The 123,454-nt window shown below is 37.6% G+C and overlaps 7 protein-coding genes and 1 non-coding gene across 19 annotated transcripts; 3 read left to right on the top strand and 5 right to left on the bottom strand.

The window, feature by feature from the left end:
* Positions 1-9,254: 9,254 nt before the first annotated feature.
* Positions 9,255-12,216, top strand: LOC105391505 (ras-related protein Rab-8A). Its single transcript, XM_011562986.3, has 5 exons — positions 9,255-9,482; positions 10,256-10,455; positions 10,691-10,783; positions 10,868-10,981; positions 11,096-12,216. Exons 1-5 carry the CDS (start codon positions 9,359-9,361, stop codon positions 11,177-11,179), a joined length of 615 nt encoding a protein of 204 aa, XP_011561288.1. The 5' UTR covers positions 9,255-9,358; the 3' UTR covers positions 11,180-12,216.
* A 2,344-nt stretch (positions 12,217-14,560) lies between these two features.
* LOC105382283 lies at positions 14,561-17,287 on the bottom strand. Of its 4 annotated transcripts, none has more exons than XM_048622998.1 (7): positions 17,202-17,287; positions 16,558-16,767; positions 16,149-16,284; positions 15,812-15,950; positions 15,503-15,553; positions 14,973-15,206; positions 14,561-14,709 (listed from the first exon to the last, which is right to left on the bottom strand). In XM_048622998.1, exons 2-6 carry the CDS (start codon positions 16,705-16,707, stop codon positions 14,987-14,989), a joined length of 696 nt encoding a protein of 231 aa, XP_048478955.1. In that variant the 5' UTR covers positions 16,708-16,767; positions 17,202-17,287; the 3' UTR covers positions 14,561-14,709; positions 14,973-14,986. The 4 variants fall into 4 exon arrangements, with proteins under 4 accessions (XP_048478955.1, XP_048478954.1, XP_037963508.2 ...); XM_048622997.1 differs by lacking the exon at positions 17,202-17,287 and adding an exon at positions 16,936-17,191 and having other exon boundaries at positions 16,149-16,275; XM_038107580.2 differs by lacking the exon at positions 17,202-17,287 and adding an exon at positions 16,936-17,188 and having other exon boundaries at positions 14,561-14,712.
* A 494-nt stretch (positions 17,288-17,781) lies between these two features.
* LOC105382284 (U-scoloptoxin(05)-Sm1a) lies at positions 17,782-21,833 on the top strand. Of its 2 annotated transcripts, XM_048623005.1 has the most exons (4): positions 17,782-17,962; positions 18,045-18,200; positions 19,595-19,735; positions 20,409-21,833. In XM_048623005.1, the coding sequence occupies exons 1-4, from the start codon at positions 17,905-17,907 to the stop codon at positions 20,615-20,617; spliced, it is 564 nt and encodes a 187-aa protein (XP_048478962.1). In that variant the 5' UTR covers positions 17,782-17,904; the 3' UTR covers positions 20,618-21,833. The 2 variants fall into 2 exon arrangements, with proteins under 2 accessions (XP_048478962.1, XP_011550438.3); XM_011552136.3 differs by lacking the exon at positions 19,595-19,735 and having other exon boundaries at positions 17,785-17,962.
* Positions 20,891-40,043, bottom strand: LOC105382285 (coronin-2B). 5 transcript variants are annotated; one of them, XM_048622986.1, is made up of 13 exons: positions 39,784-40,043; positions 32,027-32,224; positions 29,598-29,720; positions 28,407-28,457; positions 27,831-27,923; positions 27,242-27,406; positions 26,670-26,876; positions 25,732-25,836; positions 25,183-25,320; positions 24,104-24,206; positions 23,521-23,702; positions 23,048-23,203; positions 20,891-22,701 (listed from the first exon to the last, which is right to left on the bottom strand). In XM_048622986.1, exons 1-13 carry the CDS (start codon positions 39,907-39,909, stop codon positions 22,564-22,566), a joined length of 1,785 nt encoding a protein of 594 aa, XP_048478943.1. In that variant the 5' UTR covers positions 39,910-40,043; the 3' UTR covers positions 20,891-22,563. The 5 variants fall into 5 exon arrangements, with proteins under 5 accessions (XP_048478943.1, XP_048478944.1, XP_048478947.1 ...); XM_048622987.1 differs by having other exon boundaries at positions 28,407-28,463; positions 29,604-29,720; XM_048622990.1 differs by lacking the exon at positions 27,831-27,923 and adding an exon at positions 33,686-33,848 and having other exon boundaries at positions 28,314-28,463; positions 29,604-29,720; positions 39,784-39,917.
* Positions 40,044-44,173: 4,130 nt separating this feature from the next.
* On the top strand, positions 44,174-48,376 carry LOC105382286 (probable phosphoserine aminotransferase). The gene is made up of 8 exons (XM_011552139.3): positions 44,174-44,340; positions 44,426-44,556; positions 45,090-45,205; positions 45,335-45,496; positions 45,875-45,969; positions 46,502-46,671; positions 46,919-47,185; positions 48,060-48,376. Exons 1-8 carry the CDS (start codon positions 44,290-44,292, stop codon positions 48,163-48,165), a joined length of 1,098 nt encoding a protein of 365 aa, XP_011550441.3. The 5' UTR covers positions 44,174-44,289; the 3' UTR covers positions 48,166-48,376.
* A 641-nt stretch (positions 48,377-49,017) lies between these two features.
* Positions 49,018-98,725, bottom strand: LOC105382288 (sushi, von Willebrand factor type A, EGF and pentraxin domain-containing protein 1). Of its 3 annotated transcripts, none has more exons than XM_011552140.3 (34): positions 98,538-98,725; positions 76,186-76,264; positions 73,775-73,799; positions 65,166-65,247; positions 64,676-64,989; positions 63,451-64,572; positions 63,166-63,345; positions 62,905-63,087; positions 62,225-62,787; positions 61,643-62,073; positions 61,231-61,547; positions 60,927-61,108; positions 59,952-60,837; positions 59,374-59,867; positions 59,071-59,284; positions 58,516-58,986; positions 57,586-58,427; positions 56,543-57,426; positions 56,084-56,463; positions 55,830-55,995; positions 55,456-55,707; positions 54,816-55,357; positions 54,517-54,729; positions 54,272-54,427; positions 54,048-54,189; positions 53,667-53,738; positions 53,333-53,523; positions 52,838-53,011; positions 52,527-52,703; positions 52,108-52,394; positions 51,600-51,750; positions 51,042-51,240; positions 50,581-50,906; positions 49,018-50,272 (listed from the first exon to the last, which is right to left on the bottom strand). In XM_011552140.3, the coding sequence occupies exons 2-34, from the start codon at positions 76,255-76,257 to the stop codon at positions 50,241-50,243; spliced, it is 10,722 nt and encodes a 3,573-aa protein (XP_011550442.3). In that variant the 5' UTR covers positions 76,258-76,264; positions 98,538-98,725; the 3' UTR covers positions 49,018-50,240. The 3 variants fall into 3 exon arrangements, with proteins under 3 accessions (XP_011550442.3, XP_011550443.3, XP_048478933.1); XM_011552141.3 differs by having other exon boundaries at positions 50,590-50,906; XM_048622976.1 differs by lacking the exon at positions 53,667-53,738.
* Positions 94,340-94,412, bottom strand: Trnar-acg. The gene has a single exon. It is a non-coding gene; the product is annotated as a tRNA-Arg (tRNA).
* Positions 98,726-111,838: 13,113 nt separating the features above from the next.
* LOC105382289 (cytochrome b5-related protein) lies at positions 111,839-118,925 on the bottom strand. 2 transcript variants are annotated; one of them, XM_038122575.2, is made up of 6 exons: positions 118,730-118,925; positions 116,219-116,440; positions 115,475-115,884; positions 114,355-114,543; positions 112,955-113,179; positions 111,839-112,654 (listed from the first exon to the last, which is right to left on the bottom strand). In XM_038122575.2, the coding sequence occupies exons 2-6, from the start codon at positions 116,432-116,434 to the stop codon at positions 112,351-112,353; spliced, it is 1,344 nt and encodes a 447-aa protein (XP_037978503.2). In that variant the 5' UTR covers positions 116,435-116,440; positions 118,730-118,925; the 3' UTR covers positions 111,839-112,350. The 2 variants fall into 2 exon arrangements, with proteins under 2 accessions (XP_037978503.2, XP_037978511.2); XM_038122583.2 differs by having other exon boundaries at positions 116,219-116,436.
* Between the last annotated feature and the right edge of the window lie 4,529 nt (positions 118,926-123,454).

Below are 123,454 nucleotides of genomic sequence, written 5' to 3'. Positions count from 1 at the left end.
AACCAGCCGTGAGTGCGCTTTTATTGTACAAAAACGTCCAAAAAGCACTATCGGCTGCATTCGTGCGACTTGTAATGAGATAATAATAATAGATGCAGTATTCATCAGCCACCACTATTTTAAAAGGGAATTACGATCGTCCCGAGCCCAGTGTGCGCTACCCTGGAATAAAGTTTTCTGGGCATTCACAAAGGCCTGTGTGATTTATTTTATCGCGTTATTATGGCTTCATAAAGATCAGCATGGATTAGATGTTGGCGATACAACAGCGCACTGCTGGCTCTAACTCCGCTCATTTCAAGACAAGCGGCGCGGCGGTCAACATCTAGACGATTTAAAATTTATGAACTGGTTTTGTTTCGAATCTGAATTATTTTATTTTATTCCTATTGTTATTCGAGGCGGTTTATTATTTATAAAGGATATTAAAGAGGAGTCTGGGAAAAGGGTCTTGTGTGGTTGCGGATGTTGAATTACAATTTTAACCGGAATCAATTGCTATGACAGTTAATATTGCTGCGGTTACGTTATCCGAATATAAGACAGTTACTGCTACGGTTAGCGTCGTCGTTACTTATTTAATTATGACATGAACGAAAGCTGAAGTTAGTAAATAAAACAAGCACTTAATTCAGGCTACCGAAGAATATTAGTAGGAACTATATTCACCGCAGTCCATCATAGTCACACGAGGTAGAAGTGGACCTGTCACAACTATTTGACAGTTGATATTTAAGTGCGTACCTATCTGTTGCATAATTATAAATTACAGTAGTATGTAATTGATATACTGGTATACCCGTAGTTCTCAGGCATAGACTGAGACCTAGTTTAGCTCCGTGATTGTCCATATACGTCAGACATAAATCTAGCTGCTAAACCCGCGCTTGAATGATATGTGACGAAAGCTAACACAGTCAATTAAAGAAATAAATTAAGTTATGCTCATGGGGAATATGATTCCCACTGTTTGAAATTAAGAATAATTTAAGGAATTTCTTACATAACCTGAGGCAATTTGGCGCCATTATATTAAAAACATCTAAAGTAGCATATTATTGCCAACTACTAATGCAAATTACATAATATTTTATCCTTAAAACATCCATCACCTTAATGTTATCCATCTTATGTAACAGTTAAAAGCCGTTATCTGTAGGTATGCGACAGGTATATACGCGAATATGATATGAGATAAAGTTAGTATTCAAAAACTAATGGGAATACATTAATTTTGTGCAAGTGCCATTAGCTAACTTTTATAGATAGTTTTTTCATAGTCGGTTCATACTTTCAGGTACCATAGTCCCGCTTTCAAGCTGTCCGTCCCGCTGTCCCCCGCGAGGGCAAAAATGTCCCGCTTTCATAAACAGACCAAACGAAACTTTAAATTACCTAAATTTCGCACTGGAGTCACAAGTCGCAAGTCGCAAGAGAGAGGGATGGATCTACCAGGAGCGCGGCAAAAGACTTGGGTAGCTCGCGAGTGAAAGACAAAAATTTGCAACTTCATCCCATATTTCCTTTCTTTCTTTTAATCACTTGAGACAACCATATCTTCTTCTCACTTACTCTCATAGACTATAGGGAGTAACATGAATCGGAGTTTCACCGAGACTCCGCGAGTAACTTCGTTCAGTGACGATTATTTATTATTTTATTATTATTTAAATATACACGATAGAGCAAGAGAGAGTTCTCTTGCTCTATCGTGTATATTTATCTCGCTCACCTACCGATTTCTAACAAACAAAAAACGTAAATATACCAACTTTACAAGATTATTAAATAAATATATAAAAAAAGTTTTTTTTATATAAATATTGTATTTTTCAACGTAGGGATGAACTTTCAATTGATGCACTGAGCAAACTGAGCGAAAAGATATGTAACTTTGAGGGAAATGAAATTTGTCTTTCTTTTCTCTTTGGTGATACATTTTTTTGCATGAAATTATAATGAATAAGTATAAAAAAAAATTGCAACACATTTCCGCAGGTGTCCCGCTCTGACAAAAAAATAAATGGTCACGTTATTCATACTGCATAGACTAATATACCAATTGGAAAAATTGTTCAGTATTGCTAGAAGGAAAACTTTTTGAACAACGTTTTTCCAATAAGTTTTTTTTGAAATTGATAAATAAAATATACCTTTTATACCTTCTATCTACATTAGACTTTGAGGACGAGTAGTACAGTATTTTAAATGAATGTGCTGTGAATGGCTAATATAATGTTGTCATAATCTTCCACTTCTGCAATCGCAAGCCCGGCTGCGAGAGATGATCCGCTCTATTGATTGTCCATTAACTCGATACGATTAGCAATCACCCATCACCCATCACTGCCCACCCATTAGCCAACGACCTACTCTCTTTGGCAACACCATAAATCACATCATCCAGTTTTGAGCTAGTTGAAATCGGACATAAACGATGTCAATTATGTAACGTAACACCCATAATTAGGTTCAGGCGTCACGCTAAAGCTCTCAAAATATTTCACCACTTTAATTTTGCATAATAAACTGTCACCCAATCTCACAACTACCTTCGTTAGTGCTAATTTATTGTCACATTTTCACGATAAGGCCATCGATCATGCAAAACGGACGTCACAAGTGTTACAACAAGCGATAAATTAGTGAAGTATCGTGACCATTGTACCGCAAAAACGGTGCCACTGTACAAAGAGTGAAATGACTCTCACTACCCAAAATCTGTAGTGGTTTATTGTCATCGAGATCCGCGATGTCAATGACACTACGCGGATGCGCTGACGCAACGCGCACCTTGACAGACCGTTATGCCGATGACGCTAGTGACGTAACGTGATCGATCGCTCGCGAGACCTCTTTCTGTTGTTCGCCTCTACACTGAACCGTACCCACTAAGTTTCTGTATTCACTTCATTCAAAATCGTCAATGGTTACGGACTGGCCAAAAATCGTTGAAATTTGACGCTACAGACGATCCGAAGATATACATTTTAATTGCACAATAAACTATTGTCCAGGGACAGTAATCGCTGATACACGACGTATAAATCGCCACTATTGTGATAGTTTATCGGGGATTAATCTTAGTTATGTTTATCGTTGGTTTAAAAAATCTATTGAAAACATATGTTGTGTGCCTTTTATCGACATCCATAATTTACTTTAATACGCCCTAAAGGCGTTTAGTACAAATATTGAATAGTTTATTATTGGATAAATCGAATTTCCAATTTTGATGAAGTGTTCACCGGTGTGGTATGTGATTAGAAATCAACTATTAAATAGAAAGTGAAAATGAAAATTCAATTCATAATATGAATGGTAGAAACGATCATAACACTATATTTAAGAATTATGCCAAACGATGCACATCGCCGCAATGGTAAAAGGCTACGCTGGACAACAAACAAGTTGTGTTTTATTATGGCTAAAACAGTTTACCCTATACCTAAGTAAATCGTATAAGTATTTCAAAATCGTTATCGAAGTTTGTGCATGAATTAAAAGGGAAACATATTTTACAACGTTAACTCCTAGTATTTTAGGTAAGTATCTAAAGTAACCTAAGCAAGTTTGATAAAGAGTAATGAAATGATGTGTCGAGTTGCGAAACGCTTTCTTCAGAAGACATTTAAAGAAAAGGACATTTATCATCATACACACGAGGCATAACCTTCGTCAGTTTACGCAAGAGCCCTCCACAAACAGGATCCGTCGAGGTGTCAAATGCTCTTTTATAAAAATGCAGTGAACTTTTAAATCTTAATCGTTGCGAAAACGTGTTAATTTGGAGCCGTAGTTCACATTCGCACCCTTAATTATTTTTAAGTGGTAAAATTATATTTGCTGTCAATCTGCAATCAGTTTTTGTGAAAGGCAAAAGGTTAATCCTGTTTATTTAAGACAGATTTAAGATTACACTTCAGAGAATAAACATTGATTAAACTATGTATGCCAAAACAGATTTAACGTTAGGTTTTCAATTACGGAGCCGTCCGTCTAGGGCCGTGTCCCAGAACACCTAATCCCATCCGTCTAGTTCTAGACAGCGCGTATTAAAATTGTAAATCCCTATCCCTAACCGGGTTCCGGAGTCTCGCGGCGGCGGCGGTAACTCATGCGTGTGTCAGTTTTACATGATATTTGGGTCATGAAGTAGCAGGCGTATTCTCCACATACATTACCGAGACAGGCGGCTCAGGAAGACAACATCTTCATTTGTCAAAGAACCGCAAACTGCATACACCGCCACCGGCGCGGCGGCGGCGGCGGGGCACTGCGCTTGACGTATTGTAAATAGCCGCAATTTTGACATTTGCGTTCCATTTGCCATTCAAGATGTTTGCGTCGCTACTGCGTTTATGTTTCCTATAATTTGAGCCAGTATGATGAATGCGCTGTTGTTCTAGCCTTTGTGAGTCAGGTGAATCGGAATATGATGGCAGTGCGATGTGGCGCGCGTTTATTTACGCCCATTATTATTGTTTCCGCGAGCGTTTTACATGCGGGGATGGCGGCGTCCCCATTAGCATAGAGAACAAAGTGCTCGCTCTGTGACCACCGAGAGAGCCTGCGGTTCATTCAGGGGTAACCTAATAAAAAAATGACCCTCTGGAGGCGGTCACGGGGCGGGCCGGCTCGACATACCATAAGTCATGCACCAGCCGCGTCGGGTGACCTTCTAAAGAATAATATAATACTATATACTCGTATTAGGTATTTGTATTCATATATTTAAGGCAGTTCGGTTTATATCTATTCATAAATAATAAATTAAAAATAATAAAAAAATTGCACTCTATTCCATTTGGTACCAAAAGATCATCACTGAGATATTAATTCCATCCTTCCTCATCACGAAATAATTAAATTCCTTCAGTTCTTTCTAATAGAGAGGCGTTTTTCTGTTCCTAGAAGAAATTCATTCAGAATGCGTCATAGCCATAGAACAGAATATTCTCGACTTAGTTAGTCAGTGGCTGAACTCGATATCGTTCCGAAAGATCTAGTTAGAATATAATAATATCTCGTTTATATTAACCGTGACTATCACTTTTGGTCGCCAAGAGCTTATTGTTCTTGATATAATCTTTTTTGGTTTAATGCGAGCGAAGATCCGGTCAATCGATGGTTACATAACCGTAGTGACGCACTTGTGGGAACGTTTCAGGGGGGTCACTCTAAGACGAAAAACGAAGTTTTGGAGCGATGCTGCGCGAGCCACGACTCTATCTATCTATTGTTTTATACCTGCCGATAGCACGACAGCTGTTGTTCGTTAGTTTTTGACAGTATAGAGTAACTCTCAACTTGATGAACTGCAGTTTTGCCTAGAGTCTGTGTGTAGACGGCGCGGGCTGACGCTCGTGGGCGGCTGCTTGATGACGGTGTCTGAAGTCGGTGACGTTTATCGATTGCTTTGCTTCGTTATCGATTCGCGAAATAATTCCACTTTGCGTGCCGGATACGCGCCTATACGCACACACTCTTCAGGGATTTTATAGTTTGGTTTTGTATTAGTTACAGTGCAGCACAAATTAGCTAATAAATAATTGTTATGTGATACCAGAAATGTATGTGAAATGCTTAAACGGAAGACAAAGAGTGGTGTTGTGCGGGCCGTCTGCCGGCTGGTGCGGGGCTGCGCGGAGGTCAGCCAGAGGTTCCGGGAGTGCGAGACAGGAGGGCTTATTGTTCGCAAATTGTTACTCGCAAGGTCCCGTGTTAAATGTCAGTTTATCGGCGCCGGCGCCGGCGCGCCGCCAGCCCCAACTTGGAGGGCGTTCCGCTAACAATGCCAATGAATTCATACGAGACTGTTTACACGCTTACATTTTAATTGTTTTGTCTGAACGTCTGCCTGCTTCGTTAACGTGCTGATTGTAACGACTTTCGCGAGATTTATGTTCAACAAGTAGCGAAGCTTTATATTTACTTTTAATAACGAATCGAAGATACTGCACTGCCCGGTAAAATGCAATTTCACTACGCCTTTTAATCATGCGGGAGGGTAATTCATCAGTTATCTCTAGTTAAGATCAGTAGGTAATTTAATAGCTCTCAAACGGTCTGTATGAGGTGGTCGGAGAGTGGTGTTGCGTCTGCTCAATAGGAAGTGTAATGAATGCTTCGCTCGGAGCCGTCGCTAGCTCGGTGCATTCAATGGAGCAAATTATCGACATGTGATCGCGGAAATGCGACTCGGTTATGACGGGGCGTTTTTCTTCTATACAACTATGACCCGAGGCGACGGCCGCCCCGACGCGGACTGCTCAATAAACTTGCGAAACACAAACGAGAACAAACGTGCAAATGGCTCTTTAAGTCTTACTTCTAATAAGAAGAAAATAAAAAGCTGCTAGACCTCGCACTATTTACGACGGTGCGACAACAATAATTTAAACAACGTCGTCTTCGCTTACAGTTTGTGAAATGGCGAGAATAACTTTACCCTGACATATCGTGTGCAGACTAATCTGCGAGCCGATTCTTTTAGTGTCCAACTTATATTCAAGATATTTTGCCCGAGGACTTTGCAGTCAAGGGATCCGGTCGGTTGGATATTTTTATGTTTGAAAGTTTACAAGTCGTTCGGTTGTCCCTTCTTAGACTTAATGACGTGTTATTTTCGCCGTCCGTTCCCGGTATGGTAGTAAAATGGCCCTTTAGTCGTTTTTGTTTAAATTTACAAGCAGTGTGGCCAATTATAAAGTAAAAATACAGTTCTTGGACACGGCTCGTTCCTTGGCTCGTCGCGTCGTGCTAGTTTACTCGGGTTAAGGTTATTTTGTACCTATTCATTATGAAGAAAGTAAAGGGAATATATATTTCTGTCGTGTCCATAACTAACACCGCTATCACCACAATTGAATGCTGTCAGTAGTTGGTTGAATCTTCCTAGACTTCGCAACATGAATATGTGATAAAATTAGGATAGGAGTAGAAGCTGATCAATTATACACCGATGTATGAAATGTCAGATGATTATGCTACTGCATGGTGCACTTAGAAAAGAGTCGGCTCAACGTACGACCTAGTAAATGTCTGTCGACTGTCCTAATGAGTTCAGTTTGAGTATGAGAGTAGAGTGATGGAACAAGAGGTGTCTTTCATGGTAATGAATGAAAGCTGTGCCATTTGATATCACAGAAAGTTTTAAATATTAAACAATGGGTTCATAGACTACAGGTACATAAAGTTAGATAGAGCTTAGATCGATTCGGATGACGCAACCGCATCGCAGCGTGTTTTCCTACTAGAGACCATAAGTCTTTTTCATGTTCGCAATAAGGAGACAATCGGATAGTCGTGTAATAATAGATGTACTCGCAACAACAATATATCACAATTAGCAGGAAATATCCCTGTCATTCTAATACATCATACATTATAAGGTTTCATAACGTCTTTAATTTGTAATTATACAACATTAACACGGGTCACAGAGGTTTGACTTTAGTCATCTTTGGTAAGTCTTTGGTTGGTCACTAGTCACTACGCAATACAAATGTAAGTACCTAAGTAGGTAACAGAACGAAAGCGCAATTTTGTCCTCAATGAGGATTACAACTTAATCCTTTCAAGCTAACGTTCTTAGTTTTAGTTCTCTGCAGGAGTTCCCACGTTTTATTCCCCAAGTGCACACAGAAGCACTCTTTAATTTCATGACTTTTATAGATGAACTGTATATTATTTACAAAGTAAACTAAAGTTATCTAATCCATATTTGATTTTGACCGTTCCTGCTTGTGGTGAATCTAATAGATAGATTTTTTATAAGCTTACATTACTCTATCTGCTCGAAAGACTTCCAGTTCCAGTGATACGTTTCTAAATATAAACATCTAATGAAATTCTGATACCTTACCTACGCTTTGGTGGATTACCATAAACCATAAAAATCATCTCTTAACTCTAATCTTCCCTTGCGTAGGCGTATAGCTACAAGTCCACATCAACTCTATCAATATTTTCTGGGATAAGATTTCGTTTTTCTTTGTGTGTTAACTGAATACACTAAATATAGTAAAATGCTGTGAGTGAAACATTTTATAGGACCATAATATTATGCTAATAGGTCGTTTGAGGCGTGTAATACCGTGTTCGTCGTGCAAGCGCAGATCACGTTTGGACAGTCGGCTATATCGATGATCTATATTGTGCTATTCTTATTGCGAGCGAAGTAAAGGTTGATTTCCAATGCTTTTGCGTCAGTTCAGATGTAGAGGACTGTACGGTGAATTTCGCTGGCGCCACCTGCCCACACGAGCTTAAAGCTATTGTTGCCGCAAACAAACACAAGATGATCGCTTACATGACATTGTGAATTTTAACATCAATACGTTTTGATATGTTTGATAAATATTATAAAATGATATTATGTATAAGTAAGTATATATTCTAGTGTTAAACAATAGATATTAAACAGAATTAAACTGTTCTCTTGACTTTCGCACTACCTATCATTTTCTCCACAACGCCCAAGGTTAACTGGAAGAGAATGCTTTTAGCATTAAGTTCGCCTATGTACAAATAAATTTATGTGCAATAAAGAATTTAATAATAATAATAAATAAAATAGAAATACATACAATATGATTTCAGAAGTACTTAAGGGTATGTATTGTATATTTATGTTGATAAATATCGTCATCGAAAAGCTATTTTTTGCCCTTTGATCGTTTTTAAACCAATTCATAAAATTTGGTAATTAATAAAGTTTTAACTCAAGTTACCTCTTCAGCGAAAGAAAAAACTTAACTTACGTTGATAATTTAAGTTAAGCCTTACAAAATAAATAATAATAACAGTAAAGATATACCTTGAATCAAAACAAAATTCATGCAAGCGAAATCTTTTTCAAGGGGACTATTAGCTGTGTATGTTTTAAATCGGTCGAAAACTACAAAAACGTTCCTCGTAAAAACGTAAACAAAGGCTTTATCGGCGATCTCGGCGAGTCGGGAGCATTCATACAAAAACATAGGAGACATTTACATACGGAGGACACAGGCCGAGATGAATCGAACAGATATGCACTATCTGGAGGAGCTAAGTAAAATAAATGGAGCTCTTAATGCGACGCCTGCCGACCCGGAACACTCGCGCGATGCGTAATCTAACCTCCACGAACAATGCCTCCTTATCAACTGAGTGTAAGACTCCAAGTGCAAGGAATTATTGATGCGACGGGCTGAGGGGCACCCCCTATGCACCGAGCCAGCTGGTGGCGGTACGTACTTGTTGCAAGGGCGGCAGCGAGCATGCGCCGAGCCCGCGCTCATCGATCCCCCAACATTTGACAGTTCCCCCGATGTTTTGAGCCACAGCTCGCGTTTCCACAACAAAGTAAACAAAAATGGCTCTGGACTTCTCCGCCACGTATAAACTGCTGGTCTTAGGTGATTCCAATGTGGGCAAGACGTGCATCGTGCACAGATACTGTGACGAGAGGTACTACGACATCTATATCTCCACGATAGGTGAGTAAAATATTTACACAAATCTTTACGAGCCTTTGTCAGCGAGGCGATGCTGTGTTTTTAAACGTGTTTCTTTCGAGTTTAAATTCTGGATTTATACTTCACATTACCGGTGACAATGCGAGAACAAAAGATCCCGTAGCAAATGGCACTAGTGATTTTAGCATTTTGGTTCGTCGTGAGAAACTTGCTTGACTTTTTAGTCCCATGTTTTGTTATGGATGAATCATCAAAGTTAACTGACTCATCCTAGTATTCTAAAAACAACGTTTATATACTGACTATCGTTGTATGATGTTGTACGCAAAATTACATTTATAGGACCTATTTTAGTAGATAAGTACATAAATCTTCTGACACAATTAGTATATTATAGGTACTAAGAAAAATTTAAAGTGCAATATTATGGAAATGCAGTTTTATAGAATAAGTAGTATGATCAATACGGAGAGGCTATCTATCAGCTATTGCCGTTTCAAAGCCAAATGCAGCGGATGCTATAAAAGATTCATGACGTCTCAGCCTGACCTGAATGTCAGCTGAAATATAGGCAATAAAATGCGACCTAGAGTTTGCCTGACCTAGGTAAATATCAATCAAGCGAATAAACTAATAAAACTCGCAAACACACCAACGTTGAAGGTAAAACGGATAGTGCAAACTTTCTAAATTAAACGTACAGAATACCTGAAGCATCTCATGATGGGTCATCGGAGCGTAGTTCTATTAAACCACCGTAACTTTCCTTTCAATGTCTATATCAACCTTTTCAGGAATAGACTTCAAACAGAAGATAATCAACCTGGACGGGGTGCCGATCAAGCTGCAGATATGGGACACGGCGGGCCAAGAGAGGTTCCGTACCCTCACCACTGCCTACTACCGCGGGGCCATGGGCATCATACTCATGTATGACATCACCAACCTCGAGTCCTTCAACCACCTCTCCTATTGGCTGAGGAATATACAGGAGGTAAGACAACGAAGTTGCAGACTTTGCAGGTTACTGTTTAGGTAAGACAGACGCAAGGCTGATAAATAAAATGTTTGCAGATAGTAGAGGAGTATCGTATTCATCCAGTTGTGTACACTTGAAACCTTAAACTTAGAGCTATTAAACTTTAATAAGCTTCAGAATATCTACCTTTTAAGTAGGTAGATAAGTAAAGGGCTCGACCAGTGTTTTACCAAGAGAATATTTTTTTCAGTATGCGTCGCCAGATGTCATCAAGGTGCTGGTGGGAAACAAATGCGATGTTCACGACAATCATAGAGCTGTACCCAAAGAAAGAGGACAAAAGGTAAGTTAGCAACAAGACACAAATAAGTTCAATAGTTTACCTACAAGTTGAGTAGGTTTAGTAATGACCAAATTTCTTTTTCAGATAGCAGATGACTTCGATATGCCCTTTTTCGAAGTTTCTTGCAAGAATAATATTAACATTGAAGAAGCGTTTGTTACATTAGCAAGGCAAATTAGAGAATACAGAGAGACTAGGGTAAGAAACTTAACTTAAAACAAAAGATATATATACCTAGCCACTTCACTATCATAATGAAACGATACGTATGATAATGATAATCTATGAAATGTTATTTTTATTTATTTTCAGGCCGACGCCTTTGAATTAAAAGAAAGAGACAACGTCATCAATGCAACAGAGCCAGAGGGAGACGCCAGCAAGTGCGCGTGTTAACCTCACGGGCGGGCTTCGGACAAACTAAATGGCTATTTAATCAACGATTACTATAAAAGTCAGTAAACAGACAATAGTAGGTAATCCGACCATCGACGGAAGCTGTACTGTATTGTCAGTTTATTGACAAAAAATTATGTAACGATCTTATAGTACTTTAAATTGTTGTCGTTTTCTACATTTTGGGTACAGTTTTGTAGACGCTTAATATTGACTTCGTCTATAAAGGCAGACGGGAAAGATTCGCTTTTTAAACAGAGACTGATAGATGCCAAAAGTAAGATTTGTAGTCAGTTGAAATAAGGCGGATACTCGCAGGAAACTGTACCTTTAATATTGAGAAAAGTATTAAAATAGCTTGCGCCGTGTGCTACTGTCTTGCACACCTTCCAGTGCATTTCCGCACCGCATAATGTGTAAATAGTTGTTATATTGTTGTGGCCGGGCTGCGTATATGGCTTTCCTAGCTCTACTGGAACCCTCCCTATGAAACAATATCGCGTAGACTTTTGTGCGCTAAAGCATCTACAAACCTACATTCACTTCGTCTGCCGTGGCGTCGAAATAGAGTAGGTAGGTGGGTTTTGTAAGGTCTATGTCTCAGAGCAAAAGCCTAATCTACTTCAGCGTGGCTTACTTGTCTAAGACTTCAGCTCTACCAGAAAGCCATATACGCGGCCGGCGCTTGCCGCGTCCAATGAATGTTTCATGACCCGGCGGTGTCAGCGCGGCTGCGTTTAGCTAAATTGTATAATTTCAATGTCTCGTACGAGAAAATATCATAGGTACTATACTAGAATTCAACAAGACGACGATAAAATAACAGGCTCTTTCACAAGCGTATTTCGCTCCGCACCTGACTAAAGCATACTATTTAACATAATAATTTAATTGAGTGATGAAGAGTCTTAAAGTTTTGGAGATGACTGGAGATATGCTGTGGCATGGATACCTAAGAATCTATTGTACATTTAGGTCAGGAGCAGAACCGTATTTGTGTGCTAGAGTAGTGCATGAGTTAACTGTACCTAGACCTACAGTTCTCCCATATTAATAATGCGCATGCAAATCTTCGCAAACTGTCGTATTCCCGGAAACCCCCGAATCAGTGCCTTAAACAAAGCACTTGCATTTTGATCCTTGTTCGAAAGAAATAGTAGTCAATATCATGTGACACATAATCGAAAACAATTTGGGCGGTCGGTGGCTGTCACCGATCAGTCAAGGGTCTCAAGGTCAAGATCAATATTACTTTTGTGGAATTATAAAGAGCTGCAATTACACATCGTTCTTGTTATTTTTTTCAAATGTGAATTTAATTTCAACTTTAATTATTTTTGACGATGCCATATTATGAGGCACATTTAAGAATAAAATATGCGTCACATTGATAGACTTCACTTTGCCAATAAAGCCACACCCAAAAGACCAAGTTTGTAATTGTAATATTATTGTGAATGATCAGCGCTGTAAATACTTTTGAACTGAGATTTTAATGTAAACATTTTTATTAATGTGAAATAATCAGTGCTGTAAATACTTTTGAACTGAGATTTCAATTTTTTTTATATAAACCTGTGTTTGAAATCCATTTCTCCTTATAATATAAACCTTGTGTTATTCAAACCTTCTTTCATCCATCTTTACATCAGCTTCAGTAAGACACTTGAAAAGTACCTACTGTAACATTTTCGAAGTAAATTTTAATATTATGGAATATTATGAATTATCGAATCAAATTTCGTTACTGATAAATCAATTATCTCTTTTAGCACCAATTACATAATTCTACTAAAATTTCATGAAGAAAATGCACTTAACCACTCTAAATACATAATAGTTTTCTAACGCTCGGGAATACGACCGTTGCCGAACAATTACGAAGATTTCTATGTGCATTATCAATTTTGGGGAACTGTACCTACACTTCATAGGTACTTTGTGCTATCGTATTGATGGACCGCCAGCAGCAAACAAAATGGTATTAGAAAACATTATTAAAGTTTAGCTCTGAATTGAAATTAAAATTTCAGTCTTATTCAATAATGTAGTACTTATATCTCTATTAGATTGCTCACAGAATCTTAAAAAATGTAAACGAATTTAAATTTAAAAGTAGATATTATGTTTTATTATGGAGTGTTACTGAATTATAATGCATTTACAATCCAATGTTTTTTTGGGATTGACGATGTTTCCGAATGTTGCAATTAATGTGATTATTGGAGGTTTCCAAGCTTCATATCTTACGGCTTTATGTGTAGTAGATATACAAGAATAGATAATGAACTAAAGCATTCGATTGCAATATTACATATTGAGGTAAATTAAGATTACGGACTATTAAAAATACTTCAGTAAATCCCGTAACTTCGGCTAGTTAAAGAATAACATATTTTCTAATTTTAGGGCTGTCAAAACCTTAATTTCTTTAATACAAATTCGACTCTATGAGTGTTCCCGTAAATGTCATTTTTTGCTAGCAGAATTTATAGTTTGACAGGTGACAGGGTTAAAATAAGAATTTCTGCCTTCAGAATAGCTACCAATATCTCTACAGACCATGAAGTCTTGGACCGACCACTCTAGGTTGTGGAGCTATTAATTTTGCTGTGCTCACAATGTATGTTTAGGTGTGTACCTATCGCACACAAAGTCTATCACATTCTATAGAAGCCCTTTAGATGGATAAGGTAATTTTCTGTGTCTGTATTCGGTAATTTTCTGACCAAGAAAATGACTGACATTTAGGTACGCACATTCATTTTCTAGGGAGCTCCGCCGAAAGAAGGAAAGTTGGATGGGATTTTAATTGCTATAAAGATGATGGAACGGCGACAGGGCAGGGCCCTGATCTACAGCTGCTGGTCAGCTCTATTGCTTAGAAATACGGTGTGTTAAATACTGAAAAAACATACGTGGCGCATATTGCTGTGCTGCTAAATTCTTGTTATTTATTTAGATTTACAACTACATTAAGCTTTTAAATAATTTGGCTCAAGACTGTCTTTAATCTTAATCTTAAAGGAGGTATTGGCGGCGTGAACTGGAAACGACATCTCCAATAGATCCCATTAACAGTAACTTATAAACAGCACAATTATACATATTACACTCACAGTTTTGTGTAGAATAAAGTTTTATTACAAATGCTCTATCTCTTATTATTTCTATGATTCCCGTCTTGGTAGGTTAGTTAGGTACCTACCCATTATTTCACGCAAACGTGGCCGGTAATCACAAAAACGAGAATAGGCAGAATGATAGAAGACACTAAATAAACAAGAAGTGTTTTATACCTAGAACTATCCCGATTCCGCGTTACCATTGGCATGACCAAATAAAGTAAAATTGCACGAAATTAAATTGAAAGTACGCAAAAATCAGTCAACCTCCCGTTTATTGGTAAAATATAATATAATAATATGTACTTACGTATCTAAGTAAAATTAATTAATAAATAATTCATTGCTGACCATCTCTTTGCGTGTAGGTGTGTGTAGGGCTCACTTCCAACTCCATATAAACAGCTACTGAAACATAGGGTTACGTTATGGTTAGGTACTTTCGATTAGCGAGTGTATTTAAATATATACTTACGAGCAAAGCTTTAAAAATGAACTATACATAGGTATAATAATATGATCTTATTTATACTAATATGTAGGTAATTATACTCGAAAAACTGGACGTATAATATAGTTCTGACCTAAATATTTACAATAATTTAAACATATTTGGATTAATCGATCTGGGTTACATAGAGACTATGAAAAACACGTAATTTACATACCATTCAAATATTGGCTACAGATTCAATAATTTCTTCCTTTTTGATCGTGGCTCTGTATTGCGGTGTTCTGATTTTATAGACATGTCTTGCATTACATGGTTAGGCTTATTTTGTTGCGACTCTTGTGAATTATCGAGGCTTGAGTCTGGCTTTATGATTGGTTTTACTTCTTGACTAGATACTTCAGGTTCCATTTTTATTCCAATTGATATATCAGTTTCCACCTCTGATTTCCTAAAAAGATAAAACCTTTTTTTATCAAGTAAAAATATTTATATTTAAACTTGTGTTCCTTTTCAATACGTTTCGTGAACCATTGGTAAACCAGACACGAAATAATTTTAATTGTCTCTGATTTCTGGGAACTTGAGGGTAAATGGAAAGTGTATTTTACGGCATAACCTACGATGCCTATATAATATTATAATGTCATATGTGCGAACTCATATCGTAATCACAAGTAATAAGGCAAAATAATAATACATCTAAACATATGCATAAATTCTCAATAAATATTTAAAGAAACTTACACTATTCCACTGGCAGCTGCATTATTTTTAGAACTCAGTGCTTCCCGTTTACTGAAACATACAAAATTAGAAAATATTATGGATTATTCCTTGTTATAGTAATCAAAGATAAAAAACGATTCCAGTTGAGCTTAGAATGAAGTACAATCATAGAATTCAATAATTTGAACTTATCTCCTAATCTACAGTGGCAATCATTAACGCAATATTTGCTGTTTTAAATTAAGACTATATTTGTAAAACACTTTATACAAATATACACACCTAATAATATTGCAAAAAATAGCATTAAAAATAAAAGTAACTTACACAATAGACCAACATTCTTTTTTGGTATTCTTATATAGATTATCTATGTTTTCTGATGCTGTGAAAGCAAAATTTTCTACATATTTCTTGTGTAGATTGAGATGAGCCTCTTCATTGAAAGTGTCTGTTTTGAAGCACTCTGTAAAAATAAATAAATTTATAATAAGTAAAGTTTTTGTCAACCTATGCCTAGGGCAGCCTCCTCCTACACAACAGTGCAAGCCCATGTGGTTTTTGGCTGCCCTCTCCTTTGCTTGCCAGATAAAGCCAACTGTGTCAGTGCGATTTTGGGTGGATGGTCTAGTGTGACAGTAAGTAGTGTGGAACTTCAACTTACTAAGAATTTTCCCGCCTTCTTGCTTGTACTCTTTGATTTCTTTGTTTTTCTCCACTAATAAATGTCTGAGTTCTTGTTGACTAGCTAACAGGTCCTGTGTTGACTGCCACAATGGATATGTTACATTCTGAAAGAACTATCAAAAAATATAATTGATGTTTTATTCAGTATATTTAGAAGGGAATTAGGTATAATGGTCATGAGAGTAAATAAGATTAATTTTGAATATCAGCAATCAGCATGTTGCAAAATGTATCATTTAGAAAACTGTAAGTTTAATGGGGTGTATGTAAGGAACCTCCTTGAGTCAACTGTACCACAATACTGTCTAACAAATACTTTGCTGTTCATCACTTAAGTATATGCAAGAAGTCTCATTTTATAGTTTCCATAATGTAAGTTAGCTTACCATTTCTTTGGTGCCTTCAGTTAGGCTAAGGAGCAAGTTGATTGGATAGCCACTCTCTGATACTTTCCCTAAGTGCAAGTCTAAAGACCCACAGCTAATGGCACTCTCCTTGACAGTCACTTTTGTAAGGGTATCAACAAATACCAACATGCTTTCAGCTTCAGCCAATAGCTCTGCTTCTTCAATGCCTTCCAGAATTTTATTACACCTCTAGTAGATAAATAAAATTCCATTAGGAATAAATTTACATTTCACAATTTAATACTTATTATTAAGGCCTTAATTTGTAATTTGTTAAATTAAATAGAAGGTATGATATATGCATAATTCATAGTCATAAAGTCAAACATAATTATTTAAATGATACATAACACAAACCTTAACACATTCCAAAAATTCTTCTTGGCTCAAGTATTTTGACCAAATTGATATTAAATTAGTAACATAAATCTCAAGGAATTCATTTTTAGCAAATTTAATGAAAAAGTTGGAATGTGGAAATGCCTTCCACATTGTATTCCTATTGGATTTTGACATAACCTCTTTCTTATTATCGACTTGTATTATTTTAAATGAAATGAAACTAACTAGTGTATTATGACCATGTAAATCTGGGAGCAAAGAAAATAATATATTTTCACTACCTAGTATTATTTTTACTGATCGTAAATTCAGCAGACACTTATCGAAAATAAATCAGATGACTTTATCATAAAATATAATAATAATATAGAAAAATAGGCTGCGGCGTTTTTTATATTACAATATAATTACTAATATATTTAATTTTAAAGAACAAAATTATGAATCATAAATCTTCATGATCTTCTCAAACAAACACGAAAAAATAACAACAAAACTCCAACAAAACAAAAACAAACTATATCTTAATGACAATCTGTCATTTTAGAGTGATCTGTGAATTGTGATATTTATTTACTCTGTGGCCACTACTTAAATGTAGACCTCCGAATAACAACTTGTAAATTCAACTAAATTCACACAATATTATTTTATTTGATGTAGGTATTTTATCAATCTTCTTTTTTGCATAACCTTCAGATTTATCATTGTGTATATGTCAATGTATATCACACAATTAACCTAAAGAAGGTAATGCAAATAAAGAAGGTTAAAGAAAGAGTCTTTGCAAATAGATTACGAAACTTTTTTCTTACTGCTCTGTGATATTCTACATTCTCTTTGATTAGTTTGCTTTGTTTGACGTTTGACTTATTGATTGACGTAATTTTGATATTTTTTTGACTGGCTTGTTTTCATAATTTTAAAATCTTATTTCCTCTAAAATCTATTTAATACATCTCTGGTATAGAAATAAATAGCATCATGATTTTTACTACTAAACCGCTTTTAGTTCTGTGCATCCTATCTATTATAAAATCAGGTAATTACGTACTTTAGTGTTAAGGCGTTGTCCTGTTATTCAATTTATTTCGTTATTTTATTTTGTTTTTATTTTATTTTAGTGCACAGCATCAATTGTTACCAGTGTTTTGGTTCAGACTCGAACAACCCCTTTGAATGTAACGAATACTTAGATAGTGATAATGATTTAGCACCAACTGATTGTGCCACTATACATGATGCTCAGTTCTGTATAAAACACGTTGGTCGGTTTGAAGGTGAGATTCAAATTTCATGGGTTAGTGGGAGAATTGTAAAATAAATACCTAACCTTGTTAATTTAGGAAACACTTGGGATTGGTATTCTATTAAGACTTGGCATAAACACTAACCTGATTAATAATTTTAAGCATGAATGAATAATTGGGTGGAAGATACATTAAACTAAATACCGTGAAATGGGGTGAATGGGGATGGTTTTCAACTTTGAGTGCCAATTTCTCATGAATTTTGTACTAACAACTTTTAGTTTACCATATTAAAAGTTTAGTCTTGACTTGTATTTTATGAAAATGCATACGAAAATCTTTGATGGTCAGCCAATTTTATGTAAATTTATAAAATATATGATGTCCCTATTCATACACGTATAGGGGTTAATAGGGACGGTATTGAGAACAATAGAGAAATATAGTCATGGTTGTCACAACCCCTAAATAAAAAAATTCGGTAATATGTAGTAAAATGTACACTATACCTCTACATATTTCATTGCTTTCCTAGTTAAAACTTTAAAATCAGTTTTTGTTAAATTAGGTATATATTTTTAAAAAATACCTGCACAAAGTACCTAAATGTCCCTAAACATCGAAGTAGAAAAAAGTTTTTTTTCTACTTGGATGTTCCTAAGTATAAAAATTTATTAACACATTATGTAATAAAGAAATAATTTTATTGTATAAGTACAGATACTTAGTGGCGATATAGGTAAGTGACAACCCTATCAGTCCCTATCCCTATCCGTGCTTTAGTGTCCCTTTTCATACAACTACGTCCCTAGTTTATGGGACTCTTGTCCCAATTCACCCCACAGTCGTCCCAATGATATCCTGTAGGCGTCTCTATTACCCCCATTTTTAGAGAAATTTACCAGGTCTTATTAATTTCCAATTTAAACTAAAATTAATAAATAAAATCGCAGTAACTTATTTAAATTGGATAGAAAACAAAATTACTTTTCTAATTTAGTACGATTTATCCAATAAAAATAACATTTAACGTCTCTTTTTCCAAAGTTTCTGAGGAACAAAATTTCGACCTTGTGAATGGCGAACTTCAGATGTATTTTTTTCTCACTTGTAACCATCTTCACGTCAAAAAAGTGTTACTATCAACAAAAATCAATTTTCTACTTTAAAAATCATAAAAAATCTGACCATTATCATTTAATTTTATAGTAGATTTTCCGCTTCAATTTCGTTCATCGATAATATCCCTATTGACCCCTGAATTCCTATTCACCCCGTTTTACGGTACCTCATTACACTTGTGTCAACAGGATGAGCTAACAAAATTACTAATGCACATTTTAATTTTTGTTAATCTTTCTTCAAGTAGTTGTAATATTATACATGTAACATTGACTGTCTAATAAGTATCTACTTTATAATAGGTCTTGCAATAGAGTGTTACCAGTGCAACAGTTCCTCGACTATGGAATGTGGTGATGGTCTCATGCACTTAGACGGTGGCATCTTGCAACCCACATCTTGTGAGCATGTCTATGACGCTCAGTACTGCATCAAACAGATAGGTCAATAACACCACTCGTGTTACAAAATTTGATTTGTTTTGTCACTAGGATTTTGCTTTTACACCATTTTTGTTGTTGTGTTATTGTTGATTTTTTCAAGCAAGGCCACAACCAGCATTTTTCTTGACAACCATCTTTTCTCTGCACTTTGAATCAAAATAAATTATATTTGTAATATCTTACATCTCTACCTATGTTTAGGTAAAGTTACATTTATAGTGTGAGTTTGTTACATGTTGTTGTTGTTCAACACTGTAATGGTATACTGACTTGTACATGATTAAACTACATTATACCTTTTTATCTATGTATGTCCAGAGGAAACTAACCCATTTCATACCATTCACATTGCAATTTAGGCACTTATTTAAATAGATTTGTTCACAGCACACAAGCTTTTATGGGTTTACAGGAAAAAGTTAAAACTGATATCTTAATGACTTATGTGGGTAAGTAGTTTGCATGCACATAATATTTATAATTATGTAAACTAATATGACAAATACTTTTTCAGAATAAATGTACATAGCATGTTATTTTAATCATACAACACATTGTTAGCTTGCTGTGGTGCCACTACAGTTTTACCAGAAACAGTGTAGCCTCAAAGCACTGCATCAAGCTAGCATATTATCCCATGTATCTATTATTAAAACTTCACACTTTATTCCAGGTGGTATAAGCACTAAGAGGTTCTGTTCCTCATTGGATCTGGGTAACTACTGCAACTACGTTCAACAGCCTGGTGACAAGCTGGAATACAGGACATGTATCTACACCTGTAGCACAGATGGATGTAATCATGCCACCGGTGTGACGGTATCCTTGAGCACTATGGCTCTTGCCGCATCACTGCTTTTACTCAAGAATTTATATGCATAAATTCTAGCAAGGAGACATTATGGTTAAGCAGAGTGTTTAGACTAAGCTTTTGTGTGTACATACGGGTTGAACTATGCACAACTTATGAATAATTGTAATGTAAAATGATTCCATTGATTGTGTTTATTACTATTGTGACATTCCATTGTTTCCAGCTTCTGTATATTCTATATTCAATAGACTGATAGTAAATGATTATTTTAATAAGTACAAAGACTTGTAATAAATTTTATACATTTTACTGTTGGTTTATTATTGAAAAGAAACACAGTCTGCCATTCAAACATTTATTGAAAATTTGTGCTACACAAGCTATTATATAAAAATACATAGGTAATAAATATTAAACATCGACTTAGCCAAAGTAAAAATATAGCTAACATACAGATTAATACTTTGATTTAAACTTAGATACACGAAATACAATCAAATCATCGCCTTTTAGACTGGATGTGGAATGTAATTTCAAAAGTTTCATTAGTCTGAGAAATGTGGCACTGTCTAGTTACTAGGCAAGAAATTACGAATAATGCACACACGCGTTTTATTACATTTATTTAATATAATAAGGCTTTACAGGCGATTCTAATATCTAAAACGAATGACGCAAATACTTATGTTGATAAAAAGTTCAGGTAACTTTTTTGTACATTTAGCCAAAAGTAGAGCTTATTGCTTGTGTCTCCTTTATCCATCCAGCTACCTATAATTATAGTAAAATAGAATATCATATTATTATAAATGCTTGTTGACAACAGAGAGTTCATGAGTACTTAAAATACATTCTAGTATGTTGGGCACATCACAAAAAAATCATAAACAAACATGTTATTACAAATAACAGGTAACACTTATAAATCAGACTATAAAATAAAGATCACGAACAAGTTGAGAATAACATAATGTGCAATAAAAATTGTGCTTCACAGCAAACAATAAAAATGTCCAAAATTGTAAAAAAAGATTGAATAACCCTGATTCTCATTGCACAAAACACCATTTAAAATCGTAACTAACAAAAATATGATCTAACAAAATGTTATAAAAGTTGTCACTTAAAATTATAAAATACAGCAATGTCGTCTGTAATCAAATCATAATATTCATCATGTCATGTACTTATCACTATACAATGCTACTATCACAAAACACTACAAAAGTCCAGCATTAGGCGAAGCGCATGCAGTGACGCTAGCAAAGCAACCCTCGTCGTAAAGCCGATATGTAATCTGTTATAATACCATGACGCACAGATTTTTTAAATGTAATTCTTGCTTTACTGAGTGCTTAGAGTAATGATCATTCTCTTTTCTGAGTGCTTAATTAGAGTAATGGTCACAAAAACATAACATCAAGTCTCCAAAGTACTTGGATGCTTTAGTCTGACGGAAATACACACCTGCGCGGCATAGCGATCAGTGAAGGTTAGCTTGACCTGCGTCTCTGCATATACTTACTCTTAAAATGATAATATATATTTACAACTAAAGCACTTTATAGGCCTACTTATTTTATAAAAATATTCAATATGCCGTAATGCAGGGCTAAAAAAGTATGCCATAAAATTAACGCACACAACTTTCGTTGGGCAACTTAATATTACAGGCAAAAAATACCAATACATACAGCAAAATTTTGGAATGATAAACGTTGCTCCCATAGTATTTAAAGACTTATAATACTGACTCATTCTGGTTCTACCAAAAACTGTTAGTTTTAATCTATCAATTGCAACATAGCCTCATATGAAATGACACGAGCGAATACGCGTCTTTCCAGCCGCGACTTCACAACTCATTCACTCGAGCATAGCTAACAACGCTAAAATGCTAGATTGAGCACTTATTCACTACTATCTTTGTGACATAGTAAAAATATGTTTTTATTATGAAAGCACCAGCTAGCTAACTCAATGGAACATGGCCTAAATGTTGAAAGAGGATAGTTTAAGAGTTTTCCCGCTGCAGACGGGATTGTAGGGCTGCAACCTGCTGCTCGAGCTCCCTCACCCTTTGTTGGCTGTTCTGGAGCTGCTTCTTGGCGATTCTTAGCTCGTCGCCTTGCCTGTTGAACGCTAGCCGCAACTGAGAACAATACATAATTTTAGTGTATAAGTACGGAGGATCAGGAAGAATATGTATACTCAGGATGTAGTAAAAGGTGATTTGAATTAATATACTATTTTGACCCGCATAATAGACATACTATATTGGGAACGCAGCCTGGCTTCGCGGCACGGGTCCGTTAACAACGTAGATAAACTCGTTTGTTACGCGTTCCACCAATAACATCGTCTTGTTTATGGAGAATTGCGACCAAGAGACGTTTATGTACTTTGATAAACGACCCGTGCAGCGAGGCCAGGTAGACGATGACGGTCGTTGTTACTGCGTCGACACACAGATGGCGCTGTAGACACACAGTACTCACCTCGTTCTCGGTACTGAACACGTCGCCCTGGTTGATCTGCTTGTAGAGCGGCACGGGCTGCTCGTCGCCGCCCTGCTTGCCGAACATCTTCTGTAGCTGGTGGAACTTCGTCGTCTGGTTGAGGTTGGTTTTCTGGTTCTTCTCGTTAATTTGCGCCTGTGGATAAAATGAAGTATAAGTGAGATAGCAGCCGGTAGAATGCTATTAGCATTAAGTCCACCTGATTGTACATCTACTTTTGTAAATTGTGCAATAAAAGTATAAATAAATAAATAACCGTTTTGTTAAGACAATTAATAGGCTACATAATTAATAAATAAGATAGGTCGGGTATTGGTTACTAAAGTAAGTAGGTACTAAAGAAGAACACTGAAAACAGATTGTTGTGGACAGTCATCCACTTCGCTTCCAATGAACGACACAACACTTTCGCAACCATTACATAATCTACAGTATAGTTACTTAGAACTTACGATATTATTGTCGACGTGGTTGTCGGCGTAGTTGTCCTCGTGCCACGTGACGAGCGGCCGGTAGTCGGGCGTGGTCTCGCGCGACAGGAACGCGAACTTCTTGCGGTTGTTGGCGTCTTGCGGCTGCATCGCCGGCGCGTCCTTGCTAGCTGTTCGCGGCTTGTGTGTCGTTATTGTTACACCTGGTGTGGGGGTGGTTTTGATTTTTAGAAAAAAAAGTTACAGATTTTACTGTGCAATAGTAAGGTTTATGGTAAATAGGATTTACACTTGTTTATTGTACGACTCTTACGTAGACGTTGCCGTTGTTAATGGGAACGACAGACACCAACTATATTACCACAAAAGTTTAACCGCTACTAGTAAGCTATCCAATGAATATGCTGCTCTTTTATTATTTGTTAATGATCAAGATTAGATGGTCAGCTACATTAGTTCAATAGCACAATTTTATACCCAGTCAAACTAACCAACCATCCATGTATGAATGAATATATGTAGTTAAAAGGCGCTTCGTGAATTTGACAAGACAAAGTATAAAAAAACCTGACACTGCACAACATATAAAAAAGTGTCCACTCACCTGTCTTCATGCTGATGAGCACGGGCGGCGCGTTCATGCCGCTGAGCCAGTCGCGCGCCGAGAGCGACGGCAGCGGCGCCGCCGTGTCCGGGTATAGGTCCTCCTGAAATACACAGATAGTTATTAATTGTGTTATCGTTTTGGTACGAGGAAAATTCATCAATCAGATTTTGAGCTGTCAGAAAACCTCCCATTATTAGTAGCTTACACGAACTCATTATCAACGTCAGCAGGATAAGGATTTAGACTGGCAACTAGGGAGAATACATCTTTGCACATATCACACATACACAGTCGGACTTGCGCGGGAAAGATTATGGACATAGACTCGCATAAGCCACACGACGTCTCTCTCTCAGCCTTCCGTAGTCCACTGTTGGACATAGGCCTCTCCTAACGATCGCCACCCCAAACGGTCACCCGCCATCTGCATCCAGCGGCTTCCCGCTACCTTCCGCAGATCATCAGACCAACGGGTTGGGGGGCGACCGACACGCCGTTTGCCGACACGGGGTCTCCACTCCAGAACCTTTCTACTCCAGCGGTCGTCGGCTCTGCGGGCTACGTGGCCAGCCCATTGCCACTTCAGCGTGCTAATCCTTTTGGCTATGTCGGTAACTTTAGTTCTCCTGCGGATTTCTTCATTACGAATCCTATCTCGCAGGGACACGCCTAACATAGCCCTTTCCATAGCACGCTGAGCAACTCTGAGCTTGTGGATAAGCCCTTTGGTGAAGCACCACGTCTCGGCTCCGTCCACACGACGTAGCTTATATCAAAAATTATAGAAACTCAAATAAATACACTATTATCTTGCTCTATCAGGTGGAACATGCATCTGAATGCATCGCAGGTTCTTACAAGTATACATAACGACTATGTCTATAGAGCTTCCACTATGTTATTGTATTTTAGACGTTTCCTTATGTCTGGTAAGTAAAGTTGGTTTTCCTTTGCAGTCATCAAATAATATTTGATGACATACACATACATATTATGTATGGGATTTCGACTGTCAAAAAACCAATAATATTTTTGGACAGAGTATAGCTACATAATAATGAAGGTGGAATACAAACCTGGAAACAGTCAGACTTGCGCGGCACTATCATGGAGATGGGCTCACACAGCCCTCGCGATGTGTGCAGCTTGTAGAAGCGGAACACCTCGCACGCCGCGGTGTTGAGACCGCGCTTCGGCATGAAGCCTAGTCCTCGCTGGAACGGATAAAATTTTATTTTATTCACATTTTGAACCACCCACGTAAGAACTTAACTTGTTGACTATTGCAGAATTGTATTATCTTATTTATGGTCAGGTACAATGATCTTCAGTCACTGGCTCTACAATTTTAGAAATCAAATTACAGCATCTATAAATGGCAGATCACATTAACGAAGATTACCACTGAAGGCATGTAGTATAACAGAACTCCATCCTGTTCTATGTACAAGCGATTATACAAATCCCTGCAGCCTAGAATAAGATTCAGGTCCAGTAATACTACTAATACTGTTACGTATATTAATCACTAATGAAGTGGCTGACTGGCCCAGCCTTTCACCACTGTGGCAAACCCTAGTGAAGTTCTTGGCAATAACAAGAAGTGATATAAAGCCAGTACTCACTTGAGGGTTCCCGGACAGGAACTGGTTGAGGAAGTGCACGTAGGGCGCGTCGTCGACCACCTCGTAGTAGCGGATGTTCCCGTCGCCTTTACCGGCGAGATACACCTGAAATTGTGCAATTAAATTCGGTATTAGTATGAGACGAAACTATTAATGCTATAATGAGTTCTCTTTACACTTTAGGTATATTGCCAGCTTTGTATTGTATGTAAAATATATCCAGTGTATTAACTCCCTAAAAGTTCATGAAAAATGAAAACGTCTATAATAATATCATGCCAAAAAATATTAATCACAAGGGGTGCCTACTTTGGTACTCAAATAGCTTTTTTGACATAAATATGGTCTGAGAGGTTATGTCTACATTTTCAGCAACAAGGGCGCCTCAATCAAATGAAGGCCTTGCAGATCACATTTATGTAAAAAAAAGCACTGTATATTATATCACATCACGACCCATTACGTCCCCACTCTGCTGGGGCACGGGTCTCCTTCCAATGAAGGAAGGGTTTTAGGCCTAGTCCACTATATACTAATACATAATGGGGACCACAATAAAGGATCACATTTTGGGGCCCGTGTACATTGTACATAACAATATCGCACTCTCAACTCACCATATTAGTATCACAATCATAGTACGGGAACACGACTCCGCTCGAGCTATCAATAGTCTCGCACGTCAACGGCGCGCCCAGATCGTGTTGGTCCCAGACCGCGTACTGACGGTCGCTGTAGCGGGAGAACCCCGTCGACAGCAAAACTCATGTATTTGTTAAATATAGCATGAGTAGTAAGTATATGACAGATCCATATTATTTTATTCGTCATTCGTTCGTTTTCAAGGCTTTATTTACCAGTTATAAGAATCTGGCAATTAAACATCCCAGGGCTCACGCTATATTTTACGAAGTATACGTATCACACCTTCAACTCACCATATTAGTATCACAATCATAGTACGGGAACACAACTCCGCTCGAGCTATCAATAGTTTCGCAGGTCAGCGGCGCGCCCAGATCATGTTGGTCCCACACCGCGTACTGACGGTCGCTGTAGCGGGAGAACCCGGTGGTCAGGACCTTGCCTTGGTTGCCGAGGAACGTGCACTTGGACGCCTTGGTGCCTTGGTGGCAGGTGCCTTCCTGTGGAGGTGAAAAGTTGGGGTCAAGGTTAGAGGCTTGTCAAATTGTGTAAGAGGTAGCTTGTTGATGGCAAGGGGGGTTTCCTTCAAGGGCACATCATTCTAGCCTTAAAAACACAAAAGAGAGCTGTCTTGCAATCAGTTCAACACAACGGCTTTGATTAGGGTTGTAAATGGTCGAAGCACAACGGATAGCATGGTGGCTCTCTGACACTTCGGTTTTAGTGAGCCAGAGTTAGCCCGTGTTGATACTTTATACAGAGAATCTCTTTTTGTGCACGCCGCTTTTTCTATTGCCAGTTGTACCGTGACATAATAATATGCAGTAGATCACGTTCTACTATGTACTAGGCGCGCAGTACTTACAGAAACCACGATCCCGGAGCGCGGCTCGATGACGCGCAGCTTCTTGTCCTTGCTGGTGGTGGCTAGCAGCGAGCCGTCGCGGTTGAACGACATGCAGTAGATCACGTCGGTGTGGCAGTCGATCACTTTCGTCGCCTCGCCCTTGCCCACGTCCCAGACGAAGATCTGCAAGGAAAGGAAAAATGAGTCCCTCAAATATGTTCAGACTTATTGGAATATCAAACTACGATGAAAGACAAATAGCCGGTAGTTGGATAAGAAAGGTCAGGAAAAAAGTGTGCTTGCGCTCCTTGGAAGATATGCCCAGCAGTGGATGATTACCTACATACTTTACATAGATTTTTATTCATAACGCGTGGATTCAAATAGGAAGTGGTCAGAAACATCCCGTTTTCTCTTATTATTTTATGATATTCAGAAGAAGCACGAGTATTTAAAGATCAATTCCAGTGACGCGCTTTGGGAAAGGCCTACGTCCAGCAGTGGACTGCTATAGGCTAATGATGATGATGACGAGAATTTAATTCTCCGTTTCAAAGTTAAACTTCTGAATTGACCGTTTCACTACATCTCATGCACACAAACTCACCAGATAGTCGAAGCCGGCGCTGAACAGCACGTTCTCGGCCGTGGGGTGCCACTCCACGTGCGCCGCGCGGCGCTTGTGCCCGAGCAGCTCCACCAGCCACTCCGTCAGGGCATGGACGAGCCACCGGTGTGTGTAGAGGCGGCATAACACGCGCTTGCCAATGTGTAGAGGCGGCATTACATAAACCCAACACAGCGCTGGCTTGATATTTGTCTCATGCAAAAAGTTTTTAGCTTCTATTTTACTACCCAATGCCTGGCGTCAGCATTTCCGGCTTCGTAATAACCGTATAACACGGTGTCTACACAGATTGCCAATGTCATTTCGACTGGCAGACAGCGCTGGCTTGATATTTTGCCTCGTGCAAACGGTTTTTCAAACCAATCAAGCGCCGCTGTCGATAATAGAGCGCCATTCTAGTAAGTTTTCTATCCAGCACATCCCGCTTCTTATTTAACCTCTCCTTCAGACACACACACTCACCAGATAGTCGAAGCCGGCGCTGAACAGCACGTTCTCGGCCGTGGGGTGCCACTCCACGTGCGCCGCGCGGCGCTTGTGTCCGTGAAGCTCCACCAGCCACTCCGTCAGGTGCATGGACAGCCCGCCGTCCGGGATGTGCCATAGCTTCACCTGGAATGAATGAAAGATATGTGTTTATGATTGTAAATTGTTCAAGGCTGTGTTTGTGTGCATTTATTTCTGTTAAAAGGCTTTTTTTTTTCAAAATGTGCCGTGACAGTTCGTTTTGACATTTACATAAATTTTGGAAACCTATCTCTTAATTAGTAGTGAATACCTAACCTAGACAGTAGAAGTTAAGGAAGATCCGGAATACTTAGTCCATCCGCGCTCAGGTTAGTGAGGAAGCATACGGTACCGAGGTACCCCAAGTGATTTATTACTTTTTAGTATCATAATATCATGAATATTATAATATTTAAGAGGCCGCTTACGCACTTTGTTGCATGCGTCCGTCAGATAAATCTGCTGACTTTACTTGATAGGCACCTAGTTGATTTAGATCTCACCAAAATACAGAAGTCTACTCTTATCTTTTCAATTCTAATAGAACAAACATTATATTTTGAAAGATTCCCATCAGACCAACCGTTGCAAGATTATTCTTCTACCTAATTGCACAATGTTGAACCAATTCACAGCGCTTTATGTACAAACCTCAAACTGTTAAATATAAAGGTAGTCCCTTAATAGATAATAATATGCTAATAATTTTGAAATGGCAATATGGAATTAAATTAATCTTAAGATATGAAACAGTAGCTTACAGTGAAAGTAATTATGTGGAGAAATGTTCACATAAAAGAGAATGATTGATAATAATTCTACATAATGGTGATGTTATGATAATCTCACAGATTATACGGTAAATTTGCGAAGGTAGGTATATTTCCATCACCAAATGAGATTGAAAACAGCGATAAAGCCACACCTAATGGGCTATTTCCTAAGGTGTGTAGATTATGAGAAATAAGGATAGGTAATTGCCCATATATTTTGGGTAAATACATCTACCCATCCATCATAATTACCTCCCCTTGATACTAAACTACTGCAACTACCTAATACGTCGTTAATAATACATTATTTACCGACACACTAAGAAAGCCTATTATTGTAAGAAGCACCTTAGGATATTTATAATATAATATCACTAAACATAAGAGATGCTACTTCAAAGTGCCGACCGATAAATAGTATAAATACCTACTTTGAGTTAGAAAAAAAGCAAGAAATAAAGGTAAATTTTACCGTGCAGTCATCAGAACATGACGCGATGATGTTATCATTGAACGGGTTCCACTTGATGTCCAAAACTGGCCCCTTGTGCCCGGTCACGCGGCTCGCGTTGAAGTCCAATCGGCCCGTCTGAAAAAAAATACGAGAAATAAAAATTATGACATAATATCGGACTGTACACAGAAAGTATCAGTTTCATTTCGGTGGTATAGGTTGTGGTTTGCTCTAGAACCCGGCTAGATACAACGTTCAACTCCGCAAAAGCTTTATTTAATGTATTTATTAAACATTATAGACTACTTATGTTCTATTAGAATGGCCAAATGCATACTATCTACTATCCTATCACATATCTAAATAAACTGTGGTTTGGTGTTCTTAAAGTCTCTGTTACTGAAAAGCCTCTGACTTAAACTCACGGGAAAGCAACGACGCAAACGATTGAGTATATGGCGTATTAAAGGTACCGCTATTTTTTTGCATTCGATAATTAAGTATGAAATAGCAGACGTACTAGACCAATAATAAAGTTATTCCATTTAGATCAAATCACTTTATAACGTCTAATTAAGTGTAGATATGGCTCCATGGACTTTACATTACACTTGGTGTGTGAAGATACAATGATAAAAATACAAATAAAACGTCTAACTACTGCATTTTCTATCAACACTAACAGTTACGCTTCGCTGAAATATCAACCTACAGAAACAGGCAACATTACATAAGTACGGTTGAAAAAAAACTTTAATCAAACCTTGTTTTGGTAAACAATCAACATAAAATAAGTAAACGATATGCAGCGACGATAATCTGCTTTATCCTTATCAGAATAACGTGAATCGAACGGAGAAATAATGAGCGAACGCAACGCGATAACCCCATTGTTCCATCGATCTCTTCATTTGCATGAATCTCTTCTGCCAGTGAAATTACTCTTCCCATCACAAACTATATTCCCATGCCCATCACTCTAAAATACCTTTTTGATGCCATAAATTGTTAAAAATTACCACGAAACAAAGAATCCCATGTTAATTCACACGATTTAAAAGTGATTAATCATGCAGATTCAGTTTGGATACTGTCGTCGTGGGCATATTATTTACGGCTGTCTATGCATTCATTGAACATGCACGATTTAAAGAAAAAATGATTAATTAACTTATTGTGATTACTTCATTGTTATGCGCCAATATAAAATGACACAATGTCAAGCAGATAAAAAAAATACTTTATTGATCCGCATAGCTCGTATTCAGTTTAAGACAATAAACCGCATAGAAAGAAACACTACTAGCAAGTAATTATGCTGCCAACGGTTCTTCGGTCTTCCTCCCATAACATTTGGACCTCATACCGTTAGCACTTGGTTTTTGCAAGCGTCAAATAAAAACTGTAATGTCTAAATTAAACGATCTCACAACGCGTTCATTCGATCTATCAAACTTAATAGTTCAAGTTGTAGACTTGTCTAGCTACCATTATAACGTATTAAAAACTTTCATACAAATCTTTATTAAGTGAAGAGATCTGTCTGATATCTACATTTAGAGAAATAATAGTTATGTCCATAGACACTTCCGTATTCATATGGGTATGAGAATTTGCATATGATGTATTTATATCAATGCGGGATCACTAATTATGAATTCTAGATGTGTGTTACTTAGTGCCCGGGGGGTTTTCAAGGTTCTTGAGCCAGCCATATACCCACCTACCGTGCATCTAATCCGTTTTATATGTTTAGTGCGTCGAACAATGCCATATTAAATCAGCAAAGATATAGAACATTACATATTGGAATAATTTGTTTATACACCTACATAGAAAATAGGTAATTTTTTTAGACCAATCATTAACGAAGACAATCGCTACCTCATCAATATTTCTGACCAATCAGTCATGATCATTGAGATTATTATGATTATGCACGCCCCTCTCTCATTTACATTCAATTGGGCCAGGGCCAGGATCGGCCAGGATTTATAATATGCCGGTCATCACCCAATATACTTATTGGTTTGTATGTTATGACTCAGAACGTCTGATATGACATCCTCAGATGTTAATCTAATGCTGTCGATATCCATTCAGCTCGCTCCAAGGTTCGATGAAGAAGCCGAGAAACGATACTCTATGAGAAAAGACCGGACCGCGATGAACGTGGATGATGATCTTTTTGAATAGCATTTTATACAAACCACACATATAACATTGAAAAGAATGTCAGCTTAAGCCCTAATTTCACCATACTCTGTTAGATCATGAACACCCCGTTACATTATAACATGGGATTAGTTGTTCAATTTTGACATACTCATCTGTCTAGAATTCAATATGTAAATTTTATTTTAAATGACACTTATAATCTAACAGGGGTGTTAATGATTTAACAGACTATGGTTAAACTAAGCAGAAGGATAATAACTCACATGGTCCAATGGTAGGACGAGGAAGGCACCGCCCCCCGCGACCTCGGTGACGACCGCCACGAACTTGGGGTTCACAGCGCAGAAGTTGGAATCGTGAGCGTTCCGCGTTATCTTTATGTTGTCGTAACAACGCTCTCTTTTAAACGGCACGCCGTACACATGACGGAACTTTGAGCTCCTCACTCCACGGAACCAGACCTGAAAGGCAACGGCGGTTAGCGAAATGTGATCTTTTGTGGCTAGCTACAGAATCTATTTTTCATTGGTGACCTCATTGCGTCTGCTGAAGTGTACTTTCTGCGGGTATATTTATTATGTAGCTGTGACCTTTTGACACTGAACATAAAGTGCTAATATGATGAGGTACAGTTGCATAGTTACGTGTACAGTCTAGACATCGTTTTAGAGATCGATGACCCGTGATTACTTAACCCTAGCGGTGCGAGCCTAATAGAATTTTCCCCGAATGACGGAAAACACATCAAATTGTAACAATACTGGCGTGGTTCGCAAATCGATATGTAAATGTAGACATAGCACGTATGCGTTTCCCTATAACGATCGTATAGTCAAGGCGTCCATAAAAGACGGGAGGAAATAGTTTGTCCGATAGAAACGAGGAAAACCAGACGCGATTATTAGTGTTACGGAGAAAATGTAACGCATCTTGTGGCGTGTTTAACTAAACCGTTTCCGCATTTCATACAACCATTTTGCAACAAAGATTAACGTTATGGAACGTATGTTTAGATAATGAACCAAATATGTAGCGAAAAGCAAGTTAGTAGGTTTGAACAACTGTAAAATATATGTACAGTAACTTGTTGATCAAGTGCCCTATATGCCGTATTAATTAACTACTTATTTATGTGTCTCAAACAGATTTAAACTGCTGATAAATATATCAGCTACTCCTACATATTTAAATAATTATTAAAGTACAGTACTTATAACTTTTAACACGACTGAATTCCATAAAGGTTAACTATGTTTATTATTCTGATAGAAGTAGTTACATCACCTTTAAATTAACCTGATGATGACATAGGATTCGTCACTAATTTGTTTACTAGTCGTAGGTATCATTTCAATGAAAAAAGATATATAAAAAAATGAGACAAATAAGTTTGAATTAATAAGAATACAACTTTAAGTTGGTCCTCGAAAGATTTTTGCAAGATTTGATAAATGTACAATTTATAGTGTCCGTATTTTTACTATAATATGTTCTAGCAGCTTCAACAAGTCAGTTTTACTTTACTTAGGTATAAATAAATAATTAACATGTATCACGTCACCGAAACCGCAAAAGTTATCTCATCTCTACAATAAATAGTTGAGTGTCTGGCCAATTAAAGACAATCTATGCAATAAATATTAATTCACGCTGCCACTTGCCCTATTTCACACATGAACAATTGAAGATATAATATTAGTTTGAACAATTTCTCCTTTTTCACGCTTATATTCAATTAAAATAATTTCGCAATCAATTTGTGCATTGATTCGTGACTATAACAACAGTATGAACTAGGTATGTACTTACCTAACAAGTTTACCAAATACAGTATAGGTATAGCATGCAAAATGTTTTCTAATAGTTTTGTACTTAGATAAAGATAAAAATAGTGCTGGAAAAATAAAATATACATAGATTACCTGTGAGTTTGTCATCTTGTCTCGATTCCACTAATCCAGTGCGACATCAAAACATGCACTACCAACGCAGCAAAACTATAACTTAGTGCATTGTACTACAGTCATTTACAGTAAGTAAAAAAAAACACAACAGCTCCCACAACATGACGCACTGAACTTAACACTGAAAGTTCAAAATAAAAAGAAACATATGCATTAAAACACAAATAAGTAAGTAAGAATAAATAAACCAGTAACAGTGCACATAATAAGGCTTAAATAAAACTCGGTAATATACGTTTTGAAATGTTAATTATCTAATAAGTGATTATGAATAGAGCGGGAGGCGGCACCCGAGTGACGCGGCGAACGAAAAAAAAGTGAAAAGAAGCGAGCATGTTGCGATGTCGATGCCACCGCCTCAGAGAAATCCGCGCTCCCACACCCGGAGACTCCAATCCAAGATAGGTAATAAAAAGTGCATTATTCCATACACCAATAAAATTTACAGGGGAAAATAAAAAATATGATCTAATAAGTAATATTTAAAATAAACCTAAATCATCTTCTAAATACTCGACTAAATATCATAAGCCACCTAAACTTTGAAATAGAATATTTATTGATAAGTCCACAAGTACTGTAAAAAATTGAAATCGGCTGATCCGTTTCTAGTGCGCGAAAGACAGACACGACTAGCTTTCAACAGCATTTTTTTGGTAGGATGCAAGCATCAATAAACTTAAGTGTAAGTATATAGAAAGTTAAACCATCAAATTAATGGAACTAGTTGGGATTGCTTTCATATAAAACCTTCCCACGAGCTCCGCATTATGTATACTGAATGTACTTAGCACTATCAATTAGGGTAGCCTGGGTACGGTTAAAACAGGGTACGGTTGAAACAACTCTAATAATTCCTAAACTATGGGCGGTACGACGAGGGGTCCAAGGGGAGAGGGACGCGGCTTGCGAGTCCAGACATGAATCACAGTGCTTCGTCGCATTTCGCGCGCCGTGCACGTGTGTAGGTGGCCTCATTGTATTTTTTTCGACAAAAGTAAGTATTTTGTTTTGTTTTCTATTTCCAATTGTTTCGTTGATATTAGCATTTGTGTTTTAAGTGTTTTACTACTTTGTTGCTAGACTTTATGGGTTCGGAAACACTAATTTGTTGTTGTGTAGGTTATTTTGTTTTGGAGGTGTGTTCGTTTTAGTAAAAAATGAGTGGTTGGGTACGGTTGAAACGATATTTGTGGGTACGGTTGAAACATAGAGTTCATATTATTTTCTTATTTTCTAGATGCCGAGAGTACGTGTAAGGAAGACTTTGAGGGCGCAGATCGACTTGTTGCAGTACAAAAACGCTTATGAAGAGGTAAAAGCAGGATATTCATTGCGGACAGCTGTGGAGAATTTTTGTTTGGTTAATTTTAATTGAAAAGTGTTATTAGTTCTGTTGCTTTTGTTAACTACGTTTTTTTTTATTATATTTAGTTTTAATATTGTCACTGAGAACGTTAGGTTAAGGCTGATTAAAGTTATCGTTAAGTTTATTAAAACATTGAAGACTGTGATTAAAGTTATCGTTAAGTTTATTAAAACATTGAAGACTGATGTTAATATGCTATAATTATTAATAATTACAATAAATGATGATTAAAACTTGTTCAAATGTATTATTTTTGTATCATTTGCATATGTTTCAACTGACCCCAGTCACTGTTTCAACCGTCCCTGGTATGGGGACGGTTGAAACAAATTCTTTTTTTTTTTCGATTTGGTTTTACAAAAAAAATAACGTAGCTGGTAATAAAACGGCAATGCCTTTTGGTAGGTAGAAACACGCTCTCTTATATAAGATATCTTCATCATCGCTCGGCTTATAAACGGCAACATTGTGGACGATATTATTGAAATTGTTTCAACCGTACCCAGGCTACCCTACTTTAAGCTACTATCTATCTTACAAAACTATGACCCCATATAAGAATATATTTTCAGCCATTCCTTTCTGAAGAATGTGATGATGATGATGGCCTCCTCGTCGTATCCGACGACAGCGACCCTGTCTATCTTCTCGCATGTGCTCTGATGTGGCTGGAGAAACCGAACTTGTTTTTAAACACCCGGTCACAATGTACCCACTTCATGGCCTATGGCTATAAACTATAACTATATCTTCAACCTATCCCTTTCCCGAATTTACCATTCTCCATTTTTTTTTTAACATATTTAAAGTATTCATATGAAACTGCTTTTCGAGTCCTTTTTATTTCGAAAGCGTATCTTAAATATTTAAAAAGATTTTGGATGCTTAACATGAGACTTATTTTTGCAGTCCAGTGTATTACGCAGTTTTTTTTTGCAAAATCATGTCATAACACTTTTGCAGAGCCACTTTGAAGTTGCAAGATCGTTGATGTTACAATTACAATGGAAGCAGCGGAGCGGTTACAATCAATTATGGAACCTAAAATTAACATACCTAGGTAATAATTAAGAATTTTAATTAACTTTAAAGAATATGGCACTGTTTCTCCCTTGAGCAAATTTAATTTATATGTAATAGTATGTATACTTGTATATATCTATGAAAATAAGGCCAATCACAGCGCCGTATTCCATACTCAATCTCTGCATAACTTTATGTGAACATGTGTGAAAACTGACAGAATAATATTTAAATATCTCGGCAGGTAAAGTTCGATTCACGTAAATTGACGTAAAACGACCGAATTGTCTTTCTCCGTTTTTCTATTGTATGTACCTACCTACTTTATATTGCTGTAGGTAATTGCCTTGTTTCTTTTAGCCAACGGCAGAATACCTTCATCAATAAAAAATACAACGTGGTATGAACAAAAACATCCGACGATGTGTCGACCGAGCTGCTATTGATGATACTGTGTTACTATTTTTGGTCATCTTCAGTGAATCGTAGTAACTACGTAGTTAATATGTTTGCGGTCGACAGTCGAATATCGATAACCTGGCTTGGTGTGATGTGGATGTGGTGGACCTATCATATAAACGCTATGTCTATAAACCTCATCAAGATTGTGATAACTTCAGTGTTCCTGTTACTAGACTTTACTAACCCCTCGGAGTAGTTGTAGTCAATTGTCAATAAAAATCTCGGTTGGCTGCTCAGTTAGTATTTACCAACAATAATGATATAAGCCTAATTACATCACAATAGCGCGAATAATTTGACTATGTTAATGAAGTAAATAAGGTTGCTTACAATTTTAGCAACATATCATAATACCTACGAGTACACATCACAATACTTAGTTTTTTTTACCTATATCAAGTCTCAGGACTTCAGCGGCAGAAGTTTAGTGTTCTTATCCTAGGGTAGGTATAGACTAGGTATAGACTTGTATTGAACAGCTTTAAAAAAATATGTTAAACAAATTAATATGAATTTATGAAAAACTAGCTGTTACCCCGAACTTCGCTTCGCCTTAAAAAGTTTTCCCGTGGAAATTCCGGGACAAAAAGTAGCCTTTGGTCTTTCTCAGGTTCTAGACCATAATGTATACCAAATTTCATTCAAATAAGTTCATTAGTTTTGGCGTGAAAGAGTAACAGACAGACAGACAGACACAGTTTTTACTTTCGCATTTATAATATTAGTTAGGATAAATACTAACTGAGCAAATTCAGAAACACTAAACATAACGTAATATGGATTGGTTCAGCGGAAATTACCTATGCAAATATGTGTAGCAATGATTTATGGTTATACTCAAAACCTACAAACCATACATTGATAGAAAGTTAATTGATAGAAAAAAAATCTTATGTAATATATTAAGAATCTAAAATCATGTTACATGATGATATTAATAAATTAATGAGTCATGTAAATAAACGGAGAAAGTATGGTTAAAATGCAAATGAGAGGTCTATTCTGTTTCCTTTTTTTCTAATGAATAATGTATGAGACTATAAAAGACATTAGATTTGCATCATTTGTATTATAGTTGGTTAGTCATTTGTAGTAATATGAAGTAACCAGTGATGCACATGCACAATATGACAACAACCCAATGTGATTTTCACCAAACATTTAAATATTTTAAAATCTATTGCTTGCTTGCTGTATAGTGTCAGAGCAAGACAGAAATAGATTTAAACAGGTTTGGTGCAAGTTACCCTGAGAATATCAAGATTTACAGAAGAAACATAATAATTATTTCATGCTGCACATGCTAAATTTTCATTGAGCATTGTGTTGATATAATTTATAGTTTTTGTATTGATAAATCTATAGGTATTATGATTAAGGAGTTTCCTTGTTATCTCAACAAATTATTATTGTATGTATACAATCAGACCAGAACCAACTGTTAAAAGTTTCTATTAATTAGATAAAAATGTCATAATTACCCCTTGCTAATGCTTGATTGGTCATTGACTCCACTCTTGTTCTACTATGCCTATTTAATTGTAAAGCAATTAAGACGGTAAGTAGACTACAATATAATACAAAGAATCTCCCTGGCTGTGCAGCGAGGTAATGCCGCTAGCATCATGCGCATTTTCGTTGGATATGTCTTGGGGCCGTTTATTTACTAGTAATATCTAAGCTCAGTTAGTTTTATTTTGTTGTGTATTTATTAATTGCAACTTGATTTCGAAATAAATAAGTAATTTTAAATGTTATACATTATGAAATAATATAGGGATAAAATGTCTTCTATTGGTAAGTACTCACTAAGTTTCAAAGCCTAAACATCTGGAATTTTATTCGAATTTGGACAAAAAGACTTCATATCGGAATCATCCAAATGAAAATGTGTATTCATTAAATTTAATATGTAGCTAATCTAAAAAAGGTTATATATTTTTGTGCTAGTAGGATGTCATAAATTTGGTAAGTACCTATTCAAATGTAAAATAATTATGCTACTGTACTATGCTACAGGTGGCATTAAGGATAAGGCCTTATCCTCTCATTATAAAGTCTGTGGGTACAAATCCAGGGCTAGTAGCACGGGGCGCATTTAAGACATAAGTTTTGCATCGCGCTCACTCACATCGCGCAGCCTCAAGAGCGAGCGCGATGGAGAACTTTTGTCACATCCTAAATGCGCCCCAGCCCTTCTGGCAAGTAACATTAAGTTAATTTCAATTAAGGACTTTAAGATCATATCACATAGTTATTATGGTAAAAGAACACCTAGAAAGGAAACTTGCAGATCTAGATGCAAGATGTGTACAATAAGTTCTCATATTAAAATGGAGAGACAGCTCCCAACCTAACAACCTAGTAAAAATAGAATGGCCAAATCTGACCCGCTTTGCAGCCACTAACCAAACCAATTTTTATTCAGTGATAAAGGTGTTCTATATGAGGGAAAAATATTTTAAAAAATCTAAACCACTTTTAAAATTGATACTTAGCTTGCGGGAAACATCTACTACAGTACAAAGACTTGATCTTTCAGCACCTATATCTTCGTTCTCTCATGCCTCATAATAATAAACTTTACACCAGGATATAGTGTAGTCATGGGCTACACATCAGTATACATTTCATCAATGGCTGCTGTGGCCAGTCATAGGGTCATAGAGATTTGGTCATTCTCCTTTACAGTACAAAGTGGGTGGCACCTACCTATTTTAAAGTGTTCCTTGCTTTTAATATTTTTCTAAGTATATCAAACAATTTACATTAAAAGTAGTTGGAATTTGAAAGGTCAGGAGATTAGAACTGCTATTTGAAGGCAATGTATGCACAATTTGTGTGGGTTGAATGTACTTAGGTACTAGTAATCAGTGGATTAGAGTTTCACAGGACCGGATTTTCCCACAAGGGGGGGCCTATGATGACGAATTTATCTTTTATGTATGTATATTGTATATATCTATCTACACAATTTTAAAGACCACAAAATCACCACCATACTTCGCACAATATAAAAAGAAAGACTTGCGGCTATGAACTACTAAAATAAAAAGCCCACATGCAAGACTTAACAAAGAGCTTTGTGAATTATTGAAGAATCGTAGGTATATGCTAAAATATAATTAACATTTCAAAATTCGTTATAATCATTTATGATAAGGATAGTAAGTCATTTGAATATTAAAAGGGAAGAACTTACCTTAGTAGCTGGTTTATTACAAGCTCTCACATCGACAAGAGTGCTGTTCTTTGCCGGACTTTTCTCAGCAATATGTATATCTATGCAGTTAGTTTCTCTTATAGACTCATCCTTAGCTGGCGGCATATCCCTGGATATGGGTATCCTGCTATATTCAAGTTATTTAACACTGATAGCGGTAATTATCTAAAATGTTTACACTTTATTCACAAAAACACAAGCGTCTCCCTTGTGGAAATCGAAGTGAATGAATGAAATATGAAATAAATGAACGAAATTTTAGTGATGGGAAATTGGGAATTCTCGGTCATCGATTCCATCATTCCGTCCTGTATTTTATTTTGAAAGGAGGACCGGCAAAAATCTGTGGAGCTGGTCCAAGGAGAATAACGGCATGATATAATTATGTTGTCATAAAGATATTTCAATAGGTAGGTAAATTGCTAAAATCTTGCAACTTCGATATTTTGTATCGCAATATTTTTTTCTCACAATGATTTTATAATAACTAATGTAGGTAGTATATTGGACTACTTTTCTAATGATTTATAATGTGCCGTCAACTCAAGTAGTTATTGGTATCAAGGACCATTATGTCCGGTCTTTCTTTACTTTGAAACTTGTGGGAGGGGCAACTAAACATCGAGGTACAACTTATAAGTAGGTACTTATGAGTATATTATTTTAATTTCCCAAAACTATTAGATTTTCTTAAAGATACTTAGTTTGACGATTTTTATGACCTTTTACCGGCTTTAAGTTGACTCATGGGACACCCTGTTTAAATTAATGGGTACAGAATAGGCACATTGTATTAAGCTCATATGCATGAGGCGTTTTATTTAAAAAAAAAGGTACCTAACATTATTGGAGAAAAAGTTGGAGTAGTCTGAGTTGAAGAATACTGTAAAACCCTCAGAATACAGATTTTTGTTAGGTCACTCGTAACTTATTCTGAGAAACTGATGGTATTGTTTTCTCATTTTGACAATAAATAATATGAAATTGGTACATAAAAATCGATGTTTCTAAACCATCGATTTTTATGTCATCGATGGCTCTAAAATAATACATCCCTATTGAGTGAAGTTATCCTACGAATGAAGTGCGGGGCTAGCATAGACAAACGTAGAGCTTGTGACCAGTTGAACGAAAATACTCATCTTCCATGGTCAGAATAATAACTTGGGTACTACGGTTTTTTGTTTTGCACGATGAAATGAAATATTATGATATCCGCGTTACAGAAGTATTTATGTTCCTTGATTATTATGATTTATGATACTAGCAGTTCCTGCGAGCTTCGCGTTGCCTTAAACCCTGATTACTTACACCTACCGACTACCGATTACATTGGCAAGACAGCTGTACTTACAGACCGTATATGCGTACCTATAGACCTATACTAGGCCGATCCTCGGCCAATGAACGAGTGCTCGACCGAGGATATTTTGCCTGGCCCCTCTACTCGATATACGTGAAAATCAGGTTTATCACAGTTTCGTACCTACCTAGTTATACCTTACCATCCCATTCTCCGGCCCTGCTATTGCTCTCAGCTTCTACATTCACCCATCTCCTCCACTCTCCTCCCCTAGCTTCCTCTTCCATTTACTATCATCAACTTTCCACATCCTTCTACGTTTCCTTCGCCATCGCTTCTTTTCCATTTTCCATCCCATAGGTAGGTAATTATTATCTTTCTGGAAATCAAAGTACCTAGAAAAAAAATTGATATTATAATTTTTCGTGTAATGTCTATAAAGGCCCACTTGCGTGGATCACAGGGTTAAAAATATAAACTCAGAGGTAACTAACTCAGGGTTAACTTTGTAAAATTTTAACCCGGACTTTTGATTGCGCTAACGGAAAATAACCCTGAGTTAGCTAACCTGACGTTTCTTTTTGCACTCTGTGAATCTATGTCCCGTTCCAGGCTGAAAGGGACCAAGTTTATATTGCCGTAAAAAACATTATCTTCTATCTCGTTTTTACCTCACGTCTTTGGATAAAACTATCCCTCTCTATTTCCATTTTCGCAATCTGTCAGTAATTTGTATTTTGTTTACAAAGTGTCATATTTGTGATTTCCTTGTAGATATATTACGAAAATTATAAAAAATTGAAAAGAAACGGCGGTAGCTCATTCGGGTAAGCGCTCGCTTCTCACACAAAAGATGCGTGTTTGGATCCTAGCGCAGACATACCAATGAGTTCTTTGGAATTTAAGTACAATGTGTGGCAACTTACTACCACACATTCTACTTACCACAAAACGTTCAAGAACCTTATCATAAGCAGCTACCTTCAACCTAACCGTACCAGCAAGCAATACGCAACCAATAACAACAGCAAGTATTGATTTTATTGAACACGGTTGCAAGTTGTGCTTTAGATAACAGCAAAGATAGCCCTGAAAAGTGCTGTTTCTGGAAACAAAGACGGCGTTCTGAAAATAACTGTTCAGCAAGCTCAAGCAAGCAGCAGCAGCGTCAACCACCGTCACCGCGGCAGCTCGGAGAGGAGAGCCTCCGACAGCGCCGAAAAGGAACGAGTCCCCGTGCATTCCCAACGCCACGACTATTTAAGTTACGACCGCGCGTATAAGGCTTATTTTCTGTAAATAAATTATTATTCTGTCCACTCTGAGTATAATTTTCTACCTACCTACCCAATATCTAGTCCCTACTCTTACGGTGCAGAAAACATCGTGATCTATATGTGTACCTACTCTAAAGTGCATTGTACTCTTTCAAAAATGGCGATACGGCTCGCGACCTATCACGTGAGTACAAATTTACAGCGAAAAGTGGGTGAGTCACCTGATCACCACTGACTACCCCTTCGGGGATTCCAGTCGTAGTCGTGAGCATATGTATTGTAACCACAACATCGTGCTCTCAATTTCATAAGTAGGGACCACTTGACTCTTTGCTAGATGGTGGAAAAATATAAGAATGATGAGTTAATCATCATAATCAAACATTTCCAACTTATACAAGAATTTTGATAGCAACCACATAGCAACCTTTTCTTTTGACGTAAGCCGGGTTAGCGTCTTAACCCTCCAATATTGGGGGGTTAAATATTTAACAGTTTATCTCAAGGTTAGCGCTTATATTTCAGCGGTGCAAGACAAATTAATAATCTAACCCTCCTTATGTCAAATATCTCCGGGTTAATTCGCTAACCCAGGTCTGCGCAAGTGGACCTAAGTAGTTAGGTAACCTCTTGCCTGGTTACAGATAATAATAAGTATAAGTACATTATATGTATACTTACAACTTACCCACTTTAAAATAAGATACCGACGATGGATACTAACTTCTATGGAGGTCGGACCTTAACAAAACAATTACCTAAATTATTAAATGATCTAGGTATCTACTGAAATAAGGGATGAAACAAATAAGGCAAGATTCTCAAGATTGTTAAAAAAACATTTGTTAAGTAAAATCTAGATACCTATTGTCTGATGTTTAAACAAGTATCAAGTTAAATTTATTGTTAAGCACTAAGTTTCTTAAAAAATACAATATAATATTATTAATTAGTTTATTAAGAGTGAAGTCTGAATCCACAGTCTGAATCCAGTAAACTGGTTTTGTGGGTCATTATTAATTGTACTGTGTTTTTTATGTTTACTTAATAAATATGTACTTACATTGAAACAAAACTTAATCTCTATTTAATAAATTTGTAAGTAGGTACTTAATTAATACGTAAATTTAATTAAGTATATAAAAAAAAATTTAGCCCTTTTGCAGCACTTAAAAACTTAAGTAAGTACTTAGTTAAGTTATAATCGGTTGTACCTAAGTATGTAATACTTACTTGTAAAATCCTAATCGTAATATGTAACTAATTAGTACTTATATTTTTACTCACTCGCTGTCCCATCTACAGTAAAACTATAAAGTCCTGAAAACGGAAGTGGATTCTAACTAATTGTTAAAGACCGTATTTAATAGATCTATCATATTTATTGAAGGACCAATCCGTTAAAAAGCCATTATCAATCGGTAATTTATTTTAAACTGTACCTACTTAAATGTAAGTGTACCTAAATAACTGACAATGATAAAAAGTCTTAGCTCTCTTTATTGTGAGGACTTTATAGTTCGACTTTATTCATCTACCTAGTTAATTACTTATAGGCTCTGCTAAATTTGTGGATTGATGCCATATTGAACTAATATTATGAATTTATGATTGATGCACCATTTATGTACGTAAATACCTACATAACCGGTTACGTAGAGGTATGCATAGGTACTTATATGTAAGTATAACTGTAGGTAAGTAGATATACATCGTATGATATCGTCCAATCCAGCCAACAAACAACTTTGTACGACTCGCTTCAACTTCATTCACATGCTTCGCAAGTATAATCAGTCGCGGCGAGGCGAGGACGAAGAACTCAAACTCAAATCAGTTGACATTGGGCTGTGAAACTTAACGATCGTTGTTATTGTACTTTTTAAGCGCTAGTTAAAAAACAACATGCCCAACATACATAATTTTGGTGCTGGTCCAGCCAAACTACCAGAGGAAGTTCGTATTTTTTTTTATTTACTTACAATATTCGCAGTTTATTTCTAAAATTCCAGTATTGTAACCTTCCAAAACTTGTTTGCAGGTTTACGAAATACTTAGGAGTGAGTTAACTAATTTTAATGGATCTGGCATCAGCTTATTGGAGACCAGCCACCGCTCAGCAACATATTTGAAATTGAACACAGACATTCAAAATGTTGTAAGGAATTTACTGTGAGTTATTTATTAACTTTAATGTAAAATTTATTTATTTTTATTTAAGTAATGCTAATAAGCATACAGTTAGGTTCTACGTAGAAGATATTTAGGTTGGTAGGTATAGTACCTCTACACTAACTAAAGTTTAATCGCGTGAGTTGCATGTGGGGTTAGCTTTAACAGGGTTGGTTAACTTAATTTATGTCGTTCCTTTACATGAGAGATTTTATACAACTTTCTGTATTTTGTAAATTTCCCGTTAGGTAGGTATTTCAGAATGAAGGGGAGGGGGTTATTAAGGATGAAAATTGAGATTAAATATTTATATGCTATGAGTAATTTGACATATTTACAAACACAAACCTAAGATAGATTTATGACCTACATGGATACTTAACTAATGAATTAACGAAACGTTTGAGTTTGTGTGTCGTTTTTTTCTGAGGTCGTTTTGGTCGTTGTCGTGTTCGTGTCACTTTGACAGTTTTAAATGTTTACTTTTTTTGGAGTTTACTTTTCTACTTCCATGACTAAAATATTATTTCCAGAAATGTTCCCGATAACTACAAGATTTTATTCATTGCTGGGGGCGGCCAGGGTCAATTTGCTGCCGTGCCATTGAATTTAATATCTAGAACAGGGACTGCTGACTATGTTGTCACAGGTTTGTATTATATTCTATGAAAAACTTGTGTTGTTTAGTTATTTACTATTTGAACAATATTACAAGTAGGTAAGTACTTATTATGTTTACTTACTGCGCTGTTTCTCATTTACCTACTTAATTTTTCAGGAGCTTGGTCTGAGAAAGCTGCAAAGGAAGCCAAAAAGTATGGAAAGGTCAATTTGGTTCTGCCTGAAACTGACAAATACACCGGGATTCCAGACCAGTCTTCATGGAAGTTCGACCCCAACGCATCGTATGTACACATCTGTGGAAATGAAACTATTCATGGTAAGAATTTATATGTTAAGTACTTACACATCATTTAGTTTATAGGTACTTCTTACCTGTTCATATTCATGGTAAAAAGTAAGATGCCGATTTTGTTATAAGCTTATTGCTTGGTTCTTAACTTCTTAAATTATTGTTATCACAATTTTCAACACTTTCCTTTAGCCTAAAGCATGAAATTCTAGTTTATTAACTAAACCTTTCTATGAAAAGGCCTGACATCCTTTCATCATGACGACATCAAAGTCTAATCCAACTGTAATGTTTGTCACCAAGCTGCTAAGCAGAAGCAGAATTCAGTTATGATCTGTATTGCTTTTTCCAGTCCAATTTGACTTTATTCAGTAATAATAATAAACCCTTTAATTTTTTTTCCAGGTGTTGAATTTGACTTTATTCCGGACACCAAGGGAGTCCCACTAGTGGCTGATATGTCTTCCAATTTCATGTCCAAGAAACTTGATGTCTCCAAAGTGAGTACACATTTCCCCATAATAATTTAAAAAGAAGAAAAATAAGCCAATCATATGCATAATAACATGCTCGGACAGAGCATAGGTACTCTTATTGTGAAAATATAGCTTTATCTGGAGTGTCTGATAATACTTTAGGTAGGTCAAATAGTTTATTATGATGATGTATTAAGGTCAACTATTGCCTTGACACAGTAAACAGTTGTAGAAATGATGTAACAAGCTCTCCATTATGTTTATTCAATGTTTATTACAACTATGCTAACAATCCTACATAACAATTATTAGTCTCATAATTATTCACAATAATGAAATACCATTTAACCAGATCTTATCAATGACTTTATCAGTAAATGAGAAGCGAAATTTTCCTCACAATTTATATAATTTCATACATTGATATTGGATGACCTTTGTAATTAGTGATGTCTTTTTAAGTGATTCACCATCATATCAATATTTTACCCCTGCAGTGCTTCAACTTATGCTGTAGCAAAACCAATACTAGGATTTTTTTTCTTGATCCTTTCAGTTTGGAGTTATCTATGGTGGTGCTCAAAAGAACATTGGAACATCCGGTGTTGCTTTAGTAATTGTCAGAGAAGACCTCCTGAACAAGGCTCTGCCAATCTGCCCATCAATTTTGGACTGGACCATCACTGCTAAGAATGACTCCATACTTAACACTCCTCCTATGTATGCGTAAGTATTTCGACTTCTTAAGGTTTTATAGTTTGATATCAGTAGGTTTGTATCATTGTTCGGTATAATGGTATGCATCTTCAAATGTTTGCAACATATGGTCAAAATTCCGATCAATTTTTTAAATTTATAAATGAATATTTAATAACTAGCATGCCATGTTCAAATCTAAAGTTTATGTATATCTGTGTAGCTGGTAACAATACTGTAATGAGTCTATTATTGAAGTTTACCTTTTCCATTGCAGCATCCACATTATGGGCCGTGTCCTAGAATGGATCGTGAGACAAGGAGGCCTGGACAAGATGGCCGAAAACGCCACGAAGAAATCCTCCATGGTTTATGACGTGATCGAAAACTCAAATGGCTTCTACTATGCACCAGTAGCAAAGAACTCTCGCAGTAAAATGAACATCCCATTCAGAATTGGCTCTCCTGATGGCAATGATGCTTTGGAAAAGGAATTCCTGAAAGGCGCTGAAGCATTGAACCTTATACAGCTGAAGGGACACAGGTATTTAATTATTTCATATTATATTATTTGAATGCCTTGTTTATCTAAAATGTTGGTTGTAGGTACTTTTTTATCATTTCATACTAAGTTAACGCTACATCATTGTGTAACCACCTGCTGATTATCTATTTTAAGGCATCAACGGAATTCATTAGAATATTCTATTTTCAATCGCTTAAATGGAAATAACACTCGCAATTCGTAATACATATTTATAGATTATTTATTTTGCTATTGTCACGCCACCATTCGTCTTTTATCAATGTTTATCTTTGGGTATCTGGATCTGGTGACAACGCACATATCATTTTATCATTGACATAATCTGCTTTTGTTACTAAGTAATTACGGGCTCGGGTGACATTGAAAACAAGTGAAAAACGAAAACAAATTGAAGGTGTGACGGGTCAAGTTCAAGTACATACCTACTGATGATAAGTAACGTAATGTTAATATTTTTTTAATACCTAAAATGTTTTTCATGACAAGTATTTTTTTAAAATGTTTTTGTCATAATGATATGGAAAAGTGCGCTATATGCTAAACAAATTATAAAATCATTTATCTTATATTTATGCTTTCTGTTGCATGCTCAAATCATTACATCTTAATTACCCATGTAGATTCTGTTCCAAAATTCATATTTTCATATTTATTTATAGAATAACTGAACTTCTTATAGCCGTCCTACCCTTTTATTTTGGTAATACCCGCATGATTTATTGCGACTTTAGAGGTTTTATTTTCTTATTCGCATAACATACATAATTATTATGTTGGACCTGGCTGTTCAAATATTTGTACTTTGTAGTGGTAACTTCATATTCACCTGTTTTACCTATTAATAAATTAATGTTTATACTTATTCCTACAGGGCCGTGGGTGGAATCCGGGCATCCACATACAATGCAGTAACTTTCGAGGATGTGAACGCTCTTGTTTCATACATGAAAGATTTCGCGAAGAAACATGCCAAGTAATTTACTTTAAAAATTAAAAGTGGTATTATTATGCTCATCAAAATGTAAAATCGTATTGTTTACGTTAGTCAGTAACATCTATAATTTGTATGTTAAGTTTCATATTTTTGTATCAATACAAAATGTTAATCTAAGGACTTTATTTCGTATTGTATAATGGCTGTGTTGGAAAACATTCAAAATTCAAAATAAATTTAATTTACCTAATTTATTTCTTGTCTTTTATTTACGGTAGACATAAAATGTAGCTAATAAATGTAACGTTGGTTTTAGCAATATTTAAAGGCCAAACATCACTGGTGAAAATCAATTCCATAGTTACTAAGGATCAAAGTTCTAACGTTACTTTGTAATGTTGTTATGTCTGTTTTTACTGAGGTTATTAGTTTTTCGTATCTGAGTTAGTAACATAATATTTAAATCTTATCGTTATTTGATAAGATAGCATCTGAAGCTCTGTAGAAACTATAATTTTATGATATATCAAAGTAGGTGTATGTATATGGTATCTCTGCAATACAGGGCAATACTTATCAATTTGGTAGTTTTTTGAGCGGAGTGAAGACTATGAAATGGTAAGTGGAGCATGGGACGCCCTCCTGCCCGCTGGACCAAGGGCCTTAGACAGGCAGCCGGTAGTGGCTGGATGTGGAAGGCTGATAACAGATTGTGGCGCTGCTTGTGTGAGGCCTGTGTCAAGTAGTGGAAGATTACGGGCTGATTATGATGTTATTTTCCCCGAATAATTTAAATTGAAAATATTTTAATGGTAAAACACTTATCTAACACTACCTCTACCTACCTTGTTTGTATTTCTACTTAATTATGAAGTTAATGAAATCATACAAGTCGTAAAAAATATGTGTTTATTTATTATTTCTCATAAACATTTTGTAAAAAATATTACAGCGTAAAACTTTATTATGGTAATCGAAGATCTGAGTATTATATAAATCGAGAAATGAATGAAAATATAAATAAGACGAAGATTCGTTTTTTGTGATGATTGACATTAAGAATTGAATCGTTTTCAAATAGATCTAGGGTGTAAAAATATGACTTACGAAAATATTCAGTTTAAATAAAGATAATACTAAAAGTTATGTAAGTATTAGTATGCAATTTATGTCAACATTTTAAAACTTATTTTAAGTACGTACTTCATCTTGTTGCATTTCATTTAATACAAATCTGTTTATACATACATACATACACTCACCTCATTTCTGTTCACACACGCATGCACTCAAGGTAAAAAATACAGTCCCGTTTATAATACAAAAATATATACTTAAACTTATTTATTATGCAAAACTTTCTATTAGAAGTGCAGTCAAAACGATTATCCAAAAACAGTTAAGTATTTGCAGACCGTTTCATCTTGATTAAAATTATGTATTTACCTATTCTATCTCCTTACTTCAACAATAATTAACTCTGCTACTATTTAAAGGTTACATCAATGAGGTTTACCACATAATATACAGAATAATACTAAATTTATATTTACATACAACAGTACTATATTTATGATTGGAATGTTGCGTATAATATTTCTCTCACGATAACTCAAAATTCGATGAAGCCCTGCTACTCAATATGGCAGTGTTCGCCTTATAATAAAATACTTGAGCATTTGTTCGTTGACCACATAATCTCTTTAGGACATCAACACATTCACTGTTTCAAAATATGTTTACTATCAGTAACTATTTAAGTGTGTCTACCAATAGAAAATGGACATCTAAGTTGACATTTAATTGTTATCTAATGTAAATATTTAAGGGTGGACATGTGATACCAAAACAGTGAGTGTGTTAATACACAAACTTCATAAAAATAATAACTAAAGTCTTAATAAAGCTACCATAGAATATAACACTCTACAATACACCACTATTCAATAACGCTCGGTTTATTCACCGCCACTGGCGCTGAGACTTCGTCGTAATCACCTATACAGACAATTATACAATAATAATGACTATTATTGTTCGGGTATACCGAGAATTGAAACTAGTACGATAGTTATTAAGTAAATTTGACCAGAATACGACAAACCGCTGACCTCCTGTTTACTGACCCTCGCTGTCGCTGTCACTCTTATCTGCAAATAGAAACGTTGACTTATTAAATTGCATCATTGCTCCCCTGCCAGTCACGCGCTTAGCCAATTTACATCATACGAGTGCGTGCGTGGAAGCAAATGAAGCGGTAAATAACAAACGACGCAATTTCGAAGCTTGTTGACAACATACCTAGTTCAAAACACAAAGCTCCAAATTTGAATAATCAACAGAACACAAATTGGCCGCCCGGAGGCAATGAAACTAGACTAACTTTACAAAATTGCGTCTGTTCGCTAAGTAAATAGTGCTCGGTGCTTATTCTAACAACTACTGTAATAATACTGACCTTTCTTACCCGGGTACGCGTGTCGCTTGAGCCGGTCGTAGAGGTCTTCCTTGGTCCCGTAGATGCTAGCGTTCGACCGCGCCAGACTGTTCATCTTGCCATTCATGCCGTTGTGAAGGCTCTCCTTCATGTATGTTTCATTGTAGAAGTTGGGCATTTCCCAGCCGTCCTCCTCGTCGTCGTAATAGTGTGCATAGGTGGAGTGGTGAGACGGAGCGATAGACTCTGCGTAAGGCGTATGCGCTCCGTAGTAGAAGTTCACTTGGGATCCGTTCTGGTCTATCGCTGGTGTTAGCGTCTTCTTTGGTTCCTTCTTCTTTGTCGATCTATTGGCAGAAAAAGAAATTATGAAACCGTTGCTCAAACCTACTCCAGACTGATTTAGAGAAATAGATAAAGATAAAAATAAATCAATATTAATGAAGTTTTGACCAGTGTACCATGGCAACAGAAGAGCTTACCTAGCACATATCATCCATACGAGCAGCACAAGGAAGATGATGAATATGACTCCTCCGGCCACTCCGCTGGCTATGTAGGCGAACTCGCTCTTCTCCCGGCAATGTCTTCCAGTGAACGAGCCGACGCACCGACACGACGGGTCCCCGCGGATGTCCTTCACGCACTCGCCGCCATTGTCGCAGTAGTTCAGGCAAACGTCTGTAACAAGTGACGTTAATTAGCGAAGTTCCCAGAATCAGTAATTGTGAAAGTTATGCTACAGTTGATATGTTTGTTATATCATAATTTGCTTGTTTTCACAAACTGTAAAATTAAGGGCTCTCTTTTGAGCCACCACAATTTCTCGCGTGATTTTCATTTGCTATTCAGTCAACCAACAGACAGTGTACCTACATGTCCCTCAGTAACATAACTTAGAATTGAATTGAATCATTTGATATGCCTAAGTTGAATCAGCAGCAATAATAAAACCAAGATCATTTCGGTGTATAACACACGTGTAGGTACTTGTTGAAATTCCTCGACAAACGTGATAATAGGACATCGAGGGTCCTCACCTGTGCAGACTTTGCCCGTGCCGTTGAATCCGGGCTTGCATTGACACTTGAACTCGCTGGTCTCGGGTATCAGAAGGCAGTAGGCGTTTGTATCGCAATGCATTTCGGGGCCACTCATCTCACAAGGGTTCGTGCACTCCGACTCCGCAGTCTGAAAGACGATTCAATTGAATTATACTGCCGTTAAGAGGGGCGCTCTTATGGGCTATAAAATGTGATATATTGTAGCACGGCGTCAGGACAAATCTAATGGGCCCTAATTTGTCTCTACGAGTATATAAGTACATTCCACATGTATTAGCCAAATTAGCTTAGGTGGTAACAGTAAGTACGGAAAAAAACTTAAATATTTTTAAAAAAATACCTTAAGTACGATAACCGATAAAAACAATTCCCACTGAAGTAGATAAGATGAACGTAGTCAGATATGCTAAATATTTTTAGAAAGAAACAAATGAATATGAACTTCAAAAAATTCCTAGGATGAATACGGATGAACAATACTTACAGCGCCAGCACCCCTTGTGCTTGTGTTGATCGGACACGGTATGCACGCCATCTGCTGTGACTCTGACTGGTAAGTCCCTTTCTTGCACTGCACGCAGGTGTTGAGCGTCGCGTTGAGGTATGAACCAGGCTTGCAGACGGGCAAAGAGCATTGGTCGGCGGCAGACGCCCCCGTGTTGGGGGTGGTGGTACCAGGAGGGCAGGAAGCGCAGGCGGCTCCGGAGCCGGTGGCGCGGTATGTGCCGCGCGGGCAGGGCTCGCAACCACCGTCGCTGCTTAGCTGCTCGCCTGGTGGGGAAAGAATATTGTTGTAAAACTATTTCTCATTTGTTACCATCAACGTCACTTTAAAAGCTTGTAAAATTGAACCTTTACATACATGTCATAGATAGAACAATTAAAGCAATTAAGTATTCATACCAGAAGCACAATCGTCTCGGCACTCGACAGCAGAAACGGCCTCAGTAGCCCTGGTGGTCTGGCCTCGAGGACAGGAGATGCAGGAGAATGCCCCCTCGCGAGGCTGGTACGACCCGTGGCCACAAGGCCTACAAAGTTCCGCTTCAGCATCGTAGAATTTACCGGCAGCACAGCGTTCTGAAATGTAATGAAAGCTTTTGTAATGTCGACTCAACTGGATTTCAACTGCCTAGTTACTACGCTTTTTTTTGAGGTTTGTTTATATTTAGCTATATTAAAACTGTAGCTATGTTAAAAAATCCTTGAGTTACCTTTACAATCAGCAGCGCTCCTAGCCCCCGTTGACTGGGTGACCCCAGACTGGCCGGCTATGGCTGGGCACTTGGTACACTGCAGTTGTCCGGCTTCCGACTGGTAGGTACCAGAGGGGCATGGCTTACAGGTGTCACTGGCTACGTCCAGGAATGTTCCAACTGAGCAGGCCACTGTGGATAGAAAAAAGGAATTAGTAATTTATTCCTCCAATAACCCAGTTTATTTTAGGAAGGTCCAGTCCAGAATTAAATAGTAAGATAGTGACATAACAGCATCATTTTCACGGCAAAAAATATCGTTATCATTCATGGTGGCGCTGCTCCGCCAATAATCTAATATATCTAATATTCCGAAACCCTTTAACTGGCATGTTTGTTACCATTTATTTTACTATGTCTAGATCTATAATTCCATGCTGTTGGTTTTCCATGCTTCATAAATAAATAAATAAATACTTATACATATATTTTGAAATGATTTATAATGCTTACCACAATCAGGAGCCATAACGACCTGACCCATAGGGCAGGCGTAGTCGGATACTAGCTGTAAACTGGCTGGGTCTGGGACGGTGTTGGGGAGGATGTTCCGTACGTCGAACTGTTCGTCTTCAAGAATCAACTTCTCTAATAGACGCTGCACAGTCGACCTCTCGTTGTTACCATTGTGGATTACTGGATCACTGGAATCGAATTGGATTATTAGTTTTTAAACTCAAATGGAATGAATTTCTTCTCTAAATATGGCAAATTATGTATAACTTTAAGAAGAACATGTTGAGAAATATCAAAATACATATGTGCAAATAGTGCATGCTAAACTTACTTGATAGCCGGGAAGGAAATCTCAACATTGTATGTATCGCCAGCTTGCCGACCCTCCCTACTGCCTCGAGACCTAAGTGCGAAAGAAAATCATGCGTTGGTGTAAGAAAACATGCTTCAGATGTTCTACTAAGCTCTAGAGTTGCTTAATGTGCGGTTTAATCGTGACAAATTAGATATACTGGTTTCTAATTTGGAATTTTGTGCGAACGTGTTGGAAGTTGAAGGAGCACATGCTTGTGCATTTGGGTTGTAGTCATCAACATCTACTAGGGATTTCAACGCCAAAACCACTGCTGTAAACTACAGGGATGGTCCTCCTGATAAAATTTACCAACTACACCATTTACAAAGAACCAGAAATAATACGTATAAAACTTACTCTTCAACTGGGATGATAGCGTCCAACACATACGTGTCTTCAGCATTGGTAGTTGGTGGTGAAGAGACTTGTCTAGTTTGACGATTGTTGTTGCGATTGTCGCACTTCACATTGATGTCCAATTCTTTGCATTCGCGTGTTCCTGTATAATCATAAACCATAAATTTCTTATCCAAAACCACTTCGATAATTTTATGCGAGGTGTGAGTTATTTATAAACTTACCATCCACAGCATAAGAGCAGAAGTTCCAGTCCCTGTTAAGTTGATTGATGGCACTTCGCACTTTCTGTCTGAGCACAGCCTGACCGGCATCGTTACATAACACGGAGCTCGGGAACAACATCGAAACCTTGAACACGCGCTGAGCCGGTGAAGCAGCTGGAAATGAAAATATGGTGAAATTTTCCGTAATTGATCACCTTAGGCTTCACCAATTACAAATACTTATGACTTTTTTATAAACTTACGAGAGCAAGCAGGGTAGACCAATGGTAAACTGGGGTTGGTGGTTGGGCGCCAGAATCCTTCAGCGCCGCAAGTGTAGAATGGAGGAACGTTCTGTGAGAATCTCAGACCATCGCGGCAAGCGATCTCGCAGACCTTGAATTGACCTCCTGCACCCCAGTCTCGGCAAGATTGGTAACCACCCAGAGGATCGGCTAATGGTGGGCAGAATTCAGCTGAAACGATAATTAATATGTTATTATCTCTTTATCGTTTTATTTAATTTACTTCAAGAGTCAGAAATAAATATAGAGATACTTACATAATACGGTGACCTTGAACGTGCAAGTGGCAGCGTTGCCAGCAGAATCGTAAGCCACGTAAGCGATGTCATACGCTCCCCAAGCAAGGTTCTGTCCTGGTCGATGACCGGAGTTTTCAACGACTTTGACAACCCCAACGTTATCACTGAATGCCGGCTCATCCCAGTTGACAATAGACGATCCGTTCTTTCCGATGACCCATAGGTCGCCAGGGCAGTGTTCGACTTTAGGAGGTTCTTTGTCGACTTGCAATTGCTGGCACTTGGATCCTGCGTAGCCGTTGGAACAGACCCTTTGTCCGCAATGTGATGGCACAATTCTTTCAACACCTCCGACAATGTCTTCATAACCGGCCCAGGTGAGAACCAATCCGCTGTACAAGACTGGTTCACTTCTGCAGTCTCGCACTTGCTTCTGAATTTCGTTGGTTACATCTAAGGCACGGTTCCATACTTGTACTTTGGTCAAATGTCCCTGGAATCCTGATTCGGTGTATCCCTTAGGGTTTTCAGATTGTGGTTTACCCAATGTGACCCAAACGCTGAAAGGATTATTTTTGTTAGTATTTTTTAAATATATAAAATACGATGTTAACGGGTTTATAATTTATAGAGATTTGTAAAATTATGCTAAACTTACTATTTTGGTAGAGTGCGACCACTGCCGTATCCTTCAATCTTGCTTGCAATAAGACCCTCAGTGATCAGAGTCAGTTCTCCACCGTTATTACCGTCCCAGACGATGGCTACATGATGCCACTGTCCATCGTTCACTGTAGCGTACTCGCCGAAACTCAAGTAAACATCTTGGAGTTCAGGGAAGAGAGATATTTGCACACCGTTTGAATGAGCTTGAATGATTGTCCTTCTGTTTAGTGCGATGTGGGAGTTACTGAAAATTAAATCAAATATTACATTTATGTACTTCTGCAGAAAAAATACAAATAATTACAACGTACCTACTTAGATGTAGAGATAGATTATTTATGACAGTTTTGAAATTTTCTTATTTACCTGACGCTGTAAGCTGTGAAGAAGATTCCACCTTCATCTTGCTGAGTAAATTGTACCCATAAAGCGATGGTCATACTGTCTGTAGATCCAGTCTCAAACGGTACCACTTGTGCGGCAGTTGATCGCATAGGATCACTGAAGTATAGGTCGTAGTCCACACTGATAGCTGTAATATTAATCCATATTTTAGTAAATAAACATGTGATGCTGGAATTCTATTTGTTGGGATGCATGTAAACAGGTAGAATACTCACTCTTCCTGCAATCATCTCCAGTAAGGTTGAATGGACACTGGCAGTAGAATCTTCCAGGTAAGTCAATACAAGTTGCAGATGGTGGGCACGAGTTATCTTTGCAGTCAATGATATCTTCATCACAGTTCTTTCCGGTGAAACCTTGTGCGCAAACGCAGGAGTAATCTGAACCTTCATCAACGCAGGTAGCACCGTTCTGGCAAAGCCCAGCTTCACAAGCGTCGAATTCGTACTGACAACCTATGCCGGTGTAATCACTAGAGCAAGAACAGTTGAGGCCAGAACCAAAGTCTTGGCATTTGCCGCCGTGCATGCAGGGGCTACCGATACATCTTTCAGGCGCGGTTTCACATTGTTTTCCGTCCGTTCCACTGGGGCACCTGTGGAAAATAAAAATAAATTTAATCGACCCCTTTGAAAAATATAAAGATTGAAAAGTATTTCAGAATTGATACATACACGCAGAAGAAGTCTTGGAATAAGTCAATGCAATTAGCATGGTTTTGACAAGGCTGGTTGACACAGTTTCCAATATCTCTCTCACATCGTTGTCCGGTCCATCCTGGTTGACAAATACACTTGTAGCCTCCAACTTCATCGTGACACGATCCACCATTGAAGCAGGGGTCTGAAGCGCAGTCATCGATATTCGTTTCACACATTGCTCCTGTAAATCCTTCACGGCAGACGCACTGGAATTTGTTGTCAAGATCTATGCAACTGTCAGTTCCTACTGGATTGCAAGGCTCAGTCAAACATTCATCAATCTCGGTTTCGCATTGAAGTCCGATGAATCCTGGTCGACACTTGCACACAAAGCCGTCCAGTTGGTCGATGCATGTAGCACTGTTCTGGCATGGGTTGGACGAGCAATCGTCGATTGTGTGCTGACACCTCTTTCCTGTGAAGCCAGCTTCACAGTTGCAAGTGTAATCGTCTATGCTATCGATACATTGTCCTCCGTTCTCACAAGGAGATATCAAACACTCATTGATGTTGATATCGCAAGAAGGTCCAGTCCAACCAGGCTCACAGACACACTGATGAATAAATAGTTTGTCCACGCACACACCATGTTTGCAAGGATCGTTCGAGCATAAGTCAATCTTTTCGTGGCATCGTTTTCCTGTGAATCCAGGTGGGCAGGCACAGCTGAAGTCGTTTACTAAATCTGTACAAGGAGCTCCGAGCAGACATGGCTTTTCGATACAGTCGTCAGTGTTGATATCGCATAGTTGGCCTTCCCAGCCGGGTAAGCACTCACACTTGAAACGTCCTTGTTGTAAAGCTATACAACTGGCTCCGTTTGTGCAAGGGTTTCCGTTTGCTGTGCATGGATCAATCTGAAAAATAAATAGTTATTTATTTTAGAACTCCGAAAACGAATTTGTGTGATATATGTAACGTATTGTATATTTAGGTAGGAGGCACGTGATGGATTCTGATGATGATTGTATTTTTCACTTTAAATAAAAATAAATATCAACTAGGTAGGTACTTACCGTTACATCACAGTCAACTCCAGTGTAACCGGATCTACATAAGCAAGTGAAGTTGTTGTATCCGGGCTCGTCTTTGCACATTGCTCTTTCAGGGCAAGTATCGTTTCGGCAATCTGACTTCTCTTCTTGACAGTTGATACCGCCATAGCCAGGCGGGCAATTGCACCTGTATCCTTGTGGTAAATCGTTGCAAGTTCCTCCGTTGTAACAAGGTTGGCTAGCACATTCGTCGATATCTATTTCACACCTGCGGCCAGAGAAACCAGCAGGACAGTAACATTGAACCCCGTGGCCTTTAGGTACACACAAACCTCCATGTTGGCAAGCACTGTTCGAACATTCAACTGGTATGCACTCTTCTAAGCCGGTAGCTCCAGTGCCAACAGTCTTCATGTTTGTTGGGCACTCCATACACGATGTGGTGCCTACTACATTTTGGTAGAAGTTCCTGGGGCATTGAGAGCACGGAGCTAGGCCGGTTGGTGAATATGTTCCCGCTGCACACTTGGCTCTACATTTGTCTCGGCCGGGAGCAGCTGGCTGGTATGTGTAAGTGTTGATAGGACACGCTTGACAGTCTTTAAAACCTCCTACTGGTGGCTCACCAGTGTAACTGTTTCTTGGACATTCTAAGCAAGGAACTAAGCCGGTGGGTGAGTAAGTACCATATCCGCAAACTGGTATACAGTCGTTGACGTCCTTGGAGCCTTCTTCGCGTGTGAAAGTTCCTTGAGGACATTTCAGACATGCTCCTTGACGAGCTTGATTTTGGAAGTAGCCTCGTGGACACATTGTACAGGACTTCTGTTTTTCTCCAGCGAAAGTACCAGCTGGGCAATGTACTGTAAGAAAAAAATCATAATTAGATCAGCGGGCGATATAGTGTTGCAATATATTCAAAAGTTTTTATAGTTTAAATTGAATACTTACAGCATCTAGGGACATCGTTTGTATCCATATTCAACACCTCGCCAACACTACAAGTGAATCCTCTGGAAATAGAGCTTCTGATTGCACGTAGTGGTGGACATTGGTTCCCAATAGATGATACATTTAGTACAGGTTCGATAAGTGCACTCGCATATGGCACAGACAGATCGAAGATGAGGTTGAGAGTAGATCCACAGAGGTCATACAGTTGAGTTTGTCTGATTGCAGGTGTAATAGCTAAAATGAAGTCCATTTTCACAACATTTTCGTCAAGGAGGCTTGGCATTGCCTTGATAAATGTAACATTGATGTTGACGTTTACAGCTGAACAGCGTTGTGTAAGTCTCTCATTTAAGATGTTGTCGTACTGAGCTAGCAAGTCCTTGTATTGAGGAAGACACGCATTCGATACAGCTCCAAGAGCACGGTATTGGACACCAGCGATTACATGGTAGGCGGCCTGTTGGGTATCTGTGAATAAATTGTTTCTATTAGTTTCCAACCCTCAGATTTTAAAGAGACTAATTTCATCTAAATCAACCGTTATCGACTTACTTTCAGACACACAATCTGGTACAACAGCGGTAGGGTTCCATTGGCGTTTGGTTTCACACACGAAAGTCTTGACTGGCTCTCCGTCAGTGAACCTGAACCCAGGACTGCAAGTTGCTATGCACTGAATGCCTCTGTCTCCTGGCAAACAGTTCAGCGCACCATTAGCTGGCGCAGTTAATTCCCAGTCAACGCAAGGTGTGGCTTGGACTGATACCTGAAAAGATAATTTTATTAGTATCGTGGATAATAAATACTACAATTACAATATTGTAGTCTACAACAATCATATATGTTTTAATTTACCTGGAAGTGACACTGAGCCTTGTTGCCGTATTTATCTGAAGCAACTACAGTTACGTTTTTAAATCCACGAATTGGTATAACAGCTCTTTCAGGAATGAATTTCAAGAAAACTTCTCCAGATGCATCTGATGCATTAATCCTTCTTCTGGTTTCATTGAAGTTAACAGCGTAACTGTCTTGTTTATCGACTAGCTCGATGACATAGCTTTGTGGGCAACTTAGTTTTGGCGGAGTGTAATCAGGTACTGTGATGTTGACTTCACAAATGGCGACGTTTCCATCAAAATCAAATGCCACATATCGTACAACCATGTTATGGAAAACTTGAAGTGGTGTTCTGAAATGCTGTGGTGTTACTTCCAAACGAGCTATGGCACCCGAATTATCAGTGGCCGTTGGTTCAGTGAAATTGACTGGTAAAAGTCCGCCATTAACATCTGTATGCACGATGATTGGTTGCTGGGGACAGTTCTGGAATACTGGTGGTTCATTGTCTGCAAACATAATAATTGACATAAGCTAATTTGCTACATATAAGCTTAGATACATATGGTCACAATTTATAACGTATTACTCACCAACACAAGGAGAATATCCGTAGTCATAACCTAATAACGGTTCAGCGGTAGGTTCATCACATCCCATAAGTTCAAACTTCAAACACGCGTTGTCCATAAAACTAACGATACCCAAAATAACAAATCGTGCTTGTACATATTTGGGCAAAGTGATCATTGCAAGTTCACCGTAGTTCCCAGGGTCTCTCATGGTAAGGTTAAAGTTAGGGAAGTACACAACGTAATTTTCATTTTCGGCTTGTTTGTAGAAGAATCTGATTTCTGTTGGGCGACCAACGATGTCGGATGTTACAACACCCTTTACCAATATAGCCTTTACTCTGTGCACTTTTCCTAAATCAACGCTGACGTATGTGAATGCTTCTTGTTTACCACACCAGCCGGTAACCGAATTGAGACGTATGTTCTTAGCTTCGTAGTTAGGTCTTTCTGAAGTGGCGTTAATAGCCGAGTCTGGGATTCTACCTGAAGCCAAACCTAGAGGTTTGATGACTTTGCATTCGGGTTCACGTACACAAGTAATAGGTCTAGGGTTGATAAGAATGTATCCAGGTCTGGAGCAACCGAAGAGAACTTCAGAACTTTGTTCGTAGCTCCTTGCGATTTGGTAGCCATCAGCTGGCCTACCAGGATCTTCGCACACTGGTCCCTCACATCTCAGATCACCGAAGTCCCAAATACCGTTAGCTTGGCATCTGACGACATTGTCATGTTTGCTTGTTTGTCCAGCCAATTTGAATGTGTTTTGACAGCCGAAGAAGAAAGAACTTTGATATCTGGTGTCCAAGTATTGTCCGTATTCCGCACCAGGTGTAGGCATCGGGACGCCACAGTCTTTCCTCGGGCACTGAGGTTGAGCCCCTGATAGCCAGTAGTCTGGAAGACCCTGAAAGTATTTAAATAACACATTTTATTCTTGTATTGTTCTTAAAGATAAATAAATATACTTATACATTTGAATGAGTAGGTACCAACCGGCTTGGGATCATAGACACACTGTCTGAAAGATGAAGTAATGGTATTTCTCAATTGTCTTCCAGGTGAAGAGCAGGTGATCGTCACATTGTCTCTGTATGGCACCAATACACTTTCTGGGTCTTCACGTATTACTTTTAGTCCATCGTTTTTGTCATCGGATAACGTAACACAACGAGCATCTGGAAAAATACATATATCATTAAAATCTTTTATTTTAGGTACACTAGCATATCTTTCTCAAAGATAATGAAACTGGAAGAAGTTGGTAATTTATTAAAATTGGTTATTCGTATAAACTTACATTGACATTCAGGTGTAGTTCCGTTCCATGTACCACTTGATGTACAAAGTAAAGAAGAAAATCCAGACATAACGTATCCGAAGTCGCATTGGAATTGTACGATGTCACCGAAATGGTAAGAGTTCTTTGTAGATAGCAGTTTTCCACTTTCAGGTGATGCTAAAGGCGGACACATTACCGGGACACATGATTTGTTTCTTTGGTACGTGTCACCGTCCCTTTCACCAGTTTCAGAGAGCTCAATGGCAAATCCGGCTGTTCCATTTGAAGAGTACAACTCGTATCCGATGTTACAGGCGCAGGAGAAGTTTCCAGGTCTGAAATTGACAGTTAGATAGTTATTATTAAGGTAATTTGTATACTTTTATATAAAAAAATTGGTATTTTTACAAATTGTGGCATTAGAACTTACGTATTCAAACATTTTTGATCGCATCCTCCATTGTTTTCGCTACATTCATTGATATCAAGACAGTCAAGGCGTGCGCAGCCCATGATCTCAATTTTCAAACATGGAGCCCCAACGTAATCTTGAATCTTAAACTTGACGTACTGTGCTTCAATTGGCATTGGTAGGTTCAGGACTGATAGAGTGGGCTCCAGGATACGGAATTCAACAGCGGTGCCGTCAGGGTTCGTGTAATCTTTGAATACATCAGTCAGGTCGTTGCTGTACTGAATCCTAATTGCAGAAGTGAAAGCGATATTCCCGTCAGCTCGCATAACACTCATCGTGCGGAATCCTCTGATAATGGTAGGCGCTCGCAAGTCAATTAACACCCAATTTGCACCGGCTTCTAAATTGTTACCGCACCATCCGCCTCCGTTGTTTAATCGAACCATCTGTTGAAAAGAAAAGTGTTTTATTACACTGTTAATTGAAAGAAGTTGTTGTTTCTAAGGTCTCACGTGGAAATATCTTAATAGGTATGTACTAAGAGTTATGGGTAGCTTTTGGAAAGTCATTTACAGTAACATAACATTATATACTTACGCCCTTATTGTAACCAGCTTCAGGCGTAGAGGTTGTGATTGATTCATCGGGGACAGCACCGTTTATCAATCCCAGGTCACCAACTGGCCTGCAGTCTAGACTGGGTGTGAAGCCAGGTCGGCAAGGACAGTAGAACCCTCCTTGAGTGTTCTTACAATCAGTGGAGGCGGCATCACATTGGCTGCTGTGACACTCGTTGACATCATCACAAGTCGGTGGCGAATCAAATTCCTGATTAGGTCCACACTTGAGAGCGCTTGGCCCATTCAGTTTGAATCCTTTGAAGCACTGAACTCTGGCCTCGTCACCGTACATGTAAATTCTGGTTTGGTCAACAATGAATCCATTTTTGATTTCAGGAAAGATAGGGCACATAGCTTTAGTACATGTCGGCACATCTCCTGACCAAGTTCCATTGCTCATGCACAGAAGTACTGGTTGTCCAGATCTGACATAGCCAGGTTCGCACTCGTATCGCACGATCGTGCCGTAGCTTCTGCCTCCGCCGTTCAAGATGGTAACGTTTGCATGAGGGACATCAGCGAGGGCCACACATTGAGATGCTGTAATAGAAATTTTGTAACAATGATGTTGCGTTGATACGATATACATATAAACAAATTATGTATGTGTTAATAAGTGTTTAAAATGAAGTTTGGCTACATCTTATAGGCACTTACCAAGGCAAGTCGGAGTTCTTTCCCATCGTCCATCAGAAAGACAAGAGATCTTTTCAATAGGTTGTCCCGTGGGGAAAGCAAAACCAGCGTAACATTGGTATGTAGCAACACCTCTGTACGTTACATTCGTGGATCCAATTGAGAAACCATTGTCAATTTGTGGAACAGGTCCACAGTATACCTCTGCAACAAAATAATAGTTTTAGAAATAGGTATTATCAGTACCTACACGAGGAATTCATTGTTTTTCTATATATTTACCTTGACAACTCGGGATGTATGTGGTTGACCATTTTCCTCCATCCAAACATTCAGTAGAGATACTTGATTTTCCAGTGGCAAACTCTTGACCAATTGGACAAGAGAAAGTTACTTGCGTTCCGAAGGCGGTATCCCTGTTCGATGCTAGGGCACCAATTCCGGATTTAAGCGGTGGGCAATCTACAAACAGAAATAAAATTAGTAAAAGAAGTTAATTAATCTCTTATGAAGAAATTAATTAATTAATCTCTTATGAAGAAATTCATTAATTATAAGTTAATTTACCTGCTGAGAACGTCGCCTTCCAACCTTCTCCATTATGTAGTGCATCGGACACAAATCGAATCAACATCTCTCCACTTGAAGCTGTCAATGTAATTCTTGGCTTTACAGTGAAACCGTTTTCGGAGTGCAATCTCAAACCACCTGTGCTTGCTCCATCGAATACTTGAACCACATCTGATGGGTGAATTTGAAAATCGTCGAATTTCAGTGAAAGTGGTCCGCCGTTAGGGTTCTTTACTCTGTACAAGCATTCTTGGTTGTTGGGGTAACTGCTAAGCCCAAATGCTGGCGATGTAAATGTACCATTGGCAGCAATGATGGTTGCTCTGCAGCCTTGCGAGTATCTCATGTTGAAGCCTTTCTTCGAGTCACCCAGACTAGTTCGGAAGTACATATAGAGATGGTTCGTAGTAGATACGACGACCTTCTGATTATCTTCTCCGGGACCTGTTAATCTTGCTAACACTGGGCTAGATGGAGTATTACCATCCTTAATTATGATGTAATCGCGGTTCATTCCTAATTCTAAGTCTTCAATTTCCAAAGAGACAATTCTGCCAGGTTGTGCCTCAATTATGTAGACGCACTCCAATCCACCTGGATAGCCGTTGGGATATCCTGGTGAAGTCAATACCTGACCTTGCGGAGTTGCTCTAAGTATGCCACCGCAGTTCGATGACTCAGTCTTCCATGAAGCGCGGAATCCTTTCCTTTCGACAGATCCGTCAGTGCTAAATTTAATTATCATGAAGTTCGAAGCAGATACGTAAAGTTTGTTAGATAAGTCTTGTTTTCCAGAAAGAGTAGCTAAGTTAACAGATTTCTCTTCTGTCCTACCACCCACTAAGATTTGAACAGTATCAAAAGATTTTTCAGTTTCGAAATCTTGGAACTGTAGAACTATGTTTTGGCCTTGTGGGCCTTCGAGAGTCCATTTACATTCGCTGAGAGGAGGGTACTTGTGGGGGTAGTTGGGGCTCTCCACCACGTCGCCGCTGCTCGCCATGTAGAAGTGGCATTCATTAGAACAGTCCATTTCGTCGGAAGCGTCACCGCAGTCGTCTTGTTTATCACATTTGAAGGCTGCGTTAATGCATCGTCCATTAGAACAATGGAAGGTTCCTGGAAGCGGAATAAAATTTAGTCATTGTATTAAGAACCGAAATTGCTTTTTTGCATTTAATGACAAAGCAGCCACGTAACACGGAAATAAAACGCAACTTACCAGCAGGGCACGCGTTGGCTCTGCACATGAATGGCAGAAGCGTCTCGCATGTGGTGAGTTCCCAGGACTGGCTCTCGGCCGAGACGTGCACGTCAACACACTCGCCGTCCTTGGGGTTCGGCTGCCTCAGGTCCCAGAACCCGGCATACTGCGACACCAGCGAGCCAGCAGCTGACTCCAGCGTGTTGGTCCTGAGGTCATCGACGGTCGCGAGCCCCAGCCAGTAGTGGTTGTTGCTGGGACTGACCGGCACCATGTTGGCAGTCATGTTGTTCTCTGAATATGTGTCTACCACCATCAACTCGCTTCCGTACCTGTTACATTATTAAATTGTTAATACTTACGACACCTTCTATTATTATTTGAGGTAAACATAGAGGCTATGTATGAATATTTCAAAATTTTAATGAGGGCGATAACGATGACAAAAGTAGCATTAATGAATGTGCCTTCAAATTCAGAATTAATTAAAATTAGGAAGAAATTTTACCTCCGACATAATTCGGCCGCCTTTTCCCAAGAATGCCTTATGTTGAAGAATTTGTAACAATGTAGGCCTTTCAGCTCCCAACCTGAAATGAGACAATTATTATTAAGGATTTTATAAATCGATAATTCACACTTTACCCTTTTAAGATAGGAACAAATATTATGCTTTAAAGATTATACAGTAATGTTATATCAGTAATTTATAACTTTAATGGCAATACGACGAAACAAAGAGACAACTTCATTTTTGAATACAACGCAAGAAGATAAATATGCACATGGCTAAAGAACACCTAATTGTTCCCATTCAAATGAGTGTTAACACCGATCGATCCATCCGCAAGCAGCAAGAAGCCTTGGCTTCAATAAAACATGTCGGGCGCACTCACTTTTACATCCGTATTCGTTTTCCCATACAAAAAGTGTCAACAACGAGCCGGCACGACTTCCGAGGTGAAAATAAAGATCGACACCCTCCGCCCGCTGCGACAGACAGACCGGTGGGGCAACTTGTCTTTATCAGCGGGTCACTAACCTAAACCTAGCGCTGCTCGCTGCTCTTGTTTACTCCAGAATGCTTCCATATGAATACCCGTGCGGCGAGATAAAAAGCAGTTTCTATATGCTTGACTGCCCATTGGTAGGAAAGGAAGGTGCACTGGTGTACATATTAGTGCAGCCGTCTTCGGAGTGAATAATATATCATCAGTCACGTCACATTCGAGTACCTACAGTATTGTAAAGGTCAGCTTTCATTATGTATATTATTATGGATAGGTTTTTGAGTATGAATGCTATTTGAATTGGAAGGAGAAAGTCAGGTATTTGTGACAACAGAAAATCAAATGCGTGTGTCGAAACGAAACGGAAAGTTAAGTTAAATGTGAAACGTTTTCAATTGTCCGCAAAGCGACTCTATTAACACTGTTGCCGCAATTAAATTTATTGGGGTTTACGTGGTAATCGAACGTAAACAACAGATTACATCGGATTACTCTACTGGTGGCGAACACCGAATGCCGTGTAATGGGAAAACTTCGTTGTAACCCCCGACATTTGAATGGAATTCGGCGAAATGATTCGATTGAATCCGTACCTTGCAAGCTTACGTCGTTTCGCTAAGATGTAGAAAGCAGTTTAATTTTTAAAACGGAATCTATTCACCATTGTATCCGCAAAACAACGTTACAAAGCCTTATCGATTATGGGCCATAATCGCGTTCGGGAATCGCGGAGATATTGCATCGAACTGGCTACACAGTCTACCCTATTACAGCGCTGGAGCTTAAGGAAAGCTTTTTTGGATCCAGCTTCGTAATGAGGTTTCGATTGAAACAGGTTTGCTTACGGCGGTGATAAGCCGCACTATTCCTGCTACACTTTATTAAGTAGTTGTTTCTATTGGGCACGTGCGTTTGCAGTTAATTTTCATTAGATCGTTCTCTGAACTGTGTTTTGGAGGCTATCGCAATTGGTTGCGGTTTAATTTTGATAGATTTGGTATAATGTAGCTCAGTGGTTTAATGTGTTCATAATGCCAGTTATATGAACGTTCTCAGAGTCCTCTATTCGTCGATGCGCACTTTGGAGCTATGCCTATGCATACTTAAGAATTATTTGTGATACTAAATTTTTGTGTGTTATAAAAATTGTTTTCATTAAGTACTTAAAAACGTGATAATTGAAGGTTGAAAGTTTTGTTGCACGCAGCACCTATTTTATTCAAAGTTTATCTCCAATTGCTAGACAGAAATATTTTCTATGTTTTGCCCTGAAATATGAAAACTGTAAAAATAAGCTCTCACCATGGGTGTAATAAAGGCGGCACAAACTCTGAACGAGCTCATAGTAGATACAAACACGTTAGTTGTGCTGTAACATGAAGTGGGTGAAGAAAACTGTAATGCGTGCAGGCAGTGACCTAAATCTGTTGTTCGCGCCCACGTCTTACCGTCGGCGTTGTCGCATTGTCTCACGTGAATAAATACGATCGCGTGCTAACTGCCTACTTCGCGAATATTATTAGGCATAATCAGTCTTGAGGCCAGATGCTAAACCGAGAAATTCCTAAGCGGAATTCAACTCCCATGTCTATAATATTACCGGTCTAGGTCACCGTACCCGTAAGAATGTAACGGATGCGCAGAGAGAAACGGAAGATGCAGGTATCAAGTGGCGAGGCGCGATCTGACGGTCAATTGTCGTTCAGTGAGAGCACTCGGCGAGAGAGCAAGGAAATAGCCTCGTAAGGACTTTGTCGATACGTCTCCATTGCTACTGGAGATTGAGTTATTGCGAGCGACTGACCCACGTAAACACGAGAAGTGCGCTCTCACTCGAACGCTACCTTGACACGGATTAGCATTCAATTTATCTGGCCAAATTGTTTTTGGAATCACATTTTGAGCTGGTGCGAATTGGCGTCCATAATTTTATGTGAAATTAATTACACGTGACAAAGAAAGCGTGCAGAAAGTTTTCGTGTGATTCAATATTCGTATACATGGTATGGTGATGTCTGACGTTAGATGGATACTTTGGTGAGTCACGACTAAACTATGTATTGATAGTGTTGGTGCCTTTCACTCATTACGCATGTGAGCCTTGAAGGCTGCAAGCGCTTTGCTGCTCTATCGACTACAGTCTTGGTATTGTTTGGTCCCCAATAAAAAACACAATCAATGTTTGTACCATGCCTGTTACTGGCAATCTTGCTATTAGCAATCTTGTTATTAATAATAATAGGAGAAAAAAAAACCCGTAACAATAATTACTCGCTAAGATTCGTAAAGGCGTGTAAAGCAATAATCTTCGCTACTAATTTGTTCAGTCAAATTACACCATTGTCAGAGGCTTGCCGTGTTCTGACGGGCATGAAGTCTGCCTTACTAAGCAACTGACCCAGATTGTGGTGCCCCAAATCTGATTGAAGATGCCAAGTGTTCGGGGTACTTAATAGACACATACCCGCAAGCTAGCGTCGCCCGTCGTGACAAACTACCTAATTCGAAGACCCAATTGCCACGAGACAATACGACTGTCACTGGTGTGATGAATGAAATCGACTATCGAAGGTCACAGTGTGGCTTATGTAATGATAAATCGTGAAGTGTTGAGTAGGTACCGTAAGTAGTAAGAGTGAAATTAGTTGGTCATAAATTGATCGGACCTAAACACATTTCAATTATGTCTTGTGTTTCTCCCACAATGTATAGATAAACAGTAAAATAAAAAATATATATGTGCCAAGATACTCAACAATTAAAAAAAGCATACGTATTATTACGTATGTATCCGGTCGTAATATCTTTCTCCCAAAACAAGGTGTATTTAACGCCACCTTGACCCTTTAAATTAACTTTTTATAGCGCACTTATGTGCACGGATGAAGCTAAAGGTTAACGCTCATTACACGTCATTGTATTACGTGATGCTACGTTCTTTCAGTGTAATGTTGCATTTATTTTGGCATTCAACGTTTATTACCGACATCCATCCTACGTTTCGTTGCTTCCAGCTTCAGCCATTCCACTTTTTCCCCTTTAATTGGTAGGTGTCTGTTCATATTTCTATGCTTGTGTGCTTTGGAAAATATTACTGCTTGGAGGAAAATTTTACAACTCCCTACTAGTATCTACGTTATACGAAGTGGTTATTGTTTATGTTACGGTGCATGATGTTATAGCTCTGTGGGCGAGAATAACGGCTTAAATTGTCTGCTCGATGGATTCAGTGTGCACATTCTGATGCTTTCTTCGGATTGCCTCGCAATCGCTGGTTAATTTAGACGCAATCCGAACGTATAGCTACCCTTTGTGCACCGGTTACAACATAAGGATCGAAAAAACAAAAGACAATTGTCGAATTATCAGTAACTTTCAACACTCACAGAAATCTAAGTGCGATTATGTTTTTGAAAGCCTTTTTACAATGGCTATATTAATATAATCCTGACTAGTTTACGGAAGCTTTTCAAAATACGTTTACGGTTTCAATTTTAATAGACCAACATTGTATTCTGAAGGCTAGGATATGTTTTGCAAGCAATACAAAAGGCAGAGCCGGCGGTTGCATTTTATCTCGAGCTTCATAACTCGGCGCGGATGGTGAAAGCAGAAAATTCTTAGCTTCGAACGGACAATGGGTGCGCCTGTCCGTTAGCTAAATACGCACGGTTCATTTCATTTAATTTATACAGGGTGTTGCAAAATTGGTATACTAAGCCGAAAACTACATGTGCAGCATGGTATATCTAAGTCCGAAAATGAAATCAGATTTTGGAAATTCGCGAAAAAAAAAACTCTTTCTCCATAGTAAAAAGTCACATGACTAACAAAGTTTCTATGAAAAATCAATATTTTTTTTCGCGAATTTCGAAATTCTGATTTCAGTTTCGGGCTTAGATATACCATGCTGCACATGTAGGTTTCGGCTTAGTATACCCTTTTTGCAACACCCTGTATAGCATTATTGCTCTGTTATGGTATGCCATTGATGCCGACGTCGATAGGTTCCGTGTATAAATACCAGCGATGTTTGTTCCGCTTTCATGGAATCTACCTATCACTAAAAATCAAAGCAACATATTTTGCGCGATAGACAAAAAATAAACATCTAAATATGCTAATAAACAAAGATAACAACATAGCATATACGCATAGACAGAGTTATATAGCAATGTCTCCAAGACGGTCCAATCGACTGCGTTCAGAATCCACTGGACATGCCATTGCTGACATAGTAATTAAAATTAAAGGCATTATCAGTGTGTACGTGTCAAGAACACTCGGGTGTCCTCAGAGATTGGCTTACTCTGGGGCTACTGCTTCAGACATATACCGGTTTGTACCTACTGTACTGTCGTGAGCTCCTAAATACAATTCATTATACATGATTATGTTCATTATATCTTTGTATTATCTACTTATAGTTAATCACGATAGTAATACAACATAAATAGCTCTTAAAAGAGCGAAGCAAGCTTGGCAGCTCTCTCGTGTACCCTAAAATGGGAAAATATTATGATTTGTTACAAAAATATATTTAAGCCCTTTCTTCTGTCTAGTATTGTTATGAAGTAAGTATAATAACAAAAATCAGAGTACATATCAGAACATTTAACGTCAACTAGCTAGGTGTTAGCTAATACGTTAATCATAATCATAACACGACACAAATTCTGTATAAATGTGCGCTCGTGAAATTAACAAGATCCGAATCCGAGCGGCTGTCTCGCGGTTCAACTTGCACTGCCGTAGTTTTGATTAAACTTGAAATTAAGACGGCACGGCGGCAGCTCGTCTTAAGATTCTCCAGTAAACCAACGCGATGTTCCACAAAGGGTAAATATATTAGTTTTACATAGGGCTTATTTTTCAATAGTCAGATAAAAGTTATCTATGCAATAATTATGATGCTGTCGCGACTGAATGTTCGTGTTAGACAGTGACAGCAACAATTTTATTCCTCAGAAACATTAATCTGACAGTTGAAAAATCAGCCCATAATGTGCTAGAACTTACGCTGTCATATACCTAGGGTGATAATGATGATAATAGGGTGAGAAACCTGTTTTTTCGCTGCAACGAAAAACATTAATTGTGCTACTTTCAGAGATTTTTGGAAAAAAAATCTTGATCATGTCTTCTCTCTAATGTAAACTACCTATCTAAAGCATTCACCCACCTACTAGACACCCACTACCTAGGTACTCTTATGTAAAATACTGGTAAAATAATGTATTGACTCGAACTCTCAGGCTGCGAGCGTTCTGGGAATAAGGTATGAGCTTGTACGCGACTGTGTTTAGATCTGTTGATGTATCAAGGTTTATAATCGTGTGCTTTGAGTTAACATCTTACTGAGGTGCAACTAAGCAAGAGTTGAGGTATCGCAGAGCTAGGAATGCTGCCTCGTTTCGTTACTGGGTTAATTGAAAATGCTAATTAGTGATTTGTTCCGCAGCTGATTTGTTAAGTCTGAGGATCTCGAAATTTTAAAGTGCTGGTGAATTGCGAAACGACGTTTAATAATTTCAGGGGGATGGTATAATAAGTTTATGTATTTTGTGTTGTGTACTCGTATTATAAACCTGATTTATTGAAAAGCATAATATATAGGTACGGTGGGCTGCGCCTAAAAGTATACAGGCGGAGTTTTTAAAATAGCGATCTCAAGCTCACTGCTCAAGCACATCCACACATCACACACAACACGTCCCCGGATTTATAACAGATCTTAGATTCTTTCTTTCTTTCTTTCTTTCTTTTAGGCGCAGGCCACCGTACATAAGTAATAGGTAAGTACCTACATGTTAATACAAACATATTTTCTTAATTTGTAACATAAGAAACGAATACAAATCGATGTTAATTATTTATTTTAATTAAGTAAGTACCTTAAGGCAACTATTAATCTAAATCTCACCTACCTAAGATATAACATCTGTTGAAACTAAACTAAACAGGTTTGCAGTTCAATTTAACGGAGAAATGAGTGTGTCAGGTGAGCTACCGATGTTGTCTCACCGTGTTTCACGTGAGACTAGCCAGTGATGCAAGCCGGCACGTGTAGCAATTTCCCACCACTAATTATGTGGCTGATGAAAATTTAGCCCATTTCGCGGGTTAATTCGCCCGTTTGGTTGGTTACCTCTGACACCGGGCGAGCAGGTGACGTGATGAAGGAGGCCGACAGGGGTTACCAACTATTGGTTGCTGATTTGCTGTTTCAATTACTGTTTGTAATCAAATGTACAATATACAGGGTGTTGCAGAAAGGGTATACTAAGCCGAAAGGGTGTGACTCAGCGGGTCATTCTGAACAACTTTTGTAAGAACAAATTAATATTGTAGGTATTGCCGAACTTTTTTCGCATCAATATGCATTTGGTAAATGAGTCAGACAAAATTCCCAATTCATGATGCACCAAACAAGTTTCTATTAATATTAATAACCTACCTTAGGTATGTTCAAAATATTAAGATATCGATTTGCAATCAAATGACGCAGAAAAACCGGCCGTAATCAAATAGACATTTAAATCGAATGAAATGTCAAACGGCGCAGTCGCAAATAGTCGCTTCGCAATCTCATTACGAGTCCAGTGTATGACACATGCAGTGCAGACGGAAGCAGAGAATACAAGGTCATTAAGGAGTGATTAAGTATAATGAGAATTAAAACGTATGTATATATAACTTTATTGCATAATAACAACTCTCGGTTATAAAACTAATGAAGTATCTACTTTTTTGGTTTAATTTGTGGTGTTCGTAACAAAAAGTTGGTGTCCTTTTTAACAAAATTTGATTATGAACATATTTTGATTGTTCGTAGTTTCGATCATGATATCTGAATGCGGCCACATGATAATTTAAAGAATAAAATAGATTGGCTAGGTTCAGTCGAGGTTGGTAGAGTCGGCGGAACCGAACAATGCCCTCATGTCTATTTCAACTCACGTCTGTCTTTTCGAAATGAGGTTGAATCAGGAACGTGGCTGTTTGAAAAACCTTCCGCAGTTCCGATCCCGTGTAGCTCTGGGGCGTTCTATGAAACACGTTTTACAGCACGTTTGATTCGTTCCTTAAACTTTTATTAGAATTGCCGCCATTTTCCCAAGAGCTTTTTCGTCTTAATCGAATCTCTAGTAGGTTCGTTTACACGGAACGGTACGTTAACCTGATCAGTATTTTAATGGCGCTCTTGATAATCGGTTTTAAATGTCACCTGCGAGTACAATCGCATCCTTGAATACGAATTAGATTTAGTCAAATGCTGGGCTTTTAATTATAATTTGAATATCTTCCTCTTATTGTTCTTTCAATTCCTATTCTAAATGCCTGTTTCCCACTGTCTGGTAAGTGGCTACCTATGGGATAAAAGACATGCTGTCACTCTCTCCCACATGTACCAGACATTGTGAGACAGGCCCTTAAAGATGCATGCATGATGCACCCCGGCATGGTAAAGTACCTACGAAAATGTAAAGCAAACAAGATATAGACGCAGCTCAGCTAATGATGCTTGTGTGATGTCTCCAGCGAGTATTGTTCGCGGCATGAGCCTGTGAGCTCGAGTGGGAGTACCAACTTGTGGGAAGCAGGATTGCGACACGAGAACTTAGTCGGGGCTTACATCTGGCATTGTTTGCACCTGCATTGTGCTAATAATTATTAACTTGCAACACTGAAGACAACATTCATCCCACCTGCCGGTGCCGACTCAATGAGTTTAATAAACAAAATAAACGAAGTACCTACCTACTTAAGCAATTTTGACAGCGCGCGAAATTTACGCGTTAAATAGCTACGAATTCATTTACTAAAGAATTCATAGTTTTAGTTTGAAACTAATTAAATGAAGTTATGCTCTTTGTTTCGGTTCTTGTATTATTTTCATGACATTGAGATTTGGCCTAGCTGTGCCGCGTGTTGACCCAGTTATCAGATTAATAGTTAATTATATTTATATTTTAAGTATAATTCGCTTAGCATTTTTACTCATACTAAATAGAGAGACGTGAAAATGGTGATAGGAAATCAAGGTATGATTTACCAAAGCCTAGGTCCCCTATTTTATGTTAACTGTTTTAAAGCATTTGCTTACCGTTTGGACACGTGAAGAGACTTCCCTGAAAACAAAAGAAACGAATACATTATAATAATTTTACACAAAAGCCATTATAATCAAAAAGAAAAAACTTAAGTACAGTTCTTAAACTAAAAAGAAGTACGTAGGCAGTCTTGTATTACATTATAATTAATTAGACATATTAGGTACAATAAACATAATTCATTCGCATTGGTACATTTTGAATTAATCTTTGCAATTATAAAACTTAGCTTTCTCTGAATTTTTCTATGAAATAAATTAATTTTCATAACGAAGGCGGTGTGATAAATAGCCCTTAATAAGCACTATTTTATTTGAAAACTACGAATTGCAAAATATCTGCAGAGAAGAAGATGTACCTCGTCTTACCGTGTTAGCTTCATTCCAATCTGCGAGAGTGTCAACTTACTATTCACCTGAATTAGAATAACGCTCTTTGGAACTTGAGGAATATTTCATACGGGGAAGTAAAAGGTTCCTCCATTTATCATAATATTATGGGAATATTTACTTAGTTATAGGTATCGAATCTATGCAATTTTGTTGCGATGCGATTGGTTTATTTACGCTGGTAGAGCACTATACAGTCGTTTTTTTTTAACTTTTTAACAAGTAAGACATAGTTTTCATTAACAGATATCCCTAATTTCATGAATTTCTAATTGAAAAGTTACCAGCGTTAACAGCAGGCTCCTAAGTGTTGTATATTATAAGGCCCTGTTAGTGGAATGTTTTCATCCTTCCTAATCCTACCGGAACTAACAACACAGGAGTCGTGACGTGAAAAAATAGATCGTTCAATTTTTTAAATAAAAGCAAGGGCTTATAAATACTTAATGAAAACATCTCACTTTCTTCTTATTTATAAAATAGTCATAACTAAGATTGCATACCGGCATGCATATTCAATTACATCCACCGAACATTCACATTTCTAAAGAAAGTACAACGAGTGTAATAAGATCCAAATAATTTCACGTAATTTACTAAGTATACACGCAGAGGTACCTAGTTGTTTATGTGCATTATGAAACTGCTTTTACTACGGCAAACAATTCGTGGAAAGTGCAAACTTGCTGGGCACTGTTTGTTTTTCTCATAAGCGGCAAAGTTATAACCAATATTGGCCGGGGCCTGTATGCACATGAGATAGCGATGGCGAAGATTGCTCGCCGCTAACTGCAGTCTGGCGTGTGTTCCTGGTTAGCTAACTTTAATACGGGGCACATATTAAACGGTTAAATACAGAGGTCAGAAATGGGGCTTTTGGTACACATTACTCGCGGTTCGAACTTAATTTAGGGCCACTTTCACCAACATATTAAAGCTAGATTTAGGGTCAAATTTTATATGGATTGACGTTTCTTAAATCGAGATTTGACACTAAATCTAGATTTCAATGTTTGTGCAAGTGGCCCTTAGTCGCATTCCGAGTTAAACCTAGGTTTTCGCAAGACATTCAACATCCTTGCTGAAAGCTGCTTTAAGTCGCTATCTATCAAAAGTCATGCCTAAATTCTAATATCTAAATGAGAGACCCAGCAATAGTGAATGTTCCGTAGATGTTTGCCAGTGTACATTACGTTATGCAACGTGTCAAAGGTTAATATTGAAGAAGCCATTACGAAGCTGCAATCACGCCGGGTTCCGTGGCTCAATGATACTGTGCATACAATCACTTGTTACATCTACCGGCTGAAGAAATTACCTAGCAATTAAAATTCTTAGGGAGTTCATCATCTGAAAATCTTAATGCCTAAAGGTCGTGTTAAGCGAGGTATACCTGTAACCGTTATTCAGTGATTTCACAGAAAACCTGTACGATTAAACAGTTCAGTCTGGATGAACAGCAGTAATTTTTTTATGATTTTTATAACAAAAACATAGATTTCAATAATGATTTCTATGATTTGCCACACCCAAAACGTATATGTTTACCGAAACGTAGGAAGTACCTATAATTATTACGAAAACGGTATCCATCCGTGCAATGATCAGTTTACCATACAATGCGATGTTTCTGAGACTCGTATGATTGAAAGACGTAGTGACATAGCATCCGTTTGTAATGTTTGTATTCTGATCTGAACGAATATTGCAAAAATTGCAAAACGATATTCTACACTCACGGGCAATGAAAAAGTTCCACTGACAAAACACAACAAATCACAACAGAGAGATGTGTAGTTATATTATAATATCATTACAACTTTATGTATTAAAATAGTAGGCATAGTTATAGGTTATAGATTTCGGATACATCCGTACTTATGAACAGCGAAATAACGCCAGCTTGTTGGGCTCTTACACAGCTATAGGTACGCCATAAACGCTTCATGAACTAATCGTAACACCGCTGTATAATGTTTATTGGTGTATTAATTAATAATGTTAAGTACACTCACATCTGCCGCGGTGGATGTGATAGCCAATAGCAGCGCCGCGACACACGCTGCCGCTGGACACCGTATCAACATCCTTGATCTGAAATAGAGAAAATAATATTATTATTAAAAAATCATGTTCGAAATGCAAAGGTGAGTTCATGGAATAATGCAAGGGGCGAAAACACGGGGAATCCTCCATTCTCGATACCTAGACACACTTCACCTAATATACCTAGTAATTTATATTCTGTAGTTCGCATAGGTATTATGTTGTATATTTGGACAATAAAAATTGTCCTATTTTAACTGCATATATTTGCACTTCTAAAAATACTTAGGATGATATGCAAAAACATTTAAACTAATTTAAATCTATTGCTCGCTTGCGAACTGGACAGCAATAGACTAGTTTAAATGTTTGGTGCAAGTCACCCTTGATCAGTCCATAATTATAATTAGTACATTTCATAATAAATAATCAGATCAGATGGGTCTGTAATGTAAGTAAGTGTGTGTTTAAAAGCATAAATAAACCACCGTATTTAACATACATAATTACTCAATTTTGTAGTCAGACTGCAAATAACACATTATTTTAATTTCCCAGTCATGTTAAATCAATATGAATATTCCAACATTCTGAAATTGGATGGAACCCAATGATTGTTGACTGGGCGCACGGTAACAAAATTTGCTTTTACTTATGGTTCTTTTGACCGATAAATTTGATTACGGATGGCAGCAAATTACCGCGAGATTGGGGAAAAATATATCTTATTTACTGGCCATCAAGTGTACACATTGTTTTATTGGCTTTAATATTTTCACCGTTCTGACAGCAAATGAAGGATGAGCTTCATTGCTATTGGTAGCTATTCAATTTTGTACCTTGTCAAACTCACATAGCGTGAATCTATGAAAGAAGCTGACTTCTGTACCAATTAAATAAAGAAACACTTTTATTCTATCCTACAAATCTTATAAACGTGACACAGTTTGCAATTATGCATAAATCTCATTTTCACAGCTACGTATAAAGTAAGCTACCCCGAATATTTCACAGTAAATGAAAAGCTAGCGCACAATACAAGTATAAAGAATATATATTATCTATCTATAGTTGTAAATTATCGTAGGTATTGCATTCATGTTCAATACAGCAACAGATTAACTGTGATATTATGATGATATCATTCAGAAAAATCCGTTGTTAAAATACGTATCGAACATCCTTTTGTGGATTAGTCTTCGAAAATAAAAATATTATCTGTACTTATATATTTTGTTCGTGTATTTACAAAACTCGTAGAACAAAAGTTGTTCAGAATGACACCCAGTCACCCACCTCCTTTCGGCTTACTTTACGTAAGTAAACACAGGACATTTTTATTTTTATGTATGTAAAGACAGGGCAAAAATAAAAAAGTTATATGAAATACTAGAGCGGCGAACCGTTATTTAGTCTTAACCTACCATAATATTCATTCCTTATTTCTAACCAGAGGAATTTCTAATGGCTATCAATTTTCTATCATTAACTTTACACTTTTATTAGCTGGCTCTTTTCACCGCACGGACTTACGTAATTATTTTATGAACGACAAGAATGCTGCTTGTAATTTAACGTTGCTCTACATCCTTCATCTTATTACTGTAAATTATCCTTTCCAAGAGAGACATTTGATAACTTCTCTTAATTTTAGATGGATCTTATTTGTATCCATCTAAATATAAATTGTCATTGGAAAAATCTACAATATCTACTTCTATCTCATAATAAACATGTTCTACCTATACCTAGGCGGTTTCTTAGTTTGACAAGGACTCATTATTTCCAAGATTAACAGTTGGTTAGTTAGAGAAAGCACAAAATTGTAACCGCAGCCAACTTCAGGAACTATCAAGTTTTTTGGGCCGAACTGTACTTAACTGGATCCGAATTAATACAAAGTATGTTAGGAGTATGAGACATTGCCACTATAAGTTACATTGTAACCGGCGGAAGTGTGACGGACGGGTAATATGAGTTGCGTTTGCGTCTGATTTTCTCGTCGTGGCCCAGTGGCCTGCTCTCACGTGCTCTCACGCCTCGCCTTCCTTCCCACTCTAACAACACATTGTTGTATCTCACATCTCACTCTATCTGCTCCCAGAACTTTATGTTGCGTCCACCCATTGGTCCATCATCGACTTGTTTGGAAGTTTGTACTTCGAGTTAGTACATTTCGTAAACATGTCAAAAATACAGGTTTAGAAAACTGACACATGTGTAATGTCTCAATCATGTCAAGAAGCACAACATATTAATCAACATGTTATTGAGAAATTAAAGCTCACAAAGAGGTCACTTGTCCACGGTGATCTATAAAAGTGGTGCACTCTTTTATAGGTTGTGTGTACACAATGGGAACAATGAGGCGACAGTTCCCAGGCTCAGTCGACGTAACTCCGCCACCGTCTGCACTGCAGATTAGGGAGATTAGCGGGGCGCTTCTATTGTTTTTGCCGAATATGACGTTTTATTGTCGTGATTAAATCGGGTTGCTCAATGCGGGTGATCATTGCGCGTTCAGAATCAGGCCACAATTGGAATACGGCGCTTGTCCAATTAACGGCCTCCGCGGGGAAAATATTGGACGCGAATGCAGCGCTTTAGTGCGAATGTTTACATTTCCTTTATACAACTTTTAGTGGTAATTTATGCCCTGTTTTTTATCGAAAAACATCCAATAGATTACACTGTCATTGTCCCACTGAAAAATGTTGGGCTCGTATGACGAAATAAATGTATTTTATCTTCATATTTCAATTCAATACATACGGTCAAAGGAATTAACATGTTTGAAATTGAAACTTATGAATTGATGATCAAAGTGTTTTATAGATTCGGAAAATGAAAGCTTTTCACGTAAAACCGATAATTATTCAGTTAACGCATCGAAATCTTGTATTGATCTAATAAATCAATATAATGACGCAAATTACGTACGTTAGGTTAGCTTATCTCTAATTTATAAAATAAGCCTTAATTTTCATGACCTTTGGTTATCTCAGTTACCAGTACTGCGTTTATACTCGTATATCTGTGTTTCCTATCCCCCGTTACAATGTCAAAATAAGTTTGTAGAGCACTAATTGACCATTGTTCCACTGAGAAAAAGAAACAAACTGACCCGCTTATTATGATTTACTTTAAACTGGAAACAAAAATGTTTTACGAAATTCCCTCTCACGCTCTTAATACCAGCTCTTAACGTTATAAAACATTAGCAATGAATGTCGCCCAATTAACTTTATAGTTTATAGTCTCGTCTGTAGTGTTACCTACAATATATTTGGAGTGACCCGTTATTAAAAATTGTAGAGTTGTACATCAAAAAACTCTGTGCGGATTGAATATCTCAATAAATTTCTCTCAACGACTGTTGGTTACAAAAAGCGATTGCATAAAGATGTTAGGTAATAATAACGGCGACCAATTGTCTGTGATGTCGACGGGGAGTGCCAACTGGTTACAGATGAGATATTTATCTGTGAACTTTCTTTGAACATTTTAAAGAGAGGCCTACACAGGCCGGCGTTGCTCATACATTTCAAATTAAATTCTTTAGCATTTTCATTAAAAGAAAACATTTACTTTGTTGAGCTTTGCCATGTTATTCGATCTTTTACAGTATTTACATAGTAAGTAAATAGTAGTACTTTCTAGTAGCCTAATAAAAGCACCATTGAAGCTGCTACATAAAATATTGATCTTCGTGATTGGGCGATCATAAGAGGGAACTACTTACATAGATTACATAGATATACATATATTATTTGTATATCTCAGGTGCGCTCAGAGTTTTGGAGCAATATTATCCTTTGAGTTTCATGCGCTGCAAACACATGAGTGGATTTATTCGTTTCAGATATAGAAATAAGCTGTAATATTCCATTTAAGTATTTGAAATTCGTGCACAAAATTTATAGCTCCACTAAGACTACTTATAGATTTATTATGTGTAGAATTTATACAGATACTCCAGCTATAAACTCTAAATAGTTGGAAGCTGTAGAGTCCGTGCAACACGAAGGATTGTTAAGACGGAAACTTCCAACAAATTCTGAAATACTGAGTGATGGTCGAGACACTCGTTCAGTTTATGGCTTCACATAAAACATCTCGTGGACCAGTCGCCGGCGGTATCTGAGTCCACATTTTCTGTCCATATTATTTTGTTGAAATGGAACTTTTATTGCTTGGCCCCTGCCATCGGAGGACCTATCGACACGGCATTGTTATAAATAGAAATATCTTGCGCGTTCCTCCCGGTCTTGGTTTTCGTTGAAGTGTAGTTTAGAATTTTCCATTTTCCCAGCCGCAAAGTCATTCGACACTGTCCTCACGAGACAGTTGCTGAATAATAGGCACTACTACATTGGAATTCAAGAATATAGGTATCGTCAATCTGTATTATGCTACCCTGTGCAGACATTAAATTTACTTATCGCCGAATCGTCCTATAAATAAACGTAAAATGTGCTACCACAAAAAAACATTAAACACTGTTTAACTAGTGTTTAAAACAAAATTTGACAAATTTTGTAGGCGTTTGACAGCGCTAAACATCTGTTAAATACTGTCTAAGTTTTTGTGGTAATGCCCATTATATTTTGGCATGAAGTGTCGTGGTCACTTTGGCAGAATTTTGATCGGAACCCCTGGTTCATTCCATGTAGCTGCCCCCTCGGTGGCCGCGGCGCGTGTGACGCCGGGGGCGGGCGGCGGCGCGACCGGGATGTAATTACGCAAAATCGCGTTTACCGTGCACGTCATACATATATTTTTCAGCCAAAATATTTATATGTTTTCATCGCAAAACCACTGGTTTTACGCGCCTTTATTTATTAAATTGACGGGACATTCCATGCAAAATAATAGGCGGTCCGACGCTCGCAACTTCATTGTGGAAATATTTGATACTAACAATTTTCAGATTGATTTAATAAAACGAGGGATTAATAAAGTTTCACTTATTTGGAAATTAATCTAGTAAATGATACTACGCAATAAATTTAAAATAGATATTCATCATATACCTATATTCCAATAGCGACTGGTGGTTTCAAAATGAAACCTAGCATTTTAATTACAGCCGATTGGTTTAATTGGTTAGCCGCTAACGGAACAAACATCACATAAACAATTTCGTCCAAAACTGTCGGAGGCCTTAACGGAATCAGAAAATGGTGCCAATCCGGCCATACACCGCCGGGGTTGGCCCGGGCTTCCTGCCAGCTGAACAAATTGTTACCCAAACACATATAGCACGTAACAGTGAACCAGTCAATAGCACGCGAATCAAGGCCAATGATCTGTGGGTAGTTTAAGCCGGTACATTTGCTATGTACAAGGAACGCACAACGGGAACTTAGCAGTAATGTCCTGAATATTAATATGTTTGTTATAAATCCAGAATGTGATATTACCGTTATGAACTACTATTTGCAGAACAAATTGGCAGAACTAAATTTGTCCATTATCTATGGCGCTATTGTCGGCCATCTGTCCACCGCTTCATTCGACGGCCGACAGCTCCGCAAGTTGAACGCTACAACATATTTACAGTTGCTCGAGATGATCGTACTGTACTACACTATATTTATGAATAATAAATTGGCTATCTGGTGATTATCGTCAGATATAGGATTAGGTAATAAATACCGGACGCAATTTATTCATTAGACGCATAGATATCGGGTCTTTGACATGATCTGATCTGATATTATTTATTACATAACGTTATTTTTTATGCAAATTTAGATTTGTTCAGTAACCTCCCGCCAGCAGCTATCCCTGTACCTCACCAGCACTAATTCGATTTATAGTGAATCGCGCCCCAACTCACAGCTATTGGCAAATTTGCCAAAATGTCCGACAATCGATAGCCGGTAATTGCAGTATGATCTGTGAGAATTTGATTGCCTCGCGTCGCCTTCACTTTCTAGCAGCCTCCACGCACATACCCGCCCAAATTTGATTTACTACTTAGATGAAAGTGAGAGGCCGAACTTTTTATTTATTCTCCATGTTTGCACCATTATTTATTTTGAGTTTTTCTCCGCGCGGAATCCAGTTACCTATTTCCTTTCAGTCGTCCGCTTCGGCAAAGGGTTCCGCGTTTTAAATGGGGGCTGATTTTACCTGTAACAAGTAGAATTAAAAGTCAGTTTACATGTAAAAGCTTCTATTAGTGGTAATGTGTAGATAGGGAAATGGCCGTGCTACTAATGTTGTTATCGGTTTCCCGATAGGTGGAGCGAATGCCGATGACCCAGTTGTAGCCGGCGTAACAGTACCTAACTGCAGTTCTCTAAAGAGCGGGCTGGCCTTGCGGCGGATGCACTTGTGGTGATTTCGGAACATGCCCGCGCACTCGCGGTGACGACTCAATAATTCCAGCCAGGTTATCGCGCTCATTAGATGCCACTTAGTTAATCAAGCTTGAAAACTAGTGGAGCTCGAAGTAGGCGCCTTGCGTGAACGCGCTTGTCTCATCTCATGTAACGGAAATAGTATTACCTATCGGTGTAACATTTTCATATCATATCATACCAATAGAGTACTTATGACTTTGTGAGTCTTTCAGTGAAATTTGAAATTGAGTAGTTTTTGGTTTGAGTTGGCGGTTGGAAAGTACGTGGGCCATGTATGGTTGAGTTCCGCAGTAGACGTGCCACGTCGCGCGACGTGCCGCGGCCGGCGGTGCGTCGCCGTGCGTCGCCGTGAGCCGCCGCCGTCCATTGACTGCTTTACAGTTACGACTCGCCTCGCCACGTTCCTAAATGGCTCCACACGCGCCTTCCATATTCATAAATCTATTTCACTTTGAAAACTATACGACCATTTGTTGCCTATGAAATTTTTGCTTTCTATACCATCTACCTACCTACTTGTCGTCAATTTCGCTTCACAGTTTTCCATTTTACCTCCGAGCATTGTGCTAGGGTTCGGATTGCACTCCGGGCCCATCTTAGCTTCCACACTTAGAAGACAGTAATTAACCTCGAGAAAGCCGACTTCGGACATTAAGTAGGTGTTTCCGCAACTGGACAAGAACTAAGGTTTTAAAGGATTTTGTCGGTCAGTGGGCCGTTCTCGCCCGTGCTTCCTGCAATTGGAAATGTTTAATGGCGGTATTATAGCCAATTATCTTGTCTCAGTATTGAGAGGCGAGAAATATGAATAGTTCTGTGACAGTAATAATTGATGAGGGTGGAGAAATTTATTACCGAGTCATTATAAGGACGTCGATAATTTTGTTGCTAATTTTGTACCTGGTTGAGGTTAACTGTATGCAATGATATGTTAGCTAGGTATCTAAGTATAGAGAAGCACCGAGGAAATGTAACGTGTAGTTGGGCCGCAGCGCTCGAGGACGTAAGAGCCGCTCGTATAAACTGCCGCACGTAAGCACTTTTCTGAAGAAAAAATCTCGTTAGAAAATAGGAAGTCCGTAGTTAAGCACTCGTCGCACAACTTAGTAAAAGTAAGTTTGTTGTGTAATAAGTAAGTAGCTATGTACCTAAATGTCGAAGCTCGGAGGAATTTTTGTAGCCTCCGGTGTAAAGCAGTTAAGACTCTAGATTAATCTATCTAGCGAGTCACGAAATAAAAAGTAAAAGTAGGGAATATTTAAATAGGCACGAAATAAAACGAAAGTCGAAGACAGTGGAGCTAAAACAACAGCATGTGGCAGCTGCTGCCAGAGTTGCCAGACCCTCGGACTTCGCAGTCACGTATATGTATGAAACAAAGTCTCTGCGGTCATTTCGAGTTTTTACTTTTATCTCATTTCATTTTCAACTAAAATGTCCCCATTTTGTCGAGTTTAGCAAAAAGATTCCCAGCTCGTTTGGTGAAGTGCTAGCGCGCGTTTTGTTTCGTTTTCCGATGCAAGAGACTCGTTAAAACTTTTCTCGCCACCCGATACGATACCATTTGTTATTATGATGAATACGTACTTCTTGCCGTTTAGCCTAATTTCTTTGGAAGTTGTTAATGACCTCAGCTGAAAGAGTGAGTCATTAGTGCTGTAAACTGTTCTTGTTGTATAATGCATTTTTGAAAAGAGAAAACGTGGACTCGTTTTTGCGTTGACACATTAGCTTTTTAATGATATCATCGCAGCGCTTCAATTTGAAGCCATGTACACACTTCTTCCTGTTGCATTTCCTTGGACTGCCCCTGGATGCCTTACTTGGCATCGGAACTCCCATACATAGCAGGTGGCAAAAATATTATTATTAGTAGAACCACTTTCCGTTCATTGAACCCGCTCCGTTATACGCTTTACGCATTTAGTTGCTTCGAGCAAGCGACACCAATACCGCTGGCCTATTGGCCGCTAACGCTAACTGAATAACTTCCACGTAAGCACGGTTAACGAATATATTGTCTTGTAACTGGCACTTCAGAAGTTAAAAACAATTTATTCAAGAAGTGAAGCCATTCTAAAATTGAAACAATAAAATGAAGATTGAAACTTTCGAAAATAGAATCGGCTGGTATAAAAATAAAAGGCGTACAACGTAAAGAAAGGCATGATTTGTACGAGGTTACCCGCAAAACCTTTAGTAATAGCAAGATAATAGGAATGCCACATTATTATTCAACGTTAACGCGCCCCACGAATGCATCCGCCTCTGCTGTCGCTTTCTTACCTTTTTGTACTATTTTCCTCGAAGATGAGGTTATTGCTTTGTGTTCAGATAGTTACATAGAAGATGTCTGACAATTGGATGTACTCAGCTACTTACAGATTAATGTTGTTATATTAACTATGATGTTGTTATTGAAAAATAACCACTAAATTGGTTTATATTGGGTGACAAATATGAAACGCTTTTCCTTCCTCATAAAATATGATTTGTACCTACTTGTTTCCATTTCACTTAGATACTTAGCCTGAATGAGGCCAACAAGCCAAAAGTGAAAATATGAAGTCATAAGTGTTGGTAAGATTGGGTACCTTACCGTATGTTAAGAGTTTGAATTATCAATACGGGACCAAAATATCCGGCTTTTTTACTGGAATTACATAGTTTGTACATAATGTTTATTGTAATACTTGTTTAATAGTATTTGTGCAGCGCAGCACACCTTCACAGGACAGGTTCTAGTAACTGTAGCCTTTACACTTCACTGTCTGTACAATATTATAATACAAACCGATAAATATGCGGGCAACTGGCCGGTGCTGTGTGTAATTAACCGAAGCACCTTCAGTTCCTCTGTCGGATTCTGAGGAAACGACTCTGTTTCATCATCGCTTTATTTCCAAATACCTATCAAGTTATTAGAATAGAATAGAATAGAATAGAAAACGTTTATTATCATACATATACACAGACAAAGTAGAAAAAAAAACAATATTTAAAAATGAAAATCTAAGATAACACTTGTGTTTACAATATTTTATCATCGTTATTGTACGATAAAAGGGGTAGGCTCAGCATAAGCTATGCAAGTGACCAAAAGGGCACAGCACAGCGCTGGTTTTCAGCGGACCCCAATCTCATAAATCCACACATGCATGTTAAATACATTTATTTATTACAGTCCAAGCTAGTAAAAAGCTACACATTTAATACTTTAGATAAAATCTAATCGCTACTAAGTATAAAGATTTATATAAAACTAAGATACATAATTTAAAGGTCCTAATTTTAAAGAAACTATTACCAGTGAAATTATTGAATAATTATGCAAAAAACTGGTCTTAAACAGGTACCCTGTGGTACGCCCGACCTTACTGACAGCTACAATACAATGATGGACGCGTTCTTTTTTGCAACAAAGAAAGCTCATCAGTATGCTCTCAATATAACTGTTTGTAAAGAATCATTAGACATCATCTGTCAGTCGATCGGCTACAGACGAGGAAAGCTCTACAAGAGCCGTACATTAGCTGGCTGAATAGATATGAGTGCGATTCTTCCGCGCCGTTTAGCTGCGCTAACGGACATTCGGTATGCAAAGTAGGATAAGCAAAAATATTTCGCTTGTTTTCCACGCGTGGCAGTGCCGTGAGGTACTTATGTACGTATTCATATTCATATGGCCGGACTACTCATATTAAACCTGATATAAAATATCAGTCATAACTCTTTGATAGTGCTTTAAAAGGACGACTGGGTAATAGCGAAAGTTAATTGAATTATTCTCCGTGAGTAAAGGGTGATAGACTCTGTGAAAGAGGTCAAACGGTTATTTAATCAAGGGTGTATATTTTTTTAGGTCACCGAGGTCAAACCTCTTCGCTCAGCAGGCATAATATAAAGGCTCGATTATATTTGCTAAGTACACATTGCAAGGTACGTTATTAAGCAATCCCCTTTTGTTTATGAACATTGAAGCTTAATCGTTGTTGGCGGAAGTTGGTATTTATCATTTCTTAGAAACTAACACTTGATTCACCTGAATTCGTGCCCATTTGTAAAAGGCAATATTCACACTAGGGCATGCAATACCGGTAATATTTTCAATACCGGTATTGAGTTCCGGTATTAGAACTCAATACCGGGATCCCGGTATTAATACCGGTATTAGACTTCCTTGTTATAAATGGCATATATTTTGTTTAAAGGTCTTATAGGGCAAAATACAACAAGAAAAAGCAATCAAATTCTGTATTATGTAATATTTTTTACGAGAATTGAGTATTAGAGTTAAAATTTTAGAACGCATGGAGAACAAGTAGTTTTCCAAAGGCCAAAAACCGCATGTAACGGTTGAAAACAAGTGCACTTTCATGGTATATAGGAGCACAAGGCTAACTACATCTTAATCGCTTGATTTATAGCCAAAAAAATGACTGATTCCGGTATTACTTCAATACCGGTATTAACTTTCAATACCGGTATTGAAAAAAGCGTGGATTTTGTCCGGGATCCCGGTATTAGCAATACCGGTATTACGGTATTGCATGCCCTAATTCACACGGTCAGTTTTACGATAAAGAAAACGTAATATGAATACCCTGCCTTGCTAGACAAAACGATCTACCTGCCGTCGATGACTCACAAAAGAAAGCCTTTTGTACTGCGTAATCCGTGACTCCGTCTTCTATAGTGCGATATTTTGTATCCTGAATCTTTGGAAAGTCACAAAGTGCCTTTTTTGTTCGATATAGGTAGGTACTTACATATTTTTACCTTTTGTTTTCTTAAGATAACTTCTGTGATAGTATCCATGTTAAAACTTGAACATGCCTTGTAGTAGTATAAATGTTTTTCTCCAAGCCCCATAAATATGAAAGTTTTTAAGTAAGCCATCTTCGCAACTTATAAAGGCTTTTTTATATCATGGTGGTTCAACGTTCCTTTCAACCGTTGGGAATTCAAAGTTTAAACTTAAATAGGATTCCCCACAAAGCATATCCTCGTCAGGCACAAGGCCAACTGGTTTCGCGAAGCCACCGCCGCCGCCGTTTTATATCCAAAAGTTACCGCAAAAACATCTGCTTCTATAGTTATAGTATACCTCTAATAAATCGCATGCAATATGCAGTGTTCCCGCCCGTTTCCTACAGAAATAATCTGGACAGTTTGAATGTTTATAACGAACAGAATATTTGTAGGTACTAGGTACGAATTCGTAAAATATCATGCAACTGGTTTTGTAGGTTTGCTTAAATTTAAATGATTGGCAATTTTACAGCACAAATGAGCGTTAAGAGTAGAGTGGATAGTACGTTGTACCCGTAATCCTACATTGGACAGACAACTAGCAGATTATATGGGATTTAAGGGTAGAAAGGATCCCTAAAACGCTGGTAGGTACTTTGTGAATGTGAGCGTTGAATGAGGGTAACGAGACTGAGACGCCCAAACGATGCCCGGCTTTTGTACACCTAAAAAATGCTTTTTACATTTTGGCCAAAATTTCACTTCATTCAGAGGGCGAATGACTTTGACTACGTTTAAATCCTCTTCACGATATAACATATATCTACGGTCTACCTTACTCTGTCAAAGGACCGACCAACAAAGCTTAAACTGGTTAGCGAAAATGTCGTTTCTTTCCAATTTACCCGATTATAAATTCCGCAAATTCTTTTTTGCGACATTTATATGCTAATATTTAAACCCAAGTCACGATCACGACTTATGCTAATAGTAGAGCTAAAACAAGAATCTTGGTTTTAGAGTTCATGAGTCAAACTCAAGGGTAAAATGCGATTAACATTTTGTTTTGATATCGTAATCAAGATGACTCATTTAACAACACAGAAAAGCACAGCATCGCTAATTATGGATTGCTTGCATCAGAAATAGAATATTACATAGATACATTTTATTAAAGACCTTTTATATTAAACAGGTATATTACAGACCTAGCAGAATGGCATAAACATAATTAAGATATTTTTGATACAAAATTATTAACAAAGCGTGTGTAAGTAGTAGTAAAAACAGGTGATGAAGGTTCATTTACAAATAAACGGCACGTAAGTTCTTGCTGAGATGCTGTACTGTCATTTCGAAACGTGTCTCAACATGGTATGTGGGTTTGAGAGCCAATTCGCCTCTAAAGGCGAAAAGTTCAAGGCATAGACGATGAGCTACCGACACCGGTCCGGGCGGTTTGTACACACAAAAGTAAGCGAAGCATTGTGCCACAATATTAAATGTTATTTTATTATTCTTACACCTGAAGGCTTTAATGTGATCAAAATAATTTTAAATCACCTGGAAGTTAACTTTAAATCAAAAATAATTATATTATAAATATATCGCACCTGAGTTACGTGACCGTTTTGTAGATGCAAAAAAACCAAAGATTTCATTGTAAAAATAATAAGGACATTGAATTCAAATTGACAACGTATGCCTACCTAAGCCATTTTCATGCTGACAATAAATAACTGACCTTGTAATTCAGCAGAACGACGCACGTTGCATTGTGGCACTTTACCACTACGTCCACCACCTACAACTTTGTATATTTAGAAAACGTGAAGCGTAAATCTAAAGCCATATTATATTATTTATATTGTATAGCCATACATTATTTTTATATCTTCAGTCCTAATAAAACTGTCTAAATCTCAATTCGGATTTCGGTTGTAGGCATTCTTAGAAAACTTATTTTAAGTGGATTCCATTATTTATATTATATAGGTACTTACATATCTATCATGTACATTACAGCAACAAAATAGGAGTAGTTACTTACTTAAACAGCAACATGAAGATGTTAAACAACAATTTATAATGTATATCGATAGAGGCGGACCAACTTTGATATAAGCAAGACTCGAAGTTGCTTAGGGGTGGCACAAGTTTCTGTGTTATTTGGAGAGACAACAGCTTAGTTTTGTCAAGATTTCTCCTCGCCCTCAAGTATCAAGATCGAGGTCGGAGCGATTTGCGATTTGTTCCTGCAGTGAGATCATCCGCGTGATTTTGTAAGAACAGAATATATTCCACCAGAACGTAACATTGCTTATACATTCAACACTTCAAAGCCTCCGTGGCTTGCTCCGAGGATTGAGCTTATCGTCCCCGAGATTTTCTCCCGAAGGTTAATGTTGTGAATGTTGTAGGGTTTTTGTGTTCATAGCACTGTAGGTTGAGTGTGTTTGGTCGTGCTCGAAGTATGGTCGTATTGGAAAGTCGTATTGTGAGGCGATATCCTAAGTTTCTTTTGTGAGTGTACTTTGTTATTCTATTTGCGCAGGATTGTCGGGCTCAGAATAATAATGGCTAAGCTGAGACTTACTTTAGGTAAGGTATATAAATACAATACATATAAGTACTAAACTACAGCATTATGTTTCAATGTCTTTTGTGTAGGTAAGTACATGCAAATTCTTTGGGTAAAATGGGATTGAATCAATGTAACAGATAAACCTTCGGTAAAATGTAAAATAAGTAGTTGTGAGACGCATTCTGCGGTTTCGGAAAAAATTGCTGCGTCATCAAATAACGCGGTTGTGCAAAAATGTGTCGGTTTTATACGAGATAAATGTATTTATCGTATGGGACACGTATTTGTTGTGATGATCACGTCGCCCCGTGCCGCACAGTTATCGACTATTACATACGTGAGACTATTTGTTTTAAGACGATACCGCGCCGCCCTGTTATTTTCTCCACGTTATTGAAACAAAAATATGTGACTGAATAACCTTATTAAATATTAAACAATATTTATTTGCTACGCGTGATTTGGTTAAATATTTGTCAGAAAACACTAAGATTGAACACAACCAAAATAGCATCTGGTTAAAGTTACATAAAACTAACGACATTCAAATTGCTCTCGAAGCAATTCGGTTATACTCGTAACTATTTATAATGTTCAAATGCTGTTGAATAAAGGCGTGTATCGTATTATGGAGTGACATGACAATGTTACTGTGCCAATGTTCTGATTGTCTGTTTTTGCGTCGGTAAGTAGGTAGGTGTTCTATTGCCGAAGAAACCGGCTGGTTGTTCGATTTCACGCTATACATTTCGTAATTTGCGTTCAGTCTCGATGCAATATCGCCGGGCCTTTGCTTGCAGTTAGAAATCTTTTCATGGCCGCGACAAGAAAAGTTATTAACCGATACACGAATAACTGCATAAAGCTTCAGGTGTCGGGTTTTGTAGTCATTACAAGGATTTAATGATTCGCTTCCGAGCTGACATCGTTGACAGTGTTTCAATATTATTGCGCAACACAAATACCTTATTGTTCCCGCCAATAATTTTGGGATACAATATCTGCAAACAATGTTGTGTCTCACGCATTGTATTGAATTGGGCTTCATCGATCTCCGCGCGACAATGACAAGTCGTTTGTCGTGTAATAAACTGGCGTGTTTGTTCACAAAATGTTGAAAGGGCCCTTTGTGTACACCTCAAAAGTAGGTACATAAAGGTAATATCACATAATTATTCAGGGGCGGGAGGAGTCGTTTGTATAGACTGATAGCGAACTTCTTTGAGAAGAAACAACGAAGATAGCCTTGAAGAAGAAATATTGGACGAGTTTGGAATAAGCATTTTTATCCCAGTAGCTAAACTTAACAATTTACCGTAGTAACTTTCCTAACTACAATGTATGAATGCACATTTTCAATTAATAAATGGCTTATCTAATATATAAGTAATAATTAAATATTAATTTGCTTTAAATTGAACTTCTTTTATTACCGGACCGGTTAATGAAGCAATGCTATATTACAGCATTCCTAGAAGTCAGACCCGACTGCAGTTTTCTATGATGGTTTTAACATTATGCTAATAATGTTGTATGCTTTTGTTGTAAAAACTGGACAAACAACCTTTATTATGCACTATTGCTTGAAAATACCTTTTTTGTAAGAATTATCAGCTACCTATTTTAAACTTTTTCTAAAATTATTGTCACATAGTAACTGGTTTCAAAATATATAATAATCTATGGTGAGATGAATTTCAATAATATAAGTATATTTGATTTTTTATGTTATGTACTTGGATGTTTTTCAAGAATTTTATGAATACAATGACGTGAAAACTAACAGAATCATATAATTACCGTAGGCAGACGTGATATACATTTACCTGCCGCAAAATTCGAACAATTCAAAAAGAATGTCAATGACCGTTTAAAAAAAACAGTAAATCACCGAACGCGGCGTCGTCGGAGATCCTGCAATAGTTTTAGTCGAGGAGGCCAAGAATAGCCGTGACGTGACACGACGGCTGTTTTTTCGAGCATAGTTTATCTGTGAGTTCGTCAACAAAGCCCCTGCAGCCTGCATTCCTCCGAGGTGAACGACAGCGAGCCTTGCGACCAGGCAAGGCCGGCCCGGTGAAGGGGCCAACTCCTTCACAACCTTATCCTGCAAACGCAAAACCACCTCTATCACCACCCAATAAGGGCGCTGCGTGCAATCTGTTAGCTGCACCGATATCTGTGCCGATATACCCAGATCCACATACTTTTGTTAGAACCACTTTAGTCAGGAGACTTCCTTATCTACTCGCCCGTTTATGGGTCTGAAGTATGAATATGGATGCAAGCTTTAAATGAGTTACCTAAACTTTGTATCACAATTGTTATTCCGCTAAAGCTTTTCTCCGTAGATTTTCCGTTGAAGGGTCCAAAAGAGTAGGGATTCTTTTGCGTAGTGGCAAATAATACAAGCTGTATCGTCACCTTAGAATCAATAAGAGAATAATATTTCTTTGTTATTCTTTGCAAACAGTGAAAGATTCGAAAGTAGAAAGTGTAAAGTACCAAACTCAATACCTATACGTCTTTCTAACAGCCACCGATAATTAGTTTTCCTCTAATGGCCATGAGATATGAGGTTCCCATGCGGTAGATATATTAATAGACAATAATTTTCTCGCTGATAAAATTATTAATTTCGATTGCTGGCATTACTGGCGTGTCACAAATTGTCCATAAACAATACGGTCCTTTTCGAGCTGCGTGCTAAATTCCAAATTCAAGATCGTGAACGGTCGGATGGAAATCGGTTGACAATTATCATAGACGGCCATCTCCCCGATGAGACCGGTGCGACAAGTGGTCACCGTTACTCGGAGATTCCTCGGCCGACTAACTAAATATATACGACCTGACTAGCATACAAATTAGCACGTTTTGGTGACACCGGCCACTTCGCCTAACTGAGTGTTTGGTGTTTCATATAATATAATGAATTGTGCCTTTTTAGTTTGGTGAGCTACATGAAAACTTACGTTTGTATTGCAAAAAATATAATGTTGTTCATGGATAATATTATGTATGTAGAGCTGTACTTAATGGTTTTTCTTATTGAATCTCTCCGAGGTTTGGACCGTCAGTCGTTAAGATTAAGGAAGTCGAAGTCGCTAATCCAATGAGAGCCAGCCACTCTTGATGGGCTTCGTTAACAGTATAATAAATTCAAACCCCTAATACATTCTATGAAGGAAGGAAATTTTGGCAAAACTTCAAACCTTGAGACGGGTCTGTGACAGCGTAAAATCTATTTTGGTTTCAATGGTCTCTGGGAGAAGACTTAAATTGCGAAAGCAAATGGATTCGAGACAACAATCGCCTTTCGTAAAGTATCTACAATAATAGAAGGAAGTGCGGGCTCTTCGGATAATTTAATTCATTAGAGCCTTTGTGCTGTGAATCATGTTCAATGGTTGCTTTGGTTCATCGGTTTATTTGATTCTGTGTTCCAGTCAGCAGAAGCAGCTGTCTATAATTCAATTTGTTTCAAAATTTTCAGCCCTACTAAAGAATAGTTTGTGGTAAAGAAAAATGTTCAGTTTTAAAGTTTCGAACCATTCGAATACTATATTCTGTAGCACACTGTTCCTACAGCAGTTTAATAAAATATGAATAAGTTTTTAAGATGGTTGTCGTTTTTTTCATCAATTACGGCGTTATTATGGGTTTATTCTGCCGCTAAATTACAAAATGGAATCTAGGTCGGTTACTGAATATTACGTGGGCTCACACTTTCTAGTAACTGTGCAGCGTCATTGATCTCTGATTGAACTGCCTCTGCCTTCCTGAGTTGCTAACTGAAGGTGCTGATTGCATAATTAATTAACGACAAGTTATGAAAATTGCGCAATTTTATGGAGGCTTTAGATTTTTGTTGATTTTGATAAATATTTTGGTATCGGTAATTTTAGATAAGTAACTCGTACATAAGACGTATTCGTTTCCCTATTTTTAATTTAAAATTTAATTCTGTATCGAAATTTATATTGAATGCTATATATAGGAACCGGATTGTTTGGATTATTTAAATCGATTATAATGCTTATGCGGGTTTGCACCTCATTAATTTCATGCACATGCGAGCGAATGTCCGGTATTCCTCTCATTTTAGGCTCATTGGAAATTTATAACGGTATGATTCAGCTGTATCGGTATAATTTCAATTAAGTAGTGAGGTTATCGATGAATGGCTATGGTTATGCAATAGTATTTGCAATATGCAATGCACTGTGTTTGAGTATTTTGCGTGTGAAACGCATTATAATGTTTTTAGATTATCGATAGATAAGATTAGTAGTTAGTAACGAATGATAATTATATGAAAAAATAACGGTAGTAAACAAAATCGGATAACTATGTGTAAGATGACCTCACATTTTTTCACAAATAAAATTTAATGAATAAAAAATAAAAATATTTCGATCCTGCCAGGATTCGAACCTGGAATCTTCTGATCCGTAGTCAGACGCGTTATCCGTTGCGCCACAGGACCTTGTGACTGTAGCAGTGAATTTTCTATTCATACTTCGACTGACTCAAGCCGCGGCTGCTACGCAGGCCGGTTGCGGCTAGCCGCGCGATAAACTTCAAGGTTGAACTAGCTTTAAAATCGGTTGAATGAATTTTATTCTGTGCTAGAATTCAATCTAGGTCTGTTAATTTAAGTATAAGATTAAGTTTTGCATTCACACCTGTACGTATTTAATCTGATCTCCTATATTATTTAAAGTTACGTTTTATGGGTCTTCAATCTTGCATTTCCTATGCTACTCGATGAGTCGATGACGACAGGCGCGAGTTGTAGTCGGAACGCGGGTGACCCGCTTCCAGCTAACGGCATCGACACACGGCCGCGCCGAGTTGACGTGCGAATGCGATGCGATGCGATGCGAAACGTATCGAATGAGTTGTTGATAGGCTTTTGTTTTACACCCTTGTTTTTGTATTGTACCTACGCTACGTTTTGTTTGAGTTTTTGCTTATACTGTAGGTATGATTTAGGTAATGTACCTAGCTACTTAGCTGCTAAATTTTTACTTGTATTTATACTTATATGGATTTATTATTAGTAAGTGTATAAATGGGTCACTGCTTAGTAATCATTATCATTATTAATTACACCTGTGCACCGCTCTTGAGTTATCTTTTAAAATATAAACTTGAGAACTAAACGTGATCGCTATCATACGTATTATAGACGTATCTATAGTACGACTTTTGCTGATGTTTTTATTCTACTATTAATTATTAACTAAGCTAAATATACATAAGCGTTGTTTCATTTATTAGACGTATGAAAACAATGAATAATCTTGAAATAAAACTTAATAATTGTTTTTTTTTATTACTTGATGCTTTATACTCTTTCTTCTGAGAATAATTCCAAAGAAATGAAAGCACTACTTTACTTAGTTTCTTAATCACTTGTACCCCAGTGGGCACCAGTCCTGCCAGTAATCCTTCAGGTTTTAACGTAATTCAGTTGAAGGGATTAAAATTTTCAACGGATTTGGGTTGGAGTTTAATAATCCCTAATTGTATTTGAATAAAATTCTGTTAAACTTTACAAATGACTGCTGAATACTGTTAACAGGTATTTATACAAAGTGGTTATTTTGGTTTTTCGGGGTAATTTTTAATTGTTGTTTGGTAGTTTATTTTAGTAATGACTTTTCTAAATTTAGGTATTAAGTACTTGAAATGAAACATGTACCTAACTGCCTATCACTCATTCGCTGTGCCCGTCATTCACTTAACGTAAAATCTTTCCCTGTGACCTTCAGGTTCGAGATTTAGGTAAGTACCTCCCTATAAAGCTAAAATGGCAAGCTTAATACTGAAACATAAATCATAAGATGGCCACAAAGCCTCGTAAAACAGTAGTTTAAAATACTTACCATAATAAATTAAAACTTCCCCGCTCCGCCGCAGCGCGGATAAAAGGACTGAAGACAAGAAAAACCCGCAAAGAATCAGGGCCCTAATCACTAAAACGGCAAACTTTAGAAGGAACAATTACTTTAATTACAAGTATTTGCAAGTTTATGCATTCCCTGGCTGTAAAACTCTAGAACTTCGCCAACCAATAGTCTTTAGTCTTGGCCCCTAGGGCAGGGGTTTTACTGAAGGAAAATTGCCTTTATGCTTACGCACTAAGGTGTTTGTTGTATAAAATCTGAGGGACGTGGTATTATGATGAATGTGGAGTAAGTAGCGCGATGGAATAGAGGAGATCTTGCTTGAGTGCTCTTCAGTAATTAAGTGTCTGTGATGCGCACTGCTGGTCGTAGGATCCAGCTGGCTAGAACGGCATGGGTTATATGGGTATGTATGTATGGATAGATGAATACCTACTTCACAGTGGTACGTGGAAGGTTCTGCGTTGGTACCTCTACCTCTACTTAAGTGTGAGGAATTTGGATAATTAGTTAGCAGTTTAATAAATAAATATACATGAAAAATATGATATTTAGGATTTCGATTGCATATAATATGACGATCTTAAAAGTTGCCTGAAAATAATCCTATATCTCTCACAATGGCTTTTACACGAGGAGGAAAAATTCCTTTCAGAATCTAAATTGGGAGAGGGACGTTTCAGATAATGTCAAGATTCTAAAGGTCTCGATTTCCTGTTTCAAATAATCAAATCAAACGAAGTAACCGAGTCACCCACGGTCTTAGAAAGGCTCGCCCTAGGTACCTACTTGTGAGTCGACTGGAACCTCAGCTAGCCCTTAGTAACTTGAGCCAAAGGTCAAAATTGAGTAAACTCAAGGACACTTAAGAAACAATTTGTGGGTTCTACCGTACTCGGGTATTCTGTGAGTAAAATTGGCGGAGCAGCATATCGGGATACGTTGAAGTTAAATAAGTTAGTGGACATGACACGTGCTTTATAAGTAACTATGTTGTTTCTTATCTTACAAATATAACGTAACATAAGTCATATTCCTACACATGTATTATATGCATGAATCTAGTGGAGGTCTCTATAAATATCCTTCCACCCAAGGTTGTCCAGAAATTATTGCTTTAAGCAATAAGACCGCAATTTTATTAACTATGCGTTAATATATAACTTTTGTAGCTTATATTCTAGTATGTGCACAAATAAATAATATTCCATCTATCTATCATGCTCCCCTTTTACTATAAGAAATGCGAAAGGTCTCACCCAAATCAAGTTAATCCAACCCAAAGCGAGCAAGTAATCATTTACTCAAGCAAGAGCTCGTCCAATTCACTTCTATAATTAGAACTACAGCAGCAATAACAGATAGAATAGAGCAGTCGGGCCAGTAATAACGCAGATGAAGTAAGCTAATAAATAATGGGCAAGGAAAGAGGGTCGGTGTCAAAGATGTAATATTTTAAACGCGTCATTTGTGGAGAAAGCTTCGATAACTGGTGATACTGCGAACCAGCCACAATATGCCCTACAGCACAGCGCATACAAGTGGACGCAACTACGCAGATTGCAAATTTGACTCGACTTTCTACCGTTATATTATTTGGAGAGTTAATTATGTACGCATTCTGGTATCGCGGTTGGGGAGAAATTTTTATACTGCGCCGCGAATGTGATGAACATGTTTCACCGGACGGACGATATCTTGACGGATTATAATGAACGGAATGAGATAATTAACGCGTAACAAGAATTGACAATTAACATTGCATTTGACATTTCTTTTCGCGTTTGCATTCTGAACGAGGAAGATCATAATTTTAACCAACTTAGAAAACCTATCCCCATATGGCTGCGTACAAAACCTGTCTATCACCAATGACATATTCCATAAAGACACGTAACTCTTGAGCAAACACAGTGTTGGACTAGAGATCCTCTGGAGCGTCTACGTGCACCTGTGATGTGTAATCTGTTGGGGCATCGGCGCGCGGCGGGCGCGGCCGAGCCGGTTTAGCCTCCACTACCTGCTTGCCCTCGGTGTGCCCGATCCAAACACTAACTGTATTAGGGAAATTACCTATTAAGTACCTACTCATTGAAATACCCTATGAAAAAAAATAACAGGTGCTTACTGAGTAAATAATGGTTTGGTGAATTTTATTGAAATCTTTTGTTGTATCAATTTCATGAGCTTAAAGCAATGTAGAGTAGGTAAAGGGAAAATAAAGTTCGTAAAATGTGTCCAACGAATAAGTCAAGCGATGATATTGAAAGCTCGTGCGAGCGCGTTGAACTCTTTTCCTAGGCGGCATGATCGAATCATCGCCGCCCCGAGCTACATTCTCCGCTACATCCGAGCCTCTATCCCAGACAAGATAGTTTAAAATCTCAGACAGTATCCTTAAACCCTTTCGGACAGTCGAGATAAGTTCACGGTAAGACTCGTGAAGAAAGTTGTCCAACATTCCGAAAGTGGTATCGCAACAATTTTTGGGCAGACACGTATTTTGAGTGAGGCGCGGCCACTCGCTAACTACTCCGCACACCTGAGCCCCAAGTGTGTCAGTCACTGACTTCTCGAACCCGCTGATCGATCACTACTTTCACATTACCTTTAAAACCACGGAGCCTTATCCATGCATATTCATAACCTATATACACTTAAACTCTACAAGCGCCCGCTCTCCCGATTACTGAACGTACCTGTTATTCGCCCGCCGCTTCTCCGTAAGTTGGTGAAATATCCTGTAAGTGTCACACTAGGGTTGGTTTCTGTCTTCACTTGTAGTAACACAAATGCACAATCCACTCAATAAGTCACCTGAAGACACATGTTAGGCAGACCGAGGCGGTCGCGGTGCCCGCCAGCTCAGCACTGGAGTAAGTCGGTCGCGCTGCGCGGGCGCAGGTAAGAATACGACGACGGCGCTCGCACACCGACACGACGTAGTGTCACTGTGTGCGTGCGCTAGTGATGTAGCGACGTCGCGCCTTCTTGATTGCTGACTCTTCAATATGTAGTTTTGTTGTAATGATTGATGGTGCTAATTTCAATTCCTTAATCAACTTATTTTTTTGTTATTCTTGTCTCGGTTACACATAAGGTCTTCTATTCAAGATGCACTAACTTTTCGGGGACAAAGGTTTATGAAGATGCCTATAAAACGATTTATATTTTTGATTAAACATTTTCATACTATCGATTAAATATTTATAGGGTAACGTAACGTACCTAGGGACATTTTCGACTACCCCAACTTTGAATGAAGCTATCGCAGCGTACAACTAAGATATTAATGTGAAATTTTCTTTATTCGGTAGGATATATAATCTATTATCACTAGTATTTGTGCTTAAGCTTTAGTGTGGCTAGATTTTATTAAATTAAGATAAAAGTAAAAATGCTTGTTTTGACCCAAGGTACGTTACACGTTTGTACCTTGGGACACTGTTTCCTATAGCTTTGTACTATGGAAAATGCAAACTTCTAAATAACGCCTTATATCTCTGTTCTTATTTATTTACTGCATCTCTCTTCTGTCTAGTTTCACTCTGGCACTAATAAGAACAGAGATATAAGGCGTTATTTAGATGTTTGCATTTTCCATAGTACAAAGCCATAGGAAACAGTGTCCCAAGGTACAAATTTAATCGTGTCCCAAGGTACAAAAAAGCAATATTTAACCAAAATTTAAATATCTTTATTTTTAATTAATAGGAATCTTTCAGATAATTGCCATGTCATAAAATTAAATAACTGAAAAGTTATACGTGACATCCATGTCTTTATTTTGAGCATGCCTCAATGAGATAAAGCAACACAAAAAACTATACAAAAGCTACTTTTGACTCCAAAAAACTTCATACTGTCTTCACCACACACTAGATGCTGGTATGATCACGAGACTCACTAGTTTTGCCAAGCGAGTAAAATACTATGCCTAGGGTAGAATTTTAATGTGTTTATTTAGCCGGTTTTTAAAATACAATCAATGTCCCGAGGTACAAGCGTCCCAAGGTACGTTACGTTACCCTACCTTAACATAGGTAATATTTAAATCAAATAAAAATTTCTGATGTAGAGTCACTAGAAGTTTATAACAGAAATCCTTAGTCGACACGCACACAGACACAACTTACGGTTATCCGTACGCGCAGACGCTCACAGCGACGCGCCGTACATTTTTAATGATGCTTTGAAATGTAAAGACAACAGTCACCCACACTAGCACCTGCGAACAGCCATCCGAGCTTTCACACACAAATGCATTCGAAGAAGGCATGGCTTTAAGTCACTTTAGCAGATTATCCTCGAAAGCTCTTAAACCTTTAAGTGTCTTACGCACACTCGACGGAGTACACTTGGAAATATCGAAGCGTTATTCGAACTCAAGATTATTTGTAAACGATAATAAATTGTCACCAAAAGGGTTCCCTTTATATTTAGCAAACAATAGCAACGGTAACAATTTATACTTGTATCTTTTACTTCGGGGCCGGAAGCGGGAGTCGGAATTTGGGAAACCGGAGAGCACTCTTGAAAAGGAAACGGCAAAACTTCAAAACAAACTCTTTGATGCTCAAAGCTTTGCTGTAATTTTTTGAAGTGTTACTTCGTTAAAGTTGCAGTTAAATACAATAATGCCTTTGTTTTTAGTAAGATAAAGATTATATCAAAACATAATGATAATGGCCGAGTAGAATAATAAATATGTGAAAAATTTCCTGAATGTTCATCGTCCTTATTGAAATTGCTTCTGTCAGTTCAGCCTAGTTAGTAGTCATTTTGTAACGTGATACTATGGTACATCTCCATTCTCCAATTTTTATCACTTTTCACATGAATCATGAATATTGGTGTGACTAGAGTAGACTTGCTTGTCATAAATTAGTATTTGTTTTGATACATTTCCATTGATTATGTGCATCTCTATATGCATTAATTAGTTAATAATTCGCGAGAAACTTCCTGGTGATATATTTTGGACTTTCGTTTGCAAAATGTGTATTGGTTTTGAGAAAGTGTGATTTATTGTGTCTTTGATATTACAATCATAAGCAATGAAAAAGTTCCACTTTCAAAATTCCGACCACAAATCGCTCAAATTTTTATATACGTACATTGTTTAAGAAATTAAAACAAAATATTAACGTATTTTTGTTGGTAATATTCTTATGCGCTGCCAAATGTTCTGCAATATTGCAGACGGCGTCATTGAGCTAGTCTTTTCAATATAGGAGTAATTTGGTGCTATTGTAACTGGAACAGTTTTATTGCTCGTGAGTGTATTATTAAAAGATATATTATTAAATATGTCACAGAACTTATCTGAGGAACCTCCCCATGCGTAACTGATACGAGGAATGTGGGGAAAGCGCTAACTGCATGCTCGCGTCAGGTCGTGTCCTAGTAAATATCTTGAGTCACAGTTGACCACCTTATTTATGAAAAAAATTGAGGAGCAGTGGAGGTCATTTTTAGGGTCAATATTTTGATCTACATAATAATTTTCTGTGAGATATCGGGTACGATTACCTGCCATATATTTCTATATTCCGTTTTATCTAGGCATCCGTTACTTTTAAAACATGTTTGCAATTTCTTTGAATTTCTAACCATTCAAAACTCAATTAAACCCCATTGAATTCTCATTCATAATCGTTTTGGTGCCGTAAACTTGTCATAAGAAACAATCTTGGTACTCGAGATGGATTTGGGCGTTGGAATGTGATACTTTCTCCGCAAGTAGGAACAGAACCTGTATGTTGATGATGTCATGTTGTGAGAGCAGACTTTTGGACACCGCCTTGGGAATACAAATTTAATATCAATGAATCTTTCATCGTGAAACTACATAATCATTATGTTTAAATTCTTATGTGCAAGATTTGGTCATACGCTAATTTGCTTCCAACGCAAAAACTTATGTATTACTTAAATCAATTGGGATAGGATTGCCCCTTACGAAGTGTTTTTATTTTTTATTAGCTATCATACATGATACCTAAGTAGAGAGATAGATAATTCTGTAAGTAAGTACTGCACACAAACACAGAAATTACAACAGGAAATACACAACATAGACGGTACAATGGGCAGCAGCCTTATTACTAAGAGTAATTTCTTCCAGACTACCTCGGAGGAGAGAAATTATACATAAGTAGGTACTACGAGCTGCCTTCGCCACCTCTGAATGAAAGGAACCCTTCTGATTTTCACAGTTTTCTTACCTCTTTTTTCGTATCGACTTTTGACATACTTTTCTATTTAAGGTTTCTCGTGGTCTGTGAAGAGGGACTGTGTTGAGGCACTTTGAAATAGTTGTTATACGCACGATTAATGTCACCATAATTTCTATTTGTTATGCAATCAATAGCAACTTAGTGTTTCGCACAGACTAATTCAATTTTAATTACCTCTAGGTTTATAAAAAATGTTTCCAAACTAAAAATCTAATGTTGTTTATAAATTACACAATTTAAGTAAGTTGCATAATCTAAATAATCTTAATTAACTAATAAGTTGAACTACCGCATGTTTTGAAAAATTGACATGCTATTTAGATCTAAGGCAGTAATTAGATTAATTTGGAATTTATCAAAAACACACATACCTACTTTGTCCCTATTTCACAATAATTACTAATTGCCAAGACGGCAGACCTAGAACAATCAGCTATCAAGGTAGTATTCAAATCATAAGGAGTTTGTGTCACATAGTCAACGAGTTCTGACTTAGTGGTTTTTTGAAGTCGGTTTTTTAATTTTTTTAATTATTATTTTATTTTATAGTTTTTAGTTTATTTGCAATAATTTTCAATCAAAAGTAAGGTGCCAATAATACCAAAAAGTCCTACTAATCAATACGAATCATTCAAGCCTAAACACGAAGTAGTTGCTATATACCGTAGAGGAGTTCCCCTGACTGCCTTCCGTTTCCATTATCAGATCAGCTCAAGGTCACCATCATATTTTTTTGTTATAAGAACTATATTTACGTTCTTAATTTCATTAGAATCGGTTAATATGTGCCCAAAATGGAAATTCATACCCTGTTTTTACCCCTTTACCCACCCTTGGGGGTGAGATAAAATTCTGAAAAAAAATGGGACCACCTGAGAGCTCAACCCAATACAACAAAAAAAGATTTTTCACAATCGGTTCATAAACGGCGGAGTAATCGGTGAACATACATAAAAAAATATATATCCCGACGAATTGAGAACCTCCTCCTTTTTTGAATTCGGTTAAAATACAAATGAAGCTTATATCTTTTGTTTTTTTCCCATATTTATCTCATAGTATAGTGCCACAAACTTATCTGTTCCGGTGAGAGCGAACTAAATTGGTCCATATAATCTATGTCAATATGAAATTCATTAGTACAGTAAGTAATGAGGTATGGACCAATGGCTCTCACCGGAACAGATAAGTTTGTGGCACTATATATTTACTGAAGACCGAATATTTGTCAATTTATGGTCGGTAAGGGCATACTATAACCGCAACATTTCTGTGCGATAGGAGACTGACATATTGAATTCAATTTAGTGGAAATGTCTCGCAGGATGCTGCTGACGTTTATATAGCTTTTCTTGAAGTCTGGGAACGGCAGTCTATTTGCTTTTCTTTGCTTTTTAGAAAATTTCTTGCCCTTGCTATATTGCTATGCTATCATTTTTTATAGGTTTATAGATAAGTAGACTAAAAACAAGGCTCAGGATAACGTAGGTATATAACGTGTATAAGGAGTGACTATCAAGACTTTTTCAGATTGATTTATAACTGAATATGAATTTGTATCGATACTATTCATATAAATAAAAGGGCAGAACAAAGGAGGAGAGAAAATAATACAGAATGAAACAAGAGGCTAAATTAAACACTAAAAGATGGACTAAAATAAAATAATAATAATAATAATAAAACTTTGGCCCAACATCTCATCACTAAAGATTAACCCCCTTATTCATAGAGAAGCTACAAAACGTTTAAACTAAAAAAACTCTGACAAAGAACAATTTGTTCTTTGAAAGAGAGGGACAACACAGTTTATTAGTTAAAACGCCTTGTAACTTTTCTATGAATAAGGGGGTTAAAATTTAGTAGAAAAGGCCCACACCTCTGGTGTCTTACCAGTTACAAAACTAATACAATTGGTTCTTAATTCCGTGGGAAGCCATCAGAAGGAAACGTTGCGAACGGTTCCTACATTGTTTTATAGCAGTAATCGCTACAATTCGCTTCCGTATAATTCTATGAGATTCTTGTTTTTGTTCATAACAATAACAGGATTGGCCGTCTTTCATGCCGTATACATATTTTTATGTTAGTTAAAAGTGTGTTCCTTTATGCCTACTAGTACAGGTATATTTAATACTATATTTTCCCTACAGGCTTCGCTTTGCCTTCGAATTTTTGCGGTGGGAATTCCGGGATCTTCATTTGCTTATAACTAAGTCTTAAAGGTCCAATGTACATCTACATTATACCTATACTTACCCGATACATAAGTAGCCGTCCGATTTAAGACAGAACGAAATAACGTTGCTGTTTTAAATATATTATTATTTATCTACGTATTGATTAATTCGGGTGGTATTGTATAAGTATTTATGTGTAATTAATGGTATATTTAATAAGAGAAAATTAAATAGTTCATATTATATTATATTATAAAAGTAATATGCTCCAATGCCGATTACTATAGTTTTGTAACGTAGTTCCTAAGTTTTTATTTAGCAATAGATTGCTTACCATTGCTAGTACATGTATGAAATACCAGGCGCTAAAAATGGAGTACCCTTTTACCACCATTCTTCATATCATTACAAAAGTTAATATTAAGTATAATTTTTCATGTGACTTCTACACGTTAAACAATATAGCTGGACAAAATGAACTTGATGTTTTCGCGTTTCCACATAACCTCCCATTTATATTCTATTCAGTTGCCAGTAGCTTGTGTTGGCAGTCGCCCCTGGGGAGACCCGTAATTACCGCCTTTAGGAGACATAACGTAAGCTAAATGAGTTAGCTGATCACGGTTTTTTCTAATCCGAATCTAATCTTTTCTAATTTCTCATGGTTTTGCACCTTTTTTTTGTACGTTTATAGGCAAATTATTAATAAAATACCACGAAAATTTATCTAAGTAACGGTTTTTGGTTCTTAATATAGCTAGTAGGGGCGGTTTAATATAATGTAAAAGATTAAAACTAAGATCCTCTGCTATTTTAGTTAGATGACAAAAAGCTTTCAATTGGTATGGTTTATCATTCTGAAAATCATTTTCTTTATTTAGCTTTGATACCAAAATATTTGATACAGCCAAACCACGATAATTTATTTTTCTAATGAAGTGCCTTAGACTGTGTACAACACCCAATCGCAACTTTACTACCACGAAAAAATAACAGCATGTAGGTCAACCTTAAAGAGCTGTAAACGTGTGTTCTACAGTAGCACCGTAGTTTGTACCTTTACCTCTTTGCTCCGCGGGGTAGGTTTTAATATTAAAATCCTTTCAAGAGGGCCAGGTAGCTCGCAGTCCCCAAGGGCAGTGCAGGGGCGTGCAAAGTGAGCAAGCCTTTATTTTATCTAACGAGTTTACGAGTCGCTACCTTAGATACGTGGTACGAGACCTGGGTCTTTCCACTGTGATGTGATCTAATGGATCTAGATTGAAAAAAAAGATCGATTGCGGCAGAGGCATACAGGTAACATTTAACCAATAGACATCGCATACACTTACCTGTATGATTTATAAATTATTACGTAATATTCTAAAATAATTCTCAATTCTTACTACATAAGTATCATACCTAGCTAGGTTCTAAAAATTGGAATTAGCATGACGGACAGTTTATCCAAGCAGTTTTGGGAAAACGCTTTTGTCATAATGAAACACGGATTTTTGGAACACAAAAGGAGCACTTCAAGGAAAGGAGATGTAGGTAACGTCAGCAACTGAAACTAATCAGACTTTCTGATCCTTTTACCACGGTGACCAACCCTATATAGTACAACTATAGTGTGTTTCAAATTCAAGGAAGAATTGTCATCATTCAGTACGTCCTATGCTGTTCTATTCTATGTTCGGTTGTAAGTACCTGTACCGGCTCTCTCGAATTGGACTATTGTGCCTTTGATGGACACGCTGTGCACATCCCTAAGTCTAAACTCCCTTGGATTATTTTCCATCTCCTACTTTACTAATTGTAATTATTATACGACAAGCAGTGAAAAACTTCCAGTGACATATAAAACGTCAATGGCAGGTGGATCTTTTTCATTGCACATGTGTAGGTATATTGAATCAATAGCCTCTTATAGGAATCAATAGGAAGGCACCAGTATTTTCCAATCCGTATCGGCAGTCCAGCCACGTTGCGGCAGTCGAGGCACGACCATTACTTGTTTGCTTACACGTTCTTTGCTGAAACAATTCTCTAAGACCGCTGTACTGTGTTGTTCAGCTTCATGAGCCTGCTGTTGACATAAGAATTTTTCCTCTGACGAAAAAGAGGGGTGTTATAAGTTTAACGTGTACATGTGTATCTCTCTGTAGCAGCGTATATAGCTCCCAAACGGCTTTTAGATTTGTTTTTTCTTTGGGATATAGGTAATGTTAGTCCGAGTGTTCTTATCTTAGCCATATTTTATAAAAATTGGCGTAGCCGTTCAAAATTTATGCAAATTATAATGCTAAATGTCGGGGGGCTTTAACGTTGGGTAGGTTATGCAAGGGACCGCGGTACGGTCAGTCCCCATTGCACGGATCCGTTATCGATGTACATAAACCTCACTATATGACGATCTGCCATAAATACAGTACTGTGATTAGTTGAACGCGCATTTAACGTGTTTAGTGAAGTCGTATGCATAATCGTATCCTTAACTCTGTAGGTGTTAGTGGTGAAGTAACAAGTAACAGCATCGCAAAGCAGTAGGTACACACGCACCTAATTAAGTAAAGATCTATTCCTGGATTCTAATTTAAATATTCATGAGAATGTGTAACATTTACATAGCAATTCTGTGTCTGTTGTTACAATAACTGTGTCACAGCCGCTCAAATATTATGACGAGCTATCAAAGCCTGATACTGAATAATCATGCCAACAGCTGATGCTGTCGCTGCAGAAATGTTGAAATAGCTCAATTTGTACTAACTATACAGGATGTTTCAATAGTGGTTTGTATAATAACATACAAGTGCAGTAGTACTAGTACTCGTTATTCTATGATAATAAGCAGAAAGGCTACTGCCTCTGTGGTCTAGTGGTAGAAGCTTCGCTTCATGACCCAGAGGTCCCGGGTTCGATTCCCGGGTGGGACCATCAATTTGTGTTTCTAAATTGTGGTTCTAAGTTTGGTTAGGACATAGAAGGCTGATCACCTGTTGTCCGAAACAGTGAAACGATCCATGCTGTCGGATGGGCATGTAAAGCAGTCGGTCCTGCGCCTAGCTCTCTCCAGTCGTGTCGGTCAATCCGTCCCATTGGGCTATGAGAGTGATGGAACAGAGAGTGTTCCTGTGTACTGCGCACACACTTGGGCACTATAATCTACTCCTGCGTAGATGGCTGATCTCAATTGAGATTGGCCGCCGTAGTCGAAATTCGGCTAGGAGGATATTATTATTATTATTATTATTAAGCAGAAAGGGAGTTCACGCAAATGCTGATCCCGTAATAATCCACGTCCGCCTCCGTCACAACTGCAGGTAGTTAAAATAGTCTTTAAACAAATATCTGTCTTGTCGGGAATCGAACTAGGGACCTTGGATATGTCCAAGGTCATTCAGTCACTAACCACTACACCAGCAGCATTATCACAATTAATGATGTCATATACCTTACAACGATGGCTGAGGCTAGGTGCCCGACGACAATCTTTTGTCACGGCTTGTCGTGCGCGTCTTGCACCCCATACTAGATATATACTATTATCGGTTCGTTATACATGTCGTAGGATTATTTAATAAATCTTATTTTCGCAAAATACTAGGGATATTCTAAAAACTCAGGTAATTAGACAATAGAGACGTCATTTTTCGATCTTACTGAAAAAAAAATGCAAAAAATACGAGTCAACCAAGTAAAATTCCTGTAGGAATGTTTTATCAAGTAAAATAAAACCTAAATATATAAAACCTCATAGAACTTCATGTATACAATTACACGTGAGTGTAATATTTAATTTCAGTTCGGAGTTGAATTAATTACCGTAGGATTTGTAGTCCCGTGAACACTGAACAGTGATTAAAACAACAATAGGTACCATGTATTCACCTACTCGAGTGGGATCATATTTCGCCTGGAGAATGAACAGTAACACTGTGTACCGTTCATTATATCAAACTTTGTATCCATTCGTTTTACATAAATCTCAATTTGCCATTGCAGATCAATCTCTGTTACGTCTGATTTGGGTATGATATAAAATTAATGAATTTAAAGCAACTTCTACATTTTCTTTTATACCTACATATATTTTTTTAGTGTAGCTCTACTAATTTTTGCTTCAGAATATGCTAGTTATAATGGTATTTCTAGTTATGTACATTATTTTATTTATATGTATACTTAGGTAAGTAAAGTAATTATTATTTAATTTTATCTCAATCTCAACTAAGGTAAATAGATAGAATCTAATTAGTAATCAAAGATATCATTATGTAAAGTCATTGCTAAATCAACATTTTAACCTGATGAATTTGATGATGATGTCTTAAGTAAACATAATATAGATAATTATTATTATTTAGGAATGTGTAGCCAGCCATATGTTAGCCATATTGTTTTGACAGTTGAATTAATTTCAGGGATCAAATATTGTTCAGTGAACTGATCACGCGAACGCTGACACATCCTCAAAATTAGCTGTCATATTTGACAGCAATTGATGATTTTGATGCGATAAGCTCATAGACTCTGTTGATACACAGTCATGTTTACTTATTAAACTATTTTCTATTTTGGCTCATAACTTTACACTTTTTAATGCAATATGTACACCTACACAAAAAAACATAAATATTTTTCTTATTGAAATATTATATCTCATTACAAAAACCGAAGCTTAGAATCCCTTAATCTCTTACTTTCTTTAGTAAGTTTTGAACACACCATGGCTGAGTGCTTACAACGGGGTGACGTCACTCGGCTAATTTTATGAATATTTATGGCGTAAAAGAGACCCTGAGCGTGGCGCAGAACGAATAATGGTCGCCCATCGAAAGTGCATGTTTTCGAATAATTGAGGAAACAATCTGAATTTCATGTGGTTTTAAAATATTCATGCATATTTTTGATTGATTATTCCGTCGGTGCTGCGGGTTTTGCTTTTACAGTGGTAGCTGAAGTATCGAGTCATTTGTTTATTTTATTCGTAGATCTTTTAAATTTTTTAACGAATAAAGAAAGTGGTATCTGTATTATAGCTGTTTATCCGATTAGTTCAGTGTATTTTAAGGGTTCCTTACTTTTAAAGGGTAGAAAGAATCAATGAATTATTTTATTTGATAGTAGGTATACCTAATCAATTATTATTATTATACCTAAATAATTACGTACGGAACCCTTCATTCGCAAGTCCGGCTCGCACTTAGTCGTTTTTTTACGAATACTTTCAGAAAATATTATGACCGCAAAAAAGCGGATTCCACAGCAGAAAAAGCTTCAGTAAACGAAAATTTTCCTTCATCAAGCCACGCCCCCGCCGTGCCTGTCATTTGGGCGCCCAAATTCAAATGTAATTAAGTAGTTCCTTGTTGTAATTGATGCCAGGTCGTGGATAGTCCGTAAAGGGAACACACACCCTCAGGGATTGCGTCAACATGATTTGTAATTAGCTGACGGTTTGTTGTACCGTCGTCGTCCTGTTTCAATGCCACTCGTTATTAGCTTTATCGAATTTTACATTTAAAACCCAGAAATAAACAAACCTTTCCCCTAAAATCCGAGGTAAAAGCCATTTCTGTAAAATCCTGGACCGTTTATTTTATACTGCATGTAAAAATATTGATTTGATTTTAAAAGTTCAGCTGAGTAAAATTGTAAATGGATGCTACAAATATACGGATATATTATATTTAACTTTTCGTCGTGGATTATTTTCTGGTGAATACACTGGGTGTAAGTAATAACAAGAACGGTCAGTATGGATGGAAAAGACTGAAAGTTCAGGTATACATATTTTTGTGGCATGTGATGTGAATGTGACCTGACATATGGGGATTTGTACAGAGAAACTATGTCATCGCATTTAAATGATTTGAAAAGAACCATTCGTAAAACTTAAAAGGTAAAGATGTTTAAATTGTAAAATATAATTATAAAAAAGGGCAATTGTTTGAGTAAGTAACTTGAATATTTTAGAAAGGTTCCCTCCAGTACCCTACTTATTTTAACATCCTGTGTAGGAATCTGGGTTATATGTAGATATAACAATAAATATGTTCAGTACGTACGAAATAATAACGTTTGCATATTCTAAAAGGCTCTAAATGGCACAATTTATTTACAGTTGGTTGTAAAATATAAGAAAGCCCGTGCATTTGTTAGGATTCCGCTGCATTAGAAGCAACGAATAACGAGCAAGCATAATGAGAGAGTCTACTTTATAACGTAATATCTTAATTTACTGAGCAGCACCCTTTTAACAAATTATATTTTCGCAGAATTTGAAAAAAACTTTAAAGGTAGTTAGTAGGTAGTTTTATATTATAAAAAATCAGATTTTAAGTCTTACATCTTTTAAGCGTGGTCTGAGCTTTGTCACCGTGGTGAGGATTAGTCTTAGATTATTAGAGTAATTAGGTAGGTACCTATATGATTTATACGAGTACCATCGCTTTTTTTAGTGAAGCCCACTATTTCTCAGGAAGGGTATGTGGCACTATTAGGTTTCATTGCTTAAATTAACTTTTCACAGGGGTGTAGGTACCATTTTTTCAGAACACATAAAACCACACCGACAGATGGAGAAACAGTAGTAGACTCCGGAACCAGGTCATCCCCTACCGAAAATACAGGGTTTATTCATAAATACCGTAATACCTATAAGTGTTACGCAGAGTTTAAGCGTTTGAATGCCAGAATATTACACCAAATGGCAATAACATTTCACAGTGCAATTTCAATCGGGGAAGAACACACCAGCTGGACACAGGGCAGCTCCAGCTAAAAGGAAACCATTGTTCACCAGTTATTTACACAACAAGGACAAATTAGAAGAGTGTTTCAGTACAAGTCCGCTTTTCAGATAATTTTCACTATTTTGTCCGAGTTTCAATCAGCATTAGACGTTAATGGAACCTGATGCACTTTTGTTTCTACAACGTTTGCACTTTAGCGCCGCTTCGATCTTTCGACTTTTAATTTTGTTTATTGCTCTCCTCTCTGTCCAATTGGGTTTATTTTTACTATTCCGAAAACGATAAGTCTCTGAAAAGTTTTCTCCAGTTTCGCTTTTAAAATTTTTATTTTGTGAACTGTCATTTTATCGCCAATATTCTTTACTGCAGTAGAAAATTCTCAAAGTGGAATTGGAAATCTTTATTTGATTGCATAGCCCTCCAAACACAGGTGTCGTTTGATCTCATTAATTTAAGTTGTGTAATAGGTATTAATTGACAGATTGAAATGATTTACCATTATTATCATCCTGAATGTATCTCATAGTATCTAATAATTAATTTACATGCAAACACAAATTATTTCCAATTACCTTTCATGCGATAGAATATCGATATAGGTAGGTACACACGTAATTACGTGTGCCGTTGCCTTTTCATAATACAGGAAATATTTGATTCAAGGCAATATTGATATAGGTATTTGGAGTATACATATAAATTAATTTATACGATTTAATATGATTGATATAATATTAAAATGTTCTTTAAGCATGTCAGTCCACTTTAAGTGAAATTCGTTTCAGCATTCTTTGAAACTGAAGTTTTGGAACCAGTTCCATAAGAAGAAATAAAAATTTCATTTATAGTAGGTAGTATTATATTTATTTTATTAATTTAAAAACCTAAATCACAGCCTTTCTTCACCTGTGCAATAAAACAATGCATTATTTCTGTCATATCATAACAAAATACCCTGTACCATTTAACCTATGTTTCTATGTATTTAGTAACTTATAAATTAGAAACGTGTGTTATACACTCACTACCTAAAAGTAGTAAAACCTGGATAAGTGGGAAACCTCCACATCTGAGACTCTTGCGGTTGAGCGAAGTGCGAGTGCCTCGCTGGCCAGCCACCTCACCAATTCTGTCTATTCAGGATTATAGTCGACATATATTATTATGTATGTAAACGTGTAGAAGTATGTCAACAGTTAGTATTTTTTGTCTATCGTAGTACTATACTTAGGCCTACTGTTGATTTGACTACTTTTTAACAGGCCAAAATTGTATCACTCGGTATTCTGAAATTGGTTACAGAATACCACCGAACTAAAATACACATTATAAAAAAGAAACCCCTTTAAATCACTATTTAGGCATTGCAGTCTTCGCTCTAAAATTATTTTGCTTCTTACGGGCCAGCTGCTTGGCTTGACTGACAACCGCTTGTGGAAACGTGGTCATGCGCAACTCCGTGTCATACTTCTCGCAGTGATGGACCAACGTTGGGTACAGGAACTCTAACTCCGCGTGGTCCAAGGTCGGGAACAAATGGTGCAGAGCATGGTCCCCGAAGCCAGTTAGCGACATGAAGTGGTTTCCGTGGCCGGAGTACTCCACTCTCTCCACGATGGCGTCTAGCTGGTGGAGGCCCCAGTCGAGCGTCGTGTCTCTGGAAATGAGAAATAAATAAATTGAAATGGCTTTCATGGTTGCGTCACGCGCAAGGTTAACAAAACAAAAACAATCGTTAGTTTTTTGCAACAAATGCTCGCGTCACGTGCACGCACAGTTTATTTTTATTTTAGGCAGTAGGCACCTACATTTAAATGTTATAGGCAGTTGTTACTACGGCTAAACGTCCATTGTGAGTGATTCAGTATTATTTTTTTGTGCAACTGTCTAAACTCCACAATTTGAATAACAATGGAATATTAACTGTCAATCGAACACAAAAATCAATGTTATTTACCTCGGTATATCACCTTCAAAGAAATTCTCATTTCCATGGTGCCCAGCGGTCAGACCAAATACCATGAAGAAGAAACTTGATACCAACATGCAGGAGATCCATAGCCCGACTGTTGGCAGTAAGGGAAGGCCTCCTACGAAGTACATCCAGGCTGGCACAAACAGAGGAATGGCATTTGATAATTGTAGCTTCTTGCCTTCCAAGTTTGTGAGGCCTGCTATCAATCTGGAAGGAAATACATGTTTTGTGAAAGTACAGTGCATTTAACCGATATGATTATCAATTCTGTCTATAGTTTAAAATGATCGAACATCGGTGGTAAATAAATGACGAGTGTATCTGTGTTACTCTACGTGGACAAAAAGTTCAGAGGATGGTACATATACCTACACCTATTAATTGATATGGAAGACATAATTGTTTCCATAATGAATGGCTATCTTAATAATAATAATAATAAACTATAATTTTTCATACTAGAGCGTGAAGAAATAGCCAAATTTTTGTTTTGTTCAAGTTTTTATTTACCTCCATCCTGCAGCGATGTTAGTAATGATAATGATTGTTTTTATGCAGTTAAAGTTCAACCGAGCAGAAACTACTTTGACTGCATTTTCATGACAAAGTAGGTACTAGGTACGTAATTAGGTTACTTGACGAGTTGACTTTTATTACAAAGCAAGGACAACAAGTAGCTATGTAGTTGAGAAATCACTTAATAAATGACTAAAGAAGAGCTGCGTTATCTTGCGGAAACTTCGGTCCAGTTTCAGACTGGGCCAACTAAATCTAAACTAGTAATACTACGAATTCGATAGAAAAGTCACTGAAATTTGCATGCGTTGTATTCGTTTCTAACGTTGCCGACAGGGGCGCTGATCAAGATGTCATACAAATTGCTACCGAACACTATCGAATTACTTTAGTGACTTGAGTAGACAGAACATGTGAGAGGCCTAAATACTCGTTTGTTAAAAAAATAGTCTATACTCACTCTTTAACCATACACCCCACAGAGGTAAACGGGAAGACGAGCGGCCAGTACAGCGCGGCCAGCTGGTTCACCAGCGACTTGTCTGCACTCGGCAGGTAGTAGAGGAACGGTTCCAGCATATTCAGCTCTATGTCCTGCACAAATTACGTTGACCAATAGCGGAACAGTAGACTATACTCACTCTTTAACCATACACCCCACAGAAGTAAACGGGAAGATGAGTGGCCAGTACACCGCCGCCAGCTGGTTCACCAGCGACTTGTCTCTACTCGGCAGGTAGTAGAGGAACGGCTCCAGCATGCTCAGCTCGATGTCCTGCACGGTGCTGGTCTCTCACACATTTCTACCAATAGCAACGCAGTGATAAATTGCGTTGACCAATAGCAGCGCAGTAGACTATACTCACTCTTTAACCATACACCCCACAGAAGTAAACGGGAAGATGAGTGGCCAGTACACCGCGGCCAGCTGGTTCACCAGCGACTTGTCTCCACTCGGCAGGTAGTAGAGGAACGGCTCCAGCATGCTCAGCTCGATGTCCTGGACCGTGTTGGTGTAGAGGTGGTGGGACATCGCGTGCGATACGCGCCAGTCTCTGGAAGAATATAGAGAAGTTGTGGTGAATATGGGCTGGCTAAATCCTTCCTTCATTGGAAGGAGATCTGTGCCCCAGCAGTGGGTATGTAATGGATAGTGATGATCGTGATGTTGATGATGGGTTGGATTATCCGGCGGACTCGTATATCGTGAGGCAAAGTAATAGGATCCCTTCCAGTTAGCATTGTCACTCTGAAAATGCTCCTATTTGTGAGCCAGAGTTCACTTAGTTACAGCGCTTCTTTTCGGTGCAAAAAGGATATTTAAAGGAAATTTAAAATATACGTATTCACACCATGCCAACGTGTAGGTATAATTTTGAACGCTAGGTATTGTTTTAAATTAATAAGAAAATTATTAAAATGATTGCGATAATTAGGTATGAATTAACTCATGAATCCTGCTGGCATTAATTAATGCAAGCGTGTAAAAGGTTGAGTGACCTTAAGAACTTGAACTTGAGGTAGGCACAGACAATTTATTTACTTAAATAATTAACAATTAAATATGTAGATTAATTCTAAGGTGGAATTTCACCAAACGCTAAACGTATTTAGTAGCCTGTAAAACGTCTGTCAGTTAGTACAAAATGTATTAAAGATTTGATTGAAATACAATTTTAAATACGTTTAGCGTTTGGGAAAAGTTACCCACTGTAATTGCGTGTTTATACCTTCGATTTATGTATACTAAGGTAACTAACTACTAACTATGCGAAGCAATTGTGTAACGTTACATAACCTAGCTGCCAATATATTAATTCGGGAGAATATCTAACTCGTCTAGATTCATTAGGGCTTAGGGGATTGGACAAGTTGCCAATCAACCTGCCACTGCGAGTGTGTTATACTACATCGCTCTACGCATAAACCTTAACACCACAACATTAGAGCTAAATTACTTTACATTCATCAAGTAATCGAACTTACGCGTAAGACAGTCCGCTGAGGTTGAAAATATACATCCTCCAGTTGTCCTTTCTGTGGAAATAATTGTGGGCGCAAATTGTCATGAGACTCATGACCAGTCCATTGAGGAGGAGCAAACTGGCTCCTAACAGAAAACTCTTCGTAAAAGACCAGCAGGTTATAGGAGTGATGATGAGAAACAGTAGGAGCAAAGAGTCAGTGACGCGATCACTCTTGCTTCTGGCCCCTGCTGGGAATTCCTTCATCTTCTGCATAGCCTTGAGCTTGAGCGTCTTATAGAATCCATCTTCCTTGAAGGTGAAGGGTGAGTTTCGGGGTTCCCTCGCGTCTCGGACGAAGTACTTGGGCAGGAGGGGCTCGGCCACGCCGTGCAGGTGGTGCGACTCGAAGGCCTCTGTTATATCTGTGCCCTGGAAATTAAAAAATATGACATTAGTAGATGGCGGGGCGACCCGGACAGATTTTTGCCGGATTGGCGTCAGGAGGTGGTTAGCAGAGACGTGTGGAATAAGCATGGGACTTTGCCCATCAGTGGGACACAAATGGCATAAATACGGCTTCATAAAATAAAAGACTTTATAGAACAATATTTTTTTGATTGGTTGATTAATTTGTATATGCTTGACTTTTATTCCCATTTTATGATTGTAATGTATACCCACAACCACATGTTTTCATCTTTTACAGACAAATACTTCTCACATAGGAATGCTAAATACTAACAGTAACATGACCAAAACAAACCTTAGTACTCTGTATCCACAGGTCCCCTCCAGGATGCAACCCCACAAACTCGCTCAAATCATAGAGCCCGTCATGCACTCGCCACAGCCCTTCAGCCCCGTCCTGCTGCTGCTTCCCGCGCAGCCACTGCTGCGGGGAGCGGGGGGCGGCCGAGCGCAGCGCGGGGTAGGGAAGTTGCGGGAAGCTGGCCTGGCGACCGTCCGGGTCGGGCGCCATTGCTGGCTGGAAGATAGATACAATATTATTTATTTTTAAACAAACTTTTAAACCGAGACCAAATGAATAAAGTCACAAATCTTCTAGCCCAACTAAGTATGAAAACCGTACGAATTAAATGTGCAAGTGGCCAACAAAAACCAGGGTCACGCCGGGCATGCCAAAGCTAGTTAATATGACCTCTGGTTTTTGTCAGTCAGGTGCACAGTTAATTCCTACGTGTAGTAATTCAAAATAAGGGCTCACTTTGGAAAGCACGTTATTATTAATTGTCGAATTGTTTCTTTTGCACTGACCCTGCTATCTAGTTATTGTTTATCATAGATTCAAAACGATGTTTTTTTTTTATTTTTGCCTGTTGTGTCTGACTAGTTACTACCCCTTCCGACTGATTTATGTGTTACTGAGTGTAGGATATTAGTGACATTTTGCTGAATCGTTAAAGGCACGTGTCGGTAAGTATAGGTGCTATTTTACAATTCATATGTAGGTAGGTACTTGTAATCAATAATATGATACTTCATCGTATTTACTTGATATTATTATCTTTAAGTAGGTACAATGTACGTAATTAATATGTATTATGATATACCCAATAATCATATAGCTAGTTGCGAAATTGATTGCACTGTATCATTCACAAGCACTTGATATACCTATGTAATTTTATACCATTACATGAGAAGCCATATTTGTGGAGTGAAACAGCTATTTTGTTTGTTGTTCTATCTTACTCTTGGGAACTCCTATCTCAGGTGCTCTAGAGCTGTCTAGAATGAAGTGCAAGGTTGCTTGTAATTATGGGTTAAATGGCATTTACGTAGCGGAAGGTTGGGTATTTACGTATCATTATACCATACGTAGATTTCTCACATAAAAGTATCTATACTAAATTTTATGTAGATCAAGTTCTTATTTTACATATACAACAAATATACTGAGAAGAAACTACCTTAGATAAAAAAAAATATTTTCCTACTACAATATATAAAATATATGCATAAATAATTAAGTATTATTTCATTTCAATTTCATAAATATAAATTTTATCACTTGCTTCAATGGGATTATAAATGTAGGTACCTATTATAATCAGTGGGATAAAACGATAACCTATCTGAGAGCACCTAAATCTAACAAAGCATGCAAAGGTGCATATGTAACAGAATATTTTAACATTACTTAATTATAATGTAGGTACGATACTTATTTAAAGGTAGCATTTGTCATTCCGAGAGAGGTCAGGTTTCTTTTGCCCCAGATAGACGGACCGCGTGACTGTTCGGATGCATAGAACAACGCGGACTCGGGTTCGGATGTTACTTGTAATGTGACAGCCATTGGCTACAATAATTCAAGGCACCATGGGACCCGAGCGTTCCTAGACATAGACATGGGCGCCCAAACGGCTGGACCGATTTTATATTTGTTTGTGTCATAGGTAATGTTACACCGAGTTTTCTTAGGCATATTTATCAAAATCGGATAAGCCGTTCAAAAGTTATGCGAATTATAGTCATGAATATCGAGATTTTTTTAAGTTGGTTAGGCTATCACAAACAAGCTGGCTAGGAAGCCTAGGAACAAGTATACCCTTATCGTGTAAACACAGCATAAACCAGGTTCACTCCATAAGGGGGACACTCACACTGTCCCTTATTAATTATTATAAGCAATTACCTTTTAACTCAGTGGTTGCTGTGGTTTAAATTTATACTGAAAACCTTGATATTGATTAATTTAATTCAGTCGTTGGTATTTACGTGCTATACCCACTCAATTTAACTCGTTTTTACAAAATGACGTCGGTACTTTTAATTTTGTACCTACAGGTTATTATTACACTGATTGCGTTTTATAAGGTTACCTGATGACACTGTGCATTCATGTTATTAAAAACCATAGTTATTTTCCACAACTGTAATAATTAGACTGGTACATAATAATATAATTTTGTTACTTATGTGTGTTTGAAGTATTCCAACAACCTATTAAATAGTGATATTAGCTAAGGGAAATTTAGACCACAATTATTCATCCAGTCAGATATTAAATAATGCTATAACAAGGTGTTTTAATTAAATCTGGCATAAGTAATTATTTTGATGACTACTATACAAGTTCTCATCTTATTTTTGTAGAGTAATTAGAATTTGGTATTGAAAAACGGTTCCAATCTACAAATAGGTACATATATTATGTGGTGTTCATGCTCATGTTGATAAGTGAAATAGAGCAAACACAAATAGGTACACAAACAAGTCAACATAATAATACACTTATGTAAAAACTTACCGCATAAATTAAACAAAAATCCACACTCCAACTCAATCACATAAGTCACTTATTAATCTTATTTTAGGTGTTATACGTTTTAACTATTTCATACAGGCAAACTTTTTATTCAGTTTATTTATAAATAGATTTAAATTAAAACACAATCGTTGCTTGTCGGTGATTGGCCGTGACTGCGGTGCGTGCGCGCAGTAACTATAACAGTACAAAGGTAGAAGCTTTTTTCCATTCTGTAATTATTAATCGGTTACTTATGACTTTGGCCATTTTGGAGCTGGTTTGTCTACATAATGGAAAGACTGCCTTGAGTTTAAAAGAGAAAGGGTTTCAAAATGTTTTTTTAAAGGTTTTGTTTACTTAATACCCTTTTCCGACAAAGATGACGTTATACGATTGTAGTTTTGTAAATCCATTCATACCTAAAAGATATTTCATAATAATTTTTCAAAGTTTTCTTGCGGAACGCTGTTATCAATAATTATGTAATTTAACTAGTATAAGTACCTAAAAAGTATGTTATCTAATCCGAACAATTATGGCCAATAACACTTTCGATCAAGGCGGTTGCTAAACTTAAGTACCGTATTCCAATAGTGTCCCTTAAACCACCCATTACCCGCCTCTTTTTTAACCGACTTCGAAAAAAGGAGGAGGTTCTCAATTCGTTTGTATGTATGTTTTTTAATAACACGTATTCAGTACGTAAGTTAATGTGAGCTACCAGGCGATCCCCAGCATTCAGCGCGCCCAGCCACCGCGAACTCCGCGTCCATTCACACTTTATTTAGAGCAATTTGCTAAATCCTATTCCAACGTATCTTGATGAGAGTCGAGCTACAATTGAGATTTACACCTTCCCTTTATTGAATTTACTCCGTATCCAGCACTGAATGGAGCTCCAGCAATTCATTTGTAAACCCCAGGCGAAACATTGGCGTAACGACACCGAGCCCCCGTCTGCAACATTGCCTCGCATCAACTCTAAAGTCACAGTGATAAGGGTGAAACTACACTGTGCTAGCTCAGTAATGAATAAAACACGTAATGATTTTATTGCGTGGAATCGCAATAAATAGCAAAGGCTGGAAAAATAACTGCCTATTGAGATATTTTCCAGCGCGCGAGATGATTTTATAGACTGTATGGTGGGTGAGGCACAATGGAAGACGGCGTCATGTTATTTGTTGCTCGTGAAAATATTTGGGGCACCTACATTAATTTGTCCAAGACGAAAGACTTATAATAAGTTCTACTAATTAATTCTGACTGAAAAGATTATTTTGAATAACTCCTCCGTTTGTTCAGTCTATCATCCAATTAGTCTCTAAAAATAAAAGTTCTCAATCCACCCTCCTGAGTTTTTTTAGAAAATTTCCCATCATAAAATGTTTTACCAGAAATATAAATAGATTCTGTTTAAATTTTACTAATTATTTAAGCCTATTGCTACCCAGCAAGTCTATTTTATCCACACCAAAATAGGTGTTGTACTACTTGTACTTTTGTTTGTTATTTCCAAGCCTAGCTTAAAAAGCGAGGCAATAAAGCGAGCCGTCGCGATTGCCGCCGCCTGCCCCCGCCCCCCGCGCTTGCTGTCGCGTCCGCGGAGCGCCGGGTGAAATTCAAAATCTCATAAAAGAAAGCAATTTTTCACTTAAGCGTCGGCATCGTAAATCCGAATGAAGTTGTGGGGAATTAAGTGCACTTTTGTTGGTCCCGGGCCGGGGGGGGCGGGGCCCCTGCCCCGCGCTGCCCCTGGAGGGTTATTCTATACTGAGGAAAAAGTGACGAACGAGAGCTGTCGTGGAATCGCAGCGCTCCGTTTTTCGTCATATAAAGTGACCCCCCCGCTCCGCGCCCCCGGCCCGGGACCAACAAAAGTGCACTTAATTCCCCACAACTTCATTCGGATTTACGATGCCGACGCTTAAGTGAAAAATTGCTTTCTTTTATGAGATTTTGAATTTCACCCGGCGCTCCGCGGACGCGACAGAGGTGTCCGTTTGGTTGTATTTTCTATTTTGTACCGTACTCTCCGGTAGGTACCTACAAAGAGCCTTCGTCGTAAAAGCTGCAATCGCACCACTCGTAAACCTTTGCTTGATTAATTTTCGACATAAAGTGTATAAAATATGAGCAAAATAAGATCTTTTAATTAAATTTAATCAAATCTTTGTAGCTATAATGTCCTATTAGAGTACTTAAATTTAAACTTTCAGATAAGTTCTCTGTAGATAGGTTTGCAAGCTGTGGGTTTTTGTTATGTGAGTACTTATACCTACTTAGGTACTTAATTTGAATTGATTGCTGATTTAATTTGTGTACCATTCATTATACGTGTGTTACATCGCATCCTAGTCATCAAAATAAATCAGTTCATTAAAATCCTCTCACCCTTAGATCGATTTAAATTACGACCAACGGATAGAAATGTTAATTGAATGTAGATGAGTTCTCCGTGTGGGTGCGTGTAAATTTGTGATTTGCAATACTTTTTCAGTATTTTTTGGAAATATAACACCATCCCACTATTATTTAGTTAGAAATAGGTTTATTTTAATTTAACTCCACTGTCAACAAATAACGTCAAATTATTAATTTGTGGAACGGAACGGCTGCAGCGTCATCAAACCAAATTATTGGCAAATCCATGACATTGCCATAAAATAAAGTTGAAGTTTGCATCGTAACGTTGGAAAATTGTCAACAAAACCATCCAGGAACCATGAACCTCGATCCTAAACACGTTTATAAGCTATCGACACAGAATAGAAGCCATAATTTTTAATAAGTATTAAAAGTGAACTTTCCGACTTTACAAAGAAAAGTAAAACTTTTATGTTGCACCCAAGAAGCCACAACAACCCGCTTCTACACTTCATATAATAATAATGGGCTTTTAATCATAAAAATACGGTAGTGTATTTTACGGGCTGACCCCAATAGCTGGGGGGCGAGTCTGCTATGGTAACTAGACTTTACTAAAGAATCCTACTAGAATTTGCTATGAAATTTCATCTTCACATGACGTTTCAGGCACACATAATGTTGTTTGTGATCAATATGAAAGTCGTGCAAATGTTCGATAATGTTTTAATTCATCAATTAGATAGAGCAAGGAAGATAAAGATAAATCCAAAATTACATGCAATATAAAGCGTATTCGCATCGCAACTTTTATATGAAAATAAGTTATTTATTTATTTATTTATTTAATCCTTTATTGCACAAATATAAAAATAAGTGTACAAAGGGTGGACTTAATGCTACAAGCATTTTCTACCAGTCAACCCACAGGAGGTGCAAGAAAATTTTATTATAAGGTGTGCAAAAAGAAAACAACACTATTACTACAAAATTAAAAACAAGTCACTTAATAATAATTACCAAATATAATATAAAATACGTAACTATATATAAGTTATGAATATATAAATAAACATAATATAAATAATATATACCTATATATATATATATATAAACTATAATATATATTATTATATAAATATTAATATTATATAACAATAATTAATTTAGAGGTTCAGGAAAGAGCTATCAACTAACTATCTTACTAAGGTAGTGAGTTCGAGTAAGACGCTTAAAAACGTTGCGAGACGGAGCTTTCCTAATGGAATCAGGGAGATCGTTCCATAGACGCACAGCCGTGACCGCGAAAGAGTCAGACATAAAACCAGAGTGGAAGGAGGGTAGGGCTAAAATTGAATTATGAGAAGAACGTAAGTCTCTGGTATGAGTGTCAGATAGAAATTGGAACATAGACTTTAGATAAGGTGGGGTATTGGGCTCGTGGAGGATAGAGAAGAGAAGACAAAGGATACGCAGGTTCCTACGGTCACGGATGGGGAGCCATTTCAATTTATATTGCTAGTTAGTAGTTATAATTTTAAATAGTTGTTTGTTGACTTCATGATCACGATATCTACTTATATATAAAAACATTACCCTCCTCCTTCGGCAGTCGGGTAAAAATATGCATTCAAATCATTCTACGCATATTTTGAATGAACTCGGCTACTGCTATAAAAAAAACACTGGATCTTTTGGTTTAGGGGATGAAATTAGCAGACTTATCTCCCTGTACTTTTATACTCATTTCATTCCACGCTCCATAACATCGGTTAATTGAACTTTAATGGTTTGAGAAAAGTCCACTTTCATCGATAAGTACCTATACCCATAAGTCAATTTCAGTTACAATGTATGTCAGTCTATGCGTTATAAAATTCGTTAAATTGAGTTCCAACCGGTGATTTTTTTTGTTGATAAAAATGTGAACAAGAACATATCACGGTACGAATAAAACGATGTAAAATTCCTGAAACGGTTATAATTCACGGCGACTTTTAATTCTATTGCCGTACCAACTTTTACGCGCGTTTACGCTGACGCTAATAGTTCTGCAGTCAAAAGTGCTTCCGCAGGCTCATAAATTAGCTGCTCATACGGAGGACAAAAACGTGGCGGGATCTGGCCGGGGCTGGAGTTCTCGAGTTCTCGGGTGCTCGAGTGGCCGAGTGTGCGAGGACGGGAGTAAGCTGCGCGCGACAACAGCACTCATGCTAGGGGGTTACTCTATACTGACGAAAAACTCCCCAACGAGAGCTTTCATGCAATCGCCACGTTTAATATAAAAGAGACAGGGTTGTGGCTCGCGCAGCAGCGCTATGAAACTTAGTTTTTCGCTAGAGTGACCCCGCAGCACTC

The sequence above is a fragment of the Plutella xylostella genome, chromosome 9 (genome assembly GCF_932276165.1).
Source record: "Plutella xylostella chromosome 9, ilPluXylo3.1, whole genome shotgun sequence".
NCBI classification, from domain to species: domain Eukaryota; kingdom Metazoa; phylum Arthropoda; class Insecta; order Lepidoptera; family Plutellidae; genus Plutella; species Plutella xylostella.
This window is presented reverse-complemented; position numbering and strand designations above follow the sequence as displayed.

What these genes read in the sequence shown, in the direction of transcription:
- LOC105391505 (XM_011562986.3), top strand. Translation starts at nt 9,359, where the DNA reads ATGGCTCTGGACTTCTCCGCCACGTATAAACTGCTGGTCTTAGGTGAT. An exon ending in GGCTGAGGAATATACAGGAG is followed by an intron (nt 10,456 to 10,690) that starts GTAAGACAACGA and finishes TATTTTTTTCAG; the next exon opens with TATGCGTCGCCAGATGTCAT. An exon ending in CCAAAGAAAGAGGACAAAAG is followed by an intron (nt 10,784 to 10,867) that starts GTAAGTTAGCAA and finishes TTTCTTTTTCAG; the next exon opens with ATAGCAGATGACTTCGATAT.
- LOC105382283 (XM_038107580.2), bottom strand. Translation starts at nt 17,094, where the DNA reads ATGTCAAAATCCAATAGGAATACAATGTGGAAGGCATTTCCACATTCC. An exon ending in AATTTTTGGAATGTGTTAAG is followed by an intron (nt 16,768 to 16,935) that starts GTTTGTGTTATG and finishes TTTATCTACTAG; the next exon opens with AGGTGTAATAAAATTCTGGA. An exon ending in GCAGCTGCCAGTGGAATAGT is followed by an intron (nt 15,207 to 15,502) that starts GTAAGTTTCTTT and finishes TTATCTTTTTAG; the next exon opens with GAAATCAGAGGTGGAAACTG.
- LOC105382284 (XM_048623005.1), top strand. Translation starts at nt 17,905, where the DNA reads ATGATTTTTACTACTAAACCGCTTTTAGTTCTGTGCATCCTATCTATT. An exon ending in CCTATCTATTATAAAATCAG is followed by an intron (nt 17,963 to 18,044) that starts GTAATTACGTAC and finishes ATTTTATTTTAG; the next exon opens with TGCACAGCATCAATTGTTAC. An exon ending in ACACGTTGGTCGGTTTGAAG is followed by an intron (nt 18,201 to 19,594) that starts GTGAGATTCAAA and finishes ACTTTATAATAG; the next exon opens with GTCTTGCAATAGAGTGTTAC.
- LOC105382285 (XM_048622988.1), bottom strand. Translation starts at nt 39,909, where the DNA reads ATGCCGCCAGCTAAGGATGAGTCTATAAGAGAAACTAACTGCATAGAT. An exon ending in GCGCCGGCTTCGACTATCTG is followed by an intron (nt 27,407 to 28,313) that starts GTGAGTGTGTGT and finishes CTTTCCTTGCAG; the next exon opens with ATCTTCGTCTGGGACGTGGG. An exon ending in TCCTGTCCGGGAACCCTCAA is followed by an intron (nt 25,321 to 25,731) that starts GTGAGTACTGGC and finishes TATCCGTTCCAG; the next exon opens with CGAGGACTAGGCTTCATGCC.
- LOC105382286 (XM_011552139.3), top strand. Translation starts at nt 44,290, where the DNA reads ATGCCCAACATACATAATTTTGGTGCTGGTCCAGCCAAACTACCAGAG. An exon ending in CAGCCAAACTACCAGAGGAA is followed by an intron (nt 44,341 to 44,425) that starts GTTCGTATTTTT and finishes ACTTGTTTGCAG; the next exon opens with GTTTACGAAATACTTAGGAG. An exon ending in AACACTCCTCCTATGTATGC is followed by an intron (nt 46,672 to 46,918) that starts GTAAGTATTTCG and finishes TTTCCATTGCAG; the next exon opens with CATCCACATTATGGGCCGTG.
- LOC105382288 (XM_011552140.3), bottom strand. Translation starts at nt 76,257, where the DNA reads ATGTTGATACGGTGTCCAGCGGCAGCGTGTGTCGCGGCGCTGCTATTG. An exon ending in ATACATCCCGAGTTGTCAAG is followed by an intron (nt 63,088 to 63,165) that starts GTAAATATATAG and finishes ATTTTGTTGCAG; the next exon opens with AGGTATACTGTGGACCTGTT. An exon ending in GGTCGCACTCTACCAAAATA is followed by an intron (nt 55,358 to 55,455) that starts GTAAGTTTAGCA and finishes TAATCCTTTCAG; the next exon opens with CGTTTGGGTCACATTGGGTA.
- LOC105382289 (XM_038122575.2), bottom strand. Translation starts at nt 116,434, where the DNA reads ATGGCGCCCGACCCGGACGGTCGCCAGGCCAGCTTCCCGCAACTTCCC. An exon ending in CTCAGCGGACTGTCTTACGC is followed by an intron (nt 114,544 to 115,474) that starts GTAAGTTCGATT and finishes ATATTCTTCCAG; the next exon opens with AGACTGGCGCGTATCGCACG. An exon ending in GTGGGGTGTATGGTTAAAGA is followed by an intron (nt 113,180 to 114,354) that starts GTGAGTATAGTC and finishes ATTTCCTTCCAG; the next exon opens with ATTGATAGCAGGCCTCACAA.